The 144179-nt window shown below is 37.2% G+C and overlaps 2 protein-coding genes and 3 long non-coding RNA genes across 10 annotated transcripts; 4 read left to right on the top strand and 1 right to left on the bottom strand.

The window, feature by feature from the left end:
• Positions 1 to 49683: 49683 nt before the first annotated feature.
• On the bottom strand, positions 49684 to 55112 carry LOC147525330 (uncharacterized). The gene is made up of 4 exons (XR_015221371.1): positions 54978 to 55112; positions 52612 to 52672; positions 52053 to 52236; positions 49684 to 49922 (listed from the first exon to the last, which is right to left on the bottom strand). It is a non-coding gene; the product is annotated as an uncharacterized LOC147525330 (long non-coding RNA).
• Positions 54868 to 67484, top strand: LOC147525329 (uncharacterized). 6 transcript variants are annotated; one of them, XR_015221363.1, is made up of 15 exons: positions 54868 to 55505; positions 58256 to 58427; positions 58863 to 59106; positions 59194 to 59303; positions 60311 to 60494; positions 60604 to 60635; positions 60703 to 60757; positions 61032 to 61126; positions 61792 to 61870; positions 61948 to 62359; positions 62477 to 62567; positions 62650 to 62721; positions 62840 to 62910; positions 62992 to 63029; positions 65677 to 66199. XR_015221363.1 is itself a non-coding variant. In XM_086606377.1 (4 exons), exons 1-4 carry the CDS (start codon positions 65420 to 65422, stop codon positions 67482 to 67484), a joined length of 693 nt encoding a protein of 230 aa, XP_086462503.1. In that variant the 5' UTR covers positions 63052 to 65419. The 6 variants fall into 6 exon arrangements, 1 of the variants encoding a protein (XP_086462503.1); XR_015221364.1 differs by lacking the exons at positions 58863 to 59106; positions 59194 to 59303 and having other exon boundaries at positions 54878 to 55505; XR_015221362.1 differs by lacking the exons at positions 58863 to 59106; positions 59194 to 59303; positions 60311 to 60494; positions 60604 to 60635; positions 60703 to 60757 and having other exon boundaries at positions 54998 to 55505; positions 58256 to 58404; positions 61948 to 62016; positions 62220 to 62359.
• LOC147525328 (uncharacterized) lies at positions 67341 to 71007 on the top strand. The gene is made up of 9 exons (XM_086579108.1): positions 67341 to 67480; positions 67597 to 67680; positions 67765 to 67857; positions 68405 to 68551; positions 68653 to 68713; positions 68810 to 68907; positions 69079 to 69221; positions 70404 to 70738; positions 70913 to 71007. The coding sequence occupies exons 2-9, from the start codon at positions 67609 to 67611 to the stop codon at positions 71005 to 71007; spliced, it is 1044 nt and encodes a 347-aa protein (XP_086435234.1). The 5' UTR covers positions 67341 to 67480; positions 67597 to 67608.
• A 353-nt stretch (positions 71008 to 71360) lies between these two features.
• LOC147525327 (uncharacterized) lies at positions 71361 to 73154 on the top strand. The gene is made up of 4 exons (XR_015221366.1): positions 71361 to 71497; positions 71570 to 71687; positions 72702 to 72805; positions 72953 to 73154. It is a non-coding gene; the product is annotated as an uncharacterized LOC147525327 (long non-coding RNA).
• Positions 73155 to 95261: 22107 nt separating this feature from the next.
• On the top strand, positions 95262 to 97535 carry LOC147525326 (uncharacterized). Its single transcript, XR_015197986.1, has 2 exons — positions 95262 to 95364; positions 97302 to 97535. It is a non-coding gene; the product is annotated as an uncharacterized LOC147525326 (long non-coding RNA).
• Positions 97536 to 144179: the final 46644 nt, after the last annotated feature.

Genomic DNA, 144179 nt, shown 5'->3' with positions numbered 1-144179 from the left:
GCAACATGAGTACACCGGAAGTAAGTATGACTCGCCTTGTGGTCTACTTTAGAAGGCTTCGTGGTAATGACTTCATCTATCTCCTGCTTTATGTGGATGACATGCTTATTGCTTCCAAAAGCATGGTGGAGATAGACAAGTTGAAATCTCAACTTAGCTCTGAGTTTGAGATGAAAGACTTAGGTGGAGCCAAGAAGATACTGGGCATGGAGATTGACAGAGATAGGAAGAAGCGACGGATAGTTGTATCTCAGAAGAAATACATTCAGAAAGTAATTTCTCGCTTTGGTATGGAGAATGCAAAGTCGGTTTCTACTCCTTTAGCTGGGCATTTTCGGCTTTCAGCTAAGTTCTCTCCTAGTTCGGTGGAGGACCACAAGCATATGGCTAATGTTCCTTATGCAAGTGCCGTGGGTAGTTTGATGTATGCTATGGTGTGCACATTTCACAGGCAGTTAGTGTTGTGAGCAGGTATATGGCAAATCCTGGGAAGCAGCATTGGGAGGTAGTGAAATGGGTACTACGGTACTTGAAGGGTACTTTGGATGTGGGATTAGCTTATGGTGGAGGCACTTGTTATGTCAGTGGGTTTGTGGATTCTGATTATGCAGGTGATCTAGATAGACGACGATCAACTACTGGTTATGTGTTTATGATGCATGGTGCACCGGTTAGTTGGAGGTCTATGCTACAGCTACTGCTCTCTATCTACTCACCGGCAGATATATGGCAATTGGCAGGAGGCGTGAAAGAGGCACTATGGCTTCGAGGTCTTCTAGATGATTTGGGTATTGAGCAGAACAGTGTTGCTTTGTATTGTGATAGTCAGAGTGCTATTCATTTGGCGAAGAACCAAGTTCATCATGCTCGGACCAAGCATATTGATGTCCGTTATCACTTTATACGGGATGTCGTTGAGGATGGTGATGTAGCACTTGAGAAAGTAGACACCCATGACAATCCTGCTGATATGCTGACGAAAGTTGTCACCGGAGTTAAGTTCCAACACTGTTTGGACTTGCTCCAAATCCTACATGTTTGAAAGAGCCCTGTGTGGGCATAGCTCTTCGGGGCTGTTGACTGCGAGTCTTCCTTGCTGGAGGTGTTCCTACTGGATGTGATCTTGCTGGATGTGTTCGGCTTGGTTTTATGTGTTAAAACCTCACCGAGGTGGAGAATGTAGAGAAAAAAAGGGATTTTTTCTGCTTTTCACGATCGGGAAGCCGCCGCCGGGCGCATAAACCGCGCTCGGGCTCCCAAGATGTTTGGCAAGCGACCGTGCTTTCGAAAAGCGGCGCCAGCTCGGTGCTCAGTTGATTTTGGCGCCGACGCTTCAAAGGGGAGCGCCAGTCTTTTTTGTTTGTGGCCTCGCTACAAGAATCGCGCGATTTTTGTTTTAGTATAAAAACAAAATCAGTTTTTTGGAAAACCTAACTTTTCCAAAACCAAGAAAGAGAGTGATTACAAGAGAACAATTCTTTGTGAGTTGAGTGTTCATTCTTTGTGAGTGAATTGAGAGAGACTTGTAATCAGTTACTCCGGACATCTAGTAAAGCTTGGAACTCGCAGTGTGGACGTAGGCAAATTGCCGAACCACGATATATCTCGTCTTGTGGTTTGTTCTTCTTTTACATTGATTGTTTTATTTCATATGCTTGTTATTTGATATTGAGAAGTGTTGGGATATTGCTTGGAGGGTGTTGAAGTCTTGTCTATTGAGAAAGATCAATCTTTGTGTAGGATTGATCCGTTTGGTGTGGGTAACGTTGTTTCCGCAGTTAATTATTCACAACAATTACCATCAATGGTTCCGAAACAACTTAAAGCGGCGTGTTATTGAAGATCTGAGTACCTCTAATGAAGCATTTGACAGGGTCATCAAATTCGTTGAGCAACACGGTTTCGTATGGATACTTCACTAGTGGAATGTAATGGAACCAGATCCAATACGCCGAATTCGATCCCTGTTAATGAAGAATCCACTGAAGAGAAGAAAGTATGCTAGAATCGCGACGACTATAGTATAGCCCAACATAACATGAGGGATTGCATCAGATAAGAAAGTCACAAAAGAACTTCCAGCCCAAAATGCGCCAAGGGTCATCAAGAAGAAGAAAGCGACCCTGACAATCCACAAAGTTATAGAGGCAAACACAATCGAAAGAACAATTATAGGTGGCACAGCATCAATTGACCGCGCTTTAACATAAGATGAACGGCGATAAGCATTATAAGCAGTCTCCCGCATAAAAATGTACCTTTCTTGGAGGAAAACTGGAAGGGCAATAGCACAAGTGTAGTATATAGTAGACACAGCGAATGCGAAAAAGCCTATTCTTTCTTGAATGCCTCTAGGTGTATTGTCTAATTGCCAGAACATAGTAGCTAATATGAACCCAGTAATAACAACTGCTCCGAATTAGACTCCAAATAACTCCGGTGTTCGCCACGAATTCATGGTGGTGTTGGGGTTCAATACCAATCGATTCCCCACTACACAAATAACTTGTATTTGAATACAATTCAACTCCAGACAAATTCTAAATATCAACTACAACCTATACTAACATGCCCAACTCGCTAAACAACTATTAACAGCAGATAATAATGTAAAGCAGTAAAAGCAAATCACAACACAAAGATTTACCGTAGTTCGGCCAATGGTGCCAACTTCCACAAGAGCTAGTTCTTTATAAAGTGGGAAGGAAGATTATAATTTCTCCTTTCAGTCTCTCACCTTACTAGATCACTCTTATATCTTTACAGGGTTGTCTATCTGTAAATGTTATCTCTTAATCTTGATTGCTTTCAAGATTGGGTTTTCTCTCTCTAGTTGCTTGCTTGCATTAGTCTAGATTTTCCAAAACCTTGATTTTGTTTTTATAGGAAAAAACAAATTTCGTAGTTACTGTACCGAAGCCCACGAAAATAGACTTGGGCGTGGGTCACGCTTTCGGTCAAGACTAACTGAGCAAGTAAGTTCATTTGAATGTTTGGAGGTCTTTACGGCATGGGCGCTGGTCGCTGGCTGGCTAAGGCTGGCGGTGTGGGCGGCTCGACATCTCAACACAAAATGAATTCCTTTCCTCCTCATGTGAGGGATAAAGCCAACAATCTCCCCCTCCCGAACAGTGAGGGGGGATACCTCCATGCAATTTCCAAATCAATAGGAGGAGTGTGCTGCCATTCCAGCAATAGTACAACAAACATCAAACTTACCTTTCGGTAAGACTTTGGTCATCATATCTGACCCGTTCTTGTCGGTATGGATCTTCTCGATACACAAATGCTTGTCTTCGAGTACTTCATTCTCTAATCTAATGATAACACACGTGTATGTGCTTGGATCTAGAATGAAAACTCGGATTTTTGCTCAAATGGATGGCGCTCTGACTGTCACATAGACCTATAAACTGTTTCTGCTTTAGTCCTAGTTTATCGAAGAACCTCTTCATCCATAGCAACTCTTTGCAACACTCAGTGGCTGCGATATACTCGGCTTCTGTAGTGGAGAGGGCAACACACTTTTGCAACTTTGATTGCCAAGAAACTGCTCCCCCTGCAAAGGTAACCAGATAACTGGAGGGGGACTTCATCGAGTCAACATCACCTACCATGTCTGCATCAGTGTAGCCTTCAAGTAAGAGCTTACTTCCACCAAAACACAAACACGATTCGGAAGTGCCCTTGAGATATCTCAATATCCACTTAACACCTTCCCAATGCTCCTTCCCCGGATTTGACAGAAATCGGCTTACAACGCCCACGGCAAAAGCTATTGATAAGGTTATATACTAAAAACATTACCTTTGTATTAACTCTAATTCTTTATATTTTGAATGAGAATCATATGGGCAAATGTTATGCATATTATATATGTTATTAGTTATATGCATGTGTCTAATACTTTATGTTGTAGATGATATGGTGTGAACAACAACGTAAGATCATATCATCGCATACCTTATAAAGTATAAGTAATCGTTCACAACCTAGATGGATTTGGACAAACCATTAGTACGGTTGTAGTATAATCTGGTATTAGTCTATCTTGACTATAGGATTACACTAGTACACTTTGTGTGTGTATTGAACACGGCCAAGTGAGGTTGTTTCTCCTTATACTGACTATATAAGAGAACAAACGCCTCTGTTATTATGGATGCTTGTCCTCCTAATCCGGATATAATAACGGGCACTTACATGCATTGTACATTGCTTTAAATCATCAATGAGTGAGATTCACTTGTGAATCAACAAACTCGATGGATTGGGTAATGACATTGTATGTAAGGTGTACTGTTGATTATAGAAGGAATCCGTGTCCCGCAAGAAGTCGGGTTGATGATGTCCCCTTGAGGATTTCAAAAGATTGTCATGTAAACCCCGGGGTGGATTTATTCCGACATGACAATGAGGTTGAGTGGTACTACTCAAGGACATAAAAAGTTGATTAATGTAGTTGTCAGTAACTTGACTTAATCAACGGACATTCGATATCTTAAACACGGGGAGATTAACGAGCATATAATATGGAGCCCATAAACGCTGACACGTAATTTGGGATTAGGACGGTAGTGCAACAATGGCCTTTAGTGGAATAAGCCATTTGTTAACGGACTTGGGCCATGTGTTCGGGGCGAACATGGGAAGCCCAAGCCCGTCAGGAGGCCCAACCCTAATTTCTCCTCATAGTCCATGTTGTAGCCTATAAATAGAATACTCTTTCTCTCTGGCCGAAATTGACTATTCACTGGTTCTGAAAAAGAGGCAAGAAAAGTAGATCTGAATTCGTTTCTGATCTTGAGAGAAAGAAGGGGATTGGTAGATCGTTGTCCACACAGCGTCCAATCTATTCTAAAGGAATACAACAGAAGATCAAGGGGTTTATTGTTGATTTCGGATTTGATAAAGCTTGGATTCTTAGAGGTATCTAAACCGGATCTAAAAGGTATGTTCTCTATCCAAATCGTGAGAACCCATTGATCCCGCTACGCGTGGTTCTCGCAGTTTGTAGAAATATTGCATTCTGAATAACAGTTCCTACAACTATATCCGGTCTTGTACACACCATTGCGTACATCAAACTGCCCACTGCGGATGCATAAGGAATCTTTTCCATCTGACTCTGCTCATGCTCACCCTTTGGACACATCTCTTTGGTCATGCGGAACTGGCCACCAAGCGGACAACTGACTGGCTTCGCTTGATCCATGTTGAATCTCTTCAACACCTTCTCAATGTAGCTTTCTTGAGAAAGCCACAACTTTCCACTCTTTCTATCACGAGTGATCTGCATCCCAAGTATCTGCTTTGCTTGACCCAAATCCTTCATCTCAAAGGACTTACTCAAGTCTTTCTTCAGCTTGGATATCTTGTTGATGTTTGGGCCAATTATCAACATATCATCCACATACAGCAATAACACTATGAGATCCCTATCTGGAAATCTCTGAACAAACACACAATGATTGGAAGAAGACTTCTTGTATCCTTGCTTCACCATAAAGGAATCAAACTTTATGTACCACTATCTCGGTGCTTGCTTCAACCCATACAAGCTCTTTATCAGCTTGCATATTAGGTGATCCTTGCCTTTGACCTCAAACCCTTCTGGCTGGTCCATGTAGACATCTTCTTCAAGGTCTCCATGAAGAAAAGTTGTCTTAACATCTAGCTGCTCAACCTCTAGGTTCATACTTGCGGTCATACCTAATACCACCCGGATAGAAGTCATCTTTACTACACGAGAGAAAATCTCATCAAAGTCAATCCCTTTTCTTTGACCGAATCCCTTCACAACAAGGCGAGCTTTGTGCCTTGGGTGAGGATTGTTCTCCTCATACTTGACTTTGTATATCCACTTATTCTTGAGAATTTTTCGTCCTTGCGGTTTCTCAACTAACTCATAAGTGTGATTCTTATGCAAAGAATCCATCTCGTCATGCATGGCCTTCAACCACTTTTCTTTGTCTGTACCCTTAAGTGCCTCTTGATAGTACATAGGTTCTCCACCATCCGATAGTAGCACGTCGTTATATGGTGGATACCGTTGAAGCTAGTCTCTCTCTCAATCGACCTCCTTGCCCCATCTCCATCGGTGCCCGGGAGGATGCACTTCTGCTTGCTCTGGTGGTGGTTCATGCATCTCAGTTGCATCTTCTATACCAATAGGTTCTATCCCATCATGAGCAATAGGATTCTCATCATGAGCTTCAGGCTCATGGTTCTCTTCATTCTTAATGCCTTTTGCACATTCCACAGTAGGAACTTCTGGTTTTGAATCAACAAGATTATTGGTGAAAGCCTGTAGCTTCTCACCCTCCTCAAAGTCTGCTATGGTTTGGTCTTCTAGGAACACAACATCTCGACTTTGGATTACCTTCTTGTTAATCGGATCATAGAGTTTGTAACCAAACTTTTCATCTCCATAACCCAGAAAAATGCACTGTTTGGCTTTGTTATCAAGCTTGGATCTCTCATCCTTCGGAATATGCACAAATGCCCTGCACCCAAATACCCTAAAGTATCCATAATCAACATCTCTGCCTGACCATACTCTCTCTGGATAGCCACTATTCAGAGGCTTCGATAGCGATAGGTTGATCACATGCACGGCTGTATGCATTGCTTCTACCCAGTAGGTTCTAGGTAGCTTAGAGTGAGACAACATGCATCTTATCCTCTCTATAATGGTACGGTTAATTCTCTCTGCTATTCCATTCTGTTGCGGTGTCTTGGGAACGGTCTGCTCATGACGAATCCTATGATTCTGGCAATACTCTTCAAATGGCTCAATATACTTACCCCCATTATCTGAGCGAATACACTTCAACAACTTCCGAGTCTCTCTTTCCACCATGCTATGGAATTTCTCAAACACGCCAAGTACTTCATCCTTGGTCTTCAGACTATAGGCCCATATCTTTCTTGACGTATCATCAATGAATGTCAAGAAGTACAAAGCTCCCTGGTGGGACTTTACTCTCATAGGACCATATAAATTAGTGTGCACTAGTTCAAGGACATTGTCCTTTCTGTGAGACGGGAATCTTTGGAAAGACACTTTGTGTTGCTTTCCTACCAAACAATGAGTATATATATTTAAATGTGTACCTTTGATATCTGGCAAGGCCTTCTGCTTAGCAAGAACTTCCATCCCTTTTATGCCCATGTGACACAGTCTCTTGTGCCACAGTTCGGAGGAAGCTTCTTCTTCTGCCGCATTTACTTCTGCTTTACACAAACTAGCCTGTGTTTTGTAAAGAGAAACTCAGTTTCCATACCCCGTTACCAAACGAGTTTACAAAGCCATCGTCATCTAATTTCCCAGCCGAAATTAGACTTAACCGAATGTCAGGGACATGTCTTACATCCTTGATTGTTGATAAGCACCCAAAAGTGTATTATAAAAACCTGTAGAGACATAACATTTCGGTCAATTTTGTGCTTAATAATTGTGAAATAATCGCATCTTCGTGCATTTTGCAGGTTGGAGCAACTAATGTAAAAATTATGATAAAGTCAGCATTTAAGCACGGAATAGAGAGTATACACATGCCTTCCGATCAAGCCCATGCGAAGCCCAACAAATCCGGACTAAAGCCCAAAGACTCAAATAGTACATAATCCAGTCAGAAACGGGATTACGTGCACAGAAGTGTCAAACTTCCGAAGCTCATATCTCTTGAACTAGGACTCCGAATGCGACGAGTGAGCTGCTCCGACGATCAGTGCGACGAACTCTACGCATAGGCGAGAAGTTGTAAAAATGCCAAAAGACCGGACTGCCACTAGACACTGCACGTGGATCCACTAGGCAGGCCCATAAGATTTGATGAGTCATCATGCAAGTCAAGACAAAAGTGCAAATAATTGGTGAAAATTTGACACCTTGCATGAAGTTAATGAGTTGGTTGGATTTAGGTGATGATTATCTAAAATAATGAAAGGTGTTAAATGGGGGTTAGTTGTGGATAAGTGAAAAATAAATGAGAGGAGAGTGTTTCACGTGGGAGAAGAGAAAAAGACTCTCTTATGTAAAGGGGGCTGATTTTGGGAGTTAGCTAGCTTTTACTTCCTTGACTTTTACTTTTCATTTACTTCCATGTCTTTACTTTTAGTTTTTAGTTTTTAGTTTTAAGAAAAAAAAAAGCTTGTAACTTGTTAATGGAGGACTACACCTTCTAGTTCTTCAATAAAAACTTCTGTTTTCCTTAGGTAATTAGTTGACTTTGTATTCATTTCTTCTTTCGATCTCTTTTTACTTATCTTACTTGTAGTTTTAATCAAATCCTAGGATCATGAGCTAAAACTCTCCCAAGGGGAGGGTTAATGATGCTCATGTGAGGATCATGCTACAAATTTAGGATTCCAAAATCACTACTTAAAAGACTTAGGTTCTATTTTTCATCCTGTCCCAAAATGACAGAGATTGACAAATATCTGATCAATTATTGTAAAGTAGAACTAGGAGTTTGATAAGAGCCCAAAACTGTAGTTTTAACCCCTTAATAATCATACTGTTAGACCAATTATGTGAATAATAAGTAAGAGTTAATACTGATTACGTGTTTTTATACATTTCAGGCTTCAAAGTCAATTATGTGCAGGAATGTGCCACTTTGATGAGATAAAGGAGCAATGGTTGGTTACTAAGGAGTTCGGTGATTAAAGGCCAAGATTCAAGAAGACCAAGCCTTTGTAAAGCCTGGTCAAAAGATGAAAAGTCAAAGTCCACGCAGCGTAAAGCTGCACAAAGTCAACAGAACTTCCGAAGACCATATCTTTAGACTCAGACCTCGGAATTGGGCCTACCTTATGTCAAAACGACCGGCTCGGAAAGAGCTTTCCAATGGTCCAAGCCTTGACCCAATCAGAGGAGCAGAAGTGGACGAAAAGTCTGTTGAAGCGAACTGCAGCTGAAGAGGCCTTTTGGACCGAAGAATTGGGTTTTGGGCGATTCTCGCCCAAAAACATGGCTCCAAGCCCATGCACGATTTTTGGATCTGAAAGTATAAAACAAAAGCTTGACTCTTTGTTAATGGCAGTTAGGTTAGGAAGCTAATGTTAATGGAGTTTAGGGTTAGAAAAAGATAGTTAGATCTAGATTAGTTAATTACTTAGCTTTCATTCCATTAATTAGTTTCATTCTTTGTTTTAGATTAGTTATTTAAATCATTGAATATCATTCATTAGATAAATAAAATAGTTGTTATTCATTCAATCATTTCTTGTTCTTATTGTTCTATTAGATAAATAAAGTTAATTAGTTCTCCATAATCTAGTTTCATTTTCATTTATTTATTAGCTTAAATCCTTAGATTTACTTATTTGTCATTATTAGTTTAATTCAATTATTGCATGAGTAGTTTCAAATTGAGTTTAAACAAATAAAGTTCAAATCTTTATATTATGTCTTGTTTAGATTCAATTGTTGGGAATGGTAGAATAGAAAATTCACATCAAATCATTACTCTCACCATTGTTCCCTTTGGATTTGAGTAGTTGAATTCTATTTAGTCTTGATAGATTGAGAGTGGAACGAATCCTTACTCGTTGTATTGCATGATTATGTTTTGAGAGTAAGAAGAATTGATTTAAACGTAAGAACGGTAGGATTACGTATTAGTGTTCTTGTAGCATTAATATTTAGGATTTTATTATTTTTACGGTAATCAGAGTTGGAATGATATTTCAGAGATGAAATATCATTTCAATTCTACATGCTAGCATGATATGTTTAGAGATAGGTATATTATGTTAGGGATTTGAGATGGTAGTGACCTGTTTCTAAAAGACTTGTAGCTAGGCCTTGCATGAGTAGGATTAATCCTTCCCTATCTTTCTCTCTCTTTCATTTAACTATAAACAAACTTACAAATTTTAGATAACTTGTGTAAAAAAAAAATCTATCTATCAAATCCTTCTCACTTAGTTCTCCAAGGTGTAGATTTCAGTTGTGATCATTTAGATTATTGTCTTAGAAGTTGGAACGAAATCCCTACTCGAACTAGATTGACATTCTAAAATAAAAACAGTGAGTAAGAAATTATTGAGTTTTAGCACGTAGTAAGTCAACTTCTAAAAACACTGAAAAGTGCTAAGATCAAATGGCGCCGCTGCCGTTCTAAAGACCCAAGGACCTGTGCTTGCAAACTGGAATTGCTCCAAGGGGAAACCCCCCACGCTCATCCTTTCATATATTTTTTTTTCTTATGTTTTCTTCGCTTTTTTAAAATTTCCGCATTTTTGCTCTTGATAAACATTCGGTTTTGGTTGTCGACGACAGTTCCAAATGCTAGGACACGAAAACTAGGCTACAACAATCACTAAGCTTCTTGTGAAACATTTGGTCCGGTTGTGCATGTTTCTTTTATTTGGTGGACTTGCGGGAAGCTTGCAGGTTCCAAATTTTAAATATTTTTGCATGCTTCACATGTATGTAGTTATTATGTTGTAGTTAATGGACTATATTTTTATGTATTAGGTTAGTAATATGCATGAATCATGAATGAAATTTTTGTGAATATATATATATGCGTTAACCGGTCATGAATTACATATTAATGTATATATATATACAAATGGTACTGTTTTGCATGGTTATCTATATATATATATATATATATATATATATATATATAAGTCACATGTTTAGCATATATATATTACCGAATGAGTGGTTATTTGCATGTTAGCATATATAACTTAGGAGTTATACATAGTAATTAGGGTGTGTTTTGGTATTTTGGCCATAACTTTGGCTACGGTTCTCTGAATCACGAGTGTGAGCTCAATTTGGAAAGATCTCGACGGCGCGCACCAGTGGTTATTGAGCTTTTGCTTGGTGGAGGTCATTTTCGAGGTCAAAATCAACTGTTTTCCCCTCCAAAATCATTATTTTAGAAAATGGTGTTGTTTAATAAGTCGATTTTGTCATGAAAGAGGAGAACATTCCAACGAGGGTTAAAATCTGAGTTGGATAAGTTGTTTCTAAACCCTAAGGGGTGAAGCTGCTCTCTATATGACACTTGCAATCACAATGAGTATTGACGAAATCGAATTATTATGCAATACAAAAGTCGTATTTTAGTCTAGGTAAAATACGTTGTCTGTTTAGTTTACGTTTTCACATTTTAGTATATATATGCGTACGTATAATATTTTCACATGCTACCATATCTAAATACATTATGAGTAATTCAAAATTTGCTCAGAATCGTAGATATCGTCTCACGCAATATCGATTTACAAATTAGCGCATATATCATTATTATCGATGTATATTTGCCATGCAGACGTATGGAAATATTTATCGATGATACAACCTTGCCTATTCGTATAGCTATACGTATGAGTAGAGTATCTTCACATGCTACTGCATCTAGTATAGTATGAGTAGATCGTATTTGTATGTTTGTATTTTCACCCTTGCATAAATCGTTAAAAAAAAAAAAAAAAAAAAAAAAAAAAAAAAAAAAACTACCTTGCATAAATTTTAATTCCATAACTCTTAATCATATTCCAACGGTGTCTAAGAAACTTGACAGATTGAGGTTACTTAATTAGAACCGTGCTTGCATGGAAAGCCTCCCTCATATCTCTCTTGTGACCTGGCTGTTGGTTTATGCACACGTATTCCTAGCTTCACTGCTATGTTAGCAGCAACTTAGGCCTACGTTGTTCAACTCTAATGATTGAACATAATTATAAAATTCAAGTAATAATAAGTTCCTTCTGTCAATTAGATCTAAGTTTATGCTTGCATGAGATTAAGGTCTGGTTCTACTAAAGAATTTGAACATACTTATCGTAGGAGAAAATACGATAAGCAGTTGCGTAAGTTCTCACCTCCACAAAGTTCTTCATCTATTAATCAACAAGATTCCTTGTCACATTTTCCATCATTCATTATGGCTGATGAAAATCCAGCAGCTGAGAAGCCCCTTTCGGACTTCTATACAGCCTTACAGGAAGGACCTTCTTCATGCATCAAACTTGAGGACATTGTCGGTGATTTTCGAATTCCGCCAAATGTTTTTAGTTTATTATCTATGTATCATGGTTTGGATCATGAAAAACCGTACAATCATCTTCGTAGGCTTCAACAAGTAGCCACAACATTTCACCATCCAGCCGTCTCTAAGGAACAACTCTTGCTTTGGCTGTTTCCATTCACTTTAGAGGATAAATCGTCAATTTGGCTAGCAGGACAACAGCCACAATCCATAGACACATGGAAAAAACTTGTTCAAGCTTTCATGCTTCAATTTTACACTCAGAAGAAAACTACTGAAATGCTTCAGAAAATTCAATTCTTTCGTCAAAATCCTCATGAATCCTTTTACGGAAGCATGGAGTCACCATCGATCTTCTTTTAGAATGTCCTCATCACCAACTAGACAAAGCTGTCCTTATTCGTTCATTCTTTAATGGACTTTTCGATCATCAAAAAGAAACTCTTGATATAATGAACGGTTGTTGCTTCATGGACAAAGGAGCTACCGGAAGCATATACTTTTCTTGAAAACAAGCGAAAAAAAGGTACACATTGGGGTAACACCGATTCTTCTAGGTCATCTAAGGATAATGTTACAAAAGCTATGTCTATTTTTAGGTAAAACCCGATCCCGAAGTTGAAAAAGCCGATAGAAAACCGGCCACTAAAAAGTAGATGCTCTTGCGGTTCAAGTAAACGATCAACTTCCACAACAGGCCATGAACGTTAACACTTCCCCATATGTTCTATGTCTTAGTCCAGACCATCTCGATGCTTATTGTCCCTTGTTACATGCTACCCCTACCCAAACACCGGAGGAGGCATGTGCATTCAACATTCCTAATGCACCATGGAGACAACATCCAAATTTCGCTTGGCGCCCGAATAACCAACAAATGGCTCCTCCAGGTTTCGCCAATCCACCTGTTCGACCAATCAACAATTTTATTCCATACCGCCAAGGAAATAATCAGCAATACCAGCAAAGTCAACATCAATTTCAAAGTAATTCAAATGCTAACTATCAAAACAACCGCAGCCTTGTTCCAGCCAATCCAAATTCTGGCTATAATCAACAACTTCTCAGCAATAATCGTGAACTAGTAACTGTTGCACAACCTATGCCTCTTGCTACTGATAGGACAAGTGAGACGTTCTTTGCTTACATGAACCAACAATCACAAATCCTAATGTCTATCCAACAATCATTTCAACAATTAGCGCAAGACAAGAGCCAGAAAGGCGTGTTTCCTGGCCAAGCAGTTCCAAACCCTAAGCCAACAAACACTGCCTTTGAACTCACTAATATACCTGCTACAAGTACTCCAACCCAAGGTGAGGTGAATGCAATCACTACTCTTCGATTAGGGAAAACCGTTGACAATCAAATCCGTATGCCAGATGATCAAACAAAAGATACCGGAGGTTCCAAGGAATCTATTTCAGATAGTGAACCTACGATGGAAACACCAAGTTCAACAACGTCACAATCTAAAAAATTGGGAAACGAAAAAGTGACCCTTATGCCAAATTCCGCCCTAAGGCACCATTTCCTGCCCGTTTGGCAAAGAATAAATCGGATGAAAACTTTGATGAAATTAAGGAAACCTTTAAAAATTTGACAATAAACTTACCTTTTCTCGATGCCCTAAAGCAATTACCAAAACATGCAAAATTTTTGAAAGACATGTGCACCACAAAAAGAAGAACAAATGTGCCTCATGCGGGCTTTCCCATTGAATAGTTTAGTCCATCGAATACAATGGTATAGTAAAATACAAAGACCCCGGTAGACCAACAGTTCCATGCACATTAGGTGATAAGTATATGGCTACGGCATTACTAGACTTAGGAGCTAGTGTGAACTTACTTTCTTATTACCTATTCAAACAACTAGGTATACATGAGCTTAAACCTACCACGATGACTTTACAATTAGCCGATCGATCCATTAAGCATTCGAAAGGCATTGTGGAAAATGTCCTTATAAAAGTCCAAGATTTCTTTTATCCCGTAGATTTTGTCATTTTGGATACAGAAGTTGCCTGTGACTCCATTCCTATCATATTAGGGCGTCCATTCATCGCAACTGCTAATGCGCTCATAAACTGTAGGGATGGGTCCATGACCATGTCCTTCAGAAATCTTTCGGTCGAGGTTAATGTGTTCAAGTTGATGAAACAAATTCCAGAGAATGATATTGATGGTGAGATTAACATGATTGACACCCTCGCATACAAGAATATTTCACAAACTCTTTTCCGAAGATGAAGTACACCAATTCCATTTTTTTGGCGGTTCAATTTGATGTTGATGATTATTCAAACAAGGTACATGAGTTTTAGAATCAATACCACCAATTGACTCTACTACCGTCCTATATCGTTTACTTGGATGAACATAAATCTGTTTTCTCTGTGGAAGATGACTTTCCTCAAGAATCTTTAATACCCACTCTTCCACCCCCGACTTAAAGCCTATTCCTTCGGACTTAAAATACGCATACAATTAGATCCGGATGGTAGTCACCCAATTATCATATCATCACAATTGATGCTGATCGGGAATCACATTTAATTAAGGTCATTCAAGAACACCATTCTGCTATGGATGGATGGTCTCGATGACATTAAAGGCATTGACCCTAATGTGTGCACTCATCGATACATCTTGAAGAAAATGCCAAGACATCACGTGAAACATAACGTCATCTAAATCCAACCATGAAGGATGTGGTATGCGGGAAGAAATTTTAAGGTTACTTGATGCGGGTATTATTTACCCCATCTCGGATAGTGTTTGGGTAAGTCCGGTCCATGTTGTTCCCAAGAAGTCGGAATTACGGTTATTGCAAAATGATAAAGATGAATGCATATCCATTTCGATTCCGATTGAAGTGGCGAATATGCATTGACTATCGAAAACTTAATGCAGTCACTTGTAAGGATCATTTTCCACTCCCATTCATTGACCAGATGCTTGAACGGTTAGCGGGTCATGCATTTTACTGTTTTCTTGATAGCTATTCAGGATATTTTCAAATCGTCATAGATCCTGCTGACCAAGAAAAAACAACGTTCACCTGCCCTTTTGGTACTTTTGCATATAAACGAATGCCATTTGGCCTTTGCAATGCACCCGGTACATTCCAACGCTGTATGCTTCATATCTTCAGTGATATGGTTGAACGTTTTATGGAAGTCTTCATGGACGATTTCTCATTATATGGCAATTCTTTTGATAGCTGTTTATCAAATCTTGAAAAGGTTTTAGTACGTTGTGAAGAGAAAAATCTCGTTCTTAATTGGGAAAAATGCCATTTTATGGTTACAAAAGGAATAGTACTAGGTCATATTGTTTCGAAGGACGGAATCAAAGTCGATAAAGCAAAGATTGAAAAAATTGCTTCTTTACCTATACCAACTTCAGTTCGCGAAATACGTGCATTTTTAGGACATGCAGGGTTCTATAGGAGATTTATTCAAGATTTCTCAAAGGTTGCCCGACCTTTAACAAATCTCTTACTTAAAGATGTCGTATTCGACTTCACTTTCGATTGCAAACAAGCTTTTGAGACCTTAAAGTCTGCCCTGACTACAGCTCCGATAATTCAACCACCTAATTGGTCTAAACCTTTTGAATTAATGTGTGATGCGAGTGACTACGCTATTGGAGTTGTCTTAGGGCAACGCAGAGAGAACAAGCCAATTGTCATTTACTATGCTAGTAAAACTCTTAATAACGCTCAACGTAACTATACCACCACTGAAAAAGAATTTCTAGCAGTTGTATATGCCCTGGATAAGTTTCGTCCTTACCTAGTTGGTTCTTCTACAATAGTCTACACTGACCATGCGGCGGTGCGTTATCCATTAGCAAAGAAAGATGCCAAACAGAGGTTGATCCGATAGATCCTCCTTTTGCAAGAGTTTACTCTAGAAATTAGAGATAAAAAAGGTTGCGAGAACATGGTAGCAAACCATTTATCATGACTTGTTAATGATGTCAATAATGAGGCCGAACCAATCTGGGATTCATTTCCAGATGAACAATTGTATTCCGTTTTTTCATCTCCTTGGTATGCTGATATAGTAAACTACCTAGTTACCGAGGAGTTCCCTTCATCTTGGACTCGAACGGACAGGAAGAAGTTCTTATCCACTGTGAAATTTTATTTTTGGGATGATCCCTACCTCTTCAAGTATTGTTCGACCAACTGATACGCCGTTGCATTCCAGACTGAGAACATAATGACGTGTTATCCTTTTGCCATGAACAATCTTGTGGTGGTCATTTCAGTGGTAAGAAAACTGTAGCCAAGGTCCTACAATGTGGATTTTATTGGCCAACGCTGTTTAAAGATGCACACGAGCATTACAAAGCATGCAACCGCTATCAGCAGCTAGGATGCATTACTCAACGCAATATGATGCCCTTAAATCCAATTTTAATTGTAGAAATTTTTGATGTATGGGGCATCGACTTTATGGGTCCTTTTCCAAATAGTCATGGCTTCCTATACATACTAGTAGCTGTTGACTATGTGTCAAAATGGATTGAAGCGTTGGCATGTCGTGTGAATGATCATAAAACGGTCGTATTTTTCGTAAAAGAACATATTTTTCTCGATTTGGCGCGTTTCCAAAGCTATAATTAGTGATGGGGAAAACATTTCTGTAATAAAATTTTTGAATCATTAGTAAAGAAATATGGAGTTACTCACAAAGTGGCAACTCCGTATCATCCTCAGACCATAGTGGCCAAGTAGAAGTCTCTAATAGAGAGATTAAATCAATTTTAGAAAAGACAGGTTAATCCATCTAGAAAAGATCGGTCTCTCCGATTATCGATGCCTTGTGGGCATATAGAACAACTTTTAAGACACCTATAGGCATGTCCCCCTTACTTCGTTTTTGGTAAACCTTGTCATCTTCGGTTGAACTCGAAAGCATCGGCTCTATGGGCTATCAAAAGCCTAAATTATAATACCGATGCGGCAGGCGAGAAGCGAAAATTGCAGTTAAATGAGCTTGAAGAGATTTGGAGTGATGCCTATGATCTCTCGAAATCCTATAAAGGCAACATGAAAAGAGTGCATGATAAGCACATATTAAGAAAAGAATTCAAAATTGGTCAAAAATTTTTGTTGCACAACTCGAGATTACACATTTTTCTAGGAAAACTAAAAACTTGATGGTCTGGTCCTTTCACTGTCTTTGCTGTCACCCCTTATGGGGCTATCTCTTTGAAAAATGTAAACGATGACAGCGAATTTCAAGTAAATGGCCAACGCCTTAAACATTATCATGAGTTGCGTTCTCCAGATGTCGAAAAGACTTTTATCAAAGATCCAGTCTACAAAGACTAAAGATTCGCTGGTGTATTTCTTTCCAGGTATTTAAAACAAGGAAAGTACACCATTAGGGTAGCCGGGCCCTCTTCCATTTTCTTCTCTCAAAACTCCTAGAGTGTGTGGTTGCAAGCGCCGGAACCTTAGTCCACAAAAACTCTATTTCAGAACTGAGTATAAATGTCTTCTGTTCATCGAGCAAACGTGCCTTCTGGTAAACAATGGGTACCAAAAATTTCCCAGCCTTCCTTCTCTTCCCTTTTCTATTCTCTTCCTCGCGAACTCCAGCTCATCATTTGGTGTAAATCTCACCCATTTCGAATAGGTAATGGTCCGCAATTACTTTTGCTTTCGAAAGCCGCGTCGTGAAGGATGGGGTGGTGTATGAATTGTCAAACACCTTTCTGTCTAGGTCTTGATTTACTATCCGATATGAGCCGGTATAAGGTATATTATTGTCTGACACCAGCTCAGCAGGATAAACTTCGTCGTCGTCCCGTTGCTCCCACAGGATGGGATTCGTCTTGAGGATCTGACGTTAAAAGACTCACATTCGTCTTGAGGATCTAACGTTAAAAGACTCACATTCGTCTTGAGGATCTAACGTTAAAAGACTCCATATGTATATACTCGTGTATTTTATTTTCACCTTTGCATTGTGCACAAAGAGAGTCGTGATGAACAACATCGGATAGTTCCATGTTCGCACAGGGAATGGATTTCGCCAGGCCAACACCGAATAGTTTTCTATTTGATGACAATTCGGGGCGGTTTAAGGCTATACCATATGTACTAAGGGTAATATTATTATTAGACCATTGCACATTGGTCAGGGATGGTACCGTCCTAAACCCTAGGCCCCCAAAACATAAAGGTTAAGCCACAGTCTGGCTGTATTGGGTTCGCCCCAGAGCCGACATGACAGTTGCCTGATTTTATTGTAATGATTTTCTTCTTGTAGTCCGGTGTTGTTGTCACGTTCTTTTGTATAATGACACATACATCTTTCCTTGTACATTGCCACGTTCATCTCCACTTGTACATTTGTACATAAAAAAAAAATAAAAAAAAAAAAAAAAAATAAAAAAAAAAATAAAAAATGGTTGAAGGTGCCTTCTTCATATTCCAGTGGATGTATTTTTAATGCCGATCATTTTAGCATTAGATTCGTTTAATTTGGAATTGAAACGAATCAAAATTCCGCGTTTGAAATTTTGGGACATAAGGGAAATTTCCGGAATTCATTTGGGCTTGGACCAAAAATTAGAACCGACCCAAATCACGTGTCTGGTCACAAAACCCAAATATTATCTCCATCGTAATTATTACAAGGCACAAACGGTCAGATATCCAAAACGGTCAGATTTTTGCCTATAAATTCCGACATTCCTCATCACCCTTCACTCACCTCATTCTCTCACTATCCAAAGCTTAATCTTCACATATTATTTTTTCATTCAAAACAATGGATTCGATCGAGCGATTGGAAAAGGAGCAACGTGAATGGGCTGTCACAGTATTCGTGATAACAGTATTTGTCATTATTCTACTGTCGATCATGCATAACTTCATCCGGAATATCTAGATCTATGTAACCTCAATATCTCTTTCCCTTTGTCGCTTTGTATATTACTATGGTGTGTTAAATAATTATCAACCATTTGTACGGGTTACGTATTAAATGGAGGAGCATTCTATTTAATAAATTGTGTATATATATTAGTTGTATTTTTACCTTATCATAAACATAAAATAGTTATCAAAACCATAACAAATAAGAAAAATCAATAACGCAATAAAATAAATCAAACTCAACTTATTATTTTCAGAGAAGATCGCGCACGCTACACGGTACGCCTAACACTTGTCACGCACGCAGCTCGATTATTCTATCCATCTTCTATTATTGAGGTATGATCATAAATTTTGAAATTACGTGTAGGTCTAACTGCCCTGTGAAACTTTCCTCTGTATTCTCTATCATTTTAAGACCTCATTAATTGTTTTTGGACACCTGACATGAAAAGACATACTATGGATACCCATAGTTGCTGTACATAATTAGGGATACCAACATCACATGTTTCACTTGTAAGTCGAGATCTAGATGCACTTGGCATCCTAATTCGTACCAGATCCTATATTTGCTATAAATATCTTCTTTTCATCCATTCTCATTTCACAGTTTCTACACTATCCTTCCATCAATTATCCTTCCAAATGGATCAACCAAGAAAGATAGTACCCGAGAAGAACTACCTGAAATTTTTTGATGATGGCCGATTTTCTCCTTTTTATGACACAGAAATTGTACGTCGAGGATGGATGCCTCTTCTATATCATGCAGAAGCAGCCTATTCCAGAGATTTGGTCCTGATGTTCTACCAATTTAGCGGACCTGAAAATGGAAAATTCTGTTTCCATGCATATGGACAACGTTTTGAATTAACTAAGGAAGTTATCTCCGACATACTTCAAATTCCAATGAATGACTCGGGGTTCAATCTTTCAGAGTCCCCATTTAATTCCGTCAAAAGTTACTACGGGCCACCGATCTCATGGCTTAAGTCGGAAATAAAATCACATTGTTCTTCAACGCTCTTTGAAACAAAATCAACGAAATGTGCTCCATTTCGGTTAGGACACAATGTGGTGGGTAAAATCACACCAATTCGAAGTCACCAAGCCTCAACTACACCTACTTTGGACTATGCAGAATCAAAGAGATGATTTTTGTATAATCCAACACCTCTCGAACATAATCACCGGAAGAGCAAAAAGGTTAGCACCTCGCCTACTTTAGTCAGTTTAAAATTATGATCGTTGGGGTTATCCAAATAGATTTCTTCAAAAATACCTCTTCAAAGAGCATTTGTTACTATACTTCACAAAGACTGTGCTGGTGGTTCTTAGACGCCAGATACTCTGCCAGATGAAATGGATGGCCAAAACTCAAACTCTGCACATTTCTTTGATGAAAATGTCATGCAGAACATTTTTAATCCCATGGAAGGTATTCAATTTCTTCATCAAGGAATGAGGGAACTCCATGCACGTCAGGAAATCATCATCAAAAGTTTTATAGATTTTCAAGAACGTCAAGCAATGCATGTGATAAGAGCCCAAAACTGTAGTTTTAACCCCTTAATAATCATACTTTTAGACCAATTATGTGAATAATAAGTAAGAGTTAATATTGATTACGTGTTTTTATGCATTTCAGGCTTCAAAGTCCATTATGTGCATAAATGTGTCACTTTAGCTAGATAAAGGAGCAAAGGTCGGTTACTAAGGAGTTCCGTGATTAAAGGCCAAGATTCAAGAAGATAAAGCCTTTCTAAAGTCCGGTCAAAAGCTGAAAAGTCGACGGCGTGAAAACAAAGACAACAAGTCGAGAACTTCCGAAGGCCGTATCTTTGGACTCAGACCTCGGAATGGGGCCTACCTTATGTCAAAACGACCGGATCGGAAAGAGCTTTCCAATGATTCAAGCCTTGGCCCAATCAGAGGAGCAGAAGTGGACGAAAAGTCTGTTGAAGCCAACTGCAGCTGAAGAGGCCTTTTTGGACTGAAAGAATTGGGTTTTGGGCCTGATTCTCTGGCCCAAAACATGGCTCCAAGCCCATGCACGATTTTTGGATCTGAATGTATTAAAACAAAAGCTTAGCTCTTTGTTAATGGTAGATAGTTAGACCTAGATTAGAAATTAGATTAGTAGCCTCCATTAATTAGTTTTAGATCTCAGTTTTAGAATTTCAATCCCTGTTTTAGATTAAAACTTTAAATCATTGTTCTTTATTGATTAGATAAATAAAATAGTTATTCTTGTCAATTTCGATTTTTGTCATTTACAATTTATTAGATCTAATTTCAATTCTTGTTATCATTCAATTCTTAGTTATTAATTAGATTTCGATTATTGTTTAGTTAAATTTCATAAAGTTAGAATCTTTGTAATATATTGTATTCAATTTCAATGGGAAATGATGGTTTGATGAATCAAGGCTAAAACCTCTATTAGAGGGGTTGATGAAGCCTTGATGAAAACTTAGTTGTATAGTGTGGAAACATTATAGAGTCTATTCCATTCTAGAAGGTCGTGTTTCGCCATGAGAATGGGTGGACGACCTCACATGCTAGTTATAATTGGTAGAAATGCCATGTTAATCAGGGATTAGAACGAGCAATTCTTACCGTAAGAACATAAGAATTGGATTACAACAGTCTATTCTAGGTGATTAAGTTGGATTCGAGGTGGATTCAATTCCCCTCTAATTCTTTATCTAGATTCAAGAACATTAATATTTCCATATATTTTGTAGTGACATTCAACATATTGCTTTTCATATTGCATCGTAGTATAATTCCCCCTCGTAAAACTCTCATTAGACTTAAGTCCGACTAATTAGATTAGAAAACATTCCATGCTAGAGCACTAGGAGTGGAACGAATTTGTTACTCCACTCTATTTCGATAGAATTGAGAGTAGAAACTTTGATAAATTAGGCACGTAAACTATCGTTTAGTTTTACTTACGTTTAGAGTTTCATCGCTTTATTCATTAGTAAAATTATCATTTTTACGTTTATCAAATGGCGCCGCTGCCATCTTAGTTTCACTTTAGCATTGTTTTTATAGTATAATTAGTCATTTTTAAGTCCCATTAAACCTACCCACCCTTGTTTGATTCATACTGTGGTTATCCGTTTCAGCTTTGAAAAATTCCGTGACAAAATTACACCGAAGCGACCGCATCGGCTTATAAGGAGCGCACTGCCGCTATATACTGGTACACCTGAGAGCGAGCCATATACGCCATACCCTCTAAGCGACGAAAAATACTCTTTAAATTTCGAAAGTTACACAGAAGCATCACAGGCTTCTATGTGATGCTGCGCGCACTCTAAGCAAAATTTTTCGGATTTCTACTAGTTTGTTTCGAACTTCGATTTTTTAAGTTTTTCAGTGTTCTAACTTGTTAATTACACTGAACACGCGTAAACAAGACGCTATTCATAAGCAAAGCAAGGACACAATCAGGTATTCCTTTCTTCCACACCTCGCATCTCCAGTTAGAGGTTTCTACTAGTATATCGTAATTGTTTGGAGTGTTGCATGTTTAGTTAAGTTCGACTTAGTCTTGCATGAGATTAAGGTCCGGTCAAGAAAAACAACTAACGTAATTACACGCGACAACGTCAACAAACAAGTCTATCTAGTTTCCCACCCACTACACCTCTAGCTACTATTTCACACATACCACCTGATATTATGGATGAAGAAAAGAGACTCCTCTCTCGACTTTTATAAAGCCTCGAGTGATAGCCCTAAATCTTGCATCGTTCTAGTAGACCCAGTGGGGGATTTCGATCCCCCAAATATATTTAATTTGTTACCCGTTTTTCATGGTTTAGACCATGAAAAATCTTATCAAAGACACGTCGTAGGATTGAACAAGTCCTTATAACATTCCACCATCCTACGGTTGGTGGAAAAACAAATTAAATTGAGGGTATTCCCTTTCACCTTAGGTTGATAAGGCGGGCGTCTTGGTTAAGCGCCTAAGCGCCTAATTCGTGGACTCGTGGGTCAAACTTGTTCAAATTGTTTATGGAACATTTTTACCCACCCCTAAAGACGGATGAAATGCTTTCCAAAATTCACTTCTTTCGACAGAATCCTCATGAATCATTTTCAGAGGCTTGGAATCGTTTCACCGATCTGCTTATAGAGTGTCCACACCATAGTACAAAATATCCCGATATATCGCGATATTTGGGGATATCTATCCAGATTTCAGAAAAAGATATATAAATATCACGATATGTTAAGAGATATATACGACTGCAAATATCGGTGATATTTTGACGATATTTGCAATATTTGTGATATTTTGCGATATTTAGCGATATTTTGTGTATATAACAATTTTATTTAATATTTACCATTATATTTTAAATAAATATAAATAATGTATCATGATATATCAAGAAATATCCACAATATCCACGATATTTGTTGATATTTTGGATATATTCACGATATTTGCATGTGAAACAATGTCAAATATCCCCAAAGAGAAGGATATATCCACGATACATATCCAGAAATTGAGTATCGATAAATACCCATATCCTGATATTTTGTACTATGGTCCACACCATCACCTCGCAAAAGACACGTTAGTTCGTGCCTTTTTCAAAGGACTTCTACACCACCATAAAGAAGTCTTAGACATAATGAATGAGGGTAGTTTCCTAAGTAAAGGAGCCCTCGAGGAGGCATATAAATTTTGGAAGATCGACTAAAGCGTAATAATATTGGGGGGTAGTGACGATTACTCCCGCTCCGCTAGTTCTTCAACTTGATTAAAGGCTACCAAGATGTTTAAGGTTAAATCAGATCCCCGAGCTTAAAACTCTAATTGAATCCCTCACAAAAAGGTAGAGGCCATTTTCAGACAACAAAAGCCTATCCCCGTCATGAATGTAAATTCAAATCCATGTAGTTTTCATTTGGAGTCTTGAGCATCCCGACTCCCATCGTCCCTATAGCCTATGAACATTCTTGTTCCATTAATAGTGAACCTAACGCCCTTGAAGACAAAATCCCAACTTCGGTTGGAGAAATAACCAACAAGTCACACCTACTGTGGTACAATAATCAATATGTTAGGCCAACGCACGCTTATAACCAAGCTCTACCACAACAAGGGCGGGATCGTGGTAATTATTATAATTATAACAACCAAAGCGCAATCCTCGACAAGGTCAAGCACAAAGGTCAATGTAGTTATAATAATTATAATGCTAATAGAGGTATCATTAGGTAAATAATAACTATCACAATCCGCCATAAATAATCAACGCGTAGATAGTTCCAGTCCACACCACCCGCGACTACCGCACCACACAACCGATCGCCTTGACACCTTCATACAAGTGAGCCAACAACTTTTCCAAACCATGACTCAATCTAACCAACACATTCTACAATCCGTTAATAATTTAAACCAACAGGTTAGCCCAAGAGAAAGCCCAACCAAAAAGTGTTTCCGGCCAAGCGATACCCAACCCTAGAGCAAACAAAAACCACGACCTTTGAGGTAAACGGTAATACTAGTACGGAAACTACATCCGTAGGTCAGCTAAATGCCATCACCACTCTCCAAACCGGAAGAGTGGTTGATAACAAAGTAACTATGCCTATAGTTACCCCATCAAGATTTCCTACACGGATATCGAACTAGATACCGAAATAGAAACCAAGAACCTACCACTATAGAGGTACCGGTTTAAACCACAACCTAAGAAACAGAAGCCAAGGTTACACATCAAGTCGAACCATACACAAAATATGGAGTTTAAACCACCGTTGCCTCTCAGAAATTAGCCATGCTAACCAGGGATACTAACTTTTGAGGAGATTAGGAACGTTTTCAAAAATCTAACGATAAACCTTCCTTTTTCGAAGCTATAAAAAGCTACCTAACCACGCTAAGTTTCTTAAAGAGTTGTGCGGCACTACTAGGCGTAAGACCAACATACCTAAAGACGCTTTCTAACCGAGCGGTTCCCAACTTTATCCGAAAATAATGGAATTGTTAAGTACAAGGACCTTGGTCAAAATCATCTGTATAATGCACCTTAGGAGATTCTCACACGACGATCAAGCTTACTAGACACGGGGGCTAGTGTTAACTTACTCCCATTTTATTTGTATAAACAAATAGGTCTAGAGGAGATGCAACCTACTAAAATGACATTGCAATTAGTCGATCGGGTCTATTAAATATCCTAAGGGTGTGGTTGAAAACGTCTTTGGTTAAAGTCCAAAAATTTTACTACCCGGCCGACTTCGTTATCCTCGACCATAATGAAGTCACTAACGACTCTGTACCTATCATTTTAGGGCGTCCCCTTCTTGGCTACCGCCAACGCTAGCTCATAAACGCCGTGATGGTTCGATGTCCTTGTCCTTTGGCCATCTTTTTCGTTGAGGTAAATGTTTTCAAAACGAGGACACAAAGATCCCGATTCATCCACAAATGGCGAGGTTAGCATGATCAAGAGCTTAGCTCAAGATTACTTCAAAAACATGTTTCCAGAGAAACAGATTAACAAATTCCTTTCCTTCGAAATTTGACTTTAACAATGACCGGTAGTAGACAAAATCGAAGAAGAATTCCTCGCGAACTCTTTTCAGACCGCTTCTTTACCACTTCCGAAGTCCCCCTTGCCAACAACCATTCATCCATTGATGCTATGACGGAAGATGAATTTTTCAATCTATCCTATCCCGTTGATCCTTTTGACCCACCTATTGAGGAATGTCTTGCATATATCAAGATTTCTCATGATATGGACTTGAGAGCTCTAAATGAGAATCATTCACCTTCCATCACCAATATTCCCCACCCTCCACCTTTTCAAAGGAACCTCGAAGTTTGCACTCGATCCTTTAGTTTCTCCTGTGATTCATGATTTTTTAAATCCACCTAGTAAACAAATACTTCCCAAGGATAAACCACTTGACACCTTCATTTTCGGACTTGAGACGGTCCCCTAACTACACCATGAATGAGTTTTGTGCTAAACCCACATCCTCATTTTTTCCATGCTTTCCCTCTAAAACTTATCCCAATCCACCATATTTTCCACAACCATTCACTTTTCCACACTTATTCACTAGGACACCCCTCTCGTTCAAAGATGAAACATAAGGTGCATGCTCGGTTATGTTATAGGTCTATCCGACTTTCGCTTTCATTCCACTAGGTGCGTCGTAGGAAATCTTGGTGCTTGATTGTGTTGGATATGTTTTCTGCGATATTTATTTATGGAACCATCCACAACTATTTCGGTTGTTGATATATGATAAACCGCATATTTATACATATGTTTAGATAAGTCTAGGGAATCGACTTTAAAAGACCCAAGTTTTTAAGACTATACCAACGTTCGAGATATAGGCCAAACAAAATTTTCAAACTTAAAAAGAGTTTTCCATTTTTTTGGGGTGGCGATTTTGGTATTCATTTCAAATCATGTTGCCACCCTAAGCTGTAATGTTTACTCTAGTAGAGTTTGTGTTAGTTAGATGCACTGCGGTTTAATTGTGCTTCATATTATATCATCATCTTTACAATATTTCATACAGTCGCACTAATTTTTTGCCACGTTTCTATGGTAAATTCTTTCCTTATCTCTTTACACTTTGAGGACAAAGGCGTTCGATTGTTTAGGGGTGGGAAAAACATTTACAAAAATTAGACACTTTTAGGATGTAAATTACGACTTTATTTATAATTAAAACTTTAAATCATTGTTCTTTATTGATTAGATAAATAAAATAGTTATTCTTGTCAATTTCGATTTTTGTCATTTACAATTTATTAGATCTAATTTCAATTCTTGTTATCATTCAATTCTTAGTTATTAATTAGATTTCGATTATTGTTTAGTTAAATTTCATAAAGTTAGAATCTTTGTAATATATTGTATTCAATTTCAATGGGAAATGATGGTTTGATGAATCAAGGCTAAAACCTCTATTAGAGGGGTTGATGAAGCCTTGATGAAAACTTAGTTGTATAGTGTGGAAACATTATAGAGTCTATTCCATTCTAGAAGGTCGTGTTTCGCCATGAGAATGGGTGGACGACCTCACATGCTAGTTATAATTGGTAGAAATGCCATGTTAATCGGGGGATTAGAGCGAGCAATTCTTACCGTAAGAACATAAGAATTGGATTACAACAGTCTATTCTAGGTGATTAAGTTGGATTCGAGGTGGATTCAATTCCCCTCTAATTCTTTATCTAGATTCAAGAACATTAATATTTCCATATATTTTGTAGTGACATTCAACATATTGCTTTTCATATTGCATCGTAGTATAATTCCCCCTCGTAAAACTCTCATTAGACTTAAGTCCGACTAATTAGATTAGAAAACATTCCATGCTAGAGCACTAGGAGTGGAACGAATTTGTTACTCCACTCTATTTCGATAGAATTGAGAGTAGAAACTTTGATAAATTAGGCACGTAAACTATCGTTTAGTTTTACTTACGTTTAGAGTTTCATCGCTTTATTCATTAGTAAAATTATCATTTTTACGTTTATCAAATTGCCATCTTAGTTTCACTTTAGCATTGTTTTTATAGTATAATTAGTCATTTTTAAGTCCCATTAAACCTACCCACCCTTGTTTGATTCATACCGTGGTTATCCGTTTTGACTTTGAAAAATTCCGTGACAAAATTACATCGAACCACGCCTATAAGGAGCGCACAGCCTATAAGGGTACGCGAGGTATAACCGCCATACCGGTACCGACCCGCCCTAAGTTACTGGAACACGAGCGCGACCCGCCCTTAAATACTGGAATTTCAAGTTACCAGAGCGACCCACGCTTCTATGTGTGCGCTACTAAAGCAAAATTTTTCGGATTTCTACTAGTTTGTTTCGAACTTCGATTTTTTAAGTTTTTCAGTGTTCTAACTTGTTAATTACACTGAACACGCGTAAACAAGACGCTATTCATAAGCAAAGCAAGGACACAATCAGGTATTCCTTTCTTCCACACCTCGCATCTCCAGTTAGAGGTTTCTACTAGTATATCAGAATTGTTTGGAGTGTTGCATGTTTAGTTAAGTTCGACTTAGTCTTGCATGAGATTAAGGTCTGGTCGAAGAAAAACAACTAACGTAATTACACGGCAACGTCAACAAACAAGTCTATCTAGTTTCCCACCCACTACACCTCTAGCTACTATTTCACACATACCACCTGATATTATGGATGAAGAAAGAGAGACTCCTCTCTCTGACTTTTATAAAGCCTTGAGTGATAGCCCTAAATCTTGCATCGTTCTAGTAGACCCAGTGGGGGATTTCCGCATCCCCCCAAATATATTTAATTTGTTACCCGTTTTTCATGGTTTAGACCATGAAAAATCTTATCAAGACACGCATTAGGATTGAACAAGTCCTTATAACATTCCACCATCCTACGGTTGGTGCGAAACAAATTAAATTGAGGGTATTCCCTTTCACCTTAGGCGATAAAGCTGTCTTGGTTAAGCGCCAAAGCCTAATTAAATGGACTCGTGGGTCAAACTTGTTCAAATTGTTTATGGAACATTTTACCCACCCCTAAAGGCGGATGAAATGCTTTCCAAAATTCACTTCTTTTTCGTGAGAATCCTCATGAATCATTTTGGAGGCTTGGAATCGTTTCACCGATCCGCTTATAGAGTGTCCACACCATAGTACAAAATATCGATATATCGCGATATTTGGGGATATCTATCCGATTGAAAAAAGATATATAAATATCACGATATGTTAAGAGATATATACGACTGCAAATATCGGTGATATTTTGACGATATTTGCAATATTTGTGATATTTTGCGATATTTAGCGATATTTTGTGTATATAACAATTTTATTTAATATTTACCATTATATTTTAAATAAATATAAATAATGTATCATGATATATCAAGAAATATCCACAATATCCACGATATTTGTTGATATTTTGGATATATTCACGATATTTGCATGTGAAACAATGTCAAATATCCCCAAAGAGAAGGATATATCCACGATACATATCCAGAAATTGAGTATCGATAAATACCCATAACCTGATATTTTGTACTATGGTCCACACCATCACCTGGCAAAAGACACGTTAGTTCGTGCCTTTTTCAAAGGACTTCTACACCACCATAAAGAAGTCTTAGACATAATGAATGAGGGTAGTTTCCTAAGTAAAGGAGCCTCAGAGGCATATAAATTTTTGGAAGATCGGACTAAAGCGTAATAATAATGGGGGTAGTGACGATTACTCTGCTCCGCTAGTTCTTCTTCAATGATTAAGGCTACCAGTATGTTTAAGGTTAAATCAGATCCCGAGCTTAAAACTCTAATTGAATCCCTCACAAAAAGGTAGAGGCCATTTCAGTACAACAAAAGCCTATCCCCGTCATGAATGTAAATTCAAATCCATGTAGTTTCATTTGGAGTCTTGAGCATCCCGACTCCAATCGTCCTATAGCCTATGAACATTCTTGTTCCATTAATAGTGAACCTAACGCCCTTGAAGACAAAATCCCAACTTCGGTTGGAGAAATAACCAACAAGTCACACCTACAGGTGGTACAATAATCAATATGTTAGGCCAACGCAGCGGTTATAACCAAGCTCTACCACAACAAGGGCGGGGATCGGGGTAATTATTATAATTATAACAACCAAAGCCAACCTCGACAAGGTCAAGCACAAGGTCAATGTAGTTATAATAATTATAATGCTAATAGAGGTATCATTCCGGTAAATAATAACTATCACAATCCGCCCATAAATAATCAACGCGAGATAGTTAGTTCACACCACCCGTGACTCTTGCACCCACACAACCGGATCGTCTTGACACCTTCATACAAGTGAGCCAACAACTTTTCCAAACCATGACTCAATCTAACCAACACATTCTACAATCCGTTAATAATTTAAACCAACAGTTAGCCCAAGAGAAAGCCCAACCAAAGGCGTGTTTCGTGCCAAGCGATACCCAACCCTAGAACAGCAAACACAGCCTTTGAGGTAAACGGTAATACTAGTACGGAAACTACATCCGTAGGTCAGCTAAATGCCATCACCACTCTCCAAACTGGAAGAGTGGTTGATAACAAAGTAACTATGCCTATAGTTACCCCATCAGTACTTCCTACACCGGATATCGAACTAGATACCGAAATAGAAACTGAAGAACCTACCACTATAGAGGTACCAGTTAAACCACAACCTAAGAAACAGAAAGCCAAGGTTACACATCAAGTCGAACCATACACAAAATATGGAGCGAAACCACCGTTCCCTCAGAAATTAGCCATGCTAACCAGGGATACTAACTTTGAGGAGATTAGGAACGTTTTCAAAAATCTAACGATAAACCTTCCTTTTCTCGAAGCTATAAAAAGCTACCTAACCACGGCTAAGTTTCTTAAAGAGTTGTGCACTACTAGGCGTAAGACCAACATACCTAAAGGCGCCTTTCTAAGCGGAAGCAGGTTCCCAACTTTATCCGAAAATAATGGAATTGTTAAGTACAAGGACCTTGGTCGTCATCATCTGCATAATGCACCTTAGGAGATTCTCACACGACGACGTACTTTACTAGACACGGGGGCTAGTGTTAACTTACTCCCATTTTATTTGTATAAACAAATAGGTCTAGAGGAGATGCAACCTACTAAAATGACATTGCAATTAGTCGACGGTCTATTAAATATCCTAAGGGTGTGGTTGAAAACGCGTCTTTGGTTAAAGTCCAAAATTTTTACTACCGGCCGACTTCGTTATCCTCGACACGCGAAGTCACTAACGACTCTGTACCTATCATTTTAGGCGTCCCTTCTTGGCTACACGCCAACGCTCATAAACGCGCCGTGATGGTTCGATGTCCTTGTCCTTTTGGCCATCTTTACGTTGAGGTAAATGTTTTCAAAACGAGGACACAAAGATATCCGATTCATCCACAAATGGCGAGGTTAGCATGATCAAGAGCTTAGCTCAAGATTACTTCAAAAACATGTTTCCGGAGAAACAGATTAACAAATTCCTTTCCTTCGGAAATTCCGACTTTAACAATGACTCCCTGGTAGTAGACAAAATCGAAGAAGAATTCCTGCAACTCTTTTGCACTGCTTCTTTACCACTTCGCGAGTCCCCCCTTGCCAACAACCATTCATCCATTGATGCTATGACGGAAGATGAATTTTTCAATCTCTATCCCAGTGATCCTTTTGACCCACCTATTGAGGAATGTCTTGCATATATCAAGATTTCTGATGATATGGACTTGAGAGCTCTAGCTGAGAATCATTCACCTTCCATCACCAATATTCCCCACCCTCCACCTTTTCAAAGGAACCTCGAGTTTGCACTCGATCCTTTAGTTTCTCCTGTGATTCATGATTTTTTAAATCCACCTAGTAAACAAATACTTCCCAAGGATAAACCACTTGACACCTTCATTTTCAGACTTGAGACAGTCCCTAACTACACCATGAATGAGTTTTATGCTAAACCCACATCCTCATTTTTTCCATGCTTTCCCTCTAAAACTTATCCCAATCCACCATATTTTCCACAACCATTCACTTTTCCACACTTATTCACTAGGACACCCTCTCGTTCAAAGATGAAACATAAGGTGCATGCTCGGTTATGTTATAGGTCTATCCGACTTCGCTTTCATTCCACTAGGCTGTGTCATAGGAAATCTTGGTGCTTGATTGTGTTTGGATATGTTTTCTGCGATATTTATTTATGGAACGATCCACAACTATTTCGGTTGTTGATATATGATAAACTGCATATTTATACATATGTTTAGATAAGTCTAGGGAATCTGACTTTAAAAGACCCAAGTTTTCGTACTATACCAACGTTCTGGAGTATAGGCCAAACAAAATTTTCAAACTTAAAAAGAGTTTTCCAATTTTTTTTGGGGGTGGCGTATTTTGGTATTCATTTCAAATCATGTTGCCACCCTAAGCCTGTAATGTTTACTCTAGTAGAGTTTGTGTTAGTTAGTACGTACCAGTTTAATTGTGCTTCATATTATCGTATCATCTTTACAATATTTACATGTGTAATGCGCCAATTTTGCCACGTTTCTATGGTAAATTCTTTCCTTATCTCTTTACACTTTGAGGACAAAGCGTTCGATTGTTTGGGGTGGGATAGAAACATTTACAAAAATTAGACACTTTTAGGATGTAAATTCACGACTTTTATTTATAAAATGTTAAAAATTATAAAAATTAGTTAGTTACATAATTTAATTGTGCTATTGAATTGTTTCATGAACCCCCTTCTCCCAAATTGTTTGGGAGTGGTATAGAAACACGATGTAAATGTTAAGCACATATTAGGTTGTATATTACGTATTATTTGTCTTAAAAATAATAAAAATAAAAATAAAAATAAAAATAAAAAGTTTATGCTATACACTTAGGAATATTGGTATTGTTTCTTTCTCTATGCTCTTAATAATCTAGAAATCTCACGTAGCATTTGCATTAGAATAGTTTTTAGAAACTTAGGTTAATATGTAGATAATAATCTTTGCATCTATCTATAAATATATTACATGAGTATCTATGATTGTTTGGCAATAAGTTTCTGAAATCTAGGCTAGAGTACTTATTCTACAAATCCTGTGAGAATATAGCCTAAAGCCTTATATAAGTGAAACATTTGAGAAATGACACAAGGGAGAAGTATATTCCGAATAGAGAAATCACACGTCTACTTGCTTGACCACTATACCATGTCCTAAGAGAGAATTTAGGCCCTTTTTGGATCGATATAGTTAGAAATTCGACCTAAGTATATTTTTCGCTTTAGTAAGCCCTAATCGAGCCTTTCATTAGCCATTTCATAAACCACAAATCCTTTACCCCTGTTACAAAACAGAGAACAAAATAAAAAAAATTCAACCTACCCAATTTAGATAAGTCCGAGAATAGAATAAAAGAAGAAAGAAGAAGAAAAACACTGTGTAAACAAAAGTTAGTTAATTGCTTCAAAAAAATAAAGAAAAGAAGTTTCCATCCAAAGAAAAGAAAAATAAAAATAGAAATAAAATAAAAACTCCAAAAAAATAGAATAAAAGGAGTCAAAAGCCAAAAAAAAAGAAAAAAAATATGGCTAAGGATGGAAACAAAGTGTAGAAGAAAAAGTAAATAACAAGGTTTTCTCTAGTTACATAATATGAAGACTCTATTATCTCGGACTTGTCCCTTTTTGAATATCCATTTCCTTCCTTCTTAAACCATCTCCTAATCCCATGACACCTAATAAAGACCTCTAGCTTAATTAGGAATAGGTTAGTGGGATAGTAAGTGGAGATGTGTTTGATCAACTTCGGCTTCCTTGTGTGTCATTGAGATTGTAAGGTAAAGTATGCCCATTGCATTACCTTTGGAGTAGCAAAACTTGAGTGGAAAAATCAGAGTGATTTTTGTCTTGACTTTTATGTGAGAACCTACTTAAGGGCGTTATTCCAAAGTTTGAACGGACTGGCATTTGCATTTCATAGCATTACTCATTGTATATATGTTTATTTGTAGATGATTGATTATTATGCATATATTAGCTTAAGTTTCGACATGATTATTCTGTATTCATTGCTAGTGAGATGTATAGATAATTGAGACATAAATAAGGAAACAATAGTTTTATTTCTTAGTCGTTGTAGTATAGATGAAGTTTGTGAGTACCTTCATTGGAAAACTCTCACGAGACTATAACTCGTCCACTAGGGAATTCCTAGTGGTTTAAGGCCTTGTTGCATATGGTCAATGCAATCGCACTCAGTGAAACGAGACTAGATAGAACTCCATTTTTGGTCACTTATTCTAATTTCTCATCTTTGCTTGAGGACAAGCAAAATGCTGTTTGGGGGTGGTTTGATAAGAGCCCAAAACTGTAGTTTTAACCCCTTAATAATCATACTTTTAGACCAATTATGTGAATAATAAGTAAGAGTTAATACTGATTACGTGTTTTTATGCATTTCATTCTTCAAAGTCCTTTATGTGCAGAAATGTGCCACTTTAGCTAGATAAAGGAGCAAAGGTCGGTTACTAAGGAGTTCCATGATTAAAGGCCAAGATTCAAGAAGATAAAGCCTTTCTAAAGCCCGGTCAAAAGCTGAAAAGTCGACGCGGGCAGAAACAGCACACAAGTCAGCAGAACTTCCGAAGGCTGTATATTTGGACTCAGACCTTGGAATGGGGCCTACCTTATGTCAAAACGACCGGCTCGGAAAGAGATTTCCAATGGTCCAAGCCTTGACCCAATCAGAGGAGCAGAAGTGGACGAAAAGTCTGTTGAAGCCAACTGCAGCTGAAGAGGCCTTTTTGGACTGAAAGAATTGGGTTTTGGGCCTGATTCTTTGGCCCAAAATATGGCTCGAAGCCCATGCACGATTTTTGGATCTGAATGTATTAAAACAAAAGCTTAGCTCTTTGTTAATGGTAGATAGTTAGACCTAGATTAGAAATTAGATTAGTAGCCTCCATTAATTAGTTTTAGATCTTAGTTTTAGAATTTCATTCCCTGTTTTAGATTAAAACTTTAAATCATTGTTCTTTATTGATTAGATAAATAAAATAGTTATTCTTGTCAATTTCGATTTTTGTCATTTACAATTTATTAGATCTAATTTCAATTCTTGTTATCATTCAATTCTTAGTTATTAATTAGATTTCGATTATTGTTTAGTTAAATTTCATAAAGTTAGAATCTTTGTAATATGTTGTATTCAATTTCAATGGGAAATGATGGTTTGATGAATCAAGGCTAAAACCTCCATTAGAGGGGTTGATGAAGCCTTGATGAAAAAACTTAGTTGTATAGTGTAGAAACATTGTAGAGTCTATTCCATTCTAGAAGGTCGTGTTTAAGCCATGAGAATGGGTGGACGACCTCACATGCTAGTTATAATTGGTAGAAATGCCATGTTAATCGGGGATTAGAAACGAGCAATTCTTACCGTGAAGAACGTAAGAATTGGATTACAACAGTCTATTCTAGGTGATTAAGTTGGATTCGATGTGGATTCAATTCCCCTCTAATTCTTTATCTAGATTCAAGAACATTAGTATTTCCATATATTTCTTAGTGACATTCAACATATTGCTTTTCATATTGCATCGTAGTATAATTCCCCCTCGTAAAACTCTCATTAGACTTAAGTCCGACTAATTAGATTAGAAAACATTCCATGCTAGAGCACTAGGAGTGGAACGAATTTGTTACTCCACACTATTTCGATAGAATTGAGAGTAGAAACTTTGATAAATTAGGCACGTAAACTATCGTTTAGTTTTACTTACGTTTAGAGTTTCATCGCTTTATTCATTAGTAAAATTATCATTTTTACGTTTATCAGCGTCATGTTGATCAAGAGGCACTATTGGAAACTCACTCTCAGTCATTAGAAAATCACACTCTTCTAATAGAGAATCAAACTACGATCTCTAGCAACCAAGGGACCCTTCAAATCTAGCTTAGCCAACAAATTAATGAACTGAACAATGTTGTCCACGATCTGCATTCATATCACCATCCTTATCATCATTCTGAACCATTAAAAAAAAAAGTTGCGTTCTGTTTTTACAAAACTCAACTTTCCCCAAAATAAATAAAATAAAATAATTATTATTAAGTGTTTCGTCGTGTGCCTTTAATTAAAAATTTTGTTATCTTTGTATCTTCTTTTGTAAGAAATGCCTACTAGGATTGTCATATTTAAAGTTGTGATAATAACAATTTTAACGTGTTCTTTTAAACTTGATTACAGGAGGTTTTATCTTCTTGCATACTCATTCCTCCATCCAGTCAAATTTTCTTGGACATATTTCTTCTCATATCTTTCCCCATCACTCCACTCCATCAAACATGGCATCTTCATCGAACGTAGCATCTTCATCAAAGCGGGACACCTTGAAACTCATCCCCGAAAGCAATCATTTCAGGCCATGATGGATTCCAATACTTATGGACTTCATTTCGTGATTGCATTACTAACATCGGGTGGTCTTCCCTTGTTATTAATACGACCAAACTTATTCTCCAAGTTTGGTGGCCTACTTTTATGCTAATATGGAAGATACACCAAAGATTCAATTTGCTCATGGCTTTTTCTTAGACGGATTCACAATCAAAGTTGGTGGCACAAACCATGTCTTTTCAGAGGAACGCTTGCCCTGACTTTAGATCTTCCATATCACGAGTCGGCAACAACATGGCCATACATTTATCACAACTCTACTGGCTCGTTCCTTTTCATGGCTGCTTTTACAAGCGACAGATACGGTGATGGTCTTGAAATTAAAGATGAAGGAACTAAACTTAGCAGATGGCCAGGCATCACCATTCCCTTAGCCAGCATGACCATGAACATGGGAAATGCGATATTGTTTGTCCTTCTTAACATCATGGGAGATTGGCATTTTTCTACCGCCAATGATCTTTGCATGTGTAGTCTTCAATGCGCTTTGCTTTCGAGGTCATACATTCTTTGATATCTTAAAGCGTGTTATCTCCAATTTGAAACGAGCTTCGTACTTTTTGGGATCAATATATACTTTTACACCTGGCGCTTGCGAATTATGAAGACACATTTCCCATAGTTTTCAGCTACTTTTCATGACTGGGTCAAAGTAGATTCTATGTGCCCAGCAAACAAGATAATTCGTTCATTAAGGTTTAGGCAATGGAAACGTCATGCACGATACTTGAGCATGTTCGTTGTTATCCAAGCGATGATAAGATGATGAAACATTTGAACGAATCTGGTGAACAAGAATGGGCCACCATTTGGGAATACGTTATCTTTTTGGCGATACTAAGGAAATGCATTTCAATCGAAGAAGATGCGGACATTCACCACATCCTGGATGGTAAACTTGAGTAGGGAATTGTACATATATCTAACTGTATATAATTGTATATAGTGTGCTACTGTTTTTCTTTGTTTTTTGTTTTGTTTTGTTTTGTTTTGTTTTGTTTTGTTTTTGTTTTTTTTTTTTTTTTTTTTTTTTCAGTATAATATATTATGTTACCATAACTTTTCATTTCGGCAATCAGGCTCTAATTTTGTTCACGGTTATCAGGTAATTCCTTTCTTTATCTATTTCTATTTCGAAGACTAATCATCACTCTTATATATATATATAGATAAAGAAATAGAAATAGATAAAGAAAGGAATTACCTGATAACCGTGAACAAAATTAGAGCTGGATTGCTGGAACATAAAGTTATGGTAACATATATATATTAGGCAACTTGTAGTCTGTATATAGTTTCTATTTTCTTGTTAGTAAATGTAATTAGTGACAAGGTCTTGTTTCTTTTTCAATGATGAAAATTATCTAGAAGTCTCACATTAGCATTCGAATTATGATTCGTTTTTAAGAAACTTAAACTAATATGTACGCAATAGTTTTTACATCTTTTCATGAGTATTCATGCACTGAGTATCATTGATTGTACATGACAAGGTAAGTTTCGGAACCCCGGTTAGTCTACTTAAACTATCAATCTGTGAGAATCTAACCAAAAGCCCTCGATATGAGTGATTTGTGAGTAATGACCGAGGAGTAGTTTTTCCGAATAGAGAAAATCACGCATCGACTTACTTTATCACCATCCGAACCCTAGGCGAGAATTTAGGCATTCTTTGGATCGACATAGCTATAAATTATTACCTGTTACAAATTTTACCGCTAGTCACTCCACTGAACCTTTCATCAAACCTTTCACTTTCACCAAAAATTCCTTACCCATATATTAACCCCAAATAAAAGAACCTACCTAAATGATGAGTATGAGAAATAGGACGAAATGTAGAAAAATAAAAGAAGACTTGTTCCAAATAAAAGTTAGTTACCTGCTTAAAAAAAATAAAAAAAAATAAAAAAATAAACAGAATCATGTTTCTTAAGCCATGAAAAAAAAATGAAATAAGTAAAAAGGCTTAAGAGCAAGGTAGGAAAACTCATGCAGGAGCAAGAAAACAAAACAAGGATTTCTCGAGTGTAAATATCATGAAGACCTTATTCTCTCATACGTATCATTTTTGATCTTCCACTTCCATTTCTTTCTACACTATCACCTAAGCCCCATAATACCTAATAAAGACCTCTAGCTCAATTAGGAGTAGGATGGTGTGATAATAAGTAGTAGATGTGATTGATCGACCTCAGCTCCTCTGACTGTCATCGAGTATGTGAGGAAAAGTGTGCCCACTGCACACTGGAATTAACGAAACCTGAGTGGAAAAATTATGAGCAAATTTGTGTTTCGACACATACATGTGAGAACCCATTTAAGTACGCTTTCCAAAGGATCCAGAAACAGCCCTGCTTGTGCAATTCAATGTAAATTCACTGTATGCATGCTCATATGTAGATGTTTTAATTATTGTATGCATATTAACTTGAGTTTCGAAAGAATTAATCCTTGTTCCCCACTAAAGAGATGTATAGATATCTGAGATTAATTTAGAAAACAAGCTTTTGTTACTGAGTCGTTGTAGTATAAATGAAGTTTGCGAGTATCTTCTCTGGAAAACTCTCACGAGGCTATAACTCGTCCACTAGGGAATTCATAGTGGTTTAAGGCCTTGTTGCATATGGTCAATGCAACCGCACTATGCGAAACGAGACTTAGCTTAGAATGCACAGTTTTGGCCACTTATCTGTTTTAATGTCTCTTCTTTGCTTGAGGACAAGCAAAATGCTGTTTGGGTGTGGTGTGATAAGCACCCAAAACTGTATTATAAAAACTTGTAGAGACATAACATTTAAGTCAATTTTGTGCTTAATAATCATGAAATAATCGCATCTTCGTGCTTTTTGCAGGTTGGAGCAACTAATGTAAAAATTATGATAAAGTCAGCATTTAAGCACGGAATAGGGAGTATACACATGCCTTCCGATCAAGCCCATGTGAAGCCCAACAAATCCGGACTAAAGCCCAAAGACTCAAATAGTACAAAATCCAGTCAGAAACGGGATTACGTGCATAGAAGCATCAAACTTCCGAAGCTCATACTCCGAATGCGACGAGTGAGCTGCTCCGACGATCAGTGCGACGAACTCTATGCATAGGTGGGAAGTTGTAAAAATGCCAAAAGACCGGACTGTCACTAGACACTGCACGTGGACCCACTAGGCGGGCCCATAAGATTTGATGAGTCATCATGCAAGTCAAGACAAAGGTGCAAATAATTGTTGCAAATTTGACACCTTGCATGAAGTTAATGAGTTGGTTGGATTTAGGTGATGATTATCTAAAAAAATGAAAGGTGTCAAATGGGGGTTAGTTGTGGATAAGTGAAAAATAAATTAGAGGAGAGTGTTTCACGTGGGAGAAGAGAAAAATGCTCTCTTATGTAAAGGGGGGCTAATTTTCGGAGTTAGCTAGCTTTTACTTCCTTGACTTTTACTTTTCATTTACTTCCATGTCTTTACTTTTAGTTTTTAGTTTTTAGTTTTTAGTTTTAAGAAAAAAAAAAGCTTGTAACTTGTTAATGGAGGACTACACCTTCTAGTTCTTCAATAAAAACTTCTGTTTTCCTTAGGTAATTAGTTGGCTTTGTATTCATTTCTTCTTTCTATCTCTTTTTACTTATCTTACTTGTAGTTTTAATCAAATCCTAGGATCATGAGCTAAAACTCTCCCAAGGGGAAGGTTAATGATGCTCATGTGAGGATCAGGCTACAAATTTAGAATTCCAAAATCACTACTTAAAAAACTTAGGTTATATTTTTCATCTGTCCCAAAAATGCCAGATTGACAAATATCTGATCAATTGTTGTAAAGTAGAACTAGGAGTTGGAATGATATTTCAGAGATGAAATATCATTTCAATTCTACATGCTAGCATGATATGTTTAGAGATAGGTATATTATGTTAGGGATTTGAGATGGTAGTGACCTGTTTCTAAAAGACTTGTAGTTAGGCCTTGCATGAGTAGGATTAATCCTTCCCTATCTTTCTCTCTCTTTCATTTAACTATAAACAAACTTACAAATTTTAGATAACTTGTGTAAAAAAAAAATCTATCTATCAAATCCTTCTCACTTAGTTCTCCAAGGTGTAGATTTCAGTTGTGATCATTTAGATTCTTGTCTTAGAAGTTGGAACAAAATCCCTACTCGAACTAGATTGACATTCTAAAAGAAAAATAGTGAGTAAGGAATTATTGTGTTTTAGCACGTAGTAAGTCAACTTCTAAAAACACTGAAAAGTGCTAAGATCAAGTGTCAAGGTGTAGCCGACATTGGTTTCTACATGAACATCACCAATGCCTATAATCTTCAAGACGCCACTGTTACCCATCCTCACTTCACCATATTCACCATAGTTGTAGGTAGTGAAGAATCCCCTGTGCGGTGTGACGTGATAGGATGCTCCTGTATCTATCACCCACTCTGTATCCTGATATGAGGTATGTACTAAGACAGCACACCACAATCTGACACAATTCCCACTAGGTCGTCGACTAGTGCAGTAGTATCTCTGCCTGTGTTTCTGTTCCTCTACACCATGTCTTCATGTACACAGTTATTATTCTCATCCCTCTTCAGTGTTCTACACTCATATCTGAAGTGACCCTTGGTGGCACAATAGTAGCATTGCCTCTCTGCCTTAGGAGTTCTAGTTTCACTCCTAGATTTACTTCTGTCATCACCTCTAGAACGAGATGGTTTTCTGCTTTTACCTCTCCCCCATTTCTCTATGAAAAGGATCTCTGAGTGAGAGGAGGTACCTTTTGAACTCCTTCTAGTATCCTCATTCAACAAAGACGTGGTAACCATCTCCATGGTAACAATTCCATCCTTGGCTACTCCATGTAGAGAGACTGCTAATGTTTCCCAACTTTCGGGTAGAGAGCCTAATAGAAACAAAGCCTCAACTTCGTCTTCCAAATCAATCTTCATCAAATGCATCTATTTGATGGTATTCTGTAATTCGTTAAGATGCTCAAACATTGAAGAACCTTCTTAGTATTTCGTGTCGGCAAACTTCTTATCGACTAATACTTTGTTTCCACCCGACTTTCTCTCATAAAGGTCTTCGAGTTTCTTCCACAAATTGAAGGTTGTAGTCTCTTGGGACACATGGTGAAAGACACTGTCGTCAATCCACTGTCGAATGTATCCAATCGCTTTTCTGTCAAGCTTTTTCCACTCAGCCTCATCAATCTTTTCTGGTTTTACTCCCCAATTCTCAATGGGTAGTGCCAAGTCCTTGCAGTATAACAAGTCTTCCATCTTGGCTTTTCAGATGGTGTAGTTCTTCCTATTCAGACTCGTCATGCGAGTGTTCACAGACTTGTCCATCTCTACAAGTTATTTAAACTCAAATCTTCTCTCAGGAGTTTTGTCAAACACCTTCCAACCAAGATTTGGATAACACCTTAGGCTAATATAATTAAGGCTCTGATACCACTTGTTAGGCTTTATACCAATACCAATCGATTCCCCACTACACAGATAACTTGTATTTGAACACAATTCAACTCCAGACAAATTCTAAATATCAACTACAACCTATACTAACATGCCTAACTCGCTAAACAACTATTAACAACAGATAATAATGTAAAGCAGTAAAAGCAAATCACAACACAAAGATTTACCGTGGTTTGCCGAATGGTGCCTACTTCCACAAGAGCTAGTTCTTTATAAAGTGGAAAGGAAGATTACAATTTCTCCTTTCAGTCTCTCACCTTACTAGATCACTCTTATTTCTTTACAGGGTTGTCTCTTTGTAAAGGTTATCTCTCAATCTTGATTGCTTTCAAGATTGGGTTTTCCCTCTCTGGTTGCTTGCTTGCATTAGTCTAGGTTTTCCAAAACCTTGATTTTGTTTTTATAGGAAAAAACAAATTTCGCATTGTTTCTTGTAAGCGAAGCCAGTATGCTGGTCGCTTCGGGTCAAGACCAATCTGGCTGGTCATTTGAAAGTCTTGGAGGTTTTCTACGGCATGGGTCTTGGTCGCCTTGGCGAAAAGGTTAACTGAGCGAATCGCAGCTCGACTTTTTTTTGCTTGTTAAGTAGAAATTATATAAAAAAGAAAACATTACAAAATTGTGTGGTTTGGACATATAGTCTAACCATTCTCAAACTAGGTACATTGAAACAACTTTTACATGGCTTCATACCTCACTTCACATCTCATATCTAAAGAAAATCTGGAAAGGAGCTTCCCAATGTAATAACCACGATGGTTTACCCTCAAAAATTTGGGCTTCATTCAACTGGAGGGTTACACCAGTTTTGGCTATGACGTCTGCAGAGAAGTTGCCCTCTCTAAAATCGAGGTGAACGAAAAATAGACTGAATTTTGGGGTGCGGCTATTCCTCCATCTCGGCTACAAGTCCCATGGCACTCTCCCACTAATGTAGGCTTTGATTGCGGTTCGAGAATCAGATTCAACCCATAACCGAAACCATCCCTTACTAATAGCCAGCTCTATGCCTTCAATGACAGCCCGACATTCAGCCCTAAAGTTGGATCCAATCCCGATATTCTTGCATAAAGACAGCTTAAAAACACCTTTCGAATCTCTGAATGTAACCCCAATACCAGACGGTCCTGGATTGCCAAAGGCAGCACCGTCGGTATTTAACTTCATAACAGTTTGCTCCGGTGGCACCCATGAACATTGCTTTGTTGTGGGCACATCTCTCAGCCTGTTTATTAAGTTCCATGCTCGCATTGTAGCCACATCCCTGTTAGAAGAATTGTTGCTTGCTTTCGACAGATGAGAGGTGGTGAGGATGTGATACTGTATCGAGTGCTTACATTCATTGAGATTTGGCTTCTTTTCCCTCAAAGTTGATCCTGGTTTACGTGTTTCCAAAGAACCACCATGCCACCCATGATAGCTGCATTCCATAAGTGTTTGAGTCCGCACTCCAAAGCTTGGAAATTTTAGGCGCTGCGAGAAGGATCGGGCGGTCCGATACACTTCAAACTTAGCTGCGATCCACCGCCAAAGCCTCGAGAAAATTGGCATTCCCACATGATGTGTTTTAAAGTTTCACAATGCTTCCCACATAGTGCATATAGAAACTAGATGAACACCTTTCTTCGGATGACTTCGATGCATTTTGTTGCATTACACCCTTAAGTATTTTCCAGTCAGTAGCGACCACTCTTGGATGTAAATGTGAGTTCCACACAAGCCTATGCCAGCGATAGTAGTTCCCTTCTTTTTCGATGGTTTCATGGGCTGATTTGCAAGAAAAAGATCCCTTAAGATCGGGGCACCATACCAATGTAATCGAGAGGTTGTGAAATGTCTCGAAGAACCCCCGTCATGTTTAGACCAGGTAAGCAAGTATAGGCGAGAGAGGCGTTGGTATGACCCATACATTAGTATTCAACAAAGAACTCACCTTGGCAGTGCATCCCCTTAAGTTATAGGAGTTAAGGTTTAATACCGATTTTATGGATCTTTGGTTGGAGCCAATTGTCCCTCCACAAATCAATCTTTTCACCGTTAGCCACCACCCATTGGCTTCTAGGAATAATCTCACGAAAGTGCGCCTTAATGCGCCCGCATGAGGACATTTTGTAGTACTCAATGATGTCACCCGATTGTTTCTATACTTATCTTTGCATAAATGTTGCAAAGTCGTACGCTTCACTTAAGAACTTCCGGGCTAGCTTCATCAACATGGCTTTGTTGATGTCCTTCAATCTCCTAATACCAAGTCCACCTTGAGTAGGGTTTGCGGACTTTCTCCCAAACCGATCGTTGCTTTTTTTTTTTTATGCATCCCAGTCCATAGAAAGTTTAGGATACATGTCTCTGCTTCTTTGATCAATCGAGATGGCCATTTGTATATGGCCATATTGTATATGGGAATACTATTGATGACAGACTTGATCAAAATGCATCTTCCTTGGAAAGACAACATACGACCCTTCCAACTAGAGAGTTTCTTCTTTATCTTATCCAGAACAGGATAGATAATGGAATTAGTGACTCTTCCCTGGGTTAAGAGGACTCCAAGGTATTTATCTGGTAGACAACCCTTAGAGATGTGAAGTTCCTGCATAGTTCTAACCTTCCTGAGATTAGAGAAATCACGAAAGAAAATCTTGCATTTTGCTTTATTCATGACTTGGCCAGAGGACTCTTGATATCTCTCAAGGAGGGAATTAAGGTGCCGAATACCTCTAAAATGGCCATTTGCGAAAATTATGATATCGTCAGCAAAAAACAAGTGGCTAGGAGCTGGACATCCTCTCAGAGATACCATAGGCTTTAGCATTTTCTTCACTGTGAGGTCAGTTAATCCTCTGCTTAGAACGTCTTCAGCAATTGCAAAAAGGAGAGGGGAGAGAGGGTCGCCCTGTTTCAAACCTCTCTCCATATGAAAGAAAACAACCGGTCCTCCATTTACCATAATGGAGATTTGTGCCGAATGAAAAATAGAGTGAAGGCATTGCATCCATCCTTGTGAGAAGCCCAAAGCAGTTAGGACTTTAAAGAGAAATTCCCATGACATGGTATCATAGGCCTGGGAAATATCGATCTTCATAGCAATATTACCTCCATTTCTTTTGAGTTCAAGCTCATTCATTAGCTCAGAAGCCAAGGCAATACTAGATTGGGAGCATCTGCCCGGAACAAAACCCACTTGTTCCTTTGTTATAATTTTATCAGCAATCATATTCAACCTCCGTTGCATAAGTTTGGTGATAATCTTGACGAGAAAGTTACCCATGCAGATGGGTCGGTACTGGCTGAGTTTGCGAACACTTTTCTCTTTTGGGATGAGAGTGATAAAATTAGAGTTAAGGCCGCTAGGGAGGAACTTGCTGATGAAGAAAGATTGAACTGCCATGCAAATGTCAAGCTTAATAATACTCCAGCAATTGATATAAAAGTGCCCTTGGAAGCCGTCGGGACCAGGAGAGCTATTAGCATTCATGCTAAAGACAGTTCGTTCAATTTCCATGTAATCTGGAGTTTTTGAAAGGTTATAATTATCCTCCTGAGTTATGAGTCTAGGAATTAGACCCATAAGTTGATCATTGGGGAGGATGGGAGCTGCTTTGAATTTGTCTTTGTAGAACTGGACAATGTGTTGTTTAATTTGATCTTGATCAGTCATAAGAGTCCCCTCCTCTGTTTGAAGTTCAGTGATCAAAGATGCTCCCCCGTCGAAGCTCAGTATATGTTGTGGAAGTATTCAGAATTTTGTCTCCTTCCTCATCCGTTTTAATTGGCTTTTACGCCCGGAACCTTTGCTCTATTATCCCTTGCAATGTCTAGTTCCACTTCCTTATGAATCACTTGAGAAATGAGAGATTCATTATCGATTAATCTTCGCCAAGATCGAGCACTTATTAAAGCTTCCTGTGCCTTTCTAATGTTAATATCAACATTTCCAGAAACATCGTAGTTCCATTTTTTGATATCTTTTTTCAATCTCTGAAGTTTCCTCATTGCTCGTTGTAGAGGGCCTCCTTCAACCCCTTGGTTCCAGCTATGGGTGACTAGTTCCATGAAAGAAGGGTGCGTGAGCCAGATTTTGAGGAATCTAAAAGGTGCATTAGTAGGCTTAGGGATGCTAGGAGAACTCCCAACGAGAGGATAGTGATCCGAGGCTTGTCGAGGCCCCACTAAGTACTTCCAACCAAAAAAATTCAGGTTCCAAGCATCATTAAAGAAGACTCGGCGTCGGTTTCGATAAGACTCGGCGGTCCCTTCGTTATTACACCAAGAAAACTTTAGTCCTTCAAAATTAGCTTCAATAAGATTGCATGTATTAACAAAAGAGTTAAGCTCCTGCATTGCCGCTCTGTTAGGGGGATTGGTGCCTTTCTTTTCCTCATATCTAAGAACGGCGTTGAAGTCTCTCGCTAAGAGCCATGGCCTTCCATTATTCAACAGTATGAGCTGGTCCCAAAGCCTACGTCTGTGCACCAGAGAACAATTTGCATGGACAAAAGTTACAACAACATCATCTGCTAGAACAGTTATTTGTTGATCCGAGGAACTAATGAGGGTAACCTTTAGCTCAGGTCTGTAGAAAACCCAAATGTTCCCAATTCTGGCAAGATTGTCATTGTGTAAGCAAACACCATGATATTTATTGCTTATGCCTTTGTGGACGGGAAGTCCGGTGAGGTCGAATAAAGGGGTTGACAAGGCATACTAAATCGGGATTATGAGACTGGAGGAGTTCTTTCAGTCGATCAATACCCTTATCTTTCTTAGCACCTCTTATATTCCAATAAATGATCTTCATTGGATAAGAGGTTGCTCAACTAGACTTTGTGACCTGGTAGAAGGATGTGAAGTCGGATCCGGTGGATGCACTTCAACTTTTCTTCTTCGCATCTTTTTTTTTGGCACAGCTGCCGGCGTGGTGGTGACAGTATCCTCAACAAGGTCTGCCCATCTTTGCCTCACCACAAGGGCTTCTGACGTTATTTGGATTTGGTCCGAGTCATCATTTGTTAGGATCTCAAAAGAGTTACAGGTTCTCAGTTGTTCACCAGGGGAACCTATCAAACTGCTTGTGGGTGGCACAGTGATCTGTTGTTCCTGGAACAGCACCAGTTCAGATCCAATAGTCACTTGCTCCGTAATATGGGTATCCTTCTCCACTGCTACAGTTGGTACATGATTTTCCACTGTAGTTTGCTCATTGTTAACTACTACTGCAGGGGTTTCTGTAGGCACAGATATTCCACCTTCAATAGGGCCAGAAGTCACCACCTCCGGTGGCTCTTGGGTAGGATTAGCTGCGTGCACACAAGCACCACTACCACCAGTTGTTGAGGTTGCATTTACTCCCCGTAATCCGACCTCTTTATTCATTGTCTCCATCTCTTCTTACGCCTTTTTTGACATAGTTTAGTATTCGGTTATTTTGTCACCATCGCGTTTTACTAGCTTTGTGTAAGCTATCTCGAGCATTCTTTTCTTGTTCCCGTGGTAGGTGTGTCACGAATCGGTAATCGGTGCCCAACTATCTTACAGTTGTTACAAAACTTTGGGAGCTTGCCCACCTTCACTTCTTGCCAGAATTCAATGTTTTGGTTCTCCACTTCAACAAGGATTTGACCAGATTTTTTTTTGCCAAGTCTATATCCACGGACGCTTAGCATAATATCCCATGTCACGCTCAATAGAATTTTTGTCCACTGAATAGGGGAACCTGGGTTACGCCCATCGCCATTAGTATATCCACTTCCCATTACTCCATACTTAGTCCAGGGAAACGAACCCATACAAAATTTTGAAGAATGCTTGTGTTTTTCAACGCTGAAATTCGGCGACCATTTTGTAAAACGAACAAGGCTGGCGATTGATGAACCACGGTCCCCATATTGAACTTTAAGAAATTCTTCTTCGGTTTCAAACCGAAAGAGGAGGTATCCCTTACCGAAAGTGGTGAGACTTTCACCTTGATTCTCCATCGATCGCCCACAATCGCGAAGCGCTTCCATTTTCAAGTCCTTAAGGTCAATCGCCCCACCAAAGCATACTTGTAAAAATCTAGACCTTTTTGAACTGAGGAGAGTGGTATTTTAATAGAAGGTGTTTCACCTTTCAGAGAGGGGGTGGGGAGCTCAGAGAGGTCCACCGTTCTCTTAAGCTTTTCCTTCGTTTTGTCAACAGATGAAAAGCGGGTTGGTGTTCTTTGTGGGAGACACTTCCTTTGGAGGAGGTACACCACACAAAACGTTGGCCGTATCCACTATAGAGAAGAAAGATTGGTTTCTTCCAACACCGAACCCAAAAGGTAGTGACGAAGACGTCATGCTGAGCTGCAACCGGAGGGGAAGGAATCCGTGTTCACTTTCCTTTATGAACTTCGCGACCGCTCGTTCCGGAGGATTTTACCAATAAAGGAAAAGAAAAGACTGATAGCTAAGGATAAGATAACTAAGCCTATTCAAACTTGCTAAACTAAGTAAGAAAAGGGATACTAGATCATTGCGGCAACTTAAGTTATGTCGCAACGGGTCGCGCTCTGACATCTCAACGCAGAATGAATTCCTTTCGTCCTCATGTGAGGGATAAAGCTAACAGGTGGACCTCTATTAGAACAGTGATTTCTTTCCAGACCGGATTCGCAAACCTTGACACAGTCGATTTAGAATTGTTATTGGTAGCACCAGACACTAATTTCCCTCTTGAAATACTAGCAGTAATCGCGTCTTTCAGCGATAAATTCCTTCCATTTTCCTTGAGAGATCTAAGACGTTACATACTCTCCCATGACTTATTAAACTCCACCAAGTTACTAGTCCCAGAAGGGGACACTTCCAGTTCCCGAATCAAATCGAGAGCAAATTCAGTCCAGGGTTCTCGTTCTCTGGAATCGGATGTCTGAATTCAGAGAAGTATAAAGGGATAGTTGATGGTGCGCCATAGAACACAGTTTGGCCTCTTGATAGAAAAATCAGCTTACCAAGTAAACTAATGATCCTATAACTAGGTTGATGAATTGACATGATCACAACACTTCCACTCTTAGCAATCCTTTGCAAAACCTTTAAAACCATAAAGGCACTAGTGGAATCAAGCCCAGATGTAGGTTCATCAAGAAACAAGATTATAGGATCACAAATTATTTCTCAATGATCGGCATAGCGTAATGTGGTTGATCCTAGATTATCTGAAGAAATAAAAAATGCTCCTTTTGTCATCATTGTGAGCTGCTATATGATTATATACAAGCCACATTTTCTTCTTAGACCTTGACATTTTGTGAAGATTTTTTCTTACTATTATGTATCGATTTTTTCCTTGTGCATTTTAAAAAGGGATTTTTGATATATCTATTGTCTATGTCTAAGTTGTGAGGTGATCATCTTAGCAATATTTTATTTTATTTTATTTTATTTCTTGCATAAGGAAATTGCGAAGAAGGTAGGTAAAGTCATTGCCAAGACCTGTTTAGAGAAAGGAATTCAAAAAGTGGCATTTGACCATCGTGGCTACCATTACCATGGACGCATTGAAACCCGTAATAATGACACGTCCAATTAATTATATACTAAGGGAGTGTAGGGAGTATGATCGAACATGTTTTTAGCAGCGCCATACCTCATCGCTAAAGGTGCCTTTGAGCGTGGCAAAAGATCTGTCGCAACGCACCAGATGGCATTGCAAAGGCGTGGCTAAAAAGTGCGTCTCAAATACTCAAATGCAACACCAAAAGTGGCATGACAAATGTTCCTAGTTTGTTGCGACGCCTATAGGCGCTGCTAATACACTAATTCCGTTGCTACTTCATTTATGAAAATTAAATTAATTGCAAATTTATTTCAAACTATTTGCAGCGCTTGGCGTTGCAAAAGAGAGCTTGTAACAACTAGGATGGTGTTGCAAAAGTGATACCTTTAGCTGCACAACTAGGCATCGCAAAAGGCAACCTTTTGCTTACACTATTTCCGTTGCGGAAAGTTTGAATTTTTAGTTGTACATTTAGCGTGGCAACAGACGTCCATAAATTTAGCAACACACCAAGTGTGGCAAAAGGTGTCTACGTTACGGTAGAATCAAATCTTTTAGCTACACCAAAATTGTTGCGAATGATATAAATTCCAGAAAAACACACGCTTTATTTGGAACGCATTTAGCATTACAAATGGTGCAATTCATACATATACCTGTACATTTTCATTTACATAATCCTACCCAAAACAATTTTTATAGAACACAGTAACCCTATAACAATTCACCACAAATCATAACAAAATGAATTTCATTACTAAATCATTCAATACAAAAGATCTTAAAGAATTCACATAACTATTTTTTGTGAAAAAATATCATCTCACATAATCTTAACAACGTTCAACTAAATTTAGACGAATTATTCAAAACTAAAATTCCACAAATAATGTCTATAACATGCTAATTTGAGCAGCATCCACTCGGAGCTTCTTCTTGATTCTACTACTTCTGACAACCAATCAACCAATCTGGCACAACAAATTAAAAAAAAAAATCACTTTAGTAAATTTATTAGAAACATTAATAAACCTAATATACACAAGTTGGCAATGCATGTGAAACTATGCACCTCCTATATGCGTAAATTGGTGCCCATGGCCAAGAGCTTAGAAAGAACTTAGCAAAGTTATAACTCAATCACATTCATGAAGGTACAGATCAAATAAGAAGACAAAAATAGCCAAAAGCTAATGGATTTTGAACTAAATTGTACATGTTAATGCCAAACCATTAAAAAACCTCGTGTCATAAAGTTATCACCAATGAAACAATAAAATAAGCAAGGCTAAACATCAAGTAAATCAAGCAAACAAGCTCAACTACAAAAAGCAGTTCCAACAGATGGCAGAGTTAGATGTAAAGGTATCGGGCGTGGGATGCTTCCTGTATACTCAAAATAAAAGGACTCAAATAAAAGAGTGGGCATAGCGGCTCATTCCCACTCTCGGGCATAACATAAGAGGGAGGTGTGGTATATTTGTCAACACGTTGCTACATGCATTGGTTTGACTCAATAACTGCTTTCTTATCGTTAGAACACGTTTTTGACCTTATCGGTCCTATCTATCATTAGAGTCTGAAAACGAGATATTTCTCGTTGTAGAAATGGGCTTCTAGCTCGTTTAGGGCTTCAGTTGTCCTTCGCTCTATTACCTTCTATTCAAAGTCTAACACTTCTACTCCTGACCTCACTTTTCAAAGGCAAGAAAGAAGTAAGCTCTTATCCCTTCTTTGGCTAAGACTACTTGCTCGCGTATACCTATTCCCTTTCTTTAGCTTTTTAGCACTCTGTCCCCTGTACTTTGCTCACAAAAGAAGCTACACACATTATTGAACTCAATGCCTATTAGTTTATGGTAGTTTATGGCTTAGAACACGATTTTATACCTTATCGGTCCCTTAACCCGCCGGAGTGTCCTTTTAATTCATTTTCTAGGACTTCAAAAAGCCAATGTGTTAGTCTCACTAGTCAAACTAAAGAGAAAGCCGAAGGAGGAGCTTTACGAGCTAATGCATAGTTTGAAATAGGAAAAGCGAATGTCGGTGCATACTATCTATGAAGATAGGAAAAGGCATTAGGAAACTTAAAACAGACTAGTAAGCTCATCTTAAACCCCGAATACTGCCGGAAGGAAACACAAATTCTTATTGGGTAGAGTGATCAATGAAACCGAAAGTGTTCATTTCGGGCTAAGCAATGTATTATTTGAGACAAGCATATCCGTCTCAAAGATATTTGCATGATGAGCTCTTGACCTAAAACAAAGAGCTTGCCTAGGAGGATTTGGTATTCCCAAGAACATGAATCGAACCATTTGGACTCAAGGACAAGAAGGCATTGATTGGGCGTGGCCCATAGACATGCGGTAAACCGGGCTCCGTTAACTCTTGGCTATAGCCGCTGGATACGGTGGCACTCCTCGGACGAGCATCGAAGCCAAGATATCATTCTTTTGTAATTTGTGGCGTTAAACCCATACCCCTAGACGGCAAGTTAAGATAGAGTATCCCTTAGGGGTTGACTTATCCTTTTCTTGCCCTAACCTAGGTTTGTGTGGAACACGTACTCAAAGTAAACCTATTTGTCCGACAGATGACGATTCGGAGAGAACAAGAACAATCCGGAGCTACATACATTCTTTTACTCGTTCATTGACTCTCAATGGATTACTCCCTTCGCCTTTTTGGGGCTATGGGAGTCATCTTTGGAGTCCGTACCAAAGCTTTCTAGAGGTGCCTATAAGGAAGTGGAAATAAATAGGATGATTCGGTAGTAGTTTATTGGCTGTTAGGTCGGTGAAACTGTCCCTGCAGCTAAAGCCAGTAGTTTGCGATCTAGTTCTATTTTTGTAGACTAGATAGGACCTAACAAACTCTCTAATAACCATGGAATGAAATGTATCAACAGACACCTCGTTGTTTTAAATAAAAAGATCACAACAGAACTTATCCAAGAAAATTGAATATGTGAACTTTATAGCTGCACTTTACATACATGATACATTACCATTTCACACAGTGACACAGGTATAGATGTATATACAACAATTGGCAGGAAAGCAGTTTATCAATTTAAAGTCTCAAGAATAGAATTAAACCTTATCGGATAAGGCATAAGGACCATATACGTCCACATTTCCACCTGAAGCAAATAGAATTTATTCGATCGTGCCATCTGATTGCGCTTTTTTAGAGAGAACAATCTCTTGAGGTAATGGTTCTTCCTCTTCAGGTGGTGATGACGGTGGTTCAATAACTTGTGTTGTATTATTCTTCAAAAATCTACACTAACAAGCAAGTTGATTTACATTCCGTGCACAAATAGGCTAAGAAAAAAACAGAGAGTATTTAAGCATTGTGGATAACTAGTGAATCTAAGCAAGAGAAAAAAATATTGTTCATTCATTTGTACATAGAGTGTAAATTAGATGGACTGAACTCTCTATTTTTGTGATATGATGATATTGCTCACTATTAAGATGTAATTACTGTATAATGCGTAGCTTTACATTCCAACTTTAACATAAAAAAAATGTAAGAAGTACCGAGAGTAGTACGTAGTTAATTATTTAAGCAATAACAAATTGCACGATATTGTGACTATTAGAATGACACAACAGTCTAAAAATACCAAATTATTCAATACAAGTCACTTACCCTTCTCTGATGGAATCCCAAAAGCTAGCCTTTAGTTGACAAACCTTTACCTTCCTTTGTGCTGCCACATAGATGAATAAAGAGCACCACAGAAGGTGGTCTACATCAAAATGCTTATATAACGCCATCGTATATTAATTAAAATGATGGAACACGAAAACAATCACAATGAACAAGATAGATGTAAACTTGCTGCATAATACCTTCCTTATCAATCAAAGCTATTAAAATAAATTATTCTTTAAAGTATTTTTTCACTTAATTAGATAACAAATAAAAATTAGAATTGGGTGATACAAGGAATGAGATGGAAACGTGCAAAACAAATGAACATGGCAGAATGAAACAGGAATTAACAAGTGTGTGAAGCTCCAAAAAAACTGAACCTCTAAAAAATATGGAATTATATTGAGTATTATGATGATGAGGGAACAATAATAAGTGGTGTTGTTGTTGAGTTGGGATGAAAGCACTGATGCCACCGCTACATCTACGAAAAAATGAACAAAAAAAAAAGAGGCTAGAGCGAGCGAGTTAACTCTCTAATAATCATCCATAAACAAACTGACGACACAACTCACACAGAATAAGCTGCTGCTGCCATTTTTCTAGGCGGATAAGTGAGCGGTGCCATGAGTCTTGTATGCTCTACAATCTCGATGATGATATATTCCGATAATATTGGTGGGACATCTTATTATGTCGTGAACAAAATATCGGTGTCCAATCTTCTCACCTCAGTAAAGTCAGTAACAGTGGAGGTTGAGGGTGGAGGAGAGATAAGCTTTGAAGATGTGGAGAAAGAGGATGAGTTTTGGAGATGGAGGAAAGAAGTTTCGGTTTAGATGGAGAGAGATGGCAATTTAGGGTTTTTTTTATGGTATTTCTAATTTTGTTATGACTTGCAGTGAGAACAAGAAAACTGGAGCACGAAAAATATTTGCAGCCAAAAAGAATATATCCGCCCAAACCAAAGCCCATTGGCAACACCGAGAACATCGCAACAAGGGCCTACACATAGTCTATCCTGGAATTACCAACGGCAAGGGGGTTGCAATAGATATTTAATCTATAGCACCACCGCACTCGTTGCCAACAATGAACATTTCCAATTTAATTATTTTTCTTATTTTCCATAAATTTAAGCGAACATTTTTGCAACGCTCAAGGCGTCGCTCTAGGTATTTCCCAAAATGAAAATTCTATTAACACAGATGACCTTTAGCAATGCCACATGGTGTTGTAAAAGATGACTTGTTGCAACAAATTTTAGGTGTGGCGAAAGAGTGCGTTGCAACAGACCCCATCTGTTGTAGTATAAGAAGGTTGGCTACACAAAAATCGTGAGGCTGAGCCACATGCTTGATCAAAACCAAACCGTTACAACTAGCAACTACCATTTGTGAAAGTTTATTACTCAAATCGCGAACGACAACCTCCCCGTTTTCAATCTCCATCAAATAGGTGTCAAACTTAGTGTCCAAATTCTTTCAATCGAGGGCAGGCCCAGTGTTTCAAAGGGCCCAATGTAAAGTCTTAAAAATTAGGCTTTTGGTTTCTTTTTCTTTTCCTGTGAACGGGCTTTTGTTTGAGTTTCTAACAATAAAGTGGCCTTTTAAGAGCTTCATGGGGCATTTTTTTTTTTTTTTGGGGTCCTATGCAAAGCCTCAGACATCATAGGCCTAGGCCCGGCCCTGTCTATATCTAGAATGAGTATGCCAAATGTCAAACGAAGAAGATGGTGATTAGCGAAACCATGATCTAGTATTGACTTTGACCATTAAGTACTTACTCTCCTTAGATCGTTTAATGTATGGACTGGAAATTGCTCCAAGGTCTTTAACAGAACTAGCTTCTTTGTACGTGTCTCGGCCACGTTAACAATCCCCGATTTTATTTTATTTTTCATTAATATATAGACGTGAAACTACCATTTTACTCCTGTGAAAAGACAAAATAAAAAAAATAAAACAAAAAATGACATGAGCTGTAATATTTGTGTTTGGCAAGGGGTAAAATCGGAAAACAAATTAATAGCGTGATGAATTTACTGTTGAAAGCCCTCGTTTTCTTTATAGGAGTTAGATGTCTTTGGGCAGATTTGACATCACACTTTTTTGTCTATTCTTCTCATTAATTATAGGCTAAATCTATGGTGCGCGAGATGTATGGTGCGCCATTACATCTCGGCCACTCATCATACCAAGGGGTGCATGTGTATTTAATGGTAAAATTACTGATCTAAAGGCCCATATTACCTGCGCACCATACGACTTGCTCTTAATTATATGGACACTGAATATCCATCTTTTACGAATAGAAAAAATATAAGTAAGAGTAGTAATCAAATATCACAAGAAACTCACCTTTAATTAGTCGGAGGAGATTTTGATGAAAGAATGGGGTATAAGGAAATAGGAAATTAGGTCCCGTTTTATTTTATTTTTTGGTTTGGATTTGAATTTGTTATGTGCCTATTCGTTATGTGTTTTGGTACTGTACACACCATGGGGATTATTAAAAATGCGTTCTCAAAGACAAATGGACTCAGGTTTTAGATGGAGCTTAAAACCACACGATGTCCCAAAGTTCTTGAATCCTTATCCACTGGTTAGGCCCATCACTCCATTTCAACGGTAACCTGGTAAAATCATCGGGTGGAAAAGAAATGAATAGATAAGGAGATGACAAGAATTATAGATAGCAAGATAGAGAGAATGGCATCCTCGTTCCTTCATCATCAGTGAGCTACTGCTGCATTATTAGGAGGATGGTCGCAAAATGTTTGTGTTATGTCACCACCCAAACACCAACAACGCCCAACATCTTTAGTATTACAAGCCCGAACCAGAACCGAAGACAGGCAAACTCGACATGCTCGCATCAGAAAGAAGGTGCACACTCCACTCACTAATTCCGGAATATATGTTTCGTAAGTAATGCAAAAATCCCGTTTGTGTCTTTCCGTTTCCGTTTTACAATTTGTTTATAACTTATAACCAATGGGTATGAATTAGTGAACTATGTATGTGTGTACATACAAAATAGACTAGTAAATTGGGCAGAAACATGATGTTATTTCAATAAGTTAGTAGATAAAAGAAAGGTATAAATAAATATAAAGATGCTCAAACAAAGGCTTGGTTGGACATAAAATGGCCGACTTATATGGAAATGGACGTAAAGTTTGGAAGGTCAACAAAGCATTATAATGTAGCCTTCTTGAATGCGTAAACGCCTGTTTGTAGTATTGACCTCTCAAGCAATGGTTTCTTCATACACTATTTCTATAACCTTGGAACCTACAATGTGGAAATAATTAATAAACTTTAGGAATATGCAACGTCTTTAATAGAACACATGTACAGGATAGGAGGCAGTGCAGACTTTATGGGGTATGACTTTAAGAGGGAAGTTTTTCTTTAGTTGGGTAATAGTTGTACCTCATGTCATGTTACATAATACACAGTGGTTACATGATACACGTTTTGAGATTCAAGGAATTTTAGAATTGACTAAACTGCAAACATATTGGTAGCCCTCTTGGAGCATAAGTTTCGAACAAATTGAAGTACATAAAACACTCCGAACACAATTAGAAGCGAATGATAAGATTAAATTAAAATAGACTGATGAACAGTAGATATATGATGCCGTGAACAGTAAATTATGGTGGAAAAACAGTAAATAAATACTCTCTATATCATGTGAGATAAAGGGGAGTACTCGTGTTCGCCAAACTCTAGTTGTACACTACTTGGATGCGAGTTTAGATTAGAAGTATGTTTCATTAATAAGAGTCAAAACAGTAGATATAATGTAAAAACAGTGAATTTAAATGATGAATAAAGGTATTATAAGGGGTTTAATCCACCACGCGATTCGATTGACTATTAGTTAGTATCGAATCGCTTGTATTGATCCGTAGTGAAGACCAAGTCCTCTCGGATCGAGGTTTCACTAGCAAGAGAGTGTAGCTCCACCACAAATCTCTTTGGTGGTGGCTCTATACTCTAGTTCTCCATTATGAGCTCTATCTCTAGTTACTCATAACGAAGAACTTGAAGTTCTTATTTACAAAACAATAAATACTAATGGTTAATCATCCTCACATGACTTCATAAATCTCTTCTAATGAAAGTTTAGTCTTGTTTCATTAGAATCATACTAACTAAATAATAAACTAATTACACGAATTTCGAAATTCTACAAAATAGTGAAATTTCACGTAATTAAGGTATTTAATTACATTATGCATCCCAATTAAATCAATATTTTTATATTTATACATGCAATTTTAATACGTGAACGTACAATATGCTAAAATTAAATATACCACCCCCAAACAATTTGGGAGAAGGGGGTTCATTAAATAATTCAATAACACAATTAAATTACGTAACTAACTAGCCTTGATTCTATTGGAGTAAATATGAAAGGCAAAAGGGTGACAAAAAGTTTTGAAATGAAAGACCAAAATACGTCACCCCCAAACAGAATTTGAAAACTCTTTTTAAGTTTGAAAATTTTGTGGCTTATACTCCATTAAGGTGATATTTTACAAAAACTTGGGTATTTTAAAGTCAGATTTCCTAGACTTACTAATACATATTTATGTTTTAATTTTATAATTTTTATAGATTTTATTTTTGAAAAACAAAATTACGACGAAATAATATGAGTCTTTTATAGTCAGATACTCGAGACTTTATATAAAACATATATTAACATGTAGTTTACCATATATCAACAATCTAAAAAGTTATGGATCTTTCTATAAATAATTAACATGGAATGCACCCCCAAACAGAATCAAGCACCAAGATTTTCTACGTGGCGTGGCGGAATGAGAGTGAATTATGATGGATCTAGAACTTAATCGAGCATGCAATTTCTTCTTTTTCCTCCAACGAAAGGGTCTTCAAGTAAATGATCGTGAGAAAAAGAATGGTTGTGGAAGATATGTGGGATATGGATAAGTTTTGAAAGGGTATGGTTGTACGATCTCACAGCGGAAAATGAAGGAATCGAGTGGCTTGTCCTTAGGTATTATTTTTTCACCAGATGGGTTTAGAAAGTCATGAAGCACAGGAGAAACAAAAAAGTCAAGTGCAAACTCAAGGTTCCATTGAAAAGGCGGAGGGAGGGGAATCGAGATGGTGGTAAATGCACTACACCATAATAGGATATTTGCAACACAGACTTTTTTTGCTTTGCAACGGTTATTTACCGTTAGCAAGTTGCCAACGCTATATAAGCGTTAGTAATGTTATAAAGCGGTACTTTATTTCGGTCAATTTCAGGAATTAATTTCTAACGCTTAAAAATCGTTTGAGAAGTGTTGCAAATTAAAATTGTGAAATATAAAACATAATTTTACTTTCTCTCTCCTCTCTCTGCCGCTACACTCTCCAGTCTCCTCCATCTCTCTGTTCACAAATATTTCGATTTCTGTTAACTACTGTTACTCTATGTGTTACTGTTCTTATAAATTGATCTTGAACTATTGAACGGTATGTCTAATTCTTTTCTTGTAACAGTGACCCAAGATTCAGATCTGATTATTGTTAGTTTGAAATTTTGGTTTTGATTTCGATGACGGTGATTTTTGATTGAGATTTTTTTTTTTTTTTTGTCTGGATAGATTATTAGTGACCGTGAGACTGGAAGATCGAGGGGATTTGGATTTGTCACGTTCTCGAGTGAGCAAGCAATGAGGAGGTTTTCGGCTCTGGAAGCGAAGAGTCTGGGGTTGGTGTCTAGGGTTTTTGGTAGTAAGGAGGTCATGTATGAGTAAGTTAGAGCTGTTGCTGAGGGTATGTTTGTTTTATTACTTTTCTAGATTTTTATTATTTTGTGTCATATATGATTATTATAATTGTATGATTGAAGCAATTGTTATTCTAAATTTTGGGTCTATGGTAATTGACTGCTAGTTATTCATTGATGATTGGTATGATTATTGGAGAGTTGAACAAGGTTAACTATGTGTTGATATTTTACACATTTTGACTAGTTAATAGGATAATGAAAGGATATGGTGAACAAGTGAATAATAAAACAATAGAATCATTTGTGTGTGTGTGTGTGGGTGGGGGTGAGATTTTGCAAGAAAGTAGACGCCAAAGTGTGTAAGGAAGTTCTGATAGTGCAAATGAGTTGAAATGCTTGGTGTATATGGAGTTATAGACTATAGTGTACTGTTTTTTCATTTTTTGAATTGCTGATGGAAATAAAAAAGTCCATCCTAGATATACCAGTGCAAAATCCAGCAGAGGAAGATTTCTCTTCTGCTGATCTTGAGTGGACCAAGTATGGAACTTATGAGCACCATGATGATGTGGTGCTTATTCCTTATGAATGAGTGGATTCATTTATTATGGGAGAGTGTTTATACCCAGAATGCCCAACACGGTTTCATATCGAAAGAGGAAGAAGAAGGAAAAAAAGAAGCTTGAAGACATATAAGAGTGATGAGTATCTGGAACATAAGGTGTAAGTATCTAATATTTTTTTTATTATTTTTTTCTTTATTCGGAGATGCATTACTCTTAACTTTTATTTGTTTGTTTAAATTTGAAGCTACTGGTGCTCATTTGGTCAAGAGAATTATGGAGAGGGTAGTACTATACTATACAGCAGGAGATATCGGTTGAATACTCTGACTAAGCTAACAACAATAGTGCAATCAGGTTTATCCGATACCACTTCCACAATTTCATATTGGGTATGACTGTTCAAATCATGAAGTGTGCAATTAACTTCCCAGACTTTGAAAAGAGCCCAAATCTCACTCCTGTGGGGGAAAATATCATACAAAGGCCATCTCAGAGCCTTAGACGTAACTTTGTGAGAGAAAGCAGTAACTTTTACAATGGTTTTCGAATTCATCTCTTTAAAAATTCCACAAACCATGGGCAAGTTCTTGTCAACCACCCACTGTTTTTCCTCATGTGCTGCGGTAAGAGGTTCAGCCGAGTGCGTAAGCTTTGAGTTGGTTTTGTAGTCAGCCTCAGTCATCGGGAGTGTTTCCGCAGTTTTATTTTTCAAAGAATAATCTGGACCACCCACCTACTGACTTGCATTCGCGTGATGGAGTACATGGTGTATCTGGAATTGGTGCTGCCGTTCAATTTACGGGCTCTTCTTCTGCCTCTAGAGACTGGAGTTTGATAGAAAGGTTTACTTCTAGATAGTAATATCAGTGTTGTTGACTCGTTAATTTTGTCGTAAAATGGAAAGGTTAATAGTCAGAATGAATTGTAAATCGAGTCGTATAAAAACAAGGACAGAAAGATACAGTACATCTATCAGAGGAGTGATTCTCTCAGAATCCAAGATGCTAATAACTCCTTCACTGATCTGGTAACTACTCACACAGACACCCAGATTGATGGACAACGTGACACCAAACCCCTCACTATACGATAATGGATAAGAGAGTGACTCACTGACACTATATTTGAAAAACACAAAGGTAAAAGAAAAGAAGAGTAAGGAGGGTTCTTCGGATTTGTAAGTAAACTTAAGTTATTGTTCATGGAGAAGAAACTTTGAGAGAAAAAGAGGATTCATCCCTAGTTGGTTTCGGCCTTGTACCACTGTATATGTATAAGATAATATAAAGGATTTACATAATAGAAACTTCTTAAATCCCTTCTGGAGATGTCTTCTTAGAACTCGAATATTCCATATGTAGGTGCCAGGAAGATATGGAAGACCTCTTGACATGTGATGGAAAGATAATACGAAGGGAATAATAATGCAAAGCCGAGTCCTTAGACACAACACCATCCGTTAGTTCCAGAAAGAAGATCAACGGTCCAGATGCCTTTGATCAAATTTCATTCCACGGTCCTAGTAGTTCGCAGTTGGTACCAACGGTACTTCTGTAAGCCTCATAACTAATTTCAGGTTTCATGTTTTTAGGGTTTGTTAGTTGTTTATTTAAGTGTTCCCTCCATTTTTTTTTTTGTGTTGATTACAATGCAGTTCGGCTCCCATGTGGCTGAATAATTCGCAAGGTTCGTTGTTTTCAAATTTCTATATGTTTTGCCTACACTTCGATGATAATCTGAATGTTAATATTAGGCTTAGCTTTATCAACATCTTCCTATGGAATAGTGGGTTTTCCTGGCACATGGAGGTATAGTGTTTTAATCATTGTCTTTTGGCTATGTGTAATGCCAGAATAGTGTATGTAACATAACGTTCTGTGTGGAATATTGGAATGGGGTGGTCGTATTTATCTTCGACCTACCTCATTACTGTTAAAAGGCTTGTTGTAGACATTTATATCAATCATACCACATCATGAAATAATTTCTATACATCGTTTGTGCATTTTGTCTTGAGTCTTATGTCCATACTCATGCACTCTTTTCTTGATGCTAATGGCTGGTTTTTTGTCTTGTCATCAGTTGGGTCCAATCACAAGTCAAAACTACAGAATCACCCAGGCAAGCTTTGGGAAGATGGTGTTCAGGCCCATTGGATTCGTGCTTCACACATAATGGTAAACTTTTTGAAACTTTTTAATGGTTAGTAAGGTGTTTGTAGATGACAAGTTTTTGCACTTTTTTTTTAGCTTCTTCTTTTCCTCTTACCCATGAAACTTGCTTTAATGTTGTATTAGATTTGGACTAAAGGCCTAAGTTTCACGAAACAAAACTGTTGGTTGTCTTAAAGGATGCATACACTCGAAAAGAGAAAATAGTAGGGAACTTATGGTATTGTTTTATTTTATTTTATTTTATTTTATTTTGATTTGTGATTGCGATGTGAAGTTAATGTAGAAAGCTGGCATCTTAATGTAATAAGCCATTTTTTCTTTTCTTTTTTTCTTTGTCGTGACCCTCTCTATCGTTTTAACTAATAGGATATTTGCAGTTGATGCTACTACTTCTGCAATTCTTGTAATTGTGGGTTTCGAAGCTACAACTGCTTCAAGTCCTTGTAGCAATCGACTCTAGATGTGGCACAAAATCCACTAAATGAACATTTTCACTGAATGTGGATAAAGTTGGTGTTCTTGGCACATACACTATAAAAAACGATTCCTCAGATAAAAATTTCGATTTGGATCATCTACATTGATCTTAAAATCTGCATCATGAGCATGTATATCGATGCTTGTTAATTTCATCAGTCTAAAGTAATAAACATGTATAATTTTTGCAGGTTTTAGTTGTTTCATGGCTGAATTAGTAGGAAACGAAGTTGTTGATGAATATGTATCATACTCAAAGATATTAAAGAGGTTCTTCTCATATATATCTCTCTCTAGGTCTTTTTGTTTATATAGTTTACTTGACAAACTATTGTTATGATCTTCAGGTATCTCTTCTGATTGGAGTGATGTTCGGAGCATGAAAAGCAAGCCTCAGAGATTGTTTGAATAAGGAGGTCATACTGTCATATTTATCAACTAAGATGTATAGTTGTATAGGGTTTTGATTAGTTTATCTACTTTTTCTTACTTCTTTCAAATATGAACAGTTCGCTTGGTGTTTCCTCATGTAAGGTCTGCCATACTATATTCAATGTATTGCTTTAATGTTGGAGTTTCTCCGATTGACTTATACTTTACAGGTTTGGGTTGGCAATAGGACTGTCATACTCTTTCCCAATTCAGGTCTTTGGCATTCAGCGCAATTCAACGAAAGTATAGCCAAGTGGTTATCGCTGGCAATGCAAGCTTCAAAGCAAAAAAATTGTCCTGAGACCAACTGGTCCAACATTTAATGGGGTATAAAGTGGACCACTTATTGATTCACCAGTCAGGGGTTTTAACAAACACTTCCTTTAACTCTTGTTTTTTTTTACTCTGAAACCAATCTGTTTATGCTCTTAACCTGCTGTACAGGGCTGGGCTACCAACAACTCCAAGAATCACCTAGGGGACCTTAAAGCAAATGAGGCCTAGAGTTTCAGCAATTGAAGAGTGGGCTTCTAAAGTGCGTGCACATATAGTCCTGTGACTATGATGTTAAAACTTGTTAGTTAGATAGTAATGTTGAATTTGAACGATGGTTTCAGATCCTTACTCTGGTATCGAGCACCTGAAGTGCTTCTTGGAGCTACGCATTACTCGACCCCAATAGACATCTGGTCTGTTGGCTGTATTTTTCTTAATAAATCTCTCTTACTTGTAAGAATTGTTTTAATGTGGCTAGTTTGTATGTATGAAATTATTAATGGGTGATACTTTTATGTTCTTAATGAATAGCTGAACTCATCACTGGTAAAGCAATTTTCCTATGGAGATTCTAAATTGCAACAGCTCCTCTGCGTTTTCAGGTTCACTTTTGAGTGCCTTTCTCGTTTTTACTTGAGATTTGTTCTTGGTAATGTGTCTAATTCTTCTGCATGCTGATTCAGGGTACTTGGCACTGATTGTTCTGTCGCACTATCTAGAGGTATGTTTTCCAATATATCTGTTAATACTCACATGCAGATGTATGCCTGAAATGACTGCTTATGTTTTTTTTTTTTTTGCTGTTTTTTTTGAATTGACACAGTAACTCAATAAGCATCACTTACATTGATTTGTTGAATTGACACATTGTGTACTGTTAGTTTAAAGTATATAAGTAGTAAGTACAAGTATTCCCTTATAACGAGCTTCACAGAAGAGATGTGAAGAGATTCCGGAGTATATATCAATCGATTTGATCCCTTACACAGAGAAGTAGGATAAACCGATACCCTATTTCTATTCCAGCCTAGAAGAAAATAAAGCAGAGTTCATTATGATATACATTTTGATAAAAGTGATAAAAGAAGTGAAATTACTTCTTTGGATATATGGATTTCTGAAAACAGCTATTGGGCACTATGATAATAGCGCCAATACTCTTTTTAGATTGAAGTATTATAAGAAAGCATTCAAAGACGCTTTTCACCTTTATCTCTTTCTTAAGAAAATGCAATAGTGCAGATGGAAGCTTCTTAGTATCGCTGAACCTAAGTTTGTTCAGTTTAAAAAGTCGAATTAGTCTCTAATAGAGAATCCAATATAGCTGGAGTTTGGTTTCGGGAATCAATAGAATTGGGTTAGTGTTCAAGTATCACTTCTGAGCATGACTCATACCACCAATGGTATTTACATAGGCATCGTAACAACTCACTATTTCATCTATCTTGTTGTCCCATATTAGAGTATCCTTCTTACTCAAAACCTTTTGATCCTGAGATTTAAAATACTTCTAAGATCATCACTTGGAATAGGAGATTCTTTATTAATCGACCACTTTTTCTTATCAAAGATGAGATTTTCTAGAATAAAGGAATTGATGATTTTAAGTGGGTCACCCAATTGAATAAATTGTTCCAAATACAAATTGGGAATTTTCCTTGCGTGAACCGTTGTTGTTATGAAATTATCGTGTACTGTGTATACTGGACATTCATTTAATGAATCGACTACGTTAATGGCTATTAAGGCATCCTTCTGATGAATAAAGTTGACGCAGGTAGCCATTTGACTCTTGCGTGTATCCCTATCCAATGTAGGAATTCGAAGAGTTACCCTATGACCCCTTATTCCTTTTTTATTAGAAACCTTTATTTCTACTTTCTCGCTACGCATATAGTTCTAAACTGTTGTGAAATACTGTTCTCTTCCAGAAAGAACATGACCTACCAATTAGGTTAATCAACCTCATGAGATCATATATACCCGCATATTTGCATTGCCAAAATTGAAAACATAATTTCGCTATAGGATAATAATCCTTATAACTTAGCAATGAACCATGAACTTCACTAATGTCATGAGACATTGCTATTATACTCTTACCGTATATCAATGGCATATAGAGTCGTTTCACTAGCTTTCTCGTTAACTCTGATTTAATGATTTCATACTTATCACTATCCAATTCTTTAGAAAGGAATTCTTGCAATTGTAACTGCAATATTTCATATAAATCAAATATATTATTATTATCGTGAAAGGGCATAATAAGATTTGTTTCCATACCCAGTTCTAGGTTAAGAAAAAAGTAACCCATAAATTGATAAGCACTAGCTGATGCATCTTGAGTCACTGGAACTTTATAGAAACCCTCACTACACCATAATAGGATATTTGCAACACACACCTTTTTTGATTTGCAACGGTTATTTAGCGTTAGTAAGTTTCCAACGTTAAATAAGTGTTGGTAATGTTGTAAAGCGTTGCTTTATTTGGGTGAATTTCCGGAATTAATTGCTAACGCTTAAAAAGCGTTGGAGAAGTGTTACAAACTTAAAAATTTCGCGAACAGAGGGAAACCAAAAATGTCGAAATATAAAACATAATTTTTTTTTTCTCTCCTCTCTCTCTCTCACCGCCGCATTATTTCAAGATCCCTAATTTTCCCACTCCTCAAAATCAAATTCCATATTGACCGAGTAAACAGTCAATCAAAGAAAGAAGAAGAAGAAGAAGAAAACAAGGAGTTTGGAAGTCCGTTTTGACACAGTCGTATTTTCTTGCAGTTTGAGGTAATAATCTTTCATTTTCTTTCTAGTTACTAACTTAATTAACTAGTCCTGATTATCGACATTGCAAGAAATGGATGAATTCCATTTTTTTCATTCCTTTCTTAGCGATATTTTGCAAGAAATGGGTTGTTTAGTTAGTGTCTTAGAAATGGATGTTTAGCTAGTGGTTGTTTTAGTTAGTGTCCACAGCCCATATTTTGTCTCAAGTTGCAGCGTCACTTGGTATCTAATTCCTCTTCTTTGATCCGGTGGTTGGTGAACCACACCACCCAATTCATTTAATCGATTAATTAGAGTTTTGTGGAATTTGATTGATGAAATGGAGAGTTTTAGCGCGAAAGATGTATCAACAATAGGTGGAATTGCAACGGTTTCGCTTCTACATTCTTTTATTCCGACACATTGGTTGCCTTTTTCCATTGTGGGTCGTGCTAAAAAATGGACTCTTTCTAGAACTCTTCTCGTTAGTAAGCATTTTCTCAGATCTCAAAGGAGTTAGTTGTAGATCTATCTATGCTTTTCATTTTGAGGAATGATTTATAATCTGGCCAATTTCTAATTCATGAATTTGTGCAGCTGCTTTTGGTGCTGTTTTGCATGTCATTTCAACTTCACTTCTTGGCATAGCAGCAATTACAATGGCAAAAACCATTGATGGCGAGGAAACAGTGCATAAACTTGCTTCGTTGTTGCTCATAATACTTGGGGGTGGTTATGTTATGCTATGAAGCACGGATACTTCTGTATTGGTGAAGTATCCGTGTCTGATACGTATCCGACACGAATGCGCCCCGATACGTGTCGGATACACGATTTGGAGTATCCGATTTTTTAATTAATTTTTTAATTTCCGATACGCGGGGGATACGCGGGAATAGTAATCTCACAAAAAAAATTTGGAACTTCAAAAAAAAAAAACAAGTGAAATAAAATCCAAGATAAGAAGAGATGCAAGAGAATAAAGATGAAGTGAATTAAGATGTAGAAGATGACATAGTTGAAGTTGGACAACTTGATTGACAAATCCATTGTATTGTTTTGAACTTTTTTGTTGGCATTTGCTTGCAGTGTTATACACTTATACAAAGTTGCTGCTTAATGTGTTTGAATTGGTCATTTTATGAAGTAGAATTGCCATTTTAATTTGAATTTGGTGAAAAATGCTCAATTATATAATATTTATATATATATTATTCAAACGTATCCATGACGTATCCGTATCCTATATTTTTGAAAAATGCTGTTCCGCGTATCCGTGTCGTGTCGTATCCATGTCGCGTATCCGTATCCGTGCTTCCTAGACTATATTTGTCTGGTAAAGGTGGTCACAGTCATTCTCACAACCACCCTATGGAGAAAATGGCTGTTGCTGGCCTCATCCTAGTTCCTGCGCTGTCTCCTTGTGCAACAACGCTTCCAGTATTTCTTGCTGTTGGAAACTCCTCCTCTATGATGGTTCTTGCAATTATAGTGCTCCTATTCAGGTAATTGTAGATCAGTTTTTTTTTTTTTTTTGTTTATAATTACTTTTGTATTTTTTATTTAACCCAAATTGCTTTTTATCTAGTATAGTTCTGTCTTATTTTTTAAGATGCAAGAATAAATGAGCCATCTTTCTAATTTGTGTCATATTGAAGCTTCAGAGGGTGTTATTTACTGTTCAAATGAAGTAGTGTCGACTTTGAGGCGCAAGCTTCTAAATTATAAGTACACACAAAATATCAAGTAACTTTTAATGGTCTAAGCTACGGAGTGCTCTGAAGGTCTTCTTTTATCCTTGGTTTATTAATTTGAAAGTCAATTATATTACAGTTCATTTTTGCGGTACTGTTTCTTTCGTCGTCTGTATTTTATATTTTTAATTGATTCCTCTCATAACTTAGTTTCTAGAGAAACATTTAAAGGAAACGCAAAAGAATTGTAGCACAATATGTTGAACAGGGTATGAATTCCATACCTTGGCCGCCCTCAGTGTAATGTACTTGGCAATCATACCTACTTCTAAGAAAAATCACGTTGTGGCAAAATATATCTTGTCTTTTCAACTCTTAAAGCTTTCGTAGTAGAGAACATCTTTGAGTTTAGGATTCTTATGTAGATAATTATAATCAGCTCAGTTGATGTCTTCTAAATAACGTGTTACTGACAATGATGTAAATATCTGTAGCACCATAACTGTGATGACATCACTGGTGGCTCTCTCATTCTATGGAGCAAGCCAGCTCAAGTTTCACTGGGTGGAGCGCAATGATAAACTTCTGGTAGGATCAGTGCTGTGTCTTGTCGGAGTGTTGACACTTCTCTTTCATGATCATGACCATGATACCGACGTTCACTCTATTGCTGGTGTGGAGCATTTGAATAGGAAGCTGATTGGCCTGTGAGATCTTTACACTTTCTAGTCTTAATCCTTTGTAATAGAAGAATCTGTGAGTTTACAAGTCATCAAAAGTATGGTTCAAGTTTTAACTTTCCTCGTGTATTCTATTTTTTCAGGATTATAGTGAAATGTCCCTAGCCTATAGGCCATCTCATGCAGATGCAACCTATGACTTCAAGTATGGTGTGAGAGCAGTGCAGGTGACCTCTTTTTCTAGTAGTCAGACTCGTTGTAAATCTGATTTTGTGCACACTCTTTAACATTGCTGAAAATTGGAAATGTAGGGTGGTGGTAGATCTTCTGCGAGGGAAACCATTGGTAGAGTTGCAGCTGGTGCTGTTGCAAAGATTATTCTTAGAGCATATGCTGGAACAGAGGTATACTCAGCTGGTGCTGTTGCAAAGATTATACTCAGTTGAAGGTTTGCTTTCGTGTTCTAGCCTCTAATGCTTGTTTATATTGACGGATCTGTGTTTTGTGGTTTGTAAATGTTTATAAAAATGGGATTATTATATTATAGTCCACGAAACGGAGTTTTCTTATTGATACTATTTTGAAATGAAATAGTTGTAGTCGGTTAATTCTAAAATGGGGTTGTTATGTAGTTTGTTTCTTAGTATGTGCAGTGATCTGAGTCTATGCAAACGAAGTGACAGTTCAGAGTAGAATAATGATATTTAAAAGTAATTAAAATTTGTTTGGTTGGATATATATCTACTTAAATACTACTAATAAGATTGAAATGAATTTGATTTCATTTTATTCCTAGAAGAAATTCTACTGATAGGATTGAAATGAAGTGGATTTCTTTATTTCATTCCTGGTTGTGTAGTTTTTATGTATTGACTTTCTTGTGCCTCTACTATGGTTGCATACTAATTATATATATTGTTTTCTAAAATGTGTTGGGTTGTCAATGCACAGGGTGGTGCTAAGAAGGTTGTCATTTCTGCCCCAAGTGCAGATGCTCCCATGTTTGTTGTCAGTGTCAATGAGAATGAATACAAGTCAGACATCAACATTGTCTCCAACGCAAGTTGCACTACCAACTGTCTTGCTCCCCTTGCCAAGGTTTGTTTATATTTCAATGGTGTTAAGATTTTCTGAAATTCAGGATCTCTGCTGTTAAAAAATGATTTCTTTTGTTAGTGACATGTTTTATAATATGACAGGTTATCAATGATAGGTTTGGAATCGTGGAAGGTCTAATGACTACTGTCCACTCCATGACTGGTAAGTTGAGGGCACTGATGTTAGTTTCCAGTTATGTGTTTCCTTTTTTTTCTTTGGGGATTGATTTGTATGTTTCTAAATGATATTTTGATTTAGCTACCCAAAAGACTGTTGATGGCCCATCAAGCAAGGACTGGAGAGGTGGAAGAGCTGCATCCTTTAACATCATCCCCAGCAGCACTGGAGCTGCCAAGGTATTTAGTTGAACTACTCTTCCATATCCCCAAGAATGTTTACAATATTTGGTAATAAAACATGTTCTGTTCCTTATGGAATAGCACTGTTTTCTGTTTTGCTGTTACTTGTTACATTGTCCAGTGATGCTTTAATAATTTATAATTGTATTGTCTTCTCTGGTAATGAAGGCTGTAGGAAAAGTTTTGCCAGCACTAAATGGAAAGCTCACTGGAATGGCCTTCCGAGTTCCTACTGTTGATGTCTCTGTTGTTGATCTCACCGTGAGACTTGAGAAGAAGGCTTCCTATGATCAGATCAAAGCTGCAATCAAGTAAGGATTGTGTGTATTGTTTTTATCATCTTAATGAAAGTTCAACCATATAAATTTAGATACTTTGCTTGCTTAAAACTAATGAAGTTATGAGATACAAGAAGGCAATGACAACAGACTTTCTAATAGTGGGTTCAAGTTTTTTTGGATCTGCCTCCGCAAGAGAATCCAACAGTAGCATGCACTGCCTTTTGCAGTTTGGTAGCAAACATTCTCCAAAGTTACATAAAATAAGAAGCCTCCAGTGACCCCTATAAAACAAAGAAATAAAAGATTCATGTTAAGACCAAAACAATAAAAGGAAAAGAGGTATGCTTAATTTTTCATATTTCAAAACTTGAAATCCAGTTATTTGATCTCCGCATTTTCTTGGAATTTTCTTTTGGGTTTGTTAGCTTTCAGTTCAGTTAATATAATGAGTAGGCGGGTATTGTAATATCAGAGAGTCCATTGGGTCTAAGCCCGGTCCGAGTTTCCGAAAGACGAACAAGAAAAGAGGAAGTGTCTATCCTCTTGTTCTTTTGTAAAGAAGATGCTCTCATTTACTTGTCTGCAACAACCTCCGAGAACAAGAGTAATACCTTCTTCATTGTGTACCTGTTCAGTGCCCAAGATTTTTACATTCAACTACAAAAAAATGCAAACTTGTTATTTTCCAAATCTCATAGTTAGAGCTATCGACGCCGCTCAGCCTTTTGATTTGGAAGCTAAGAGCTATGAACACTTTGAAAAGAGCACCAGGCTGAAGATTGGCATTGTTGGATTCGGCAATTTTGGCCAGTTTCTTGCTAAAACCTTAGTAAAACAAGGACATACTGTTTTAGCCTACTCTCGATCCGATTATTCTGATATTGCGCGGGAGTTGGGTGTTTCCTTCTCTGATCCGAATGATCTCTGTGAAGAGCATCCGGAGGTAATTCTTCTGTGCTCATCAATAGTTTCAACTAAAGCTGTTCTCCAGTCCATCCCATTTCAACGCTTGAAGAGAAGTACTCTTTTTGTTGATGTACTTTCTGTTAAGGAGTTTCCTAGAGATTTGTTTCTTAAAGTTTTGCCACCTGAGTTTGATATTCTATGTACTCATCCTATGTTTGGACCAGAAAGTGGTAGAGATGGTTGGCAGGGTCTGAATTTTGTTTATGAGAAAGTGAGAATTGGAATTCACCGCTGCCTTCTCCGTAGCTTTCTCCGGAGCTTTCTCTGCCGGGTTGCGCTCCGCATCCTCATGGACAGCAGTGCCCTCATGTACCACAGAGCCGTCATGGACAACATCAGCACTGCCCTCATGCTCGTGCTCAAGATCCTCCTGATCCTCAACCACGGCGCTAAAATTTGCAGCAGCCCCCTCATGTTCAGCAGCAGCCCCCTCATGTTCTTCAGCAGCCCTCTCATGTTCGGCAGCACTAGAAATCTCAGCAGCCCCCTCGTGTTTGGCATCAGCTCCCTCTTGATCAGTAGCACCCTCATGCTCATGGGATTATACTGCCACAAAGGTTTTAACCTTGGAGTAGTTCCAGGTTTCTATCTCAAAACTATATACCTGTTTGTTAGTGTTCTTGTTGTGTGCTTGTTGCAACACATGTACAACATGATTATAAAAATTAAGTTTCAGTGGTTTTTCCATTGTTTGTGTTGATTTTGAACTTTTTGCTAGCGCTAACAGTATTCCTTATTGGCAAATCTTCTAACAGGCATCAAGATTAACAATTTGGAAATTATTGATGCAAGGGGATACAACCGTTCTCTCATTTCTTCACGCGTTATTGAAGCTTACTTGATTGAGTAAACTGGACTTCCTTATTTCAAGAAAATTGAGCCGTTTGTTAGCATATAGTATAATAACAACCTTGAGCGGATAAACCGACCGTAGTTTAGAATATTAATAGTCTAAAGAAGTCATCCATAAGCTTTAACTACTCTTGACATCTATTCTTATCGTGTTTAGGCTTTTTCGATGAAATTGAATTCCATTCATGGAAAACCAAGTGCCAAAAAGTTCTACAAATGTAATAGTATTAGTAGTAGTAGTAATAATAGTATTAGTAGTAGTAGTAATAATAGTAATAATTATCTTTCTTTCTTTTGGCATCTTGGTTTCTTGAATAGATTTGTATTAATTTAGTTGACTTTGGCGAGTTGTTTGGCATTAAGATATGAGGCATTGATTCTTAGAGAGAAAATCCGTGGATGAGAATTGACTTCAAGTTTCATATCAAGAGTGGTTCAATTTTGCTAAAGATTTAATGGGAAATGGATTTCACTACATTGCCGTCAAGGTAATTAATGAAATGTTATTGTTTGCTTATTGGTGTTGTTGTTAAGCTAAAACTTTACTTGTTTGTTTGTAGGGGTGTGAAAGTGCATTTTCATGCATTCAGGCAAACAATGTCGTTTGCTGCTGAGAGATAAGTTCGTGCTTGATAATGTGAATCTTTCATGAATCTCCATTTGGGTTTTGATGCAGAGGTGAGAATCCCTAGTCCTTCTTTACTGTTAATAAGCTCAATCCACTATACCTTAGATTATCAGTATTTAGCGTTTGAATTGGTTTTGATCCCCTTATTATGCGTTTCATGATTTTTCTTGGTCGACTATTTTATCTTAATGCTAGGATCTCTTTTGGAGCATTTGTGGAAGTAAATGGGCGTAGGGTTTTTTCTACAATGCAGTTCGTTATCTTTTGTTTAGGATCATATAGTATGAAAACTTTTTTTATGGTGATAGTTCAACAATAAGTTTGTGAGGTTTAGAAAATCGCTCAAAGTTGTGAATGTATATGGTTGGATTAGTTTTGTACTTTATCAGTTTTTTTTCCTATATATATTATGGTTTCTTTGTAAAATAGTATGAAAATGTATTGTATACAGGAAAAATTTAGCTTAAATAAGAATTTATGATTTATGTATATGGTGCAAGAGGGGGCATCTTTTTGTAGGTTTAGCTAGTCGCTACAAAATATGAGATTTTTTTTTTTTTATCAGCAACGGTTTATAACCATTACAAATGATTTTTAAATTAACTAACAATTTTGCAACGGTTAAAAACCGTTACAAATTACTAACGCTTAAAAAGCGTTTGTGAAATAAAAAAAACCGTTGCAAATATTTTAAATTTGTGTACAAAATAGTTATAAAAAGTGTTGCAAATCATTATTGCAACGCTTAAAAAGCGTTGGAAATTTATATTTGCAATGCTTATTAACCGTTGCAAAAAATTTCAACACTTTATCCACGCCATATTTGCAACGTTTAAAAAGCGTTGCGAATATCGCTTTTTTGACGTTGCAAATAGCTTGTTATGGTGTAGTGCTTCAATTCTCTCACGAGTATGTGTGATTTCGTTAGACATCACTTTTGCCATGAACTGAAATGGACAGTCCTAGGTTTATAGAAGTGGTGCTTTTGTTTATATATAAAGTGTTTCAAAGCCTTTTAGAATAGCTAGATAGATCATTTTGTTGTTGTTCAATGTGTTATTCAGTGTGTTGTGTAGGGTATCAATTTGATGGAGAGAAAAGCAAGAAGCAGACCAAAATAATTGCTTCCCAATCAAATGATTATGCTCACCTCATGCTCCTCGTCAAGGTAAAAGCTTAAAATTCCACCCTCCATTTTCTTATTTGTTCAACTTCTTACTTCCTTTATGTGGATTTTCAAATATTTAATTAATTGCATGAGTTTAATTAGTACTATTGTATTTCTAAGTTCATTATTTGTTTTGTGAATTTTTAGGAATTAGATGGATTTTGTGGAGCCGCACTAGGATTTATAGTGAGTGAAGCCATCACCAATACTTGGTATTGCAATGATTCGAGATTGCTTGGAAAATCGTATTGAATATAGTATCCTTATTTGTAAATATGAATTTGTAATTCTTAGAAAATATTTTGAAGTTATATTGCATACATGGTTTAACAAATATCCTATTTTTTCAGTCTTTTGCTTGTGTTTGCTATTATTTACTTGTCAAATGGTATGAAAATGTAATGGGGACTTTATCATGGAATTGAGATGTTTGTTTCAATATGGAAATGAGATGTTTGTTTCAATATAGAACAAGTAGTGTTATTTTTGCAGGTTAAATGGTTGCTACAAAATATGAGATTTTTTTTTTTATTTGCAACCCATCAGCAACGGTTCATAACCGTTACAAATTTAAAAACGTTGCTAAAACTTTGTACGAAGCAGGCGTTACAAATAATATTTGCAACGCTTAAAAACCGCTGGAAATTTTTTCTTGCAACGGTTAATAAGAGTTGGAAATTTCAGTTTGCAACGGTTAATAAGCGTTGAAAATTTCAGTTTGCAACGCTTATTAACCGTTGCAAAAATTTCCAACACTTTACCCACGCCATATTTGCAACGCTTAAAAAGCGTTGCAAAAATTATTAGCAACCGTTTTTTGCCGTTGCAAATAGCCTATTATGGTGTAGTGATGATTGGATTTTATGAGGGATTAGCTCTGGTGGATGATGGTCGAGTGGTGTTTTACGTAGTTTTTGAGAGGGTGGATCATCACAGGCTCTTAGAAACTCATTGAATTCCTCATCTAGGTTGTTCACATCCACATAATTGTGGTATTCATCTGCATCTTTAAGGAATTCATTTATCTCGTCCATTGTGAGATTGGCTCCATCTCTCATAGGGTCAGAAGGTAAGGTGGAAAATTCTTCCTCTATTTCAGTTATGTTAAGGGAGTCAAAACTGTGATCTTTGTCTTCTTCCCTAAGAGGGGTATCTACTAGTATTGGGAGTAAGGCGATGGCTACACCAATGTGATATACAAAACTCTCAATAGACTTTATTTCTCCTTCTACAGGCAAACCTAGTTGTCCATACTTGAGTCTAAACATGTTAACCTCTACAGACAGATTTCCAAAGGAAAGAGTCATTGATCCATCCCGACAATTTATTTGGGAATTGGCGGTTGCCAAGAAAGGACACCCTAAGATGATGGAAATAAAATCATGAACAACTTCTGTGTCAAGAATAACGAAGTCGGCTGGGGGAAGTAAAAATCCTGAACTTCAACTATAATGTTTTCAATTACGCCTTTGGGATACTTAATAGATCGATCGGCTAATTGCAAAGTCATTTTGGTTGGTTTAAGATCATGTATACCCAGTTGTTTATAAAGGTAGAACGGAAGTAAGTTAACACTTGCCCCTAGATCTAATAGCGTAGTTGTTATGAAGTTATCACCTAAGGTGCATTGTATAATAGGACGACTAGGGTCCTTGTACTTAACAATTCCGTTATGTTCAGATAAAGAGGAATATTGTTAAGTTAAGAAGGCTTTTTGAGGTATATTGGTTTTCCTTTTTGTGGTGCATAACTCTTTTAGAAACTTAGCGTGTCCAGGTAGACTTTTTATAGCATCTAGAAAAGGTAGGTTTATAGTCAAATTTTTAAACACTTCCTTAATCTCATCAAAATTCTCATCTTTTTTAGACACAACTAGTCTCTGGGGAGACGGTGGTTTTTCTCTATACTTAGCATAAGGGTCAATAGTAGTATTAACCTTGTTTTTATCTTTTGCCGTTTTCCAGCTAGGTTTCCATATTGGAACCTCTACAGGTGTAGGATCTTCAATTTCAACTACGGTATCTAGTAAGGTTCCATTATCCTTTTCAGTTTGTGGAGAATCTTCTGGCATAGTCACTTTGTTATCAGTTATTCTACCTGAAAGAAGAGTAGTGACGGCCTGTAGGTCCCCTTGGTTTATATTATCAGTACATTGAATACTTTTTACTTCAAAGGTAGTGTTTGTGTACTTAGGATTAGGCACAGTTTAACTTGGAAACACGCCTGTTTAGTTATTATTTTGGTTAGGAGACAGATCAATAACCTTTTCACATAAAGACTACATCATTTGCATCGTTTGTTGTAACATGTTAGCATTTTGATCATGTTGATCTTTCATAAATCTGGAGTTTTGTTCATTTTGTTCCTTTATCAAGTTGGAGTTTTGTTGCATAATTTGATTTTGATATTGCAACAAAGTTACTACTACGTCCTCTATAGATGGTTTAACTGGTGGAGTGACTGGAACTATGGCTTGTTGCGTGGGCATGTCTTGATGTTGATAGTTTTGGGTCATGGGCACTAAACTTCTATTCTGGTTACCTAATTGTCTTTGTCCTAGATGTTGGTTAAATTGGTGGAAGTTTGTAGTGGGCCTAATATTTTGATTATTAAAACATGGAGGTGTAGGTTATTGTTGTGGATTATAATTAGTGTTTTGCCTCCATTGTGTGTTAGGGTTGTTATTAAAAGCGCAGACATTGTCTAGCTGCGGTGGTGGTTGTTCATAGACAAGAGGACAATAGAAGTCAGAATGCTCATAACTAAAACAGAAATTACAACGAGGAGAGTTTATGTTCATGACGGGAGTGGGTTTCGCTTCTTGTTTATTTACAGAAAGGGCATCTACCTTACGAGTGAGGGATTCAATTAAAGTTCTAAGTTCAGGATCTAGTTTAACCTCAAACATACTGGTTGCCTTAACTGTTGAAGAAGAAGTATTGGAGTGGGAGTAATCATTACCTCCCCAGTTGTTACTTTTCTTGGATTGAGTATCTAAAAAGTTATAAGCATCTGTGGCTCCTTTACTTAAGAAATTTCTTCCATTCATGATGTCTAAACTCTCCTTATGGTGTAGGGATAGGCCTTTGAAGAAGGCACGAACTAGTGTGTCTTTACCCAGATTATGATAGGGACATTCTACTAGAAGATGAGTGAAATGATTCCAAGCCTCAGAGAAATATTCTTGAAGCTTTTGGTGAAAGAAATGAATATGTGATAGCATTTCATCAGTCTTCTGGGGTGGGTAAAATTGTTCCATAAATAATTAAACTAGTTTTTCCCATGTATCGACAGAGTTCGGCTTTTGTGTTATTAGCCAAGCAGCCGCTTTGTCAGCTAGGGTGAAAGGAAACACCCTGAGCTTTATTTGTTCAGGTCTTACGTTGGGATGATGAAATGTAGTAAGAACTTGTTGTATCCTACGTAAGTGTTGATAAGACTTCTCATGGTCTAACCCAAGGAAAACATGTAGCTGATTAAATATATTAGGGGGGATTCTAAAATCTCCCGTTGCATATGCAAGAACTATGCAAGACTCAGGTCCATCGTTTAAAACCTTATAGAAATTAGAGAGAGGTCTTTATGCTATTTCTTCACCCATTGCTACAAATGTAGTGTTGGTGGGTGTAGGTAATGTGTGTGTGGTGATTGGTGAATGTCTAGATAGGCGATTATTTCTGCTTTTATGATAAACAAATATAGCAGGTTTATGCGTACCAGATCTTGATCTCATACAAGTTTTAAATCTAATAGGCAATTCCTAACGAGCATGCAAAAATAGCCTGATTATTACAAGAATTATAATCCTCTAACAGTAATTTTGAGGATGTAAAGAAGTGTTACCTAGAGCGACCTTGCTACACATATAAATAGCGTCTTCAACAGCCTTGAAGCACGTCTATGTTACTTGAACAATTATATGAGTATTGGTCCTGGTACACGGTGTGGATTGTGAAGTCCTGTAAAAAGATTAACCTTATTAGTTTTTAAAGTTTTAAGAATTAGGAAAAGGCTTTTTACTATGGGCTTTGTGTTTGGCCTAGATGTGAGGCTTGTGTAATGGGCTTTGGTAGTGGGTGTGCTTACTAACTAAATAACTAAGAATAATTAATTAATTTTTTTGGATCAAACCAGTGGCCAGGCCACTCAAGAAATGAGGGAGGTTATCCGTGCGTGCACGTTTCTTAATTAGAGAACCTCAATTCTTATAGTTTTCTAGACACTGTTTAGTGTGAAAAAAGTTTTATTATAAAAAATTTGAATTTTTAGATACAAGTATTGCACTGTACTCGTGAGATATTATTGCAAGTAATATAAAAAACTTAATTTAAACTAATTAACATAGGGCGCGTGCGCGCTTGGAATTTAGTTATATGGGGCGCGTGTCGCGCTCAATATGTGGAAGGCGGGTCGCGCTCTTGATGTAAGACTAGGGTTTCAAAGTTTTAGGGTTTGGTCATGGGAGGGCAGGGAGTTGGCAAAACAACTCGTATACTCTCGAACAGTAGCAGAAAAATTCGAAGAAAGTGTGAACAGTGTTTTTGTGTGTGATTTGTGAATAGTGAAAACAGTGTTTTGTAATATAAACGTGTGTAATGTAAACAAACTCCCCTACAGCGACTCCATTGATAAGATTAAATCTAAATAGACTGATAAACAGTAGATATATGATGTCGTGAATAGTAAATTATGGTGGAAAAACAGTAAATTATGATGGAAAAACAGTAAATAAATACTCTCTATATCATGTGAGATAAAGGAGAGTAGTCGTGTTCGCCAAACTCTAGTTGTACTTAGATGCGAGTTTAGATTAGAAGTATGCTTCACTAATAAGAGTCAAAACAGTAGATATAATTTAAAAGCAGTGAATTTAAATGATGAATAAAGGTATTTACCACGCGATTTGATTGACTATTAGTTAGTATCGAATCGCTTGTATTGATCCCTAGTGAAGACCAAATCCTCTCGGATCGAGGTTTAACTAGCAAGAGAGTGTAGCTCACTACAAATCTCTTTGGTGGTGGCTCTATACTCTAGTTCTCAGTTATGAGCTCTATCTCTAGTTACTCATAACGAAGAACTTGAAGTTCTTATTTGTAAAACAATAAATACTAATGGTTAATCATCCTCACATCATTTGTTATAATTAGTGGCAATGGAAATCAGAGCGAAGCAAGGACCAGAAACACAAAGCTTTATGGATACTTGGAATATTGATTTAAAAGTTCAGGAAAGGCAGCAGAAACATTGCGCATGGGAGAAGGCAGTGGATGGAATTTTAAATCTTAATACTGATGATACTATACAAGGACCCAATGGAGGATGGGCTGCAGTGATTAGAAATGAAAAATGGGAAGTAATTGCAGCAAGTAAAGGCAGATCAAGCAAGCACAACATAGAGTTGGTTGAATTCCAAGTAGCTGAGTACGGGATAAGGATGGCTATAAGACACGACATCAAGAAGATAAGAGTACAAACAGATTCACAGAATGTCCTAACCTTTCTCACAAAGGACAAAAAACATCCATGGCAAGCAGAGAAAATGATTAGAGGCATAGGAAGGATGAAGGAAGCTTTTGAGTTATTTAGTATCATCCATGTGTTTAGGGAAGCAAATAAACTAGCTGATGCTTTAGCTAGTAACATACCTACTGTTAGCTACATAAAGTTAGTTCCTAGTTCATTTTCAGAAGATGTAAAGAAAATAACATATGATGATGCAAGTGGCAAACAATATGTAAGAGAATGTAACAAGCTCTATGATTTTTTATTTATGAAAAGGGATAGGGGACCTCTATAAAAACCTCGCTTTCCAACCAAAAAAAAAAAAAAAAAATCATCCTCACATGGCTTCATAAACCTCCTCTAATGGAGGTTTAGCCTTGTTTCAATGGAATCATACTAATTAAATAATAAACTAAAGACATAATATAAAAGACAAGAATTGAATATAAAACTAAAGCTTTTTATTGATATGTTCTAATGGAGGCTACAAACTAAACTAATTAATTAAACCTAAACTAAACTAAATAGGGAGAGAGAGAGAGAGAGAACCATAATTACAACTAAACTAATCGGGAGTAAGCCTAGTTTTGTTTAGGCTTAACCCTCTTTATATAAGAGAGTGTTAGGGTTACATTTTCGTGCATGGGCTTTGAGGCTAGACTTTGCGTCTTTAATGTGAGCCCAAAGTCCATTAGGTTAAGTCTAAAAGGGCCAATTCTATTGGAAATTACTTTAGTACATTTTTCATCCACTTTTTCATCTCTGATTGAGGCAACACTGGGTCCATTGGAAATCTGACTCCGAGCAAGTCGTTTTGACATAAAGTAGGCCCAATTTCGAGGACCGAGTCTAAAGATACACCCATTTGAAGTTCGGATGGTTTTTCATCCTTTTTCTACCCGAATTAACTTTGACTGGGCTCGAAAAAGGCTTTTTTTCATGATTGTTGGGCTTTAAACGTAGAACTTCCTCAGCAATCATCTTGACTCATTTTCCATGCAAAATGGCATCTTTAAGCACATAAATAGCTTCAAGACCTGAAATACACAAAAACACGTAAATATTACTAACTCTTATTTATTATAAACAAATTGACCTAAATAGAATACTAATAAAGGGTTTAAACTACACTTTTGGGTGCTTATCGGCGAACATGTTAAATCTTAATGTGAATTGAAATGTGTTGCAGGTATTACTGCTGCTTATGATTAATACCTACATCACAGTCAAGGATATGACTTGTGCTATGGGCATGCAACATTTGAAGAGTTGGTTTGAATTAGATCTAAAGGGGGGGATGGGCTAAAATACTACATTGTTTTATAGCATAGTTCATAAGTGGTGTTAAATAAATGGTACTCACCTAGTTACCTTATAGAATTCAGAAGTCGATCACGCGACAAATCATAATAGGAATGAAAAGTTGATCCCGCTCCTCAATTTCAGTTGAATGTAGAGGTAATGCTATGACAAAACATGTTTGACAGTCGTTCATAAGCGGACATCTGGCCCACTGAAAATTAAATAAAATATGAAGAAAGAAAGAATTATTAGTGAGAGAGTAAAATAATGGATATTTTTAGTGGACGATAATCTTGTCACGATGTTGCATGTAGTTAAGTTTTTTGTGAATTATATGAAGTTTTTTATTTTCTATGAACATGTTCTTCATGAAGAGGATATTATCTTTAGGAAAGTGAGTCTATCATGTTTTTAGTTTTAATGAGTATGCATTTTTTAATTGTGTATATCTAAACCTTTCCCTAACATAATAAAAGAAGAAATTTCACATCTAGTAGGATTAAGATTTAGATATGAGGATATCATTCCACACCTTATAGGGTGATTATCCATGTGATTTTCTCTTTCCTTTTTCACAATCTTGTTTTCTCAGGTTGAGGGGACAATAGAGAGGCCGCAGCTGTGTTTTTTCCGCTCCAACAAACATATGTATGTCCAGGTGATAGATGACAGTAAGATGCATACCCTTGCTTCAGCTTCTATAGTGCAGAAACCTATTGCCGAGGAATTTGATTACACCTCTGGTTCTATAATTGTAAGTTTTCCAACTGCAAACTTGGAAGAGGAACATTGTAACCAATTTATATGGTGGTATAAGTTGTGTTTACTGATCTGAATGCACTCTCTTATATTTCCGTTCATTTTCTGAATGACGACTTTGTAAGAAATTGTATGAATGTTTATTGCCTCAATGATTGTATTTCTCAATGATCGGCATAGCGCAATGTGGTTGATCCTAGATTTTCTGAAGAAATAAAAAATGCTCCTTTTGTCATCATTGTGAGGTACTATATAATTATAGACAAGCCACATTTTCTACTTAGACCTTGACATTTTGTGAAGATTTGTTTTTCCCTCCTATATATCGATTTTTTCCTTGTGCATTTTAAAAAGGGATTTTTTTATATTTGAAATGTATTGTCTATGTCTAAGTTGTGAGGTGATCATCTTAGCAATATTTTACTTTTTTTTATTTTATTTCTTGCATCAGGTAATAGCGAAGAAGGTAGGTGAAGTCATTGCCAAGACCTGTTTAGAGAAAGGAATTCAAAAAGTGTCATTTGACCGTGGTGGCAATCCTTACCATGGATGCATTGAAACCCATAATAATGACACGTCCAATTAATTATATTCTTAGGGAGTGTAGGGAGTATGACTGACTTCTTAGTAAGAAGGCTGACCACACAAAAATCGCGAGGCTGAGCCACATGCTTGATCAAAACTAAACCGTTACAACTAGAAACTACCATATGTGAAAGTTTATTACTCAAATCGCGAACGACAACCTCCCCATTTTCATTCTCCTTTTGATAGGTGTCACACTTAGTGTCCCAATTCTCTCTATCTAGAATCAGCATGCCAGGTGTCTAACAAAGGAGATGGTGATTAGCGAAATCTAGATCTAGTATTCACTTTGACCATTGAGGACTTACTCGTCTTAGATTGTTTTATGTATGGACTAGAAATTGCTCCAAGGTCTTTAACAGAATGTCTTTGGGCAGATTTGACATCAAACTTTTTTGTCTATTCTTCTCATTATATGGACACTGAATATCCATCTTTTACGAATACAAAAAATCTAAGTAAGTAAGAGTAGTAATCAGCAAATATCACAAGAAACTCACCTTTAATTAGCCGAAGGAGATTTTGATGAAAGAATGGGGTATAAGGAAATAGGAAATTAGGTCTCGTTTTATTTTATTTTATTTTTGGTTTGGATTTGAAGTTGTTATGTGCCTATTCGCTCTGTACACACCATGGGGCTTATTAAAAATGTGTTCTCAAAGACAAATGGGCTCAAGTTTTAGATGGAGCTTAAAACCAACCCGATGTACCAAAGTCCTTGATCCTTATCCATTGGTTAGGCCCATCACTCCATTTTAGGGGTAACTTGGTAAAATCATTAGGTGGAAAAGAAATGAATAGATAAGGAGATAACAAGAAATGATAGATAGCAAGATAGAGAGAATGGCATCCTGACATTTTAGTTATAGTTGTGAGGTCAAAGATGTGAGTGAGGTTCACTATAAATTGTTTGGAACTTAAATGAATGGGAGTTTGATGGAAGAAAGGTAGGTTCTTAGCTTTTAGGACTAGTGTAGTTAAATCTAGTTGTATTGAAGAACATTGAAAAGATTTGTTTATTTGAATGATTGAAAATACTAACTTGAAAGAAACAACTTGAAGAAATGAAGAACAAACTTGAAGGAAATAACTTGATTGAATGAAAAACAACTTGAAAGAAATAACTTGATTGAATTAAATAACAAAAAGTAAACAACTTGAATGTAAAATGACTTGAAAATAAATTCTACACTACTCCTACATGACACTTAAATAAGTCTGGGTGTATTCTCTCATCCTATTTTTGAGTTTTTATACTGTACCCCTACTTTTACAAAAGATTGATTTGCCCTCTCCCTCAACAATCAAGACACCTCACCAAGTTTGCTTTTTTCTTCTACTTTTTCATTTCTTCTTGATCAAGCTAGGTTTTAGAAAAAACCTTCTTTTGTATCAAGGACATCTATCTTTGGTCTTCTGAGTTAAGGACTTGACTTTCAGTTCTCTGGTTTTGAGTCCTTGACCTTTGACCTTTTACTTTGACTTTGAATTTTTCAACACTTTTTCATAGCAGCTTTGAGTCTTCATAATAAGTGTAAATAAGGTTCGTTTTTGTGCTAAAATGCATCTTTTATGATAAATGGTCTGAATTGCTCTGTAACCTGAAAAAAGTAATAAAAACAATGAGTTGTCTTTTCATTATGCGTAAGAAGGGCTGTAATGCAGTAATGTAAGGGTAATAAAATGCACATTTGGGAGTTAATCACCACCCCCAAATAGCATTTTGCTTGTCCTCAAGCAAAGATGAGAGAAAAACTAAGATCACAAATGAGTGATTTATTATTAAATAAACTAATCTCATTTCGCAGACTGTGATTGCATTGACCATATGCAACAAGGCCTTAAACCACTAGGAATTCCCTAGTGGACGAGCTTTAAGCCTCGTGAGAGTTTTCCAGAGAAGGTACTCACAAACTTCTTCTATCTAGTACAAAGGGTCTTGTCTCTTTATTTATTCTCAGAAGTCTATACATCTTATTAGCGAGGAATAAGGACAAGCTCCTTTGAACTTAGAATAATATATGTACAGTAATTTAATTATCTAGAGATAAATGCGCAAAACATGAGTAATGAAATGCAAAAGCAGAGTCATTTTTGAAACTTTTAGAGAGCGTCCTTAAGGTGGGTTCTCATCGGGATGTGTTAAAACACAAACTCTCTGATAGATTCACTCAAGTTTCGTTCTCTAAAATGCAGTGGACATTTATATTTTTTATATACACGAATGACGTTCAAAGGAAATTGGGGTCGATTGATCTAGTTACTATCACACCATCATATTCCTAATTGAGCTAGAGGTCTTTTATTAGGAGTTACGGGGCTAGGATGATGCTTTAGAAACAAAAAGGAAGGGGGAAAACAAAAATATGATAAGTTAAGAAATTGGGTCTTCAAGATACTTGTAACTAGAGAAGAATTTCATTTTGTTCTTTGCTTCTGAATTGTGATTCATTCTTTGGCTTTGTGACTCCATATGATTTTGAAATTTTGGAAGTTCTAACTTTGCTTTTGTTTCTGATATCGTCTCCTTTTGATTTTGAACTTTTGGGAGATTTGATTTTTGACTCCTTTGATTTTTTTGGAGTTTTGGTTTTTTATAGGTCTTTTCTTTTCTTTTGTTTATTTTCTTTACAAAGCAACTAACTAATCTGTTCTTGTACAAGGTCTTCTCTTCTCTTTTTCTGATATTCATCCAATTCTCAACTCCTCAACTGGGTAAGCTTTTTATTGTGTTTTGTAATGGGTCAAGGATTTGTGGTGAAGAATAAAAAGGCTTTTAGAATATGGTAAAGGCTTAAAAGGGGTAACTAGAGGAAAACTATCTTTTTGGGGTTTTAACGTTTATTTGGCTATATCGATCCAAAAAGGGCCTAAATTATCTCCCAGGATATGGCGTGGTGATCATGCAAGTATCGTGTGGTCTTTCTATCCGGACATCCTTTGTGTTATCACTCAATAATCATTCAGATGAGCCTTTTGGCTAGATTCTCATAGCATATGGAACTTAATTGTTATAACCTTGATCTCAGAAACTTATTGCTATATACAATCAAATGCTTATGCATGTCATTCAAGAAAAGATGCAGAAACTATTATATATATATATATATATATTAGTCTAAGTTCGAAGAACGAATTCTTACTCTATTGCTATAATGAGACTTCTAAACTTTTTATTCATCATGGAAAAAGGAAACAAGACTTTTAATACTAAACAGAAAAATATTTTTGGTCTTTTTCAAAAATTGTTTTAGAAAGGAAGAAATATACTATTATATCTACCATAAAAATGTATTGTTTTTGCAAAATGTTACTATACCACCTTCAAATAGAAATATGCTTTGTCCTCAAAGTATGAAGAGATAAGGAAAGAGATTACCATATAAACATGAGCAAAAACAGCGATACACCTGTATTCTGTTCTTCATGATGAAAATATGACACCCCCAAATAAGTTTGGGGCATGGGTTGTTTGATATAGAATGAGAAATACATGGTTTATTGTACTAGGGATAATTATTTTACTATAATCCTTTTGAATTTTTGTATTTTTGAAAACATATGTAATGCAGAAAAGAAAAATGGAAAATTTTGGCATGATACATGACTATTATTACACTAACAAGTGAAGAAATAAAAAGTGTGAAATGTAAAGTACGTAAACAACTATCTAAACGGACGCATATGAAATGTGTGTGTGTGTGTGTGTGGGTGTGTTTCAAAGTAATTGTTTTTCTCAATCAAAATGCATCTCTAACCATATAGAGGGTTTGACAAGAAGATAAAATTATACGTTGATCCGATATCATTTTGGTTACTCCGAGGCATATAATTTTCATTTTTATATCCTCAGTTTTTGAAAACTATGTAGAGATTATATAAAGATACCTCATACAAAAGCTGTGATTTCTAATGCTAAGTTTTAAAACAAAACAGGATCTTAGACAACTTTCGTGTTAGCTTTTTATTGAACCCAATCCAGTATTCCAGTCAGATTGTGGCTTCAGTTATGTGTGTGTTGGGGGATTTACTGTGCAAGACGTAATGGGAGGGTTTATCTTAGTGGACACTAGTGGGTGGTGGAACTAGGTCTCTTTGGTGGATTTTGGTAGTTTTGGTTAAAATGGGATGGAACCAATGCTCTGTTCTGATTATTGTAGGTACCATGTCCTTGTTTGAATGTATTTGGTGGTTTGACGTGATTGGTGAACGAACCCTGGAGGTGGTTGGGTTTGTGAATTAGCATTCCATGTGAAATTTGGGTGGATTACTTATTCTAGTTGAAGTGATGATACGTTGTTGAGCAAGGGACAATTGGTATCTATATGGTTTAAGCTGAGACAAAAAGTACATGGTGATGTGGGCGACCCTTAGTAACACATAACTGATCCTCAAACCGCCCTTATAAAAATAGAAATTGCGTACTTCTAAGGGTTGGTCTATGTGGAATCCATTGTCCGCTTTGTTTTGGAAAAATCACATAACTATTGATATATCGAGAATCTTTCATAATGAGAACGGAGAAAAAACAACTATTTTGAAAAAAAAATGTAAAATAAAGAAAAAGAAAATTGTATACTCGCTCTATAGGAACACACTTACTCAAACGATGAGTAAAAAATGTTTTACAAAAAACATGCAGGATATACGTGGAGTAAGGTTCCGGCACTTACAACCACACACTCCAAATGGAGGGTTCGGTTACCATAAGGATGCACTCCCATGGAATGCATCGAGAAAACATAATATGAATCTTTTATATATAGTCAGATATTTAAGACTATATATGGGGTCATTTTAAGTCAGATTCCCCAAGACTATGCATAAGATGGATGATATGTTGTTAACTATATACTAATAGCCTAAACAGTTGGGGATCAATATAGAAAAACATATTAAGGTGTATACCCCCAAATAGAATGAAGTGATGCATTTGAAGTGTAATATGCAGAATGATAAGAGCAAGCTTATGTAATCCATCATGGAACTTATGCAATAACCCGTCATGTTTGAACTGTTCAAAAAGTGAGAGGTTGGTATTATCTGTCCTTCATAAGGCTCAAATGATGGGGAATATGACATATCAGGTTTCTCAACTACTGAAATGATGGACTCTTATGTTTGTATATTGGGCAAAGTCTCTTTACTAGAAAGGTTTAGAAAATTATGATCTCAAAGGCAATTGGCTTAAGTGCAAATTTGAGGTTTCTTTGAAATAGTTTCGTTGTGCAGTCTTCAGAAATTGGTGGATTTTTTCTGAATGGAGGTTCGATTTCAAGAGGTGTTAATTTGGGATGGTGATGGTTAAGTGGTGGTTCTTCACATGATCTCGAGGACTCAGAGAATTCTTCATCTAGTTTTGGCGTTTCCACAAGATTGTGGTTCATATCTGCAATAGTAAGGATGTCACAAATTTGTTCCATCGATATCTTTAATAGCCAAACTAAATTGAAATCTACTTTCCACCATAGATTTTATTCCCTCTCTTTTCCAAGTGCCTCATTTTCTTTGTCCTCTCTGCCTAGATCTTCATAGTTTTCTCAATGTCATTGTCCGAGTATGTCGAGTCCAATACATGCTCTTGAGTTTCTTCTGCCAGAGTTTTCTCATTTATGGGTGATGATGCATTAGGGCATGTGAGAGAAATTGTGACTTCAGGTATATAGTCATCGTCATAAAATCTGGAATTCTCACGATAGTCAGGTGGAGGTTGATGGGTTTTTAATTAGTCATGAGTATCAGGATGGGCTTTAGCAATTGGCTTTGTTAAAGTAACACCTTGTTTCTATTGTTGGATGGGTTCTGGAATAGTGGGAAGAATATTAGTCTCAGATGTGGCATTATTTGAATCGGATTGGAGAAAACATAAGGTAGTTGTTATTTGCTGAATTAGTATTGTTTGTTTGGCAATTTCTTGGTAGAGTTTGTCTGTGATAGATTGTGAAGTGGAATATGAATTTGATATGGATGGTTGATAAATGGTAATTTCCGGTTTTTGTCCTTTTAAGTCCGAAGTCCAAAGTCCAAAGTCCGTAAACGTCCGACTAGTCAAGTTACCTTACTCACGTGGGTTGGTAGGATAGGTCGAGTAAGGGATCGTCCATACCTTAGGGCTCGGCAAGGTTCACAATTGGATTTATAGCTTTTAGTGAGTAGGATTTTAGGTTATTTATCTGGTTTAGATAAATTAACGGTAATGCAAGTAACATAAAATAACAACGATTAATTTCTACGTAAAATAAATAGGGATAAAGATATAGGAAAAGGGTTAATCATAATCATGGAAAATCAGTTTCCAAAGTTAGAGTACCATATCACTACAACTCAAACCCGTCTCGAGTTCATAGACAAACCCAAAATGGCGTCGAGTATCGATCCCTAGTGAGATGCACTCATCTCTGAGCCCATCTCACTAGCATAAGGAGTTGAACTAACATTTCATCTCTGGAATATCAATTCAGCTCCTGGTTTGATTCTACATCAGCTGGACAAACTAGAGGGCTAACTGCCACCATAGGGTCTTACACGAGATTGGACCTAGTGTAAAGTGGGTCTCACGCGAGACTGTTCAGGAGCATCAACACTCCAAACTTGGTCAGTCTCAATCATTTTAAGACCGGATGCATAATCTAAACCTAATTCCTAAGTAGTGATTCTAGAACATTAAAGTGTCAACCTGATCCTCACATGAGCATCATTAACCCTCCCCCTTGGGAGGATTTTAGCTCATGGTCATTGATGGATTGATTGATCTTTCTGTATACAGTCAATAAGTAAATGAAGAACAAGAATTTAACTTGAAGAAAGATGAATTTTATTAAAGTCTATACTTACAGTATTTTATACCAAGCTTGAATGAAAAGCTACTGAAGGAAATAAAACAACGAAAGGAAAAATGAAAGCAAGGATGTAAAGTCTAAAGTCTCTATTTCTCTAGCTTCCCATCCTATATATATCCCCCTCACGTGAAGCCTTTTTAATGTTTTGTCTTTTTCCAATTACTAATAATCCAAACTTTGTATTAACAAAGTTTGTCTTCTCTTGTTTTAATTTGTTTTGTTTTTCCTTCATTTGCAAACATCAAATCATACATTAATTTTTGTTTTGTCTTTTCTTTATTTGCAAGGTGGCACACAAGTGTCTTTCCACTTGTCGATGTATGATGACTCATCATGTCTTGTGGGCCCACAAAGTGGGTCCACGTGCTGTGTCTAGTGGCGACTCGGATTTGGTATTTTTACAACTTTCTGTCTTTGCGTTGAGCTTGTCGCCCTGGTTGTTTTGGCAGTTCACTTGTCGAAATCGGCATCCATGTTTGAAAGATGTGAGCTTCGGAAGTTTGCAGCTTCTTTACACGTGGACCCATTCTGCACTGGTTTTGTCCCTTTGGAATCTTCGGCTCTAGTAATGCTCTGTTGGGCTTCACTGAGGCTGAGTGGGAAGACTTCAAGTATGCACAGTATTCCCATACTTTGATGCATGTTTTATCATCATATTCATGTTAACTGCGTAAACCTGCAAAAGTACGAAAATATATATAATTATTTCATGATTATTAAACACATAATTAACCAAAATGCTATGTCTCTCGGGGTTTAGTATTACAGTTTTGGGTGCATATCACACCACCCCCAAATAGCACTTGGCTTGTCCTCAAGCAAAGAAGAGACATTAAAATGATAAGTGGCAAAAAATGTGTTGTCCTAAACTAAGTCTCATTTCGCAGAGTGCAGTTGCATTGACCATATACAACAAGGCCTTAAACCACTAGGAATTCCCTAGTGGACAAGTTATAGCCTCGTGAGAGTTTTCCAAAGAAAATACTCACAAACTTCATTTATACTACAATGACTCACTAACAAAGGCTTGTTCCCTGGCCTTAATTAATCTCAGATATCTATACATCTCACTAGCGGGGGAAACAAGGATTAATTCTTTTGAAATTCAAGTTAATATACATACAATAATCAAAACATCTACATATGAACATGCATACAGTGATCTTTACAATGAAATGTACGAGCAGGGCAATTTCTAGATCCTTTTGGATATCGTCTTTAAGTAGGTTCTCACAGGTATGTGTCGAAACACAAATTCTCTCATACTTTTCCACTCAAGTTTTGCTAACTCCAATGTGCAGTGGGCACACGTTTTCTCACATACTTAATGGCAGTCAGAGGAGCCGAGGTCGAGAATTCACATCTACTACTTATTATCACACCATCTTACTCCTAATTAAGTTAGAGGTTTTTATTAGGTGCAATGGGGCTTAGGTGGTAGTGTAGAAGAAAGTGGAATGGAAAATTCAAAAATGATAAGTATTAGAGAATAAGGTTTTTGAGATATTTACAGTAGAGAAATCCTTATTTTCTTTCCTGCTTCTAACATGAGTTTCCATACTTAGCTTTTTCAAGCTTTTGTATTCCCTTATGATTTGATTTTGGGGGAAATTCAAACTTTGATTTTTCTTTTGATTTTTGGAAACATATTTCTATTTTTCTTTTTCTTTTCTTCTGAAGTATGTAACTGATTTTGATTTGTGACAAGTTTTTCTCTTCATTTTTCCACACTTCATCCTATTTCTCATACTCATCATCTAGGTGGGATTATTTATTTGTGGTTAATAGATGGGTAATGAATTTTTGGTGAAGTAGAAAATTTTAATGAAAGGTTCAGTGGGGCGACTAGCGGTAATTTTTTTTTACAAATGTGAATTCTTGGCTATATCGATCCAAAGAAGGCCTAAATTCTCGCCTAGGATTCGGATAGTGATCAAGTAAGTAGACGTGTGAACTTCTCTATTCGGAAAAACTACTCATCTGTGTCATTACTCATATATCACACATTTTGAGGCTTTTTAGTTAGATTCTCACAGGATATGGAAATTAAGTTGTCTAACCGTGGGTCCCAGAAACTTACTGCTATGTACATTTAATGACAGTCAGTGCATGAATAGTCATGAAAAGATGTAAAAAGTATTGCATATGTATTAACTTAAGTTTCTAAGAACAAATCCTAATTCTAATGCTAGGGTGAGATTTCTAGATATTTTTCATCATGAAAAGGAAACGAGACTTTGTCACTAAATACACTTATTTAGACAGAAAATGAAACTATATACAACCTATAAATGCTTAATTTTTGCGAAAGGTTCTAACCACCCCCAAACAGTAGGACAATGTGTCCTCAAAGTGTCAAGAGGAAGAAAGAATATACCTAAGAGGCTTGAGCACAAATAAAGCTGATATCTTCAATAGAAAATTATGTTAACACCACATATAATATACAACACAAAAGGGAAAGGACACTGTTAGGTTATTTAATTTTCACATCAAAAAGGAAAACAACAAATATGTACATCAATTTACACTGCCCTAATTACGAATTAGGGTATATCCATTCTCGTTTCATCTCTATCGAAGTGACATCCCTTGGCGTCACGCCAGTTTATCATGGTCTGCCAAACTTCGCTCCACTTTCTCTTTCTAGAAGTGTCCAAATGAACTATCATGTCTTTGTCTTTAGGGTAGCAACGAACGTACCTCAGGTACCTTGAAGAGCGCCGAGCCAGACCCTAAATCTCAAAGAACGAATTATCCTGTTCGTCGGACACATAGAATCTACTCATACCCAATCATGAAAAGTGGCCGAAAACTGTGGGAAGAATGTCCTCATTAGCCGACATGCGGTAACTGGCAAAGTGATATAATGCTGTCAAAAAAGACGAGCCCTTTTCAGGTTCTTAATGACGAGGTTCGTGATGTTGAAGGCGGTATGTTGTTGAGCGAGAGCATGGAAAATCTTGCAAGCTGATTTGGAAGTAGTGGAAAAATGCCAATCCCCCATGATGTTCAAAAGAATAAATAACATGGCAGTCCCGACATTCATTGTCATACTTGCCAGGGGAATTGTTCTGTCTGGCCATCGTCCAGGTTTGTCACGTTCAATGACTTAGGTGAGGCCATTGCCATAGAGGCTGGCAAAATCTTCCCAAAAGTAGTGATTAAAGGTGTTTTGTATGATGTATTGAATGGGGGTTGGCTGATTATAGGGAAGGTCCAAAGCCATAGCAACTGTTGGCTCGTAAAAGAGATGTCTGGTGTTACCAATACGAACTGCAAATCCGTTAAAAAAGAACCCACATGCAGCATTAAATGCAGGTGTATTCTCCATATGATCATAAAAAAAAGTTGCTAAACCTAGAGAGTATGTCTGCTTAGGGTGCAGAATGAAGGAGGTCCAACCAACTTGGGTGATAAGGTCTCTGAAAAGATGTCCATATGTAGGAGAATTCAACAAAGCATGGAAAGATTGTTCAGGAATAATCTTTGGAGGTGCCATTGCAGAAGACGTGTGATGAAAGATACCACCTATAGACAAAGATAAACAAAAAATTAGAATACGATGGAAATGACTAAGTAAAAACAAATGACATTTATTACAATAGGAAAATTGCACTATACTAAAAACTAAAAAGAAAAATGACAAAGAACATAAATTTGAAAATTTTAATTTGGGTCATGGCCTAAGTAACAGTGAGGATCCTTAGGTGAGAGAAATCCATTTATAGGATTCTCGATGAAGTCAATCTGTGCAACAGCCCGTTGCAATAGGGTGCTCTATGTCTGGTAAATATCAGCTTGGTTCTCCATTATGAGAGTGTGATTTGCCAAGAACTGGTTGTGGCTGTGCAAGAATTGTGCTTGTTCCTCACCTTGTATTGTCTGCAGGTCGTGAAATTCAAGAAGACTAGTGATGTTGATGTTCTGACGTGTGTAAAATGTCATTAGTCCTTGGTGAATTAAACGAAGGCCTTCCATAGGATTAAATAAGTTGTGTATTGCATTTTCAGCAAATATGTTGACAGCGGAACAAACTTCGCCGGTTTCTACACCGGCATGGTTCTTTGCAACGTAGGGAGTCCAAAAACCATTCATACAAACTGAGTGAATAGTGAGAATGTTAGCTATTCTGAGATAGGTATTAGGAGCAATAATAGGAAAACCCCAACGCACCATGATAACTGTCACAATGGTTGGCAAAGGAGCTGACTGTTTCCTGGCATGTGCGATCGCGTTCTAGATAAATTGAATTATGCAAAAATCATTGCTTTTAGTTTGTAGTACCCAGAGTAGATGGAGGAGGGGTTTTGTTATTTCGGAAGTTTTAGATGTGCCGAGCACATTATGGGCTAGCCATTGGATCATAGATAATTGGTTCCTTTGCAAGGATCGCTTATAAACAATCCAGTTTTTTCGGTTGTATTCGCCGTAAAGGATAGTTGCAAACATTAGACGCCTTATATTGTTGAATGGCGAATCCTGAAGGTGTACCCCAGGGTTTGTTATGGGAATTTGAAGGACCTCGGAGATGATTTTCGGAGTCAATTCGTGCTCACATATGTTTGTACGGACAAAGAATTGCCCATTTTGGAAATAACCGTGTTTATAGAAATGCAGGACCAATTCTTTGGAATAAAGTGCCTCCTTATGAGGTAATAGAGGGAACCATCCTCGACGTAAAATTTCAGTATCAAAATATGGGTGAAATAGACCGCTCTGAAAATTGTCCATAAAGTTTTGCTCGGGCATGAAAATTCGAGTGAGGGCCATTAATGATGGAAGGAATGGAGTGGTGAAGATAATTTAGTGAAAAAGGGAAGACTGTATTTGGGAGGTGGCTAGCCTTGCTATAAATAGGCACCAATCTGAAAGTTAAGAAAACACGGATCGAGGTGTCACAAGGTGGTTAGACCACGTGTATCCTCTCAAATAATTCTATCGAGGTGCTTGCCCAAAAGATCGTTTAAAATCAAATCCCTGAGACTGTGAATCAAACGTGGGAAGAGATAGAATATACGAGAGAAGGTTTCACTGGGTAGTTTGACCAACTTGTATATTCATAATCAATTCAACAAGGCGCAAAAGTGGATGTAGTGTGGAGGGGAAAGAATAGGGCATGCGACTACAAGGAGTGGCGTACTCTTCCTAATTTATATATATATCGGGTTGGCTACGTCGACATTCAGAAATGACATACGCAATTGACATACGCAATCCTACCTACCTACATAGTGAACTAAAAGCTTATTTTATAGGGATGTGATCTCCACAACATGGAGATCATCTCCACAAAAAATAAGCTCCTTTGAACATGTCTAACCCTACCAAAAATTGAGTTCAAATTAGAAATTTATCTGACGGTCCAGACTTTAACACTCTTTTGACACTCTTTTGATAAGACTAGACACATCCGATTGAGCCGATTAAGCGTAAGTAGCGTAAGTAGAAGAACAAAGAATACGTAAATGTAATCTCACAATAAGTTGTAACAGCGTACATGGATGTGAAAACACACCATAATGACAACGGGAAAACAAAATACAAATCTATATATTAGAAAGGACTATATGCCAGATTAACAGCATTACGATAATAAAACTAACAAGCATGAAAACTTGAGTAGCATATTCAATTTGCCACTGCTCGAACTTTTCTAGCACACCTATGAAGCGGAAGATTTGGAAGAACTTGAAGAAAAAAGTTATTAGAATTAAAAAAAAGTGTAGAGGGAAGAAGATGAAATGATTGAATATGAAGGATGTGGTGAACTTTCTATTTATAGAAAGGAAATGGAGCCGTTTTCTGACCGTTTTGGTGATTGTTGTAATGACCGTTTTCTGATTGTTTTGCAAATCGTTAGTGGACGGTAAAGCTCGCCGTTATGTGTTACATTAAAATAATAATAATAATAAAATATAAAATATAAAATAAATATAAAAATAAATAAATAAATATATATATATAATATAATATATAAGTATATATATAAAAATATATATAATATATATATTATAAAATATAATATAATATAATATAATATAATATAATATAATATAATATTGGAGATATATAAGATCTAATATAATATTTGACAAGGCAGAATTTTTGGAAAATGTAGGAAATAAAAGACATACTAGGGTGGAAAATTAAAATGCAAACACGTAAATAAAATATCCGACATAAATAAAATATAAGTATGAGAAAATAAAACATCTACTGAGAATCCTCAGGGGCTGCTGAAGAAGAACCAGGAGTCCTGCGACGACGTGCAGGACGAGCTCCCATGGAGGCTAACTGCTCCTGGATATCGCCTAGAGTTTGCATCACCTAGTCCTGGTTCGCCATGAGCATTCACTGGAACTGATTCTGGCGAGTAGTCATATGATCCTGAAATGCATTCATGGAAGTGTGCATTTCTTACTGAAATTCGCCCATGGTGTCTGTCAGCGACTCATGGTGAGTGGTCATATCCTCCCTGAATTTGCCCATGGTATGTTCCATATGTACATTTCGAGTATACATGTCTCACATGCCACTGTTCATAGCGCGTAGGGCATCTATAGGATGGCTCATAGCTGCCTCATCAAAGAAAGGTGGAGGGGCTGGGGGAGGTGGAGCCACGTTATCGTGTTCAGCTGCCATGCTTGCTGTGGGTTCCCATGGGGACAGTATGCACTTCTTGAAAACATTCATATTCTCATATGGCAACATAGGGACTAATGGGGTGGCAGATAGGAAACCCAAATTAATCATAACTTGCGTGACAAGAATGGCAAGAGGGGCTGACCTGAGTGTGGCATGCGTAATGATGTCGAATAGAAAGGTCACTATGCAGAAGTTAGCCTTTCGCTCTTGGAGGACCCAGAGTAGGTGCAGAAATGTCTTGTTAATGTCAGATGGTTTAGAGGTGCCAATGACATTCTGACCCAACCATTGAGTCACGACAAACTAGTTCCGCCGCACAGAACATTGATACGCGCATTTCCCATCCATATTATACTCGCCCTCGATTAGCGTGTCAAGCATGAGGTCGTAAGTCTGTGGATACACGGACTGCTACTGAGTCAGCACGTGATCGACCAAAGGTATTCCCATGATCCCGGATATCAAGGCGGGTGTGACTTGGCGTAGCACGTCGTCGATGGTGACCCAAAAATTGTCACCATTAAAGACGCCATTATTATTATAACACCCCGTGTTTTATCTTTTATTTTTCCTAATAATAATAATAGATAATAGATAAAACAAAAGATAGGATATATATTAGTAAGGATAGGAAACCCAGTAGGGTTAAGAGATAACTTTCATTCCTTGTTTTTAGGGGAGTTTGAAAACAAAAAGGAGTTCACGGAGTTTTTTTAAAAACACAGAGAGTTTTTACCCAGAAAAAAAAAAAAGAAAAATAAATAAAATAGAAAGGAGAGTAACATCAGTGAGGGGTTGCTGTGTAAGAGTAAAAAGAAAAAAAGTTTCGAACGAGGAAGACCGTCTTCTTCGTGTGACTGCCGACTTCGGTCTATCAGGATTTTTCTGCTTTCGGAAATCTAGCTGTTCGGTTTACAAACAGTAAGTAGATATTTTATTATGGATTTTTCTAAATTTCTCGTTTACTGTTGATTTCACGATGCTGACAATGGTCTGTGCTTATACTGTGTTTTGTTTCAGTTTTAGTACTGGTTTTAGTGCTGTATTCAATTTAATGTTAAGTGTGTTTATATCTCGTTTATGGATTGAAGAATAAACTTTGTCTCCAGGAAACATGCCCCGATCCTTTGAAACAAAACGAGTACATAATTGATTATGATTACTGTAAATGTCGTGGTCGACATAGGTAATTATATATGCGTTGTTATTTGAATTAACTGTGATTGTTTGGTTTATGGGTAAGGTGGGGTGTAGAATCGGTGGTTGGGTGAACTGTGATGGTTGAATGTTGGTTTGGTTGTGTAATGGAGGTTGGCAGAGGGGCTGTTGAAGCTTTGTAACTCTGTTAATGGCGTATAAAAGAAATCCTTGAGAGATTATGTGAACTTTGGTTAATTTGGTTTTTTATTGATGCTTGAATGATGATTAATGTCTGGGGAGTAAAGGTTTGATGGTTGGGTCGATGTATATGGTTTGGGGTGTTGTTGGGAGCTTTTGCAGAGCATTAATGGCGTCAAATCGAGATTTACACATTATAAGGGAATTGAGATTGGTTGGTATAGGTATGTAGGGGTTTTCAAAAGGAATGAAACCGCTAGGTTAAAAAGTGGTGGCGAGCGGTGGCTGGTGGTGGTTGACTGGTGGGAGAGGCGCTGTGAGGAGGAAGATGAACAGTGCGATTTTAGTTTTGGTTTGGGCTTGGGCCGAACTAAAAACGTGGGCTTGATTGTTTTAATTTTTGAAATTTCATTTTGGATTTTAGTTTTAGACTTTGGGCCTTAGACTTTGGGCTTTTGGGTTAGAAGAGTTTGGGACTGGTTGACTGCTGTGGACTTGGCTGGTTGACTGCTGTTAACCCTTGGTAGGTTGACTTTGACTTTGACCAGGGTTGACTTTGACCAGTTGACCCAATTTGACCTTTGACTTGACTAAGATTAGGTCTATTAGGATAGGTCTAGGGCTATTAGCATGCTTGTCTTTAAGCTAAGACCCTTCTATATACGTGTGTACGTGTATTAACTACTATGTGATATTTCAGCTTTTATGATATACGACGTTATGTTACTTAGACATCAATCTAATTAATAACGCATAAACAATAATACAAGAAACAAGATACTCCTTCGTTCTCTGAAATAATATATGCAATAAAGTTCAATAATGCGTAAACAAATTAACCACTCTTTTTGAATCTCTCCACGTCGCAAGTTTTGGAAAGGAGTTTTATGACTGATGATGTCATATGTTAGGTGAGTATTTATTGAATGTGCTATAAATGGCCCGTTAGCGTTATAAATGGGTATTCATTGAATGTGCCATGAATGACCCGGGTATTCATTAAATGTGCCATGAATGACTAGATTGTTTGGACTGCCCTAGAGAGGAACTAAGGTATTCGCCTTGAGGGTTAGTTGTATTCTTTGATAGTGCGAGTGTGCTTGGACTTGCTTTTGAATACCTATAGGATATCTACATATGTTATATAAAAGTTCTAACTTTCTTTTGCAGGAGGGTAGGACTTAATAATATTTTGTGTAGGGACGCGGTCCTACCCTTATACAGCATTGGATATCGGTAAGTTTTAATTCAATTACTTAGTTATTAAAATGAGTTATTAAAATGAGTTATTATAATGAGTTAATAAAATGGAAGTCTTGCTTGGGAAGAAACTATGCCGATTGAAATGACGGAACTACATGTCTTCCAAGCTGAGAATGTTTAAGTTATAATATATTTAAAGTGTTTGTTTGGATAATTAAAGTATGATATGTTTATATGTGGTTAGTCTACTTATACTACCAAATTCCATTTTGCTGACCCATATTTTCTTTGTTTTGGCAACGTGGGTGTGTTCTTAGGAACATAGGTGGAAGGCAGTGGAACCAAGGCGTTTTGATTTGGATTTGATTCTGGAGCACTCCGGGAGTTTATTTTTATTAGGTCTGATCTTTTTGGAAGTATGTAATAACGTAGTTTCATATTCATATGACATGAGAATACGATGTTGAAGACCTATTATTCTTAGAGTTTTATATTGAGGATTTTTGGATGGAAGATAGTCTTTTAATAAAGTGAAATTGAGAAATTTTGGAGATTATTGTTGTTAAGTTGATTCTTTATGATGTGGGTTTTCAGTTTTGGCATGTGTTGTATCCACCCCGTCATAGCCTGAGTTTTTAGACAATTGAACATAGCGATGTTTGAAATATTTATATTTCAAATATTCACTTTGTAATTATTTAGAAATTCGTGCTATGACAATTATAGAACTTCAATACCAAATCCGTTGAATACATCCCGCCATTAGCATACAAGAGATACTCCCATCCTCTAGAGTGTATTTCCGTATAAAAAAATGGAGCAAACATCCCACTTTCAAATAGGGATCTAAAAGTTTTTTTCGACTTAGATTCACCTGTTTTCGTTCATTTTGTGATCGCAGGAAGAGGATGGGTATTGATTTGAGATTAGGGGAAGAAATTGAAGTTGGTGGCAGGACAGAATTCGATATGATCTGTGGTGGTCACACGCGAGACTTGGATTTTACTTGGGGTTGTTTCGTGCGAGACTGGAATGGGAAGGGACGAGATCCAAATTTTGTGGAAGAATAAATGATGTAGTGGTGACGCGTGGTGAGTTGTCTTGGTTTATAAATGGGCCGAGAATCACGAGATTTGGTCAGGCCCAAATTTTTTCCAAGCCCAAAGCATCCTAAAGCCCAAATTAAGCCTTAAAAATGTAAACGCACACACATAACTCGTTCGGACCCCGAATTGGATAAATGAGCTACTGAAATGATCGACACGAAAAATGTCATCCAATTATATGTGGTATGCTCAAAGGCCAAAAGAGTTTTTGAAAGGAAGGAAGGATGTTTTATTTATAAACAATGGTTTTTTTTAATGGCTTTATTTCTGTACAAGGGAGATTAATGTGAACAACACTGGATGTCCAGAAGAGTCACCATCTAAATTCTTAGGCAATTGTCATGTCGGCTCTGGAGGGAACCCAATCCAGCCAAACTGTAGCTTCACCTTTATGTATTATGCGTCTAGGGGCAGGACGGTACCATCCTAGACCGTGCGCGCTACAACCTAATAATATTACCCTTATTACATACGGCTATCCTCAAACCGCCCCAAAGGGAACTTAAAGTAACCAATTTTAGGGGTTGGCCTGGTTGAATCCATTGCCCATACGTGTTCCAAGTAGGCAACATCCGAGGTTGAACATGAATCTTTATCTGTATAGCTTAATGCAAGGGAAATTTTAAAAGACAACAATATATACATATATACAAGGTGACTTTCAACGTTAGATCCTCAAGATGAATCTAGTCTTTTAACGTCAGATCCTCAAGATATTTGCGAGTCTTTTAACGTCAGATCCTCAAGACGAGTCAAGTCTTTTAACGTTAGATCCTCAAGACGTTTGCGAGTGTTTTAACGTCAGATCCTCAAGACGAAGTTTATCCTGCTCAGCTGGTGTCAGACAAAAGTATACCTTATACTGGCTAGTATTGGATAGGAAGTCAAGACCTAGACAGAAAGGTGTTTGACAATGCATACACCACCCCATCCTTCGTTCACGTCGTTTACGAGCAAAAGTACTACAACCATTACCTATTCGTGATGAGTAAGACTTGCACCAAATGATTAGCTGTAGTTTGCGAGGTAGAGAGTAGAAAAGAGTGGAGAAAGAAGGATGAGAAATTTTTGGAACCCATCATTTACCAGTAGGAACGTTTGCTCCTGTTTCAGAAGACATTTATACTCAGTTCTGAAGTAGAGTTTTTTGTGGACTACGACTCCGGCGCTTGCAACCACACACTTCCAGGTAATTTTTAGATCATAAAATAGAAGATGGCCCAGCTACCGAAATTGACGTACCCTTTATAGAAAAACAAAATTGAGTACGTCAAACGAAACATCTAGTCTATGTAGACTGGATCTTGAAGAAGAGTCTGTTCAACAGTTGGGGAGCGTAACTCGTGGTAATGTTTGAGGCGTTGTCCATTTACTTGAAATTCGTTGTTATCTTGTGGATTAAGCAAAGAGATTGCCCCATAATGGGTCACAGCTGACACAATGAAAGGACCAGACCATCGTGTTTTCAATTTGCCAAGAAAAATGTGTAATCTGGAGTTGTAAAGTAAAACTTTTTGGCCAATTTTGAAATCTTTACGCAAAATGTGCTTGTCGTGTACTCTTTTCATATTAGCTTTGTAGGATTTTGAGAGATCATAAGCATTACTCCGAATCTCCTCAAGCTCATTTAATTGCAGTTTTTGCTTCTCGCCTGCCGCGTTGATATTGTAATTGAGGATTTTGATGGCCCTTAGGGCACGATGCTCAAGTTCAATTGACAAATGACAAGGTTTTCCAAAAACGATGCGGTAAGGAGACATCCCTATAAGTGTCTTAAAGGCCGTTCGGTATGCCCACAAGGCATCTGATAAGCGGAGAGACCAGTCTTTCCTTGAGGGATTGACAGTTTTCTCCATAATGGACTTTATCTCTCTATTGGAGACTTCCACTTGGCCACTCGTCTGTGGGTGATATGGAGCAGCAACTTTGTGAGTAACTCCATATCTTTTCATTAAAAACCCAAAAATTTTATTACAAAAATGTGTACCCCCATCACTGATGATAGCTTTGGGAACACCAAAACAAGAGAAAATATTTTCTTTTATAAATTTCATGACAGTCTTATGGTCATTTGAACAACATGCGAGTGCCTCAATCCATTTGGACACATAGTCCACATCGACTAGAATGTAGAGAAAACCTTGAAAAATAGGGAAGGGTACCATAAATTCAATGCCCCTGATAAGAGCCCAAAACTGTAGTTTTAACCCTTTACAAATATTACTTTTTGACCAATTATGTGATTAATAAGTAAGAGTTAGTATTGTTATCGAGTTCTTATGTATTTCAGGCATTGGAATCAAATATGTAAAGAAATGCGTCCTTTTTGCGAGATAAAGGAGAAAAAGTTGGTTGCTAAGAAGTTCTATGATTAAAGGCCAAGATTCAAGGAGAAAGAACCTTTTTAAAGCCTGGTCAAAGCTGAAAAGCCAAAGTCAACGCGGGCAAAAATAGCACACAAAAGTCAACAGAACTTCCGCAGGCTGTATTTTTGGACTAAAACCTTGGAATTGGACCTACCATACGTTAAAACGACCGGCTCGGAACGAGCTTTCTAATAATCCAAGCCTTAACCCAATTAGACGAGCAGAAGTGGACGAAAAGGCTATTGAAGTCATTTCTAGATGAAAACCCCTTTGTAGACTGAAGTAATGAAGTTTTAGGCTCGATTTTCCAGCCCAAAACATGGCTCCTAAGCCATGCACGAAATTGTGGATCTAGCCTCTTCTATCTAAAGAGGACTAAGACTTAACTCTTAAGTAATTAGTTTTAGATAAAGAAATTAGTTTTATATCCAAGTAATTAGTTTTAGGACAAGGAATTTTTTTTTAGAATTAGAATTAGTTTTATAATAAAGAATTAGCTTTACATTTCAACTGAGTTTTTATAATTAAATACTTAGTTAGTCTTAATTTCTTAGTTAGTTATTCATAAACTTAGATCTAAATTAGTTTTAATTCAGTTTTGAACATTAGACCCTTTTTCAATTTGGTTAAATAAGTAATTGTTACTCTTTCAATAATGTCTTATTCTTGTTGTTCTTATTCCAGAAATGATAGTTTAATGATTCAAGGCTAAACCTCCATTAGAGGGGTTTGAGAAAGCCTTGATGAAAACTTGATTGTATTATCATAGAAATAGTTGTAATGTTCTATTCTACTCTAGAAAGTAATTAATTCACCATGAGAATGGGTTTGATTGCTTCACATGCTAGTTATTAGTTGGTAGAGATTACCATGAATAATTAGTGATTAGAAATACCTAACATTTACGTGAAAACGTAAAGATTAGGATTACAATGAATTCTATGCTAGTTTATTAAGTCGAATCAAAGTGGAATCAAATTCCCCTAATTCCTTCTCATATTGTCATCTTAGTATTGAATTACCGTCATTTCATTTATCACATCTTGATTAGTTAATTCACCATCGTAATTAAATTTAATTCCATAACTCTCACTGATTTTTGTTAGAATTGCATAAACTAGGAAGTGTTTACATCTAAACGAGCTAGGAGTGGAACGAATTCTCTACTCCAACTATTGCATTGATAACGAGAGTAGAATCTTTGATACAAAAATGTAAAAAGTTGCATTTAGTTTTACTTACATTTGAGTTTAATTACTTATTCGTATGTAAGACTATCGTTTTTACCTTTATCAAATGGCGCCGCTGCCGTCTTAGTTTTGTTTAGATTCAATTCCTTTAGTACTATTAATCCTACCAAAATCCCATTAAACCCACCCACCCTTGTTTGGTTCTAACTATGGTTGTTTGCTTCAGAAACTAATTTTTTTGCAGAAATACACTAAGCGCGCCCCGCGTAGAAATATATCGTCCAAGGCAAGAGCGCGTCCCACTCCCTTGTTAGGCAAATTTAAAGGTAGAATTTTTATATTATATCTTATTCAATTTCATTTGGAAATGATAGTTTGATGAAGCGAGGTTAAACCTCCATTAGAGGGGTTTGATGAAGCCTTGGTGAAAACTTGATTGTGTTGCGTAGAAACGTTGTAAGAGTCTACTATATTCCACTCTAGAAGGGATATGATTCTCCATGAGAATGGGTGGACTTCCTCATATGCTAGTTATGAATTGGTAGAGAACCCATGTATAATTAAGGATTAGAACAACCAATCCTTTCTGTAAGAACGTAAGAATTGGATTACAACAATCTATGCTAGTTTCTTAAGTTGGATTCAAGGTGGATTCAATTCCTCCCTAATTCTTATTCTAGATTCAAACCTTAGTATTCCGTAGCATTTCATAGTATAATTCAAAATTCTCTCATTGACTTTGGTATGATTGATAGTCATAGGAAACTTGAATGCTAAAGAACTAGGAGTAGAACGAATCTTCTATTCCAACTCTACTTCAATAGTATCGAGAGTAGAAATCTTTGATAAGTCTAGTATAAGTTCAGTTTGTAGTTTTACTTTCGTTTAGAGTTTCATCGCTTTATTCATTAGTAAAACTATCATTTTTACGTTTATCAAATGGCGCCGCTGCCATCTTAGTTGCCTTTAGCATTGTTTTCTTTAGAATTGTTAATTTTCCAAAGTCCCATAACCTACCCACCCTTGTTTGATTCTCACTGTGGTTATCCATTTCAGCACTGAAAATTTTCCTCGAGAAATTACTCGAGATGTGACCCCACTGGGTAGGCATAATTGAGTCGCGACCAGCATGGCGCTGGAACTCCACTCTTTTCGAAGCCGGCGCTTGCCCAAGAAAAAACTCTGGCGCCCCACGCTGAACCGCCTGGACCTTGAGGTTTTCCCTGAGCGCTACCTGCGCCCCACCAAGGCTAAATTGGAGAGCGACCTGCGCCCAAGAGCTTGGAACTCCAGCTCGAACCTGAGCGCTACCTACGCCCTACTTAAGCCTATTCTGAGTGCTACCTGCGCCCTCTGCTGAAACTACCCGATTTTCACAGGTTTGTTTCAAATTTCTATTTTTTCATAGTTTTCAGTGTTGTAACTTGTTATACACACTGAGCACGCGTAACCAAGACGCTATTTATAAGCGAAGCAAGGAGGCATTCAGGTACTCTTTTCTTCCACACCTCGCATCTCCTGTTAGAGGTTCATACTAGTATATCAGGATTGTTTGGAGTGTTGTTGTGTTCCTTAAGATTGGCTTAGCCTTGCATGAGATTAAGGTCAGGCCGAAGAAAAATGCCTAACATAATCAACCGGCAACGTCAACAAACACGCCTTTCTAGTATACCATCGACTACACCTTTAACTAATATACCACACACACCACCTAAAGTAATGGCTAAAGAAAGAGAGTCTCCTCTCTCTGACTTTTACAAAGCCTTGAACGATAACCCTAAATCTTGCATCGTTCTATCAGACCCAGTGGGAGATTTCTGAATCCCCCCAAATATATTAAATTTGTTACCCGTTTTTCATGGGTTAGACCATGAAAAGCCTTATCAGCACATGTGTAGGATTGACCAAGTCCTTACTACATTCCACCATCCTACGGTTGGTACTGAACAAATTAAACTAAGGGTATTTCCTTTCACTTTAGCCGATAAGGCGGCGTCTTGGTTAACTTCCCAAGCGCCAAATTCTGTGGACTCGTGTGCTAAACTTGTTCAACTATTTATGGAACATTTTTACCCACCACTGAAGACCGATGAAATGCTTTCCAAGATTCATTTCTTTCGACAGAATCCTCATGAATCATTTTTAGAGGCTTGGAATCGTTTCACCGATCTACTTAGAGAGTGTCCACACCATAACCTCGCGAAGGACACACTAGTTCGTGCCTTTTTCAAGGGATTGTTACAGCACCACAAAGAGGTGCTTGACATAATGAATGGGGGTAGTTTCGTAAGTAAGGGAGCCTCAGAGGCTTATAAATTTTTAGAAGATCAAACTAAGCGTAATAATAACTACGGGGGTAGTGACAATTTCTCCCGTTCCGCTAGTTCTTCTACAACAGTAAAGGCCGCCGGTATGTTTGAGATGAAACCCGATCCGGAACTTAAAAATTTAATCGAATCTCTAACTAAAAAGGCAGAGACTATTTCTGTTCAACAAATGCCGATCCCCATCATGAATGTCAACTCCAATCCATGTAATTTATGTTTGAGTCTAGAGCATCCCGACTCCTATTGTCCTCTCGCCTATGAACAACAACAGTCACAACAAGATAATGTTTGCTCGATTAATAGTTTTCCTATTCCTAACGCCCCTTGGAGACAACATCCCAACTTCAGTTGGAGAAATAATCAACAAGTAACACCTCCAGGGTTTAATAATCAAAATGTTAGGCAAACAAACAATTATAACCAAGCTCCACCACGACAAAGACAAGGTCAGGGTAATTATAATAATTATAACAACCAAGCGCAACCACGACAAGGTCAAGTACAAGGTCAGGGTAATTATAATAATTATAATGCTAATAGAGGTATTATTCTGGTAAATAATAACTATCAAAATCCACCCATTAATAATCAACGTGACATAGTTCCTTTTACACAACCTATAGCTAACACTCTTCCACAACCGAATCGTTTGGATACCTTTATGCAATCTCAACAACAGATTTTACAAGCCATCCAACTTTTCTTACAGCAGTTAGCTCAAGAGAAAGTGCAACCCAAAATTGTGTTTCCAGGACAAGCGATAGCTAATCCTAAAACAACAAACACAGCCTTTGAGGTAAATGGTAATACTAGTACGGAAAATGAAAACGTAGGTAAGCTAAATGCCATCTCCACTCTCTATTCTGGGAGAGTGGTTGATAACAAAGTAACTATGTCTATAGTTACCCCACCAATTGTCCCTACACCGGAGATTGTACTAGATACCGTAATAAAAACTGAAGAGCCTACCCCTGTAGAGGTACCAGTTAAACCACAACCTAAGAAACAGAAAGCAAAGCTTAGGCATCCAGTTGATCCATACGCTAAATATAGAGAGAAACCACCGTTTCCCCATAAATTAGCTATGTTAAACAGGGATACATACTTCAACGAGATTAGGGAAGTTTGTAAAAATCTAACGATAAACTTACCTTTTCTGGACGCAATTAAAAAATTACCTCACCATGCTAAGTTTCTCAAAGAGTTGTGCACTAAAAGGCGTAAGACAAATATTCCTAAAGACGCCTTTTAAGCTGAGCGGTTTCCAACTTTTTAACGAAAACACAATGGAATCGTTAAGTACAAGGACCAATTAGTCGCCCCTCTCGCACAATGCACCTTAAGAGATTCTCATACGACGACTGCTTTACTAGACCTGGGGGCGAGTGTTAACTTACTCCCGTATTATCTATACAAACAAATAGGTCTACAAGAGATGCAACCTACTAAAATGACGTTGCAATTGGCGGATCGATCAATTAAGTACCCTAAGGGTGTGGTTGAAAATGTGCTTGTTAAGGTTCAGGATTTCTACTATCCTGCTGATTTTGTTAACCTCGATACAGAAGTCGCTAACGACTATGTTCCAATCATTTTAGGGCGTCTCTTCTTGGCTACTACCAACGTGCTTATAAACTGCCGCGATGGGTCGATGTCCTTGTCTTTTGGCCATCTTTCGGTTGAGGTAAATGTTTTTAAAATGATGAAATAGTTACCAGATTTGTCTATAGATGGAGAGGTTAGCATGATCGAGAGCTTAGCTCAAGATTACTTTAATAACATGTTTCCAGAAAACCATATGCATAAATTCCTTTCTTTTGGAAGTTCAGATTTCGTCGATGACTCCTACATATAGGAAGTCAACATCATCTTCGAGTCTACACAAATCGTAGACCCTTCGGTTGCTCCATATACAGAGTTTGAAGACCTGCTTCTTAAGCAAGTATTCATTACTCAAGATGAGGACCCTCCAGAAGCATTTATCGATATTCCTCCTACCCCGGTCCTTAAACCTCTTCCTCCTGAGTTAAAGTATATTCAACTTGATCCGGATGGTAGTCATCTAGTAATTATATCTTCTCTGTTATCTAAGGAGGAAGAGACACGGTTGATCAGGGTGATTAAAGAACATCGTTATACGATTGGTTGGTCCCTAGCCGACATTAAGGGAATTGACCCTAATGTGTGCACTCATCGTATCCATTTAGAGCATAATGCAAAGACTTCCCGCGAACCTCAGCGTTGTTTAAACCCTGCCATAAAAGAAGTGGTTAGGGAAGAGGTCTTACGGTTACTCGATGCGGGTATCATATACCCAATCTCTGATAGCGAATAGGTAAGTCCCATTCATATAGTTCCAAAGAAATCAGGGATTACCATGGTACGTAACGCCAAGGGTGAATATGTTGCCACGCATGGTCCTATGAAATGGAGGATCTGTATTGATTACAGACGTTTAAATGCCATGACACGAAAGGATCATTTTCCTTTACCCTTTATAGATCAGATGCTTGAACGTCTAGCTGGTCATGCTTTTTATTGTTTTTTGGATGACTACTCTGGTTATTTCCAAATTATTATTGATATTGATGACCAAGAAAAGACTACCTTCACATGTCCTTTTAGAACATACGCCTATAAACGAATGCCTTTTGGCCTTTGTAATTAATGCTCCTGGTACCTTCCAACGGTGTATGCTTCATATATTTAGTAACATGGTAGATCGTTTCATGGAAGTGTTCATGGATGATTTTTCTATCTATGGAGACTCTTTCACTAAATGCATGTCTAACCTGTCTAAAGTTTTAACGCGATGTGAAGAGAAGAGTCTCGTTTTAAATTGGGAAGAATGTCACTTCATGGTGAAAAAAGGCATAGTACTAGGTCACATCGTATCTAGTGATAGCATCGAAGTAGATAAGGCCAAACTAGATAAGATAGTGACTTTACTAATACCACGGACTGTCCGTGATATTAGAGCCTTTCTAGGCCATGCAGGTTTTTATAGGCGTTTTATCAAAGATTTTTTGAAAATAGCTAGACCCTTAACTAATCTGCTTTTCAAGGAAGCCATCTTTGATTTTAATTTGAACTGTAAATAGGCTTTCAAAACTTTAAAAGTCGCCTTAACTTCCGCACCCATTATACAGCCTCCCAATTGGTCTAAACATTTTGAACTCATGTGTGATGCTAGTGATTATGCAATTGGTGCTGTCTTGGGATAGAAACTAGATAATAAATCCACCGTTATTTATTATGCTAGTAAAACTCTAAACGATGCTCAAAGGAATTATACAACTACTGAAAAAGAATTCTTAGATGTCGTTTATGCTTTAGATAAGTTTCGCCTTTATTTGGTTGGTTCTAAGACACTAGTTTACACGAACCATGCAGCCCTTAGGTACCTTCTCGCAAAGAAGGATGCTAAGTATAGATTGATCCGATGGATTCTTCTCCTGCAAGAATTCACATTAGAAATAAAGGACAAAGGAGGGGTAAAAAACGTAGTTGCTGAGCACTTATCTAGACTTACAAACGACGATGATAGTGATTCTGACTCCATACCGGACTCTTTTCCGGATGAGCATATGTATGCTATATTTTTTGCACCATGGTATGCTGACATTGTGAATTATTTTGCGTCTGATGTTATTCCTTATGATTGGTCAAGAAATGAACGTAAGAAGTTCTTGGCCATAGTTAAGTTATACTACTGGGATGAGCCCTACCTTTTCAAGTATTGTGCGGATCAGATTATTCGTCGTTGTATTCCCCAATAGGAATATAATGAGGTTCTCTCATTCTGCCATGACAAAGAGTGTAGTGGCCATTTTAGTGGCATGAAAATAGCTGCTAAAATTCTTCAATGTGGGTTTTATTGGCCCACTCTCTATAAAGATTCCCAAGTACATTGCAAGACGTGCATTCGTTGCCAACAACTTGGGTGAATAACTAAGCGTAATATGTTGCCATTGAATCCAATATTGGTGGTAGAAATTTATGATGTATGGGGCATTGATTTCATGGGTCCTTTTCCAGTTTCCCACGGTTTCATTTATATATATTCTAGTAGTCGTGGACTACATGTCTAAATGGATAGAGGCCATGGCTTGCCGTAGCAATGACCATAAGACAGTTGTGTTTTTTGTTAAAGAATATATTTTCTGTCGATTTGGCATTCCCAAAGCCATCATTAGTGATGGTGGAACACATTTTGCAACTTGAGTTGTTGCATCTCTAGTGAAAAGTATGGAGTTACACATAAAGTAGCAACTCCGTATCATCCACAAACTAGCAGACAAGTAGAAGTTTCTAATAGGGAAATCAAAAAGATATTAGAAACAACTGTAAATCCTGATAGGAAAGACTGGTCAAAGCGTCTATCTGATGCCTTATGGGCATATAGGACGGCTTTCAAAACTCCTATAGGTATGTCTCCCTTTAGACTTGTTTTTGGGAAACCTTGTCATTTGCCCGTTGAATTGGAGCACCGTGCTATGTGGGCTATAAAAAGCCTTAACTTCAATGTCGATGAGGCGGGTATCAAGCGCAAGTTGCAATTGAATGAGCTTAAAGAAATCCGTAGCGATTCTTATGACCTCGCAAAGGATTATAAAGCTAACATGAAACGTGTTCATGATAAGCAAATCTTGCGAAAAGAGTTTGTGGTAGGTCAAAAAGTCTTGTTTTACAACTCCCATCTACATATTTTTCCAGGGAAATTAAAAACCCGTTGGTTTGGTCCTTTTCTGGTTACTGAAGTCACCACTCATGGGGCAATCACCTTGGTAAATCCCAAGGACAACAGTACCTTTCAAGTCAATGGCCAACGGTTGAAACATTTCCACGAGCTATTGTCCCCTGATGTAGAGGAAGTCTTTTTACAGGACCCTGTCTATGAGGACTGACCTTTTTCATTGGTTTACTTCTTTTCATTTCCATATATTGGTAAGTGCACCACCCAGGTAACCGGGCCCTCCTTATGGAGTGTGTGGCTGTAAGTACCGGATCCTAAGTCCACGTTTAACATAATTCACGTTTTCCAGTCTTGCATGTTTTCTCGATTGTTGAGTCATGTTCCTCTATGGTGTGAATTATGCATTTATTGATTTCTTGTTTTTCTTATATTAAATTTTATTCATAAAAAAAAATGAAAAATTATTAAAATCACAAACATAGTAATTTAAGAAGTCTCGGGAATCTTACTTTAAAAGACCCACTTTTAAAAAACAAATTTTCTAAACTCTGTTGTCAAAAATTTGTTTGGGGGTGGGGTGTCCGATTTCCATCCTGGATTGTTCAACTTTCCATTTGTGTTGTTTAGGCTATTTAATCATATTCCAAGTCGGGTTGACATTATTTATGAAATTAGATTTCATTCGTTCGCATAACTTACGTCAGACACGCACTTCGAGGCATTTTCCATCTTCTTACATGTCACCAACGGTCGGAATATAGTATTTTATGGATCATTGGATTGAAAATTCTCTCCTGATTATTTCCATACCAAATTCACAAAAATTGGACCGGTAATGAAGCGGCAATTTAAGTTTGAAGTTGCGCGAATTATCGAAAAAAAAAATCGGACAATCAAGTGGGCTTGGGCCCAACCTCGCGCGCACGTGCAGCGCACGTGTTTCTCCTTCTTCAACCAATAGTCGCGTTTCATTCTCCAAACCGCCATTAACAAACAACAAAGCTTCAAAACCTAACCTAAAATAAAAAATAAATAAAAAATAAAATAAACCTAATTACACCCATGCCAATTAATTAAATCCACCCCAAATCTTGCCCAAACTACACCCACCACCATCCCCACCAAATTAAACCACCAAAAACCACCAAAAATTCAAAAATTATGAACTGTCGCGCCACCACCACTGTTTATTTCGTTGGGTTGTCTCAAACTCCATCCCCACATTCAAGTTAAACCCCAACATCGTCCCAAATCTTAAAATGGCTCAAAGACGTCAGATTTTGCCGGAGCACGCATTTACTGCCGACCACTTCGCGCAATTTTACAGTGACGAAATGGTTAGGAAAGATTGGAGTGGTTTGTGGTACTTGACAGAAGATTTTTACCATGAAGATTTGGTCCGACAGTTTTATAGGACGAGGGAGTTAGATGGAAATAGGATTTTTGTTAAGGTGGCTGGGCGGAGGAGAGAAGTATCTACTGGGTTGTTAGCTGAGATTTTAGGTATTTCGCCTAGATGCCATCTCGATGCCACACTACAGGATTCCCAATTTACTGGGGTTGAGCCTTTGATGAACGCGACTGTTATGGAAGGGGACTACAATGCGAGCTCGCATTGTGTTCACTAGTCGTCTCTCAGAACCAACCAGCTGGCTGTAGCTCAGTGGATTGGTAGGAATGTCATGGGGAAGGAGAAAGTCAATGACATCGGGCTGAACTGCCTTCACATTCTATGGATACTCCAAGAGCAGAAGTACAAGTTCTGTATTTTGGAGTTTTTGGGTAACATGATTAGGGGAGTTGGGAAGAGTATTGCACCTCTCCCTGTTTTGATAACCAAGATCATGATAACCTTGAGAGCGACTTCGGCTTCTGATAGGATTTGCCTGAAGGAGCACCGAAATCCTCATATTTATACGGAGTGTATCCAGAGAGTTTGGAGGTTGCTTGAAGAGAGGGTAGTCGAGGAGGATGACTCGGAGGACACGGCATGTTTTGATGCCGATGCCTTGGAGAGGTGTAGGTCGGATGCAGAACGCATGGCTGTGATTCATCGTGGCATGCGTTCTCTCAATACTATTTGTGAAGACCTCCGAACTCGGCAGGCTACTATGTATCATAACTTTGAGACTCGTGCCCAGCGTGAAGATGAGCGGTGGGAACAGACGAGGGCAGAGATAGAAGCTCAGCGCAAGTTCCGAGACGATATGCTTGCACGCTTTCCACCCCAGGGGGTGCTTCTTCTGAGGAGCAGTCTATGAGGGCGAGCGTCGTCGCCCGCGGGGATCGATGGCTCGCCCATCAAGAGCTCAGGAGACATCACCTTCCTATGTCCCGTCCACTACCAGCAGCGACTGGTTTAGGAATATTATGAGTTGATGTTGTTTTGTATTTGCTTTTTATTTTAGATCGGATGTTAATTTATGAATTCCGTATTTAATTTTGAATTTGGTTGTTAAATGTTGCTTGAATTTTTGTTTTAATATAATCCGGTTCTTTTTAAATTGTGCATTATTTTTATCATTAATCCCACCTTCCCGAATTGTTTGGGGGTGGTATTATGTATTCTAGCATAATTTTTGATATGATCCTCCGGTTTAGAATTTGTGTTGGAGTGAGGGTTGAGAATATTGCCGATATGGGCATCACTATGAATAGATATTGTGATAGGATGAAATCTCGATGAATTAGGCAGTATCTATCCTAAATTCAACCTAAAAGGTATTAGGTTTGTTTTGGAATAGAGACTATGGGTTGTTTCCGTTTTCGGGTTTGGAAATTTTTTGTTTCTGGCAAATTGCTTTAAAACTTTTTGGTAACTTCCCAATTCATTTTAGCAACTTAAAACCTATAAAAACTTCATTCATTTTACACTCACAACCCACACTACACCTCACTTTCATCTCTCACCTTTCACTCCCACGATTCCTATCTTTTTATCCATTTTAGCACTATCAACACCTCGGAGCACGCCTAAACCCCAGAGGAGTGCGACCTGCGCCCTAGGCACCTTCTGACAGAATTTCATCAGAACGCGACCTGTGCCCTACCAAGCCCTGAGCTGAGCGCGACCTGCGCCCACACCACTAGAATTACAGCTTTCATCCTGAGCGCGACCCACACCCATACCAGGCACAAAGTGAGCGCGACCTGCGCCCAAGTGCCTGGAACTTGAAAATCACCAAGGTGCACCCCGCGCCCTATCCAGGCATAAGTGGAGCGCACCACGTAACCCCGCGCCCAGAACCCTGTAGGCAAGAAAAACTCCAATTTTTTGTGGATTGTTCCCGGATCCTTCGCAGCTATTACATCGAGTTTATTGGGGATGACATTCCCTCGTATCATACCGAAACAATCTTTCGAAGACTTGTTCCAAAGTGACACCTATGGTGCGTGGTTTCGCAAAGTGATCATTCTAGCAGGATGGGAGCCACTATTGGTAAGTCCTGATGAACTTTATTCTCCTGCACTTACATCTTATTTTTATGATAATTGTAAGTTCTTTGATAGACCAGATGGAGAACAAGTCACCATCGGGGATAAACCAATGGAAATTACCGGGTTCTTGTTAGCCTTTGCTCTCAGACTTGTTATGCCTGCTGAAATACAAGACTCATGGGCCTATTTGGTAGATAAAATGTACCTTTATAACTATGAGGATTCACATGAGCATTATGGGGCAGGAATTTTTAGGATAGAGGACCAACGGGAATATAACGTCGCCCTTGGTAGCCTGTCCATGAACGTGGCACAGTGATGTTTTTTATAATGCTAAACATATTAGGGGAGTGGCATTTTTCTTCTGCGAATGACGCCACTTGCGGCATTTTTCTTGGTCTAGTTGAGGGACGTCTGCTAAATGACCTTCCCAAGACATTAATGTCTAGTTTAACACGAGCCCAGAACATGAGGCATAAGTATCTTCTTATGCCTGTTTTAGTTTGTCGTATTATGCTATGTTTCTTCCCTATTTTTTATGCCCGTTACACGGATCAGGTAGGGGTCGACACTGTGAGACCCGCCAATTCTATTATTCGATCTTTCCATGCAATGATTTGGCCGGGATGGCAGGTGCAACCTCATTTGGTTGCCCCCTACACCCCATCCGACCAAGTGACGCTTGACAGGTTAGCTATAGTAGACGATAAGTGGCGTGAAGCCTGGCAAATTACCATGGCGTGGCAGGATGTGAAGGAACCTCATTTCTTCATTAAGGATGAGGAGGAAAATGCTTAAACGGGAGTTAAGGTTAGTTTTTATTTCAGTTAGTGTCTGCTTATGTCCCAAGCAATTTGTTTCTCATTAACCCTACTACGGGTGGAACTCTTATAGAGTTGCGTCAGTTTTTCTTTTCTATATTAGTATGTTTAACCTTATTTTGCAGATACTCCAAAATTTCACGCATTTTAATGGTATTTCTCTACCTTAGTTATTTAAATACTTTGAGGACAAAGCATGCTTTTTGTTTGGGGGATAGAAACACGTGTAATTAAGACATCTGTTAGGATATAGATATGTATAATATGCACTTGTTTTCTAGTTACAAAAAATTCAAAATTTTTTAAAAAATATAAATAAAACGTATGTTATACACTTAGGAATATTGGTATTGTTTTCTTTCTTTATGCTCTCAATAATATAGAAGTCTCACATAGCTTTTGCATTAGAATAGTTTTAGAAACTTAGGCTAATATGTAGGTAATAATCCTTGCAGCTATCTATAAATATGTTACATGATTATCTATGATTGTTGGCAGTAAGTTTCTGAAACCTAGGCTAGAGTACTTATTATACAAATCCTGTGAGAATATAGCCTAAAGCCTTATATGAGTGAACATTTGAGAAATGACACAAGAGAGAAGTAAAATCCGGATAGAGAAATCACACCTCCACTTGATTGATTACTATACCATATCCTAAGCGAGAATTTAGGCCTTCTTTGGATCGATATAGCCAGAAATTCCAACCTATGAATTATTTTCCGCTAGTCGCCCCTTTGAGCCTTTCTTTATCCTTTCATAAACCACAAATCCTTTACCCTGTTACAAAACAAAACAAAATAAAAAAATCAACCTACCCAATTCTTTGAATAAGTCTGAGAATAGAGATGAAGAATAGAAAAGAGAAGAACCTTTGAAATCAAGAATTCGTTAGTCGCTTCAGAAGAGAAAAGTAAGTTTCCATCCAAATAAAAAAATAAAATAAAATAAAATAAAAGGAAATAAAGAGTTAGAACTCCAAAATATAATCAAGGAGTCAAAAGCCAAAGAAAAAGAAAAAAAATATATGGCTAAGGATGGAAACAAAGTATAGAAGCAAAAGTAAAAAATAAGGTTTTCTCTAGTTATATAATATGAAGACTCTATTATCTCGGACTTGTTCTCTTTGAATATCCATTTCCTTCCTTCTTAAACCACCTCCTAATCCCCGCAACACCTAATAAAGACCTCTAGCTCAATTTGGAATAGGTTAGTGTGATAGTAAGTGGCAGATGTGTTTGATCGACTTCGGCTTCCTTGTGTGTCATTGAGGTTGTAAGGTAAAGTGTGCCCACTACACACTGGAGTAGTGAAACTTGAGCTGAAAAATCATAGTGGTTTTTGTCTTGACATTTATGTGAGGACCTACTTAAGGACGCTATTCCGAGTTTCAGAAACGGACCTACTAGTTCATCTCATAGTATTACTCATTGTATATATGTTTATTCGTAGATGATAGATTATTATGCATATATTAGCTTAGGTTTCGACTTGATTATTCTGTATTCATTACTAGTGAGATGTAGAGATAATTGAGACATAGATAAGGAAACAACAGTTTTATTTTTGAGTCGTTGTAGTATAGATGAAGTTTGTGAGTACCTTCACTGGAAAACTCTCACGAGGCTATAACTCGTCCACTAGGGAATTCCTAGTGGTTTAAGGCCTTGTTGCATATGGTCAATGCAATCGCAGTCGGCGAAACGAGATTAGTTAGAACTCCATTTTTGGTCACTTATGCTAATTTCTCTTATTTGCTTGAGGACAAGCAAAATGTTGTTTGGGGGTGGTTTGATAAGAGCCCAAAACTGTAGTTTTAACCCCTTAATAATAATACTTTTAGACCAATTATGCGAGTAATAAATAAGAGTTAATGTTAATTACGTGCTTTTATGTATTTCAGGCATGGAACTCAATTATGTGTTGAAATGTGCCACTTTGGCGATATAAATGAGCAAAGGGTTGGTTGCTAAGAAGTTCTGGGATTAAAGGCCAAGACGGGCAGAAACAGCACACAAAAGTCAGCAGAACTTTCGAAGATCGTATCTTTGTGCTCAGGCCTTGGAACTGGCCATACCTTATGTTAAAACGACCGGCTCGGAAAGAGCTTTCCAATGGTCTAAACCTTGACCCAATCAGAGGAGCAAAAGTGGACGTAAAACATGTTGAAGTCAAAGCCAGCTAAAAGGGCCCTCTAGACTGAAGAAATTGGGCTTTGGGCTCGATTTTCCGGCCCAAAACATGGACCTCAGCCCATGTACGAAAATGTGGATCTGGTCTCCTCTATTTCCACACACAAGACTTAGCTCTTAAGTATCAATTAGTTTAGGTTAGAAGGTAGCCATTAGAGTAGCCATTAAACTTTAGTTCTAGATCTAGTTTTGAGAATTGTAATTAGTTTATTAATTAGTTTTCGTTTTAGATTAAGTATTTGAATCATTGTTTATCATTGATTAGAGAAATAAAATAGTTAGTTCTTGTTAAATTCAATTTTGTTATTTATTGAATTACTTAGATCTAAATTCAGTTATTAGTTGTTATTCAATTCTTAGTTGTTAATTTAGATTTCAATTATTGTTTAGTTAAATTCAATAAAGGTAGAATTTTTATATTATGTCTTATTCAATTTCATTTGGAAATGATAGTTTAATGAAGCGAGGTTAAACCTCCATTAGAGGGGTTTGATGAAGCCTTGGTGAAAACTTGATTGTGTAGTGTAGAAACGTTGTAAAAGTCTATTCCACTCTAGAAGGGAGTTGATTCGCCATGAGAATGGGTGAACTTCCTCATATGCTAGTTATGAATTGGTAGAGATGCCATGTATAATTAGGGATTAGAACGACCAATCTTTTTCGTAAGAACGTAAGAATTGGATTACAACAATCTATACTAGTTTCTTAAGTTGGATTCAAGGTGGATTCAATTCCCCCATAATTCTTATTCTAGATTCAAACCTTAGTATTTCGTAGCATTTCGTAGTATAATTCGTAATTCTCTCATTGACTTTGGTAGGATTGATAGTCATAGGAAACTTGAATGCTAAAGAACTAGGAGTGGAATGAATCTTCTATTCCAACTTTACTTCAATAGTATTGAGAGTAGAAATCTTTGATAAGTATAGTATAAGTTCAGTTTGTAGTTTTACTTTCGTTTAGAGTTTCATCACTTTATTCATTAGTAAAACTATCATTTTTACGTTTATCAGGTAGTGACGATATCCCCCGCTCCGCTAGTTCTTCTTCAACAGTTAAGGCTACCAGTATGTTTGAGGTTAAATCCGATCCTGAGCTTAAAACTCTAACTGAATCCCTCACTAAAAAGGTAGAAGTTATTTCTGTTCAACAAAAGCCTACCCATGTCATGAATGTAAACTTTATTTCATGTAATTTATGTTTGAGTCCTGAGCATCCCGACTCCTATTGTCCTCTAGCGTACGAACAACAAGCATCACAACCAGATAATGTTTGCTCCATCAATAGCTATCCTATTCCTAACGCCCCTTGGAGACAAAATCCTAACTTTAGTTGGAGAAATAATCAACAAGTTACACCTCCAGGGTATAATAATCAAAATGTTAGGCCAGCAAACAATTACAACCAAGCTCCACCACGACAAGGACAAGGGAATTATAATAATTATAACAATAATAATTATAATGCTAATAGAGGTATTGTTCAGGTAAATAATAACTATCACAACCCACCCATTAATAATCAACGTGACATAGTTCTTGTCACACAACCTGTAACAACCACTCCTCCACAACCGGATCGGTTCGACGCCTTTATACAAACCCAACAACAGATTTTACAGTCCATCCAACTTTTCTTACAGCAGTTAACATAAGAGAAAGTACAACCAAAAGGTGTGTTTCCAGGTCAAGCAATTCCTAATCCTAAAACACCAAACATAGCCTTTGAGGTAAACGGTAATACTAGTAACGAAAATGGAAACGTAGGTGAGCTAAATGTCATCACCACTCTCTGTTTGGCAGAGTGGTTGATAACACTGTAACTATGCCTGTAGTTACCCCACCAGTAGTCCCTACACCTGATATTTTACTAGATACCGAAGTAATAACTGAAGATCCTACCCCTGTAGAGGTACCAGTTAAACCACAACCTAAGAAACAAAAGGCCAATGTTAAACATCCGGTTGATCCATATGCTCAATATAAAGAGAAACCACCGTTTCCCCAGAGGCTAGCTATGTTAAAGAAAGATACAAATTTTGACGAGATTAGGGAAGTTTTTAAAAATCTAACGATAAACTTACGTTTTCTTGAAGCAATTAAAAAGTTACCACAACATGCTAAGTTTCTCAAAGAGTTGTGCACTACTAGGTGTAAGACCAATATTCCTAAAGACGCCTTTTTAACTGGGCAGTTTCCAACTTTATCCGAACATAATAGAATTGTTAAGTACAAGGACCCTTGTCGTCCTACTATACAATACACCTTAGGAGATTCCAACACGACGACCGCGCTATTAGACCTGGGGGTGAATGTTAACTTAGTCCCTTATTATTTATATAAACAAATAGGTCTACAGGAGATGCAACCTACTAAAATGATGTTGCAATTAGCTGTTCGATCTATTAAATATCCTAAGAGTGTGGTTGAAAACATGCTTGTTAAGGTTTAGGATTTCAGCTATCCTGCTGATTTTGTTATCCTCGATACAGAAGTCGCTAACGACTCTGTTCCAATCATTTTAGGGCGCCCTTTCTTGGCAACTGCCAATGCGCTTATAAATTGCTGCGATGGTTCGATGTCTATGTCTTTTGGACATCTTTTTGTTGAGGTAAATATTTTTAAAATGATGAAACAGTTTCCAGATTCGTCTATAAATGGTTAGGTTAGCATGATCGAGAGCTTAGCTCAAGACTATTTTAATAACACGTTTCCAGAAAACCAGATGCATAAATTCCTTTCTTTCGGAAGTTCAGATTTTGAGGATGACTCCTATGTAGAGGAAGTCAACGCCCTTTTTGAGTCTACACCTATCATAGATCCTTCTGTAGCTCCATTTACCGAGTATGAAGATTTAATACCTAAACAAGTCTTCACTATTCATGATGAGGAACCACCAGAAGCCTTTATTGACATACCACCCACCCTTGTCCTTAAACCTCTTCCTTCTGAGTTAAAATATATTCAACTTGATCCGGATGGTAGTTATCCGGTAATTATATCTTCACTGTTGTCCACGAATGAAGAGGCACGTTTGATTAGGGTGATTAGGGAACATCTTTCAACGATTGGTTGGTCCCTAGATGATATTAAAGGGATTGACCCTAATGTATGCACACATCGTATCCATTTGGAGGATAATGCAAAGACTTCTTGCGAACCTCAGCGTCGCTTGAACCTTGCCATGAAAGAGGTGGTCAGGGAAAAACTCTTACGGTTACTCGATGCGGGTATCATATATCCCATTTCGGATAGTGAATGGGTAAGTCCCATTCATGTAGTTCCTAAGAAATCGGGGGTTACCATGGTGCGTAATGCTAAGGGTGAATATGTTTCCACATGAGTCCCTATAAAATGGAGGATCTGTATTGATTACAGACATTTAAATGCCATGACACAAAATGATCATTTTCCTTTACCATTTATAGATCAGATGCTGGAACGTCTAGCTGGTCATGCTTATTATTGTTTTTTAGATGGCTACTCTGCCTATTTTCAGATTATTATTGATATTGATGATCAAGAAAAGACTACCTTCACATGTCCTTTTGGAACATATGCCTATAAATGAATTCCTTTTGACCTTTGTAATGCTCCTGGTACATTCCAGGGGTGTATGCTTCATACATTTAGTGACATGGTAGAGCGCTTCATGGAAGTTTTCATGGATGATTTTTCTATCTATGGAGACTCTTTCACTGACTGCCTGTCTAACCTGTCTAAGGTTTTGACACGGTGTGAAGAGAAGAGTTTGGTCTTAAATTGGGGAAAATATCATTTCATGGTTAAAAAAGGAATAACGTTAGGGCATATTGTATCTAGTGATGGCATCGAAGTAGATAAGGCCAAATTAGATAAGATAGAGTCTCTACCTATACCACGGACTGTCCGTGACATTCGAGCATTTCTAGGCCATATAGGTTTTTATAGGCGTTTTATCAAGGATTTTTCAAAAATAGCTAGGCCTTTAACTAATCTGCTTTTAAAAGATGTCCTCTTTGATTTCAATTATAACTGTAAACAGGCTTTTGAAATTTTAAAAGCCGCCTTAACATTTGCACCGATTATACAGCTTCCCGATTGGTCTAAACCTTCCGAACTCATGTGTGATGCTAGTGATTATGTTATTGGTGCTGTGTTGGGACTGAAACTAGATAATAAGTCCATTGTTATTTATTATGCTAGTAAAACTTTAAACGATGCTCAACAAAACTATACAACCACAGAAAATGAATTTTTAGCTGTAGTTTATGCTTAGATAAGTTTCGTCCTTATTTGGTTGGTACTAAGACGTTAGTTTACACAGACCATGCAGCCCTTAGGTACCTTCTTGCAAAGAAAGATGTTAAACAGAGATTGATCCGATGGATTCTTCTCCTGCAAGAGTTCACCTTAGAAATTAAGGATAAAAGAGGGGTCGAAAATATAGTTGTTGACCACTTATCTAGACTAACAAATGACGATGATAGTGATTATGAATCCATACCTGACTCTTTTCCTGATGAGCATCTGTATGCTATTGTTTTGCACCATGGTATGCTGACATTGTGAATTATTTAGCTTATGATATTATTCCTGATGTTTGGTCATGAAATGAACGTAAGAAATTCTTGGCCAGAGTTAAGCTATACTACTAGAATGAGCCCTACCTTTTTAAGTATTGTACGTATCAGATTATTCGTCGGTGTATTCCCCAGTGAGAATATAATAAGGTCCTATCATTCTACCATGACAAAGAGTGTGTTGGCCATTTTAATGGTATGAAAACAGCTGCTAAAGTTCTTTAATATGGGTTTTATTGGCCTACCCTTTTTAAAGATGCCCAAGTGTATTGCAAGACGTGTGTTCGTTGCCAACAACTTGGGCGAATCACTAAGCGTAATATGATGCCATTAAATCCCATTATGGTAGTAAATTTTTTTGATGTATGGGGCATTGATTTCATGGGTCCTTTTCCTATTTCCCACAGTTTTATTTATATTCTTGTTGTCGTGGACTACGTGTCTAAATGGATAGAGGCCATGGCTTGCCGTAACAATGACCATAAGATAGTTGTATTTTTTTGTTAAGAAATACATTTTCTGTCGGTTTGGCATTCCTAAAGCCATCATTAGTGATGGCGGAACACATTTTTGCAACAGAGTTGTTGCGTCTCTAGTTAAAAAGTACGAAGTTACCCATAAGGTGGCAACTCCTTATCATCCACAAACTAGTGGCCAGGTAGAAGTCTCTAATAGGGAAATCAAAAAAATATTAGACACAACTGTAAATCCTGATAGGAAAGATTGGTCTAACCGTCTAACTGATGCTTTATGGGCGTATAAAACTGCTTTTAAAACTCCTATATGTATGTCTCCCTTTAGACTTGTATTTGGAAAACCTTGTCACTTGCCCATCGAATTGGAGCACCGTGCTATGTGGGATATAAAAAACATTAACTTCAATTTTGATGAGGCGGGTGTCAAGCACAAATTGCAATTAAATGAGCTTGAAAAAATCCGTAGCGATTCTTATGATCTCGCAAAGGATTATAAAGATAACATGAAATGTGTTCATGATAAGCAAATTTTGCACAAAGAGTTTGTGGTTGGTCAAAAGGTCTTGCTTTACAACTCCCGTTTGCATATTTTCCCGGGGAAATTAAAATCCCGTTGGTCTGGCCCTTTTCTGGTTACTGAAGTCACCCCTTACGGGGCAATCACCTTGGTAAATTCCAAGGACAACAGTACCTTTTAAGTTAATGGCCAACGGTTAAAACATTTTCACGATTTAATGTCCCCTGATGTGGAGGATGTCCTTTTACAGGACCCTGTCTATGAGGACTGACCTTTGTTGTTTGGTGTACTTACTTTCACTTCCATATATTGGTAAGTGTACCATTCAGGTAACCAGGCCCTCCCTATGGAGTGTGTGGTTGTAAGTACTAGATCATAAGTCCACGTTTAACATAATTCACGTTTTCCACTCTTGCATGTTTTCTTAGTTTTTTAGATATGTTTCCCTACGGTGTGAATTATGTCTTTATTTCTTTATTGTTTTCCTTTATATTCAATCTTATTTATAAAAAGTAAAAAAATATATATATATTAAAATCATAAAAATAGTAATCTAAGAAGTCTCGAGAATCTGACTTTAAAAGACCCACGTTTAAAACGAATTTTCTAAACTCTGTTCTATAAAATTTGTTTGGGGGGTGGGGTGTTGGATTTTCCATCCTTGATTGCTCAACTTTCCATTTTTGTTGCTTATTTCGTTAATCGTATTTTAAATCTATGAATTTAGATTTCATTTGTTCACATAACTTATATCATGCACGTACTTCGAGGCGTTTTCCATTTTTTTATATGTCAACCACGGTTAGAATATAGTGTTTTATGGATCATTGGATTGGAAATTCTCTCCTGATCGTTTTCATAGCTCATTCGAAAAAATCGGACCGGTAACGGGTCAAGAATTTTAGTTTAAGTTTGCGCGCATAGGGACAGAATGGGCATTTTCCAAAATTATTTGGGCTTGGGCCCAAAATATCGTAGTCACATGCCTCGCACGTGAGTCCACAAAAAAACCCAAAAACGCATCGCGTTCTTCTCCACTCCGCCTCCAGGTCTCCATTAACGAACTAAGAACAAGAAAAAAATAATAATAATAATAAAAAAAAAAAAAAAAAAAAAAAAAAAAAAACTACACTGATTCCCCTACTCCAAAAACACAAAGGTTTAAACAACCCCCCCCCCCCCCCCCCCTCGCGTTCATCTTCCCATCCTCCATCAGTTCGAACGAACCAAAGAAAAAAAAAAAATATATATATATATATATATATATATATATATATATATATATATATATATATATATATATATTTTCGAATTCCAATCAATCCGCCCACTCCACTCAAACCACAATTCGTTCTTTGATCAATTTACTCTCCCCTACCTTCAACTAACACCAATTTCGAAATTAAAAAAAAAAGGCCCAAAAACGCAAAATCCTCCCGGAACAAGTTTTCAAAACGGAACAGTTTGCACCATTTTACAATGATGAGATGCAAAGAAGGAGGTGGCAAGGGTTTTGGTATAAGGAGACTGATTTTTACCATCCGGATTTGGTTTTGGATTTTTACAAAAAGAGGGAAATTTAGGGTAAGAGGATTTTTGTGAAGGTGAATGCGACGAGGAGAGAAGTTTGTACGGGTATGTTGTCTAGGATTATGGACGTTAGTTATAGACACAACCTCGTAATCACAATACAAGAATCGCAGTGGGGTGGGATAGAGGCATTGATGGGAGAGACGATTTTGGAAGGAGAGTATAATGCGAGGTCGCATTGTATTCAATAGTCGTCTTTGAGAACCAACCAGCTGGCTGTAGCTCAGTGGGCTGGTAAGAACATCATTGGCACCTCGAAGGTCAGCGATATCAGTTTGAACTGTCTGCACATTCTGTGGGTATTGCAGGAGAAGAGGTATGATTTTTGCATCCTCGACTTTGTGTTAAATATTATTAGAGGCGTTGGAAGCAATTTCGCACCCTATCCTGCATTGATTACTAAGCTCATGCTGTTATTTGGTGCTAAACCGAAATCTGAGCGGATTATGTGGAAATTGCATTCAAATGCAAAAATTTATTCGGAATGCATTTAGAAGATGTGGCGATTGCCTGAGGATAGGGTTGTTGATGATGATGATGATGATGAGGATGATACGACATGTTTCAAAGCCGATGCCTTGGAGAAGGCTACCTCTGATATAGAACGCATGGCATTGATTCATCGTGGCCAGCGTTCTATTAACACCATTTGTGAAGACATCCGGACTAGGCAAATTAGCCTCCATCAGAATTATGAGGAGCTCAGGACTATCATGGAGACCCTAGTCCAGCAAGATAAGGAGGGCTAGGAATCCATGAACACATATCTAGAGAGTCAGCGGAAGTTCCAAGTATAAGTGCTACGACGTTTGCCACCCTATCAGAGTTCTACTTGTGACGAGTCTGAGAGGCATGAGCATCGTCGATGCAGGACTGATGACTCGGAACCATCCTCATCTCGTGGCTCATAGTCTAGTTATTTTGTGTTTAGGAAATGTCCCTATTTTCGTAGAATTTTATTTCGAGTTGTTTAGTTTATTAGTTAGATTTGGATTATGTATTTGTTTTCGACTATTTGATTGTTAGTTGAATTTTTAAATTAATTTGGTTTTTGTCCAAGCATGCGATGATTTTTCCATGAATCCCACCTTCCCAAATTGTTTGGGGGTGGTATTATTATTTTTAGCTTTGCTTTTATCTTATCCACCGTTTTAGAAGTTAATTTGCAAACTATGAAAATATGAGTTGTTGAGAATGTTGCCAATTTGGTGTGTCTTAGATTATATATTGTTCTAGTGATGGAAATTCAATGAATAGAATTAGGAAGCTGCTATTTTAAATTCAACCAAAAAGCTATCGGTTTATATTCGGAATATGCACCTGGTCTATTTCTGTTTTGAGTTTAGAAATATTCTGTTTACGGAAATTGCCTTAATAATTTGGGAAACTTGTAGAATTCATTTTAGAAACTAAACCTCTATAAATACTTGATTCACTCTACACTTGCAAACCACACCTTTCACCTTTCACTTCTCACTTTTCTCTTAGTTTTTCACTGCAGAGCACTCAAGGTATATGGAGTGCGCCTTGCGCCCTTCATAGACAAATCCTGAGCGCGCCACACGCTAAAGCAACTGGAAGTTGAGCAAGACAAGAGCGCGCCCCGCGCCCTTCACAGGTAAATTTGAAGCGCGCCCCGTGCTAAAGTGCTTGGAAGTTGAGTAAGGCAAGAGCGCGCCCCGTGCTAAAGTGCCTGGAAGTTGAGTAAGGCAAGAGCGCGCCCCGCGCCTTGCACCTACACAACCACTTCTGATTTTTTCTGTTTGGTTGATCTTCCGATCTTGAATTCAAGACTTCTAGAGTGTATTTGTTATGATGACATCACCTCATATTATACCGGATCAGTCTTTTGAAGATATGTTCCAAAGTAACACCTATGGAGGATGGTTCCGTGATGGAATCGTGCAGTCAAAATGGACACATCTACTGGTAAGTCCTGATGACTCGTATTCCTCTCAACTTACTAAATATTTCTATAATAATTCAAAGTTCTTTTGTCGACCAGATGGAGAACAAATGTTCTCTGTCGTAGTGAATAATACAACTATGGATTTCAGCAAGTTCTTATTTGCTTTTGTTGTGGGACTGCCTATGCCTGTTACTACAAACTCATGGGGATATCTAACTAATAATGCATACCTTTATAACTATGAGTACTTTCACGAGACCTATGGGGGAGGAGTTTTTCATGTAATGGACCGAAGGCAGTATAACATAGCCCTTGGTAGCCTGTCCCTGAACGTAGGCCTTACCATGTTCTTCATTATGATGAATATTTTAGGGGATTGGCAGTTTACTTCTGTGCATAGTACTGCTGGTGATGTTTTCCTTGCTTTAGCTGAGGGACGTTTCCTATATGACATTCCCAAGGTTTTAGTGGCCAGTCTAGCTAGAGGCCATAGTATGAGGCATAAGTACCTTCTTATGCCTGTTTTGGTTTGTCGTATCATGTGTTGTTATTTCCCTGATTTATGTACCCGCTACACGGATTGGGTTGGGGTTGAAATTATGAGACCCACCAATTGCGTTGTTCATTCGTTTCATGTTATGACTTGGCCGGGATGGAGGGTACAACCTCAATCGGTTGCTCCTTACACCCGATCAAACCGAGTAACACTTAACAGGTTAACACGGGTTGATGATACATGGAGAGAGGCTTGGCAAGTTATCATGGCGTGGCAGGACGCAAAAGAACCTCGCTTCTATGTAGACGAGGATGATGACGCCTAAATGCTGGATAGTAGGTAAGTTTTTATTTTTGTTCGTGTCTGCTTATGTCCCAAGCAATTTACTTTTTTGTAACCCCATAACGGGTGGAACTCATATAGAGTTGCGTCTATTTTTATTTATATATATTAGTATGTTTTAACTTCGTTTTGCAGATATTCCAAAATTTCACGCGTTTCCATGGTATTTTCTGTCAATACTTTGAGGACAAAACATTCTTTTGTTTGGGGGTGGCATAGAAACACGCGTAATTTGAGGCACCTGTTAGGATATAGATATGTATAATATGCACTTGTTTTCTAGTAAAAATATATATATATATATATATATATATATATATATATATATATATATATATATATATATATATAAAAGTTTATGCTATGCACTTAGAAATATTGGTGTTGTTTCTTTCTCCATGTTCTTAATAATCTAGAAGTTTCATGTTAGCTTTTGCATTAGAATAGTCTTTAGAAACTTAGGTTAATATGTAGGTAATCATCTTTGCATCTTTCTATAGATATATTGCATGAGCATCTATGTTTGTATTGGCAGTAAATTTCTGAAATCTAGGCTAGTATACTTATTCTACAAATCCTGTGAAAATATAGCCTAAAGTCTTATATGAGTGAAATATCTGAGAAATGACACAAGGGATAAGTATATTCTGAATAGAGAAATCACACGTCCACTTGCTTGATCATTATGCCATATCCTAAGCCAGAATTTAGGCCTTCTTTATATTGATATAGCCAGAAATTCAAACCTATATGAAATAATTTTCCGCTAGTCGCCCCTTTAAGCCTTTCTTTAGCCTTTCATAAACCGCAAATCCTTTACCCTTTTATACAAAACAAAATAAAAATAAAAATCAGCCTACCCATCTTTTAATGAGTCTGAGAATAGAGATGAAGAATAGAAAAAAGAAAGACCTTATAAATCAAGAATTTGTTAGTTGCTTCAAATAAGAAAAAAAAGTTTCCATCTAAAGAAAAGAAAAAAAATAAAATAAAAATTAGAACTCCAAAAATAGAATCAAATGAGTCAAAAGCCAAAAAAAAAAAAAAAAAAAAAAAAAAAAAAAAGGATGGAAACAAAGTGTAGAAGCAAAGTAAGAACAAGGTTTTCTCTAGTTACGTAATATGAAGACTCTATTATCTCAGACTGGTTATTTTTGAATATCCATTTCCTTCATTTTTAAACCATCGCCTAATCCCCACAACACCTAATAAAAACCTCTAACTCAATTAGGAATAGGTTAGTGTGATAGTAAGGTATGTTTGATCGACTTCGGCTTCCTTGTAGGTCATTGAGATTGTAAGGTAAAGTGTGCCCACTGCACACTGGAGTAGAGAAACTTGAGAGGAAAAATTAGAGTGTTTTTGTCTTGACATTTATGTGAGGACCTACTTAAGGACGCTATTCCAAAGTTTCAGAAATAGACCTGTTACTGCATTTCATAGCATAGCTCATTGTATATATGTTTATTCATAGATGATTGATTATTATACATATATTAGCTTAGGTTTCAACTTGACTATTCTGTATTCATTGCTAATCAAGGAGAAAGTGTCATTTTAAAGCTCGGTCAAAGCTGAAAAGTCAAAGTCAACGCGGAAAGGCATAGCGCACAAAAGTCAACAGTACTTCTGTAGGCCGTATCTTTGGACTTAGACCTCGGAATTGGACCTACCATATGTCAAAACGACCGGCTTAGAACGAGGTTTCTAATGATCTGAGCCTTAACCCAACCAAAGGAGCATAAGTGGATGAAAAGGCTGTTAAAGTCATTTCCAACTAAAAACCCCTTTGTGGACTGAAATAATGAGGTTTTGGGCTTGATTTTCCGGCCCAAAACATGGCTCCTAAGCCCATGCACGAAATTGTGGATCTAGCCTCTTCTATATAAAGAGGACTAAGACTTAACTATTTAGTAATTAGTTTTAGATAAAGGAATTAGTTTTATATCCAAGTAATTAATTTTAGAACAAGGATTTTTTTTTTAGAATCAGAATTAGTTTTATAATAAAGAATTAGCTTTACATTTCAACTAAGTTTTTATAATTCAATACTTAGTTAGTCTTAATTTCTTAGTTAGTTATTCATAAACTTAGATCAAAATTAGTTTTAATTCAGTTTTAATTTAGTTTTGAATCATTAGACTCTCTTCCGACGACAAATATGTATGTTCTAATTCCTTATTAGTACCAGACCGTAGTCTCATGCAAACACAAATTTCAATTCTAGACTCATAGGGAATGAATTATGACATGAGGATTAGTTATTACAGAAGGAGGAAGGTGAACTACGTTCTTCTGTTGCTAACGTGAGCAGGTAAGCTAGGATAACGTGTGAATATTCCAGCAGCCAGGTCACATGAGAGAATTGAGGGAGGTTGTCCGTGCTAGCATGTTTCTTAATTAGGTAACCTTAATCTTTCAAGTTTCCTAGACACTGATGGAATAGGATGATGACTGATTATGGTATATTATAAATTATTAGTAGGATTATGATGAAATTTAATTATTAGGAATTTTTTATTTTATTTTTTTATTTTATATATATATATATATATTATTATTTTATAATTTTTTCTTTTATTTTTTTATGTTTACGTAATTAATGTATTATGGAGAAGGGGGAAAAACACAGGTAATATTTCGGGCAACCTAAAATGTGATTAGATTACAAAACAAGCAAATAAAGACGAGAAATGCCAAAATATGACTAATCATGCAATAAACACATGCTAGTTATACACTAGAAAGGTACACATGCAACCCTATATTACTCGAATGTGAATAGTACACGTCCTATGCATGCAATACTATATAGCTACGCATACATAAAATAAAACCTATACGTGCAACTATATGCGAGCTAGAGGAATATCAAGAACGAACTCATGCAAAGTAATGCCGCATACATGAATGGATGCAACATACACATACAAAAATACTCTAAGCAGGTGGTTTGAAGTCAAGTAGACATCCAAATATATTTGAATCATATTAACCGTATTAACGTCAAATGACGAACCACACATACTTAGGAATATTTCTATCCATGCAACGAGTTCTCATGCCAACATACAAATATTCAATGTAAAACAGGTTATAGAAATGAATTAATTTCCTCGACAAATTTGAGGAGTTTAAGAATGCGAAACCTGGTGTCCCGCAACTTCACCTATGAGAATAAAACGATCGAAGTAACTCCTGAGCTTGTGAATGTACTGGAAGTTAGTTGAATAGTTCCAGAGATTCCAAAACAATACTGAGAATATAACTTATTTGGGCATGAAAACTTAAGTGCTGACACTTCAGGTCAGTCTCGCGCGCTACCCTGGAAAGTCTCATCCAAAATTGTAAGATCAATGCAATACTTCAACTTCTTATGGAATTCTTAGACTATGCTAATGATGATATGATAATCACGATCTGGTTCACAGATATCTGTTAGTAGACAAAGAAAAATTGATACAAGCAGGTACGTAACACGTTAGTAACGCAAAACAAAAAAAAAAAAGGGGTAGGAGGGGGCGGGTTGTCCAATAATGTAAGCTGTTATGTTTAATGTCCGTAGTCCTTAGGCGTGCAGCGGTGCCATTTGATAAACGGTAATTTCCAATTTTTGTCCTTTTAAGTCCAAAGTCTAAAGTCCAAAGTCCGTAAACATCCGATTAGTCAATTTACCTTACTCACATGGGTTGGTAGGATAGGTCGAGTAAGGGATCGTCCATACCTTAGGGCTCGTCAAGGTTTACAACTAGATTTACAGCTTTTAGTGAGTAGGATTTTAGGTTATTTCTCTGGTTTAGATAAATTAACGGTAATGCAAGTAACGTAAAATAACAACGATTAATTTCTACGTAAAATAAACATGGATAGAGATACAGGAAAAAGGTTAATCATAATCATGCAAAATCAGTTTCCAAAGTTAGAATACCATATCACTACAACTCTAAGCCATCTCGAGTTCATAGACAAACCCAAAACGACGTCGAGTATCGATCCCTAGTGAGATGCACTCATCTCTGAGCTCATCTCACTAGCATGAGTTGAACTAACATTCTATCTCTAGAATGTCACTTCAGCTCCTAGTTTGATTCTACATCAGCTAGACAAACCAAAGGGCTAACTGCCACCATAGGGTCTCGTATGAGACTGGACCTAGTGTAAAGTGGGTTTCGCGCGAGACTATTCAGGAGCATCAGCACTCCAAACTTGGCCAGTCTCAATCATTTTGGGACCGGATACATAATCTAAACCTAATTCCTAAGTAGTGATTCTGGAACACTAAAGTGTCAACCTGATCCTCACATGAGCATCATTAACCCTCCCCCTTGGGAGGATTTTAGCTCATGGTCATTGATGGATTGATTGATTTTTCTGTATACAATTAATAAGTAAATGAAGAACAAGAATTTAACTTGAAGAAAAATGAATTTTATTAAAGTCTATACTTACAGTACTTAATACCAAGCATGAAAGAAAAGCTACTGAAGGAAATAAAACAACGGAAGGAAAAATGAAAGCAAGAATGTAAAGTCTAAAGTCTCTATTTCTCTAGCTTCCCATCCTATATATATCCCCCTCATGTGAAGCCTTTTTAATGTTTTGTCTTTTTCCAATTACTAATAATCCAAACTTTGTATTAACAAAGTTTGTCTTTTCTTGTTTTAATTTGTTTTGTTTTTTTCTTCATTTGCAAACATCAAATCATGCATTAATTTTTGTTTTGTCTTTTCTTTATTTGCAAGGTGGCACACAAGTGTCTTGCCACTTGTCGATGCATGATGACTCATCATGTCTTGTGGGCCCACAGAGTGGGTCCACATGCTGTGTCCAGTGGCAGTTCGAATTTTGGTATTTTTACAACTTTCTATCTTTGCGTAAAGCTCGTCGCCCTGGCTGTTTTGGCAGTTCACTTGCCAAAATCGGCGTCCAGGTTTGAAAGATGTGAGCTTCGGAAGTTTGTTACTTCTTTACACGTGGACCCGTTATGCACTAGTTTTGTCCTTTTGGAATCTTCGGCTCTAGTCAGGCTTTGTTAGGCTGAGTGGGAAGACTTCAAGTATGCACAGTATTTCCGTACTTTGATGCATGTTTTATCATCATATTCATGTTAACTGCAAAAACCTGCAAAAGTACGAAAATATAATTATTTCATGATTATTAAACACATAATTAACCAAAATGCTATGTCTCTCGGGGTTTAGTATACACTTTTGGGTGCTTATCAATGGTGATGTGAATGGTAATGGGCTTTGGGTGAAACTGTACTCTAACTGACCATGTGGATATATGAATGGTGGTTGACTATTTGTGGTGGAACTCCATGAATTGTTGACATGATTATAAAACTCTTGATTGTATGGGGTACGTACTAGGGAATTTTGAAAATTGAGGTTCGTAATCGTAAGGATTTCCCGTAGTAGACTCGAATTCGGTATATGATGGGCAATGGGATAACCAGTGAGAAGGACTACCGCAAAAAGAACAAGGTTATGGGTTTGCATTGTAATTCAATGACTGTTGCGATGCATATTGATAAGACATGAATACTCAATCAATGATGATGCACAAATAGTAGAAATTCATTTTTTTGGGATTTTTGAAAATATTTGCTTGGTGTATAGATTATTATGCCTTGTTCAAATGAACAATTGGGCTTGAAACTAGGATGGATCTACTACACGGCTTAGAAGACAAAGCAATCACTTCACCAAGTGGTGTGCTACTAAGAATCTCACTCACAATGAATCTGGGGGAGGGGAGTGAGGAAGGTAGTTGGTCTACCGAAATCTGGTAACTGATTATTCTAAATCATCGTGGCTATATTTTTGTCCTTTTTTGGAGGAGCGTGACTACAAAAGGCTCTAGTTGATTGATTTTAATTTGTTTGTTTGGTCTAGGGCTTCAAGAATCAAACAACACCCGATTTATCTACATTGGGGAATGACTTCCTAATGGTTGTTATGTGGCTCGGGTTCAGCCTTATACGTGAATGTAAATTACAGTGTGGAAATTAAAATTCAAACAATTATGTAAGCATGCTTGAACACACAAGGTATCCTCTTACATGGGCTTTGAGGATGTTTAGAATTTACCTCTCAAGTTCTGCTTACACGCTGCTTGAGAAGAAGGCGACATTGGTTGGCGTGTGATCTGAGAATCAGGCCTAACCGTTCGAGCATTCCCTATTTTAGGATACAAAAAAAGTCCACTTAAAGAGCCCACAATCTGGGTTTTTAATAATTAAACAACTTTGCCTTCAAGGGCCCAAAACATAAAAGTAAACTAACACTAAGACTAACTAATAGATTAACTATTTTAGCTAGATTACCTAGATTAACTAGAGTTAATCATATAGTTAGAGTGTTGATTATAGTACAAAATATCACGATATATATCATGATATCATAAAAGGATATATAAATATCATGATATGCTCCAGGATATATTTCAATGATATATGCGATATTTGGAGACATTTAGCGATATTTTGTATACTTAATAATTTTATTTATTATTTATCATTATATTTCAAATAAATATAAATTATATATCAAGAAATATCCACAATATCCATAATATTTGTCGATATTTTGGATATATCCACGATATTTGCATGTGAAACAATGTTAAATATCCCCCAAAGAAGGGGATATATCCACGATACATATCCATAAATCAAGGATCGATATTTTTCCATGTCCTGATATTTTGTACTATGATTTTGATTACTAAGTTAATTCAAGGTGGGCGAGCGTATGATTCACGACTCGCTTCGCACACTTGAACTTCCCAAGATAATGAAAACTCTAACTCATGGTAAGTTTCACAACTTCAACCAAGTGTTCAACTCATGTTCATCCACATAATCAACCAAAACTCATTTTTTTTCTTTTTATTTTTATTTTTTTATTTTTTATTTTTATTTTTGTTTTTATCTCTATCTATTACAACAAAGTCCACTAATTTATACTACTTTATTACAAAATCTGAGCTTTTAGTTACAACCACAAATCAAAACTGAATGAACTGTGAAAAAACAAGATAACACTGTGCTAAGGTGGCTAGGCGGTCGTGCGCCACCAGTAGAGCAGACGCGCGGGTGGTCGCCCGGTCGGTTTCGGCCAACTTGCTCCATCTTCCAGCAGCAACTGCAGCTCCTCTCCAGTGGTTGAATGTTGAACCTGGATTTGAAATAAAACAAATTAGTATTGAAAAATAACGAAAAATATTAACGAAAATTAAAAAAAAAAGGGTCAATTTGAGAAAGTCCCCTGTTTGAGAAGTTTTTTTAGATACCCCCCCCCCCCCCTCGTCTCCCATCAGTGAATTAGTTTCTACTGACCAAAACACCCCTGTGTCCATTTGAGGAGTTTGCCAACGTGGATTAATTGTCCACGTAATCATTTAAGCAACACCATTGATCTAACCAACGGATGTGATGATTTAACCGTTATAGAGTTTTACAGGGGGGTATCTTAAATAGTTCTACATATTACAGGGGGGATTCTAACACAAAAATATATTATATACTGCAGTATGGTAGTTAGAAATATGTAACTTAAGTTGTCATATGCAGAAATGGTACTGTTCGGCTCTCTGTTTCCGAACATAAAGTTTGAGTAGTCTGTAGATGTATGTTGTAAGAAGTGACATAACATATAAGTATGACAGTTATAGTGTCATAACTACTCGTAGAGCTTATATACGACAATGTATAAGTTGTGCACGACACTATATAACAAAGAAAGTTTATATAAGATAATGTATAAGCTTATATACGACAATGTATAAGCTGTGCATGACATTGTAAGGTCAGGTATGAACATTCACTGTTCATAATTCAATGGTATGAACACTGAATGTTCATAGTCCAACAAGAGTATGAACATTCAGTGTTCATAGTGTATGAACACTTAATGTTCGTAGTCCACTAGGAGTATGAACACTGAATGTTCATACTCTTGTTGGACTATGAACATTTAGTGTTCATAGTCCACTAGGAGTATGAACACTAAATGTTCATGCATGGGTCAATTTGAGATACCCCCCTTTTTGAGAGTATGAACATTCAATGTTTATTGTCCACTAGGAGTATGAACACTTAATGTTCATAGTCCACTATGTAGTATGGAGGATAATAGAGTAGCATTGAAGGTCAGATAAGAGAGTGAAGATAAGATAAAGGACTATTTTGAGAGTGAATAGATAAGAGAGAGAGTCTTTCTTGAGTGGTATTCCATCTCCTTGTCTCTACCATTAACCCAACATAATATTTTTCAATACAACATCAAGCAAGACAGACATGACCCTGTCTAAAATTCAAAAGGCAAAACAATATTTAAACCTGCTCCAAATAACAAGGGTACCTAAAAAGTTTGACAAACATAGTCATTAACACAACCATAAATATAAAGTGTTCAAACCCTTAAGCCACCCCTGCCCATAGGTATTGGTACTTGGAATTGGCTTCTTGGTCCTGCATCTGGTGCACTTTGAACTTACTCTAAGCCTACAATGGTTGGCAATGAAATTTTTAGTGGAGGAGTTGTTGATTTTGCGATTTTTTCATCGGGTTTGTCAATAATGGGAATTGGTGGCACTTCATTACATTTTCTTTTTCGGGCTTGGGTGCTTGATCCTCCTCATGTTCATGGAAGCATGTTTAAAATGATGGTTTAGAACATTGATAGTTAGGGTTTATTTGCCGCTAGTTTTTGTCGAGGTGAAAAAGAAAGTGAAACTGATTTATCGCGCCGGTTTTTTTATTTTGGTAGACTTTTCGGTATTTTGCTGGACTTATCAGTATTTTCAGGAATAATTAAATTTTCATGGACGGTTCAGATTTGATCTTAAACTATTCATGTGGATGGTGGAGATTGGCTGATTACGTGGACAATTAATCCACGTTGGCAAACTCCTCAAATAGACACAGGGGTGGTTTGGTCAGTAGAAACTAATTCACTGATGGGAGACGTTAGTTGGGGTTATCTAAAAAAACAAAACTTCTCAAACAGGGGGCTATCTCGAATTGACCCAAAAAACAAGAAATCAAATGGTGAGAGTGATGCTTCCCTTCTTAGATGCTCAACCAAGCATCCATGCTCCTCCAATCCATGACGGCGGTGCCATGCATTTGTCTTTTTAGTTATAGTTGTGAGGTCAAAGATGTGAGTGAGGTTCACCATAAATTGTTTGGAGCTTGAATGAATGGGAGTTTGAAGGAAGAAAGGTAGGTTTTTAGCTTTTAGGACTTGTGTAGTTAACTCTAGTTGTATTGAAGAACATTGAAAAGACTTGTTGATTTGAATGATTGAAAATACTAACTTGAAAGAAACAACTTGAAGAAATGAAGAACAAACTTGAAGGAAATAACTTGATTGAATGAAAAACAACTTGAAAGAAATAACTTGATTGAATTAAAGAACAAAAAGTAAACAACTTGAATGTAAAATGACTTGAAAATAAATCCTACACTACTCCTACATGACACTAGAATAAGTCTAGGTATATTCTCTCATCCTACTTTTGAGTATTTATACCCCCACTTTTACAAAAGACTGATTTGCCTTCTCTCTCTACAATCAAGACACCTCACCAAGTTTGCTTTTTGTTTTGTGCTTTTGCTTTTTCATTTCTTCTTCATCAAGTTAGGTTTTAGAGAAAGCCTTCTTTTGTATCAAGGACATCTATCTCTGGTCTTCTGAGTTAAGGAGTTGACATTCAACTCTCTGGTTTTGAGTCCTTGACCTTTGACCTTTGACCTTTTCAGCACTTTTTTATAGCAGTTTTGAGTCTTCATAATAAGCATAAATAAAGCTCATTTTGGTGCTAAGACGCAGCTTTTATGATAAGTGGTCTGAATTGCTCTATAAACTGAAAAAGGCAATAAAAGCTATGAGTTGTCTTTTCATTATGAGTAAGAAGGGTTGTAATGCAGTAATGTAAGGGTAATAAAATGCACATTTGGGAGCTGATCACATCCTCATTCCTTCATCATCAGTGTGTTACTGCTGCATTAGGAGGATGGTTGCAAAATGTTTGTGTTATGTCACCACCCAAACACTAACAACGCCCATTATCTTCGGTATTACAAGCTCGAACCAAGACCGAAAACAGGCAAGCCCGACATATATGCTCGCATCAGAAAGAAGGTACACACTCCACTCACTAATTCCTGAATATATGTTTTGTAAGTACTGCAAAAATCCCATTTGTGTCATTCTGTTTCCGTTTTACAATTTATTTATAAATTATAACCAACGGATATGAATTAGTGAACTATATATGTGTGTACATACAAAATAGACTAGGAAATTGGGCAAAAACATGTTATTTCAATAAGTTAGTAGATAAAAGAAAGGTATAAATAAGTATAAGATGCTCAAACAAAGGCTTGGTTGGACATAAAATGGCCGACTTATATGGAAATGGATGTAAAGTTTGGATGGTCAACAAAGCATTATAATGTAGCCTTCTTGAATGCGTAAACGCCAGTTTGTAGTATTGACCTCTTAAGCAGTGGTGTCTTCATACACTACTTCTATAACCTTGGAACTTACAATGTGGAAATAATTAATAAACTTTAGAAATATGCAACGTCTTTAATAGAACACATGTATAGGATAGGAGGCAGTGCAGAGTTTATAAGGTATGACTTTAAAAGGGACATTTTTCTTTAGTTGGGTAATAGTTGTACCTCATGTCATGATATGATGATACACGTTTTGAGATTCAAGGAATTTTAGAATTGACAAAACTGCAAACATATTGGAAGCCCTCTTGGAGCATAAGTTTCAAACAAATTGAAGTACATATATATAACACTTCGTACACAATTAGAAGAAAACATGTTAATTCTTAATGTGAATTGAAATGTGTTGTAGGTACTACTGCTGCTTATGCTTAATACCTACATCACAGTCAAGGATATGACTTGTGCTATGGGCAACATTTGAAGAGTTGTTCATAATTAGATCTAAAGGGAGGGGGGGTATAGGCTAAAATACTGCATTGTTTTATAGCGTAGTTCATAAGTGGTGTTAAATAAATGGTACTCACCTAGTTACCTTATAGAATTCAGAACTCGATCACGCCACAAATCATAATAGTAATGAAAAGTTGATTCCGCACCTCAATTTCAGTTGAATGTAGAGGTAATGATATGACTTAACATGTTTGACAGTCGTTCATAAGCGGACATTTGGCTCACTGAAAATTAAATAAAATATGAAGAAAGAAAGAATTATTAGTGAGAGACTAAAATAATGGATGATTTTTAGTGGACGATAATCTTGTCACGATGTTGCATGTAGTCAGTTTTTTGTCCATTGTATGAAGTTTGATATTTTCTATGAACATGTTCTTCATGAAGAGGATATTATCTTTAGGAAAGTGAGTCTATCCAGTTTTCAGTTTTAACGAGTATGCGTTTTTTAATTGTGTATATGTAAACCTTTCCCTAACAGAATAAAAGAAGAAATTTTACAGCTAGTAGGATTAAGGTTTAGATATGAGGATATCATTCCACACCTTATAGGGTGATTATCCATGTGATTTTCTCTTTCCTTTTTCATGGTCGTGTTATCTCAAGTTGAGGGGACAGCAGAGAGGCTACGGCTGTGTGTTTTCCACTCCAACAAACATATGTATGTCTAGGTGATAGATGATAGTATGATGCATACCCTTGTTTCAGCTACTACACTACAGAAATCTATCGCCGAGGAATTTGATTACAACTTTGGTCCTACAATTGTAAGTTTTTCAACTGCAAACTTGGAAGAGGAACACTGTAACCAATGCATATGGTGGTATAAGTTATGTTTAGTGATCTGAATGCACTCTCTTACATTTTCGTTCATTTTCTAAATGACGACTTTGTAAGAAATTGTATGAATGTTTACTGCCTCAATGATTGTATTTCTCAATGATCGGCATAGCGCAATGTGGTTGATCCTAGATTATCTAAAGAAATAAAAAATGCTCCTTTTGTCATCATTGTGAGCTGCTATATGATTATATACAAGCCACATTTTCTGCTTAGACCTTGACATTTTGTGAAGATTTGTTTTTTCCTCTTGTATATCGATTTTTTCCTTGTGCATTTTAAAAAGGGATTTTTGATATTTGACATCTATTGTCTATGTCTAAGTTGTGAGGTGATCATCTTAGCAATATTTTACTTTATTTTATTTTATTTCTTGCATCAAGAAATAGCAAAGAAGGTAGGTGAAGTCATTGCCAAAACCTATTTAGAGAAAGGAATTCAAAAAGTGGTATTTGACCGTGGTGGCTATCCTTACCATGGACGCACTGAAACCCGTAATAATGGCAGGTCCAATTAATTATATTCTCATGGAGTGTAGGGAGTACGACCGACTTCTTAGTAAGAAGATTGGCCACACAAAAATCGCGAGGCTGAACCACATGCTTGATCAAAACCAAACCGTTGCAACTAGCAACTACCATATGTTAAAGTTTATTACTCAAATCCCGAATGACAACCTCCCCATTTTCAATCTCCATCAGATAGGTGTCACACTTAGGATCCCAATTCTCTCTATCTAGAATCAGTATGCTAGGTGTTGAACGAAGGAGATGGTGATTAGCGAAACCTGGATCTAGTATTGACTTTGACCATTGAGGACTTACTCGCCTTAGATCGTTTAATGTATGGACTGGAAATTTCTCCAAGGTTTTTAACAGAATGTCTTTGGGCAGATTTGACAACACATTTTTTTGTCTATTCTTCTCATTATATGGACACTGAATATTCATCTTTTACGAATAGAAAAATCTAATTAAGTAAGAGTAGTAATCAAATATCACAAGAAACTCACCTTTAATTAGCCGGAGGAGATTTTGATAAAAGAATGGGGTATAAGGAAATAGGAAATTAGGACTCATTTTATTTCTATTTTGGTTTGGATTTGAATTTGTTATGTGCCTTTTCCTTCTGTGTTTTGGTACTGTACACACCAAGGGGCTTATTAAAAATGCGTTCTCAAAGACAAATGGGCTCAGGTTTTAGATGGAACTTAAAACCAACCCGATGTCCCAAAGTCCTTGAATCCTTATCCATTAGTTAGGCCCATCACTCCATTTCAGGGGTAATCTGGTAAAATCATTGAGTGAAAAAGAAATGAATAGATAAGGAGAAAGCAATAAATGATATATAGCAAGATAGAGAGAATGGCATCCTTGTTCCTTCATCATCAGTGTGCTGCTGCTGCATTAGAGGATGGGTCGCAAAATGTTTGTGTTATGTCACCACCCAAACACCAACAACACCCAACATCTTCAGTATTACAAGCCCAAACCAAGACCAAAGACAGGCAAGCTCGACATGCTCGCATCAGAAAGAATGTAAACACTCCACTCACTAATTCCTAAATATATGTTTCGTAAGTAATGCAGAAATCCCATTTGTGTCTTTCTGCTTCTGTTTTACAATTTGTTTATAAATTATAACCAATGGGTATGAATTAGTGAACTATGTATGTGTGTACATACAAAATAGACTAGTAAATTGGGCAGAAACATGTTGTTATTTCAATAAGTTAGTAGATAAAAGAAAGGTATAAATAAATATAAATATGCTCAAGCAAAGGCTTTCTTGGACATAAAATGGCCAACTTATATGGAAATGGACATAAAGTTTGGAGAGAAAAGCCTGCATTGTGTATTTTTCTTGAGTGATGACACCATGGATGAAACTTTTTCAAGTAGAGAGATGCACACTTCTTCTTGCTAGATCACCACACAGCCACCTAGGTAGAATTTAGGCCTTATTTTACCATTTGAGCCTGATATATCCCACCTATATATATCATTTCCTTAGAAACCCTTTTGAAGCATTGCTATTAAGTTTTTTTCTTGTGAACCAAACTCCTTAACCCATATCTTTTAAAAAATAATATAGCTTACCTAAGTTGTTACTTGAGAAAATAGAGAAAGTGTACTCAAAGTCAGTTGCTTCCTGAACCGAAAATTCAAAGTTTCAAGACCACTTTCAATTAAAATCAAAATGAGAAGAAGATGTGACCACTTTCAAAAAAAACAAAACAAAAAAAATCTTGGGCCTTATTGAAAGTTACAATTTGAAGAAGCACTAAAGTTTGAAGTTTCTCTACGTAGTTGTGAAGACCCTATTCTCTCAAGTAATAGCTCCTTGAAATATTGATAATCGGTAATTTCAGGATTTTTGTCCTTTAAGTCCGAAATCCAAAGTCCAAAGTTCGTAAACATCCGATTAGTCAAGTTACCTTACTCACGTGGGTTGGTAGGATAGGTCTAGTCAGGGATTGTCCATACCTTAGGGCTCGGCAAGGTTCGCAACTGGATTTACTGCTTTTAGTGAGTAGGATTTTAGGTTATTTCTCTGATTTAGGTAAATTAACGGTAATGCAAGTAACGTTAAATTACAACAATTTATTTCTACGTAAAATAAACAGGGATAGAGATACAGGAAAAGGGTTAATCATAATCATGCAAAATCAGTTTCCAAAATTAAAGTACCATATCACTACAGCTCTAATCCGTCTCGAGTTCATAGACAAAACCCAAAACGGCATCGAGTAATGATCCCTAGTGAGATGAACTCAACTCTGAGATCATCTCACTAGCATAAGAAGTTGACTTAACATTCCATCTCTGGAATATCACTTCAGCTCCTGGTTTGATTATACACCAGCTGGACAAACCTAATGGCTAACGGCCACCATAAAGTCTCGTGCAAGCCTTGACTAGGTCTCTCACGAGACTGTTCTGGAGTATCAACACTTCAAACTTGGTCAGACTCGGTCATTTTGGGACCGGATGCATAATCTAAACTTAATTCCTAATTAGTGATTCTGGAACATTAAAGTGTCAACCTGATCCTCACATGAGCATCATTAACTCTCCCCTTGGGTGGATTTTAGCTCATGGTCATTGATGGATTGATTGGTCTTTCTGTATACAATAAACAAGTAAATGAAGAACAGGAATAACTTGAAGAAAAATGAATTTTATTAAAGTGAATACTTATAGTACTTGATACTACTTGAAATGAAAAGCTACTGAAGGAAATAAAACAACGAAAGCAAAATGAAAGCAAGAATGTAAAGGCTTAAAGTCTACCCTGCTTTCTCTCAAATCATCAAATATATATATCCCCTCTCATTTGAAGACCCCTTTTATTTTTGGTGGCTCATTGGTGGCTCAAATTTTGGCATTTTTACAACTTTCTGTCTTTGCGTAGAGCTCGTCGCCCTGGTAGTTTTGGCAGTTCACTTGCCGAAATTGGCATCTAGGTTTGAAAGATGTGAGCTTCGAAAGTTTGCTGCTTCTTGACACGTGGACCCATTCTACAATGGTTTTGTCCCTTTAGAATCTTCGCCTCTAGTTAGGCTATGTTGGGCTTCATTGGGGCTGAGTGGGAAGACTTCAAGTACACACAATATTCTCGTACTTTGATGCATGTTTTATTATCATATTCACGTTAACTACAAAAACCTGCAAAAATACAAAAATATAATTATTTCATGATTATTAAACACATAATTAACCAAAATGTTATGTCTCTCAGGGTTTAGTATTACAGTTTTGGGTGCTTATCACACCACCCTCAAACAGTACTTTGCTTATCCTCAAGCAAAGAAGAGACAAAAAATGATAAGTGGCCAAAAATGTGTTGTCTTATACTAAGTCTCATTTCTCAAAGTGCAGTTGCATTGACCGTATGCAACGAGGCCTTGAACAACTAGGACTTCCCTAGTTAACGAGTTATAGCCTCGTGAGAGTTTTCCAGAGAAGATACTCACAAACTTCATTTATACGACAATGACTCAATAACAAAGGCTTGTTCCCTTAATTAATCTCAGATATCTATATATACATCTCACAAGCGAGAGAAACAAGGATTAATTCTTTTGAAATTCAAGTTAATATACATATAATAATCAAAACATTTACATATGAACATATATGCAGTGATTTTTACAATGAAATGTACGAGCAGGGCCGTTTCTGGATCCTTTGGATAGCATCCTTAAGTAGGTTCTCACAGGTATGTGTCGAAACACAAATTCTCTCATATTTTTCCACTCAACTTTTGCTAACTCCAGTGTGCAGTGGGCACACATTTTCTCACATACTTAATGACAGTCAGAGGAACCGAGGTCGAGAATTCACATCTACTACTTATTATCACACCATCCTACTCCTAATTGAACTAGAGGTTTTTATTAGGTGTTATGGGGCTTAGGTGGTAGTGTAGAATAAAATGGAATGGAAAATTCAAAAATGATAAGTATGAGAGAATAAGGTCTTCAAGATATTTATACTAGAGAAATCCTTATTTTCTTCCTTGCTTCTAACATGAGTTTCCATACTTAGCTTTTTTAAGCTTTTGTATTTCCTTTTGATTTGATTTTGGGGGAAATTCTAACTTTGATTTTTCTTTTGATTTTTGGAAACATATTTCTATTTTTCTTTTTCTTTTCTTTTGAAGTAGGTAACTGATTTTGATTTGTGACAAGTTTTTCTCTTCATTTTTCCACACTTCATCCTATTTCTCATACTCATCATCTAGGTGGGCTTATTTATTTGTGGCTAATAGATGGGTAATGAATTTTTGATGAAATAGAAAGGGTTAATGAAAGGTTCAGTGGGGTGACTAGCAGTAAAAATTTTTACAGGTGTGAATTTTTAGCTATATCGATCCAAAGAAGGCTTAAATTCTCGCCTAGGATTCGGGTAGTGATCAAGTAAGTAGACGTGTGAACTTTTCTATTCGGAAAAACTACTCCTCTGTGTCATTACTCACATATCACACAGTTTGAGATTTTTTAGTTAGATTCTCACAGGATATAGAAATTAAGTTGTCTAACCGTGGGTCCCAGAAACTTACTGCTATATACATTTAATGATAGTCAGTACACGAATGCTCATGAAAAGATGTAAAAACTATTGCATACGTATTAACTTATGTTTCTAAGAACAAATCCTAATTCCACTGCAAGGGAGAGATTTCTAGATATTTTTTATCACAGAAAAAGAAACGAGACTTTGTCACTAAATACACTTATTTAGACAGGAAATAAAACTATATACAACCTATAAATGCTTAATTTTTGCGAAAGGTTCTAACCACCCCCAAACATATGGACGTTGTGTCCACAAAGTGTCAAGAGGAAGAAAGAATATACCTATGAGACTTGAGCAAAAATATAGCTGACATCTTCAACAGAAAATTATGCTAACACAACATATATTATACAACACAAAAGTGAAAGCAGGTTATTTATTTTTCACACCAAAATGGAAAACAACAAATATGTACATCAACTTACACTGCCCCAATTACGAATTGGGGGTATGTCCATTCTAGCTTCATCTTTATCGAAATGTCATTCTTTAGCGTCACACCAGTTTATCACGGTCTGCCAAACTTTGCTCCACTTTCTCTTTCCAGAAGTGTCCAAATGAGCTATCAAGTTTTTGTCTTTGGGGAAGCAATGAACGTACCTCAGGTACCTTGAAGAGCGCCAACGCCAGACCCGAAATCTCAAAGAACAAATTATCATGTTCGCCCCACATAGAATCTACTCGTACCCAGTCATGAAAAGTGGCCGAAAACTGTGGGGAGAATGTCCTCATTATTCGACATGCGGTAACTGGCAAGGTGATATAAAGTTGTCGAGAAAGACAAGCCCTTTTCAGGTTCTTAATTACGAGGTTCGTGATGTCGAAGGTGGTATGTTGCTGAGACAGAGCATGGAAAGTCTTGCAAGCTGATTTGGTGATAGTGGAAAAATGTCAATCCCCCGTGATGTTTAAAAGGATAAACAACATGGCAGTCCCGACATTCATTGTCATACTTGCTAGGGGAATTGATTTAATTGGCCATCGGCCAGATTCCTCACATTCAATGACTTGGGTTAGACCATCGCCATAGAGGCCGGCGAAATCTTCCCAAAAGTAGTGATTAAAGGTGTTTTGGCTGATTATAGGGAAGGTCCAAAGCCATAGCAATTGTTGGCTCGTAAAAGAGATGTCTGGTGTTACCAATACAGATTGCAAATCCGTTCAAAAAGAAATCACGTGCAGTAGGTGTATCATCCATATGATCATAAAAATAAGCTGTCAAACCTGGAGAGTATGTCTACTCAGGGTGCAGAATAAAAGAGGTCCAACCAACTTGGGTGATAAGGTCTCTGAAAAGATGTCCATATACAGGAGAATTCAGCAAAGCATGGAAGGATTGTTCAGGGATAATCTTTCGAGGTGCCATTGTAGAAGACGTGTGATGAAAGATACTACCTGTAGACAAAGATAAACCAAAAATTAGAATACGATGGAAATGACTAAGTAAAAACAAATGACATTTATTACAATAGGAAAATTGCACTATACTAAAAACTAAATAGAAAATGACAAAGAACATAAATTTGCAAAATTTAATTTGGGTCATGGCCCAAGTAACGGCAAGGATCCTTAGGTGAGAGAAATCCATTTATAAGATTCTCGATGAAGTCAATCCGTGCAACAGGGCGCTCTGTGTCTGGTAAATCTCGGCTTGGTTCTCCATTATGAGATTATGATTTGCCAAGAACTGGTTGTGGTTGTGCAAGAATTGTGCTTGTTCCTCGTCTTGTATTGTCTGAAGGTCGTGAAATTCAAGAAGACTAGTGATGATGATGTTCTAACGTGTGTATAATGTCATTAGTCCGTGGTGAATTAAACGAAGACTTTCCATAGGATGAAATACGTTGTGTATTGCATTTTCAGCGAAGATGTTGACAGCGGAACAAGCTTCTCCGGTTTCTGCACCGGCATGGTTCTTTGCAACGTCGGGAGTCCAAAAACCGTTCATGTAGATGGAGTGAATGGTGAGAATGTTAGATGTTTTGAGGTAGGTAGTAAGAGCAATAATAGGAAAACCCCAACACACCATGATAAGTGTCACAATGGTTGGCAAAGGAGTTGACTTTTTCCTGGCACGTGCGATCGCGTTCCAGAGAAATTAAATTATGCAAAAATCATTGATTTTGCCCTACAATACCCAGAGTAGATGGAGGAGGGGTTTTGTTATTTCGAAAGTCTTAGATGTGCCGAGCACATTATGGGCTAGCCATTGGATCACAGATAATTGGTTCCTTTGCAAGGATCGCTGACAAACAATGCGGTT

Source organism: Coptis chinensis, chromosome 1 (assembly GCF_015680905.1).
Source record: "Coptis chinensis isolate HL-2020 chromosome 1, ASM1568090v1, whole genome shotgun sequence".
Classification (NCBI taxonomy): Eukaryota; Viridiplantae; Streptophyta; class Magnoliopsida; order Ranunculales; family Ranunculaceae; genus Coptis; species Coptis chinensis.
Note: the sequence above shows the minus strand (reverse complement) of the source record. Positions and strands in the feature narration are given on the sequence as shown.

What these genes read in the sequence shown, in the direction of transcription:
- LOC147525328 (XM_086579108.1), top strand. Translation starts at nt 67,609, where the DNA reads ATGTCCCTAGCCTATAGGCCATCTCATGCAGATGCAACCTATGACTTC. An exon ending in ATGGTGTGAGAGCAGTGCAG is followed by an intron (nt 67,681 to 67,764) that starts GTGACCTCTTTT and finishes TTGGAAATGTAG; the next exon opens with GGTGGTGGTAGATCTTCTGC. An exon ending in GAGCATATGCTGGAACAGAG is followed by an intron (nt 67,858 to 68,404) that starts GTATACTCAGCT and finishes GTCAATGCACAG; the next exon opens with GGTGGTGCTAAGAAGGTTGT.
- LOC147525329 (XM_086606377.1), top strand. Translation starts at nt 65,420, where the DNA reads ATGGAGAGTTTTAGCGCGAAAGATGTATCAACAATAGGTGGAATTGCA. An exon ending in TTCTAGAACTCTTCTCGTTA is followed by an intron (nt 65,568 to 65,676) that starts GTAAGCATTTTC and finishes GAATTTGTGCAG; the next exon opens with CTGCTTTTGGTGCTGTTTTG. An exon ending in CTTGGGGGTGGTTATGTTAT is followed by an intron (nt 65,822 to 66,401) that starts GCTATGAAGCAC and finishes CGTGCTTCCTAG; the next exon opens with ACTATATTTGTCTGGTAAAG.